Genomic DNA, 113,957 nt, shown 5'->3' on the forward strand with positions numbered 1-113,957 from the left:
CATTCATGCACATGTGAAATATACATGTAAACTTTCCCTTTGTTAAAGCAGTTCAAAGTAGTGGAAGTAAGCTTAGCTTAGTGTGATTATTAGTATTAGTATTGAGCTGACATTGAGAAGTAAAGATGATTCATTTTGTTACAGGCAAACAAACAAACAAAAAATGGCCAAGTGCAGTGCATTTAATTTTAACTCCAAATCACCATAACCAAAAAAAACAAAATAATATATATATATATATATATATATATATATATATATATATATATATATATATATATACTAACACGCTGCATAGAGCTTTCCTAATGTTACTACCAAAGAAAGCACTGAAAGATGAGGACTAATGCCTCTAAGCAAAGACAGCTGGGAGTTTAGACAAGTTTCACCTCACCATAATGACACAGGCAATGTTTTTAATGCAGCTTTACAGACCATTGAACTTTATGATAATTGCTATGTTGGTGAGATAAGTATCCCTTTAGATACAAGCTGACAATTAAGTAAATTTTCAAGTACAGAGACGAGCCTGAAGTGTAACAGGTCTGTGTACATTAGCTGGATATACTGCCATTTTTGTCCTGTTTGATGTCTATAATGGCAATAACTGTGAGAGTTTGTTTTCAAAGTTGGGGTAAAACTGATTTTCACACTCACATACACACTCACAACGAAATGCTTTTGACACAAAGTGCATCAGTTCTGAACAATTAACTCTAGAAGTCAGACGTGCTCAACAATCTACCTGAACTTGCACACGTTACAGTATCTCAACTTTTAATCAGACAAATGTCTGTGTGTCGAGTCTCGCACATAATTAGACTCTCAGTAAAAATATGTTGACACCGCAGGAAGTTCAAGTAATGCAAGAATGTTCGATGAGGTTATGTCAAATAAATCCTTTGTGTAAATTCTGGCTGTTATACCCATGTCAAATATTGATCTGCTACTTTGGTCAGATACATATTATACAAACCTCCCTGCTCACTGTCAAGTACAGTATGGCCTGACCCTACGCTTAGTATGTCATCTCAATTCATATGCTGCCTTACAGCAACCTATGTGTTGCCATAGTTACTCTGCAGCACACTAATGGTCTATGCATTCAGCAGGACGTTTGTTGAATATGTGAACTCCACAGTAATCGACACCCTCTCTTTCCAGCTGTCCTTAAAATGCCCCTTTAATCCTGCACTACACAAAATCAATGCTGAGAAATACACGAGCGTCCAATATGCAGTTTTTACATATAAAGTGACGACGTATATGTAAATGAAGGTCAGTAAGTATGAGTGTGGGTGTTTGAAGAGGCTGAGCAACAGTGAAATCAGCTGCACAGTCAGAGCATAATCTATAGAAATGAGCAGCAGGCATGTGGAGGTCTGGATGTACACTGATATTAGACCACAGTGAGACAAGGGAGGTTCGGCTTTTATCTGCACTCTGAGGAATGACTAGTGATGGTGCTTTTGTTTTCTAAATGTTTTCCTCTTACTCAAGCATAGTTTCGAATTAGTCACCATGTTTAAATGTATGTTTTTCATTAAAGCAAAAAGTTTTAGGTTGATTAAGTCGCGTCCACTCTGTAAACTCACTCTCTCTCTCTCTCTATGGTGTATGCAACAGAGGATCTTCAGTTTCAAGCTGGGCCAACTGCCTGCGCAGGCTGTTTACTTTGGTCTGAAGCTCCTTGTTGTACTCTATTATATGAACCATTTCCTCGTAGGCCTCATCCAGACACTTAGAGGAGCGGTTCCAGCGAAGGAACACTCCTGTTAACAGACGAGAATTACCAATCAGCAAAGAACAAATCACACTGTGAGAAACTGGTTTCTTCTAAACACTGCATTTAGAACATTACTAAAGGTTATGTAAGCCTGAGTTTGGAGTTACTGCACAGTTTGTGCTCTGTCCCAAACAACAGAGCACAAACTGTGTGAACTGACTGTCAAAGCCATGCTATTTAACAACTGGATCTTAATGGTGGCTGGAGGCCTTTGGCAGGGGAACAGGTGTAAACACAGTGGAGCTGTATGACTGGAATCTATCATCACTTTACTTGCCATAATAAAAGTGTGCCAATAAACTATCAAAACTATCTGAATAGGCAGTAACACATCTGTAGATAACATTACTAAATGAGATCTCAGTTATTTTGGCAGTTTTTATGTTCATGTCATTGGTAACAAAACACTTGTGGAATAAATTTACGGGGACTGTGGAAGGATGTGTGTATATCTCTCATGCACAGTAAAAGGAAGCTATTTCAACAACCTCCAACAAAGATGCTTTGCAAAATATGCAAGACAGCTGTTTACCACCTACCCCCCCCCCCCCCCCCCCCCCCCCCCCCAAAAAAAAAGGGCAAAACACACTGTTGAGTACAACCAGACTATGAAGGCACGTGAAGAGGATGAGATGATAGGAGCTGGTGATGTGGAAATCAAAGTAAACAAATGACTCAACCAAGCATTGCTGGGGTACTTGCTAGTTGTGCGTCATATGACAGGACGTACAAAAACATAGGATGGAAACTCTTGGTGGAAAAGAAGGGCTTTAAGTAACCGGTTAAAAAGCTCGACAGAAGTTACAACATCCCAGGTAGAAAATATTTTTCAATTTCAGTTTTATTACTTTGTGCACCTCCTGAAGAGTCACAAGGTTAAGTTACTTTAGTTACTGTTAAACTAAAGCGTAGACTACGTTTGTGCTTATATTTGACTTGTGCTGTGTCACTACAATTACACCATAATGCTGCTGCTGCCTTGTAGCAGCAAATTCACACTTTGGTGAGGTAGTCTGTCATCAGTGATAGCAACGTGTCGGAAAAAGGAATGGAAAATGCCCTTCATTTCATTTTGCACTAATAAATAAATGCTGCTGCCCGCGAGCAGCAATCACTGATAAAATATTATTCATCCATCCATCCATCCATCCATCCATCAGGCCTGGGATAGATGGATGGATGGATAGATGGATAAAGGGCATTTCACCTATCTAGGCTTCATTACAGAGGCTACATACGGAGTTTAGAAATCATTTTAAAATCCTTTTGCTCACATATATAAATGGCTTAGGCTTGACAGCCACACGTCATCTCATTAGGTTTTTCAGTTCATGTTCAATTTTAACTTTTGTGGACAGTATAGATTGGTTTTAATTTCTTTTCTTTATTATTATTTGTAAAGTCTTTATCTAACTGGACTTTAACATATTTATAAGCCATTTTTAATGAGTGTTTTAATTTTTATTTTATTTGTCCTTAAATAGTTTTTAACTGAATTTAAAAGGTTTAAATGATTGTTTTAAATGCTTACTGTGCGGCACTTTATTTAAAGTCTGCTGTTCTTAAACGTAGTACATAAATAAAATGACTTGTTCTTTACCTTTAACCTTAAACTTCAGTCCAATTTTAAACACATGCCTCACAGATTTTTGTGTCACACATTAAAACTAATATTGTTCTGTATTCTTTCTGAAGTGCTCAACTAAGAGCGGCACAGAACTTTCGGGAGTACATTTAATGTACAGATTTTACGCACGCCATCAGTTTCTTTTAGCGTCCACATCAGCAGCTAGAATTCAGGACGTCCATTGGGTCTTTTAAGGTGGGCCCAGGAGTGTGCGTCATTTTCTATGAAAGAGCTGCATAAGCAGGAAGTCACGTGCTCCAGTCAGTTCTTATGCGTTCCACTTCATGTAGTGTGAATGTGAGTCTAAGGCTTTAGGCTGTAAGGGAGGCCCCATACACACAAAATGCATGAACCTAGTGACCTCTCATCTGTCTCGTTCCCCCTCCCCCAACTTTCCTTTATGAATAGTCTAGCTAGCACACATTTCCCTGGGGCTCTGCTGCACTTTACTACACTGAACACACTGACATTAAGACAACCACAGTTATAATAATAACTGCCATTATTAAATTTGTGGAAAAAAAGCTTACATAATTAAGATTTTTCTTAATCAAATAATTGTTTTAGTTTCATTACAGTCACTCCAAAGAGTGAAAGTGTTACAAAACTCACATTAGTGGTCTAGGATTAAAAACAATAGTGATGTGATGCTTAAACTGGCTATGTTTCATGTTTATAAAAAAAAAAAAAAAGATTTAATATTACATTTATCTACACTGAAATTCTGGAACCCATGTGATCCGATCTCACAATGACACATGGTGGTTGTGGTACATGCTAAAAGGCACTCTTAAGAAACCAGCACTTCAAATTACCCACAACTGATTTTGTGGGCTGTGAACTTGTGTCTAGTGTTGTAGTCAAGACCACCTAACCCGAGACCGAGACAAGACCAAGACCAGAGGGTATCGAGACCAAGACAAGACCAAGACCAGTGCCTGACGCTACATTATCCAATAAAATGTGAAACATGATCAAAATCACTTCTCAAATTGATCTGAAAGATCCACATTCCCATAAAATCATCCTGATATTAAACACTCACAGCTCAAATAAATATAACCATCGTTATTTAATACTCCTGGGTGACTTCCATCATTTATCACAGAATGTAAAACAATTATTCATAGTTCATCACAATAGTCTTAACTTTTCTCTGCCTTTCATAAACAATGCATAAAGTTGTGTTGTTTTTAAACCAACAATCTTTGTAAAAATGGGTGCTTTTTCAAAACCACATAGCTAAATGTGTAAAACTGAAAAAATGGCAAACACTCATCGACAGTAAGAACTAAAGCCTTTAATCTTATACAGACTAAAGCTGCAGGATGTAACTTTTATAAAAAATCTGGTTTTTACATATTTGTTAAAACTGTCACCATGTCACGACAGTATGAGACCGATAATCTGCGAAAAAAATGGAGCTCCTCCACCTCCTCCCTGAACCGCTCCCAGTCAAAAACACTCAATCAGAGCCTGGAGGAGGGTCTTAGCACTGTCAATCACTCCTCGTGTATGCTGCTCAATGTAGTTGTGTGCGATACTTCAAGATTTGGTATCGATCCTATGTAAAGTAAACACAGGGCCATTATCACCGATACTGATACCAATACTTTTTAATAATTATGAAGAATTTCCATGAAGTTTAACTGGTTTGATATTTTTTCCCTTTGGATCATTAATTAGTTAAAACCCAGGATAGAATTGGGCAAAGTTTATATGTAAGTAGAAAATACTTTATCAAAATAAAAGTTATTGTTCTGAAACAATAGAATATTAACAAAACAATTTTCCCCATACATTGATGTCTGGATTTTTTCTTTCCATAAATTAAGTGTACAAAATCATCACTTAAGAACAAATGCAAACTTTTTTCCAGGTAGATCGTTCAGAAAGTATTATAAAAAAATTTAATAAAAAATGTCCATTCACTAATTTTCTACAAATTTAAATTTAAATTTGATTTAAATGTTTCATAGCAAAATCCTTTTTTTTTTCCCCCAAACAAAATATGTTATGTGTCACATGCAAGTATAACAAAACACTGGGGAGGGGAGAAGCAAAGTGCTCTGTGCTGTGACAGGAGCGACACTTAGACAGTCAGCTCGCATCTTTGATGAAAACGCAGCACTCCATACAGGAGAGAAACTGAAGCCAAAGTATCGATCTCATTACACTGATATTGATCAATACCAATACCAACGTTGGCATCCATATTACCGATATTAGGATCAATCTGCCCACCACTAGCTCAATGTACTAATGGCGGAGAAACAACTTACTTACTTCTCTGCCGTTACCATTGGTGGTGGCCATGGTAACTTCAGGGTTCTAGCAAGAAATATTTCTCACCCCAATGCTAACGCTAATGCTAACCGCTAAATGCCGCTCCAACTTGTTAATTGAGTGATGGGGCCTAAGATATAACTGGAAAGCAGCAGTGGTGGACAGTAACGAAGTGCAAATACTTCGTTACTGTACTTAAGTAGATTTTTCAGGTATCTGTACTTTACTTGAGTATTTATTTTTTTGACAACTTTTTACTTTCATCAAACGCAACAAATTTGTGTCGAGGATTTTTAATAATCAAATTGCATTACTCCTAGAATCGTTGCAGCCCTAAAACTTGCATTCAATTTTTAGTTTGTGTATCAAAATACATGAAGGTTGGTATTTACCTTTCATGCTGGGATTTTTTTGTTGAATCGGAAGCCTGAAATTTTCCTTTGATCTTCATTTTCCCTGTTACTTCTCTTCGTGTTCATGCCGGCTGTTATTTCGATTTATGCAGCACACGCACGACCATAGTGAGATTAAACGTACACATTGTGAATGAAATTGTCCGTGCTCTGTGGTAGATTGCAAACTGCGGTGAAATGATACAGGCTTAAGCAGCGATAATAGCGGCGACCTAGCCGCGGCGGAGTCTGCGAGGTGCGCTCCTTTGAGAGGCAGAGGAGCGCAATCTTTGTTGGATTTGAATCAGTACGTTTTGCATCCAATAAAAGCAAAGATGTTAACAAATAAATTGGACAGTAATCTGGCAATTTAGTGATATTTCCACAGCTGTGGTCTTGACTGGTCTTGAAATAAAATCCCAAGTCCGCAAGGTCCGAGTCCATGACAAGAACGAGACCAAATGCGGTCAAGTCCATGACAAGACCGAGACCATCAAAAAGCGGTCTCGAGACCAAGACCGATCTCGAGTACTACAACAATACTTGTGTCACTGCTTTCTTTGTTTACTGCAGCACTTCCCACAAGCATGGCATGAAAATTAAGATAAGAAACGAAGAAAAAAAATATTTTCACCCCACTGCCTAAATCTGTAATATTAATGTGAGTCTGGAAGTGTGCCACATACTAAAACTCCTTAAAAAGACATATAGGCAGGTTGAACATGTTGCTGACATGTCCAAGGAGCGTTCTGAGCAATGCCAAATTGCTCAAGTTTTACATCTTCATAATTCTGGTTATCACTGGAACTTGACAGAGGATCACCCTGTATTTCTGTCTGTATATCAAATTTCATCATTCATAAAATCATGATTCCATTTTAACTTTGTGTGCAGCACAACATGCACCGATGGGTGACCCAACAGGTATTCTGCAGGCACCCTCCACAAAGGCCAGTGCAAGGTAAGGTACCAATCTGAAACACAAAAGGTTTTTGTTCTGCCTAAGTTCCACCTCTCCACCAAGTTACATAAAATAAGTTGAGTCATCTTGCTGACAGGCAGTCTGTCAGTGACTACAGATCACATGCCTCACCTAGTAGGTGTACTGATGCATTTTTGTGGTGTTCATAACACACCGCAAAGCTGCAACCAACAGTTACAGTGTTGGTTAATCATCACAGTAAATGCTTACTTTTAATAAAAACGGTCTTTGTTGTGCCTAAAGTGTCAAATACTGGATCAAGTTCATTTTAAAATGAAGAAAATGAAGTATTCTGTTTTGTTTATTGTATCTAAAATTATTTTAGATACTAATTATGCTATGAAAAAATTAACTTTCTTAGAAAAATTTTCTAAAATGGATGGATGGATGTATACTCATAATCGTGTTTGTAATATTGGAAACAAGGATGGGCGTAAATGACTGATCCTTGGGTCCTAGTGGCTACCAGGGTCACTCAGGGTTCAAATGCTCAAATCAACTGCGCCCCCTTCTGGTGAGATTTTAGAAGGTCTGTCTGAGCAAACGTACGTGTGGCTAGAACAGCAGTTTTATCACCCGATCCTTGTGGTGGTTTTAGGTATTACCTTACTCAGTGTTCAGACTGAAAATAAACTTCAAGCACGAGTCTAAACTCCAAAACTTTTTTATTCTATTTCAGATGATACTTTAATGAATTCAAAGCAATGTTCAGCAATGTCTATAGCATGCTGAAGCTATCCTAGTCCCTGCATGTTTTTTTTTTTTTTAAATATTTGGTTCTTACCTTCCCAGAGCAGCAGACTCTGAGGGGCCACAGATGGCCAGATAACGAGACTGTTGGGCTCGTAAAGTGGGTTGGTCAGACGCTCCAGCTCCTGGGGTCGATTCACCCATGACCAAAGGGATACAGTCTTTTCAGACAGACACAGTCTGGCTCTATGAAAAAGATAGAAATGTGACAGATTAACCAATAAGAAAACTGGTTACCTGGAATGTCTAAGATTAAGCTTGTAACCTCACATTACAGGTGAGTAGAGATGGCTGGAAACAGATGTTCCTTTTTTTCAATAATAATTTTACAAGTGACTTGGAAAGTCGCCTAATCCACGACCATTTTAGCAAAGTTGGTTCAGAGCTGCATCATATAATTTTTCCATGACCTAACTACCTCAATATAACAAATGATGGTCATCACATTGATGAGCTAGATAGCATTCTTGAACACATTTTGTGGGTGACATTAAAGACACACACAAAACCAAACTGAAGGTATAGAGCTGACATGAGCTGGAAGTCTAACATCAGCAAACTCCAGTCTTACCTCTCAGCTGCACTGTTGCCTAAGAATGTCCCAAACTGAGAGGCATAGGCGTGTTCGAAGAGCAGCACCAAGAAACACTCATTGAACTCAAAGGAACAGGGAAACTGGCGAAGGATCTGCCACACACAATCCAAGAAGAGAAGAAAGACAGGGGCCTCTTGGCGAGGCTTGTTGTTGGAGAAGGCAGACTGGGCACAGCGCTGCTGGAAAGGGTGACCGGCCTGTGTAAGCAGTCAACAAGGTGAGTGGGCAATGAGTACAAACATCAAAACTGTGGAGGGGAAGGAGAGAAAAAGAAAAAAAAAAAAAAAAAAAGACAACATTTGGCCATAAGCAGTGCACTGAAGCTCACCTGGAGCCACTCCCGCTCCACCAGGCTTTGAAAGCCTTTAATGGTCCTGCAGCCGGGATCTAGGATGATCTGAGCCAAGGAGGTGACCTGCAGGGTGGAGTCTGTTCCCTCTGTACCGTGAACAAGCACTGATGCTCCCTCTCTGAGATAAACATACATGCCAACAGTCTGTAATCATGTCCCCTGCTTTTCAAGTTTACGTTTACTGGTACAGGAGAGCAACCAAATGAAAAACATGTCCCAGACCTGTCAATACACTGTGCAGCCAAGCAGGCAGTGGTGAGGATCTCTTTGACATGAGCCTGCCAGCTAGAAGCCTCCAGTTTGCTTAACCAGCGGTCCATGCTGTGGGACTGGTCACTACATGCCTCCACCAGCTTAATTAGGCTCTCCTGAAGGACGTTATATCTGGAAATCACAGATATGTGGAAAGAAAAAATTAAACTGTTAATTTAAATTGACTACTAATTTCAATTATGCAAACACATTAAAAGAATCCTGACCCACAAAGTTTCCATTTTATCTGGTCTTCTTAATATCTAAAGTGAGCAATCACCTTTCAATGGTCTTGTGAATCCTCCTCCACTGTGGGTAGTTGGCCTCCAACTCAAACCCTCCACCTCGAGCTTTGGCCTGCTGCGCAACATTGATGATGCGTGTGTCAATGATATAACCACGTTTTCCTGGCCGCAGAGTGGCATTGATCAGCTTCTCGTCTTCCTTACATCGTCGCCCATTGGTGCCTGTCAGCGGCTGTCCTGCTCGCATCATCACCTTAAAGTGGAAGTGATTTGTCAGCCACTGTAATGTTTAAATACACAGAACAAAGAGCAAAAGAGACGGTCAAAGCCACTGATTTATTTTTTTTCTCCTTTCACTTACCATGCCATTCTTCTTGTGATAGTAGCTAAGTACTGGAAAACGGCCACCGTGACGGAAAGTAGCAACTTTCCTCAGAGTTTCATCATCAACATCTTTAGGTACTGCCACTAGAGGGGGGTATGAAGGACACACGCTGAAGTCTTTGTTGACCTCACTCAGCCTCCACTCATCTGTCTGCAAAGATGTGTAGAGGGGATGGAAAAAAAGTAAGGCTCAATAACCCTGATTCAAGTAAGTTACTCTGTAATGTTGCAGCAGTGACCTAAACACACCATGGACTCCAAATCTTTAAAGGCATTCTGCGGAAGAAATGAATTCCATCCATCCTCTATGACTTCAAACATAGGCCGGTAAAAGAAAGGGTACATCAGGGAGACTGAATCAAGTGTGGACAGAGCCTTGAGAGAAATGAAAACATATAATTGTTATTCACAATTTTAATCACATGCAGAATTTCACTTGCTATGGCAAGAACAAAGAGAGAAAAATATAGGATAGCTAAAAATAATCACTCTCCTTCTGATGTAAAGCTTTTGTTCTTACCTCAATAGAGCTGGCAATGTTGAGGCACTCCTCCATACCAGTGATGTCAAGTTGAATCACTCTCAAGTCTTTGCATTTGACTATAATGCTTCCCAAAGACCCCACAAATCTAAGACAATTTGAAAGGTAAGCACAATATAGAGAGGAAGGATGTCATGGACACACACAAAGGATCAGTGAATTACTCTGGTGGGCTGTCTGCGTGTAATTTGTATGTTATCCTCATGTTGGGTTTCTGGAAGAATCATTCAAACACAACTGTTACTTTGATTGTAGATTCAGTGACTGTTCTTACAAGCAGTCTGCTCAGTACTTCAACTCTAAGCACCAACATGCCACAGACAAGAGAGTGGATTGGCCAATATCCAAGTACAATGAGTTGCATAAATCCATTCTTGACAGGATTAATCTGGATTTATCAGCCATCAAAGAAAAAGGAGAAAAAGGATGAATGGATATACCTCAGCTTAAAAAAAAAAATCATACCAACTTAGCACTGAAAGGTTGCTAACACATAAATATTATAATCAAAATGACACCAAGATCATGGCATTGGCTTAAATGTTAGATGTCAGTCGTCCTAAGAGGCTACTTAACTTTGCCTGTCATTCAGATGAAGACAGGTTTTTAACTACCCAGCATGTCAGTAAGGGTGGAAGTAGTACAGGTGGAGTCCGTACAGAAAGGCAGGATTATTTGTGAGCCATTTGCTTTACAATGAAGGAGACAATACAGTGCTGTGGAAGGCTTTTTTGCCACACTTAAATGTTTCAGTTTTTAAACGATTCATTAATTAAGGGAAGAAGCTATCCCCAAACCTACCTGTCATCACTGTCGAGGAATTTTGCCCCACTCTTGTTTGCAGAATTGTTTTAATTCAGCCAGATTGGAGGGTTTTCCAGTATGAATGACCTGTTTAAGGTCATGCCAAAGCATCTCAACCTGATTTAAGTCCGAACTTTGGCTAGGTCGCTCCAAAACTTTGATTTTGTTTTTTTGAGCCATTCAGAGGTGGACCTGCTGGCGTGTTTCAGATTACTGTCCTGCTGCATAACCCAAGTGAGCTTGAGCTTCAGGGCATGAACTGATGGCCGGACATTCTCCTTCAAGATTTTCTGGTAGAGCGCAGAATTTGTGGTTCCATCAGTGGTTTTCACGTTGGAACTCTTGCATGGATGCCATTTTTGCCCAGTCTCTTTCTTATTGTTGAATCATGAGCCCTGACCATAACTGAGGCAAATGAGGCCTGCAGTTCTTTAGATGTTGTTCTGGGGGTTTTTTGGTGACTTCCTGGACGAGTTGTCGATATACTCTTGGAGTCATTTTGGTGGGCCGGCCATTCCTGGGAAGGTTCACCATTGTTCCAAGTTTTCTCCATTTGTGGATAATGGCTCTCACTGTGGTTCACTGGAGCCTTAGAAATGGTTTTGTAACCCTTTCCAGACTGGCAGATGTCCATGATCTTGTTTCCCAGATATTTCTTTAGATCATGGCATGATGTGCTGCTTTTTGAGATCTTTTAGCCTGCTTCACTTTCACAGACAGGTTCTATTTAAGTTATTTCTTGATTCATCAGGTCTGGCAGTAATCAGGCCTGGGTGTGGCTAGTGAAATTGAACTTAGTTTAAAAAAAAAAAAGTGGTTAAACACAGTTCATTAATGATTTAACAAAGGGGGAGGCAATTACTTTGCCATAAAGGACCTGGTACGTTTGGATAGCCCCCCCCCAATAATAAATAAAATCCTCATTTAAAAATAGTGTTGGCCGCCGGTGCTACCCCTCAGCCTCCTGGCACTACAGTCTTTAGGTCGCATAAATCCCCCTGGAAGTACAAGTTCTAGACCACATAATTACCAGATCTCAGTACAAATTAATGGGGTGCACATGAGCCTTAGTGACTTTATTCACCATATCAATTCAAAAGCAAATGACTAAGAAAGAACCAGGAATAAGAAAAGCGAAAATGATAATAAATATAAAACCCCTGAAAATACTGTCAGTGTCTGTGATTGGCATTATTATGGTAAGAACTAAGTTGTCTTAGATTTTTTTTACTAAATGCAACTATGGTATGAATGAAAGCATCCTAGGTCACATCATTCTCGAGTTAGCTTTGTCTAATAGTAAAATTTATTTGATGATCTGAAACATGGAACTGTGACAAAGAAATCAAGAAACAGGCAAATACCTTTTCACAGCACTGTATGTTTAGGAATAATAAAAACATAATGTCAGTGCTCCATTTGATTTGAATATGCTCTCTCAGGGACGCATACACAAGACACAGAAAAAAAGACCTAAAATTGAACCTTAAGCTACTCGGTTGGTTATTAGGGCAATAGAAATACCAGAAATAGCGGTAAAGTCATTATAGATTTTGAGAGAACCGGATAAGTGCAGCGTGCACTAAAAACAAACAACACAGGTGTAACTCAAAGGGATTCCAACAAATCCATGTCCCACTAACCTGCTTCTATTGAGGATATGTAGTGTACTATTTTGACAAAGAGACCACTTAATACCCATTTAGCCCACTTAGTAAAAACAACATAAGGGTGTCACCTCTTCTCTATCGAGTCAATGTTTGAATGAAGCAGCCACAGCTCCTCCGTGTTGTCTTGTCTGGAGGAGAGAATCAAGTGATGACCAGTCAAACACAGAGTTCCCTCCACAGTGGGCATGAAAGGCCTGTGTAGGACAACCCCGTCCACTCTGGGTGTCTTTATCAGCTCTGCAAACTCCATGATCTGACCAGACATAAAGAGAAAAGATGCGGTGATTTTAAAGCGTACGGACAACCCTGCTGATTAGGTCATGCTACTATAGTAAGGACAAGCCAACGCAAGCTCCGCCGACATATATAAACAACTATATCGTGCACGTCACTGTCAGTTAACAGTAAAGAAGAAAAAAATAAGAAAACAGGTGCTACAATAATCTACCAGCTTGGTAAAGCCATTTCTATTCCGGAAATTAAACAGCTAACTTCAGCTAGCAGGCTAATCGTGACAGAAAGGGGATAATTTACCATTAAAAACGGCCGGCATTTTAAAATTCAAGCCAAAACACAAACATCACATACAATATAAATACACAAAATAATAACTCACGTTTTTCATCGACACTAGAAAGATTTATCGCACAATTACCTGATTTTTTTTTCCTTTTATTTGGTTGTAGGGCGATACTGGTACGTTTACAAAAACACGCCGACTGGAAACATCTGACTTTGCTCGGCTCAGTTTTGCATCCCTAATTCGGTAATTCTGTAAAACGGGAAGTGGGTCTGTGCTCTCCGGTGTATTTTAACATTAGCGTTACACTTTAAAGCTGTAAAGCTGCCGGAGATAAATATGTTGAAACTATCCATGTGGAAATGCGTCAGGTGCAAATAAAATTAGAGTTCAGGTCATTTGGAGGTAAAGTCAGGTCTGTACTTCGTAGTACTTCAGCTCTGAAAATATGTAGCAGGCTGTTTCTTTTTAACATTTGCATGTGTGTGTTTGTGGTCTATCAACTAATATCAATAAGGTCACTAGGTGGTGACATTGGAGCATTTTTGAGAGATTTCTGGCTTTGAAGTCTGAACACTATTGTCTTTATTTCGCTGGGTATATAATGTATGATGTATGTGGTGTTGGTCATGTTATACACGTTATTTAAGATTAGGCTTAAAACTTTTCTTTTTGAAAATGTTTATAGTTAGGGTTGAATCAGGTGACCCCCATGATTTTATCTTCACTCACCTCTTTTCACTCGCTGTGTGTCATTACTTATTATTAAACTCTGGCACTCCCATAGTGTCCTGACTCTCTCAACTCTTATCCCCAGCCGGTCGCGATGGATGGCTGCCCCTCCCTGAGCCTGGTTCTGCCGGAGGTTTCTTCCCATTAAAAGGGAGTTTTTCCTTCCCACTGTCACCAAGTACTTCCGCATAGGGGGTCATCTGCTTGTCGGGGTTTGTTTCTAATACTGTAGGGTCTTTACCCTCCAATATAAAGCGACTTGGTGTGACTGTCCCTATATAAATAAAATGGAATTGAACTGAATTAAACAAATCAGAAAAAAATGTGGACAAAGGTATATGATGGAGGCCTGGTAATGCCACAGATCACAGATAGATATGTAAGGTAAGACATCAGTAAGTAAAGTAAATGCACAACCTGTAAACTAAAAAGCAAGGGTGTTCAGGCTACTTATGTAGACAACTTAACTAAAAGAAAAAAAAAGGCGAGAAGCCATATGTTAAACTTGGGTAACAACAAATTGCAAAGCAACAAGGACTTTAAATAGAGTGTTCCCTTCTCCATATGGCAAAATGGGAGTTAAAGTAAACTGAAGAAAGAGTTTAAACAGTTAATATTAAGTCCAATATTAACTGCCTAGGTCCAGTGTCAGGTCTTTATATTGTTCTAAGTACACTTTGGCAGGCTGGTGTAGCAAAGTTTAACAGGAAGAGCAGAGAGAAGTCATATCTGGCCTGAGGAGGAGGAGGAGGCGTCAGTAGGCAGCTGGCAGGGGCAGAACAGACAAACCAGACCTCAGTATCCTTAAACACAAATGACAGGGGAGGAGGGGACCTACTGACAAGGCTAAGTATGAGCTCAACCTAAACTGCACTTTTCTGCTTTATAGATGCTAATTAAATAATCAGGAAATTATAAAGCTGCACACACTCATAGATTAGAGATAATGACATTTTGACTCAGGCTTTAAAGATCATGTGTGAGCTGCATTAGCTGAAGGTGGCTGGGGAGTTTATTCTAAAGAAAGGGCGTGCAGCAGGGAAAAAAAAACTATTGCCTGAGGTTTTTGTCTTAGCACTCTGAATAGTGACGACAACTGCCCGCTGAGATCTTAAAGCACATGAAGGAACACACAAGGAGCCCGAATGGTAGACTCCCTAAAGAGGTGAACGCTTTTGGAAAGAGAAGAAGAATAGCAGATAGCTTGGCGGAGGCTACAGTGTACCATTTTGTTTTAGACATTCTGAGCATTGTGTGGGTGTGTGTGTGTGTGTGTGTGTGTGTGTGTGTCTGTGTCTGTGTGTCTGTGATGTATTGCAAATCAGCACAGTATTTGCTTCACTTGCAGCCTGTCTAAGCTTCACAATAGATGGTTTGCTCAGGGCCTTTCCAGCCCACATCATAGAGAGCGCAGCACAGACACTAGGGCTCAATTGAATGTGAAACCCATTGTTGCTTTACAAGCCAAATAACTGCTCTTCTTGTGGGGAAAAGATGCTTTGCTATGGTTTTTTGTGAAAAAAAAAAAAGATGGTCTGATTAAAAAAAAAAAAAAAAGCTTTCAAAGCAAATACGTACTTCACAGAATACAAGTAACCCCACCTCTGTCTTTTATTTGTACAGGATGCTCCGACAATTGTGTTGGCGCAGGTGAAGATGATTTCATTTAGCATCTGTTATAAAAGATCCACAACCAAAAAAAAAAAAAAAAGAAGAAGAATATGTTACAAATATAAAATCGGATGAAACATAATGACTGTATTTTGGGTGATGTGGGAAGTCACTACATATAGTTCTTGCCAAAGACAAACCCACATTTCCCATTAAAGGTACAGTTAACGTCAAACTGTGATCTGTTAGTGTCCAAACTTGTCATGAGTGAACTGAATGCCCACTCCCACGCTTCCCATATATCAATTTTTGACATTTATTGAGGAGTTCTGAACATGCTGGCACATCGTCTGGCAAATTTTAGGGGCTGATAATTAGTACCCACACCAATTACTCACTCGGGCTCTTCATTCATCTTCTGATGAAGACAATCTCATCCATGATTCACTCCTTCCCTTTAACCTTCTGTTCTGAATGGTTCTTGTTTGTTTGATTCCCATTTATGTGATGTTATTTTGGGTATGACCAGTGAATCAGAGCTGTCTGTCAAGGCAAGATAATGACTTCAATGTAGGTGCAGAGTCTAACACCAAAATCTGCTGTGGAACACTGTGAGAACTGTCTGAATTTGCACTTCTGTGCTCCGTCAATAAGCTAATTGCCTCTGATCAAGTTGTTCAAACTCATTAAATGAATACTGATATACTAAATGGCTGCTGTGTTTCATTTTTAATTGTTTAAAACTTCTTATCATTCATATCAGCAGAACTGGAACATGGTAAAAATTTAACGTGCGCCAGATGGATGTTATTTAGTACTGCATCATTGGTACTCACAGAGTAGAGGAAAATCCCACAGTCTTGTCATTAGCTTCTCATTACCACTTGTATTGATTTAACCTCTGAAATCATAAAATAGTCTTACCTACAGTGCATCATTGATTTGCTCTGCCTGAACATTTTGCTCACAGAATGTCACATTTACGTTTGAAATAAAGCTGCACAGCTCTGTGGATTCCTTGTCCACGGGGGAGGAATTGCACCACACGTGCTGCCTGAGTTATTTTGCCTCTGCCCCCTTAAAAAGCCTTTATCCTGAACTACTAATACTAGGATTCAGGACCAGGATCACTGATGCTGACTTAGACCTCACAGTGTTAAAGTAGGCTCTAGCATTCAGCTCCTCTCTGTGTCTTACACACTTAACTACTGCTGTAGGTTTGCATTTGTGTGTGTGTGTGTGTGTGTGTGTGTGTGTGTGTGTGTGTGTGTGTGTGTGTGTGTGTGTGTGTGTGTGTGTGTGTGTGTGTGTGTGTGTAAAATTGTTGTTGTCACAAGAAAACTGTAATAAACTAGTTGCTGTATAATTTGTTGTTGACTGATTTTTTATTTATTTTTAATTGCTGTGAGGTCTTTTTCACTGCCTACCCCAGGGCATTAGACCTGAGTGTTCATCCAGAGTGCTGCTCATAAAGCACCAATTATCCCTCAAGAAGCAATGAAGTTCTACCTGCTATTCTGAGCCAAATAACTGGTACTGGAAACATTTTGGTCCACATTGACATGATAGCATCACACAGTTGCTGCAGATTTTTTGGCTGCTCATCCATGATGTGAATCTCCTGTTTCATCACGTCCCAAAGGTGCTCTATTAGATTGAGATCTGGTGACTGCAGAGGCCATTCAACAGTCAACAGTCATGTTCAAGAACCCAGGTTGAGATTATCTGAGCTTTGTGACATGGTGTGTTATCCAGCTGTAAGCAGCCATCAGAAGATGGGTACACTGTGGTCAGAAAGGAAAGGACATGGTCAGCAACAATACTCAGGTAGGCTGTGGTGTTTAAACAATGCTCAGTTGGCACTAAGGGGCCCAAAGTGTGCCAAGAAACTACCTCCTACATGATTACACCAACACCACCATCCAACCATTCAATACAAGGTAGGATGGATCCATGATGTTTATGCCAAATTCTGATTCTACCATCTGAATGTTGCAGAAGAAATTGAGACTCATCAGATCAGGCAAAGTTTTTCCAGTATTGTTTTGTCCTGTTTTGGTGAGCCCATGTTTCCTGTTTCTTAAATGTCAGAAGCAGTACCTGGTGTGGTCTTCTGCTGCTGAAGCCCATTTGCCCAAGGTTTAATGTGCTGTGTACTTAGAGATGCTCCTCTGCATCCCTTGGTTGTAATGAGTGATTATTTGAGTTACTGTTGCCTGTTAGGGTGTTCTCCTCTGACCTCTGACATCAACAAGGTATTTTCAACCAGTTTTGACTTTTTGTTTTTAATCCCATTTAGTTTCTTAGTTTCCAGAGTAGATTTGCTCATTTCAATTTTGTTTTATAATTCTCTGAAAAAGTTTGGTTTTAGTTTAGTTTTTATTAGTTTCATTATTAGTTTTAGTCCTTTAAATTGATATTGTATGGAGGGTATATGCCGGAAGCAAGATTTAAGAAAATCAGTGTGGATGTCACAATAAAAACAACGCTTTTTTGTAAGCCTTTGACTGACAGTTTTGTAGAGAGGCCAAGTCTCAGTAAACATGTACATCAGTCAAATTGCGATAACCTTGTTAAGTACAGAACTTAATTAGTTCAGAGGAAGCATTTTCAATTAAGGTCTCCGGGAATACAGACAAAGCGGTCGGGAATTCAGCACTAGACAGCTCCCATCAAGTCCGCACAGTTAGAGCTGAGCAGACAGCGGGGGTGAAGCGGACATGATCCAATCAATCTCACACTGGATATGACCCTGCGTGGCAGCTCAGTGGGCACATTCTAATCACAGTTGTCGAGCCTGCAGCGGACTCACCAGCTCTTTGTTCGCATGTGTAACCCGGGGGGAAGCGTTACTTTTCAGTAAACGCTTAACCCCTTTGACTCCCGCTGAAATTACAAATCCCCAAAATGTTTCTTCCAAGCTTCCTGCGCCTATAGACGAGTTACGTCATAGACTGTCTATAGAAGTTACCTCTATCTTTTTATTTTGTATGTATTATGCCTCAAAACGTCCGATTCTGATGACAAAATAATATATGCACTCATGCACACGTAACAGCAGGTCACGTAAACTCTTGGGAGCAGTGTAACCCACTGCATGACGATTTTTACGTAAGCAGAGAACTAATGACCCAAAACTGTGTTACTGTGATTGATTCAAATACTCAAGTCATCATCAAATAATCATCAACATTATGCAGCCAACCCACTCCTGCATATTTTGGGGCTTCAAATGAGACACTAGATGGCAACCACGTTGACCGAGAGAGACAGTGTACGTGTGTGTGTGTGTGTGTGTGTGTGTGTGTGTGTGTGTGTGTGTGTGTGTAAGAGAGAGAGAGAGAGAGAGATAGGGAGGGAGGGGGAGGAGGGGGGATGAATTACGTCGGCGTGGGACAGTGGAGGGACCGTCTGCTCATAGCACTCAGCTTGCAGCTGGAGGCGAGCTGCAGAGATGGGAAGCAACTGAACAGCGGGAAATGAGATTAATGCGCAGGTAAAAATTGTTGGATCACAGTTGGATGCATGAGTTACCAATTAAATTGTTTGAACTTGCAGATTAGATTATTGTTGCCAGGTGGGAATAGATCTGCAGTGGAGGGAAAGCAGGAAAAATGTGCTGCGTCTGTGGCGCCACTGGTGCGCTTTCTGGGGACAGAGTGAGCGACGGCGACGCGCTGACACCCCGCTTTTAGATGGCTCCAACATTTGGGGTGCAAAACAGGTGTCAGGGAAGTGTCGTCACGAACCCCGGAAGCCGGAGGAGGTGGGAACATCAGAGGGAAAGATGGCAGCGAAATCCGATGGTCGCGGGGTCGTCACCGGTTTCGCCCAGCTGCACAATCTGGACGAGGTGGTGGGGACGGGAGAGGACGACACTCGGGACGGCAGCTCATTCCACATCTGTCACTGCTGCAACACTTCGTCGTGCTACTGGGGCTGCCGGAGCGCCTGCCTGCATTACCTCCGGGGGAAGGGGAAGGGGAAGGGAAGAGATGCACCGCGACCACCGCAGGAGGAACGCCTCTGGCTGGACTGCCTGTGGATCATCCTGGCACTGCTGGTGTTCTTCTGGGACGTGGGGACCGATTTGTGGCTGGCCATCGACTATTATCACAAACAGGACTTCCTGTGGTCAGGCCTGACCCTGTTCTTCGTGTTGGTGCCCTCGGTTCTGGTGCAGATCCTGAGCTTCAGGTGGTTTGTCCAGGATTACACTGGGGGAGGACTTGGCTCCGTGGAGGGGCTGAGTAGTCGTAGAGCTACAGCCAGTTTGCAAAGAGACAGATGCTGCCGCCTCTCTGTCTGGGTCTGGCAGACCCTCATACACATCTTTCAGATGGGACAAGTGTGGAGGTAAGACAAAACTTTAAGTTTTGCCTTTAAAAGAATCTGTTAAGCTCCCCAAAGCGCAGTGTTTCCAGCTCCTCTCACTCTATCCATTCAGCCAGCCTTCTAACCTCTTCTTGACTGTCACCTGGTATAACCCGATCTTGTGTACATGACAGGGGTAAAAATCAGCACCATGGTGATGCCGTTACGCTCGACTCTCAGTCTCCACTGTTGTGGTGCACATGTGTATATTTGCACTTCAGCTTATTTCGACATTTAGTCACACTATACGCGTTTTCGTTCTCCAAATGTGGCCACATCTGCACAGAAATTGCACTGCTGTATGTGTATCACAGTGCGCCATTGCGCTTTTGTGGGGAGGGAAGGGAGCTATTTGTTCAGACAGAGCAGGTAGTAACCGAAAGCTGGTGTGTGTGTGTGTGTGTGTGTGTGTGTGTGTGTGTGTGTGTGTGTGTGTGTGTGTGTGTGTGTGTGTGTGTGTGGCGCGCCGCTCACATCACAGTGCACAGTCGCCTCAATTCACCCGCTTTCCCTCCCCGCATCAGATACTCCAACCAGAGGCCAGACGAGCATCTGTTTTCACGGCTCACAAAACTACATCTTCCCCCCACAGACATGATGTCATCGATTCCTCTGCGACGCTCGACAGCTTTTGGTCCCCAAATACGCTTTTTGGCCATACAAATTGATGCGTCCGGGGACCGCGGAGACGCTTAAGGTGAACGTCTCTGCGCGTAATCTGTGACATCTAGAGACTATAGTAGTAAATGTGACACTGGTGCGCATAGCTGTCCTACTATATGTGGACTGTTTAGTCGGAGCTTCCGGCCGACGAGTTGTTTTTTGGTGCAGACAGACGCAGTGGCTGGCATTTAATGGGAAAAAAAGTAACGCATGACGGCTGCCCCGAGAGAACTGGGAAAATGTAAAGCAGCACACCGTGGGAGCCGGCGGAAGGGTCCAAATGATTTTAATCTGACTCCCTGGTTTTCAGTGGACATTCGATTTGTTTGATCACTGATTCTTTTATTGTGTTTGTGTTTGACAACAGCCTTTGCTCCTCATCAGACAAATGGATTTTCTAAGCCACGATGGTGTCGTAGTGTAATGCACAGGAACATCTGTGCTACGGGCTAAATTACTCACATGCTGAGGCCAGGAGTAAAATGTGAACTAAAATTCACTGACCTTTATGCAAAAAATGCCACGGGCAATTAAATTAGATGTCTTCTCAAGCCATTTCGCCAATTTTCCCCTTGCAGTTTAGTCTAAAAAAATGAGCCCAATATCCTTTTTATGTTCTTGAAAAGAACAACCTTACTATTACCTTGTTACATTACAAAGTTAAATTTAGCGCATGCTGGTAGGTCTCCATTAAAGACGGGTTTTCCCAGAATAAGAAAATACAGCATGCTTTCCCCATCAAACCCATTTTGAGGTGCACGTAAAGGCAGCTTGATTGATTAGATGCAGTTGCATTGGCTCATGTTTATTTACTCCAGTGTGGTTCAGTTGATTATTTTGCTCATATCTATAGTGGGCAGGAGAGTGCTGTTTGCAGGCACCCAGTCAAAGATACTGGTTGTGCTGATGGTAAAAGTGGTCGGTCATATTGACACCCTCTTAAAATAATGGCCTAAGTCATTTTTTTCAGAAAACACAAAAAAATGAACCAAATATTGAAAATATGATGATTTAGGCCAAAACAAAACAAAACAGTTTTGTCAAAAAACAACAGGACATCATTTTAGGAAGGTGATGATATGCATTCTAAGTAAACCTGTAAATGGAGAGAACCCCAACATGCACAAGGATGGATAAATACCAAGAAATATTTGCTGAAACATATTAGATGCCTGCTTTTCTGCAGACATTTTGACATGTAAGGAAAACACAGATGTAATCAATATGATTGATTATGGCTATATTAATTATACCAGAGTCATTGCAAGCATCCTGGCTCATTTGCATGGCTTACACAGATTTGTAAATCAAAGTATGTGTTATTTGTCTGATATCACTTTGCCTCTCTGTGTAGGTGCCTACAAACTGCAGTAAACCCATGATAGAATAGCAGCTGGAAAATATGTATTTTTCCTTTTTTTTTTTTTTTTGCCAAAATTAAATTAGCTTAAATCTCTCCTTTAAAAGAAAGAAAGAAAAATATATATATATATAAATATATAAAGCTTCCACATGCAGCTGGGTAGCTTAGCTAAGCTCAAAGATGGAAACAGGGGACCCTAGCTGGGATCTCCCTGTATAATTTCTTCTGGTTGCCTGGTAACTGTTCCCCTCACTCCAGCCACATGAAATAACAAAGTTAAGTTTTTACCAACAACTTCAACTTTATATGAAGAGAAGTAAGAATTTGCATAAGATAAATCCAAACTAGTTAAAGTAAAACAACAAACTAGAGCGATTAAATGTTGCTTATGAGGAACTCAAGGAAACATAATGTGCTGGTGTGTATGCTGTGACAGGACAACGCCTGGGGCAGGGGATCATTGTCAGGCCACTTTCTCCCTTTGGACATGATCCGCCTGGCTGCTGGTTTGGAGTTGGGGGTCAAAAGCTGCTCTTGTCAGCTTAGTGAGAGTTCATAACCTGAGACCCACAGGGCTAACAGTTGATATGGAGATTATGAGACACTGCAAGATGCCACCCTGCCAATAGGCAGCATATGCTGTCATATTGTACTGTATCATGTGGTGTGCATATATTTGAAAGTGTTCTGTAGCCAGCTCACTTTAAATGTGATGCATTTCATCAGATACGTCTGAACTTTTTGAAGCATGTATTTGTTTATTTTATGGGTAGCAATTAGATTTTTCCATGACTGGATTTCAAATTCCCGGTAATGGCCATTCTTGGGCACGTTCCTACAGTATCAGTTTGTGAAATGTTTTGCCATCATTAATATGAGAAAACAAGCTGAAGTGCTGACAGGAGTCAAAAACGCTGCCTCATCGTGTCTCATTACTGAGTTCTACTTTCAATTCTACATTCAATTCCCTTCTTTTTTTTTCCCCCTCCCTCTCTGTGCACCTGAGGACCGAGCTGAAAATCGCCGAGCTTGTTTTGCAGTTTTCTGCTTGTTAATTGTTGACAGAGTGGGGAGGATTCCTCTCCCATCTGTAATCCCACTATGTCACTGGCTGTCCGTAGCTCTTTCATGTCCTCCCTCCCTGTGAGTCGCCAGCACTGCTGATGGTGTCTCCTTGAGCTTTAGAGATTCTGCTCACATACGCTCAGTGGATCACACATACAGAGTGGTCTCTTGGCAGCAAGATGGACAGCTTAATCAGTGTAAGCCCAAATTAGCGCCTGACTGAAAGAGAACTGCATTCATCCACACCTCATGCAGAAATCCGTATGGAAAATTTGGGAGCTCTTTGTTGTTGGGAATCCTCTGCAGAACTGGGGTGGGGCATTGTCTACTCCTTCTCTTTTAAATTATAATAGCTGGGTAAAAGTGGCAAGTTCCTACAGTGTCTTCCAAACTGAGCAACACTTGTGCAGCAGCAATTATTAAATACTAAAAAGTGAGCGTATAAACATCACATCGCTTCTGTGGCTCCAGTCACTCATATTTATCAGATTTTTAAAAGAATAAGGACCACGCTGGTGTTTGTAGCCCATCGTTTCAACATGACTGAAACATTTATTTATTTAAACAAGCATTCCTCATATTACACAAGACATTTAGTTTACATGCCACTACATCTGTGGAAACATCTGTATAATGTCTTCTGTGGTTCTTGGGTGATCTCTAGAGAAGGTGTGCATTACAGGTTAGAGAAGTGGAAGTCACGGGTCTATTTACGAGGTAGGGACCATCCAGTATTTTTGTTTCTTAACCAGTCCTAATGATTAAAGGTCAGAATATTTCACATTCTGCTGCTTTGATTTTTTATTTTATTTTTTTTATTTTATTTTTTATTTTTTTATGTTTTTGCTGACTTTGTGAAATTGTTGCAGGGCACAATCTGAAAAATATGCATCGGCGCAACATGTAGATAGTCTGAGACATCCACGCCCACCCAGCCTTTAAAACCTTGTAGTGTTCAGCCTGGAGAAAAGACTGTAAGTGGTATATTATAATGACTATTAAAAGTTTAATGTCGGTGCATTTAAACGTTCAGTGGGTAGCTGTGTGCGCTGTTAAAAAAAAAAAAAGTCCTTCTGCAGTGGATAGTTTTCCCAGTTCTTTTAAAGGTTTTAGTGATTGCAACTGGCATTTGAGAAGTGATCTAAAAGATGGTGGTAATTTGTCAAGATACAACAAAAAGGCTGGGGAGCTCTCCCCCATGAAATGACTCCTCTGCTGTTGCTTTGTTTTTGAGAGCTGTCCAGTGCTGAAATTCTAACTCAAGGACCAAGAAAGTTTCTTGGTTTTATCTTGGTATTTTTAACCTGATGCGGTCCTGTCTCATTACACTCATGTATATTAAAGAGTGCTTGTGTACATCGACGTCTGTCTTGTATTTTTTGTTTGTTTGTTTTTTTCTGTCTCCCAGGCACAAGCAGCTCTGTTTTGCACCGTGAAATTGATATCTGGGAGCTGCACACCATGTTTTGATATGATAAATGTTGCCAGATTTATTTTGTGTTTGGTCCACATTTGGAGTCCTGCTGAGTAGTTGAAAGTGGAACTTTTGACATACTTTAAACCTTGACCTCAATTCTTGATAGTTTGTCAGCACACAAGCGAAAACTTTGAACTTGCTATGAGTTTATATATATGTTGCTACGTCCATCTGAGTCAACAGGCTGAAAGGTTTCAGTCTGGAAAGAAGAATGTTAAGGATGTTACATAGTGTCCAAGATCATCAGTGTGTGGGGGATGTATTACTGCTTTTTTCCCTTTTTTTTTTTTTTAAGAGTGTATAAAAAAATCCAAATTTTCCAACTCAGTGCAAGAAAAAAGTAGTACATGCAAATTCCCAGTGACATTGGTGCACTGACAGTTTAACATACAGCATATTTACTTACTGAATTCTACATTCATCTTGGTTTTTAAGGAATTCTCCAGTTGAACAGAAGCCAACAAAGTGGGGATTTCCCACCTCCACCTACCACCCCAGCTGCTGCACACCATGTTTTAGCACTGCAAAATCTGGTTGGTTGGATTATGCTTTAATCCAAAAACAAGAGTGGGCTTACCACCAAGCAACACGAAGAAATCGCCTCATGGTTGATGTCTGCCTGTGTTTTCTAGCCTGGTAAATATTAATACAGTCTGCGAAGGAGTCAACAAAAGCCTCCCTTGGCTGGCTGGGCTGCTTGTAGTTGCCAAAAAAGGTTTGTAGACGCAGTGAAGCAAGACACTGAGATGATTCAATGCAACCAGCTGCCATGTCAACGAAAAAACAAGAAAGACAAAAAAAGTAGACAAGAGGGTGAAAGAAGGAAAAGATGAAGGCTCAGATGGATCGCTGACTATTGATATAATTATACATTGTGAGTTTAAAGCGGTGAAAGGTGGGGACATCTTGTTCTCTCCAATGTAGAGGCACTGGGGTATTTTTGGAATGAAGGGAAGGACCGATCAATGCCTGGGGTCTTACTGGACTGCTTATTCTGTTTGCTTGTAGTAAACAGTCAGGGAATCTCCTCACACAAAGCCCAATTGTATGTAATATCTATTGATATATGCATACTAAACACATTGAAATACTTCAGATTGCAAACCTCTATATGCATCTTCTTCAGAGAACAAAAAGATGAAAAAGAGCATGCGTGCACAGACACAAAACATATTTTTATTAAGGTGCACATCTACCTCTGCTTTGTGTTATTTACAGACAGCACATTACATTTCCATTGGTGCACCAGAATACATCAGTGTAACGCTGATCATTTTCTCATTAGCAGTGATAACAGGGAACAAACCTTTAAAGCCAGCTCTCCAAGAAAACCCCCAATTATGTGACAGAGGAGCCCATCAAAATACAAGAAAAGCCGGCTTTCTTGGGAATGCGTCGCAGCCGGGGGTAAAGAGACAGAAAGCCATAAATGGAAGAGAAATATTTGCTTCAGTTATTCGAGTAGCAGAGAGTGGGGATAGAGAGCTGAAAAGGGGACTCAATTGCTGTTTTGGTTGTGTTTCATCAAGATTTTGGTTGAGGCTGGTTCACTGAATTAGAGAGCATTGCTGGAAAGTGGTTAATTCAGTATGTATTTGAATCCAGATGTTTCCCCTCTTAATAAACAGATGGGTGATTAAACTGGGTCTTGTACAAAAAATAAAATAAAATAAAAAAAATCAACAAGTTTTAACAGAGGGTTTTGACAACACATTGGTACATAAGGGTAACGTCCTAAATAAATGAGTAGCTAACATGTTAGTTCAATTTGGTCTTGTTTCTACAGGCGGTAATGCCAGCTGTTACTGTAGAAGGCTCTTAAGTTCAGAGCGGGGCAAATGAATAAGAATAAAAAGCCTGTGATGAGGGTTGGTTTAACCGCCTCAGGCTGACCTCCTAAGCAAAACAATATTTTGTTGTAGAAGCCTGAAGGCTCTGATGTTAAATTCTTGCTGCCTCTCCATGCTGTTCAACAGACAGAGGCAGGCTCATGACTGAATATCAAGCACACGGGAGCAGATGGGTTACCAGACAGAGATCTGGATGTGGATCTCACACACACATGTGTACGTGAACATACACAAACTACACCTCAGGGGAGTGGGGAGTAGCTCTTTTTTATACACCTCTTTATATGCAGTCTCACGTCACAGCATCTTGCTCTCTTACTGGAAGCACACACCTTGAGAATAACACATTTCCATGTCCTGTTTCTCAAGGCACTTAGATCAGAGGGGGTGAGTCAGTGAACTCCTCCTGTCCTCCCACAGATCTCTTCTTTTGCAAGAAGTCATCTTCTTCACTCTCTTCTTTAGAGAGTACAGGGAAGTAGGTCTTTTGTTTCTGATTAATATAGCATGCTACATAAACACAGCTTAGACCTCTAAATGTGGAAATAGACACATATACATATTAAAATAAAAATGTAAAACATTATATTACCCTCATTTATATATATATATATATATATATATATATATATATATATATATATATATATATATATATATATATATATATATATATATATATAAAGAGAGAGAGATCATCAGTGTGTTCAAATTTCAAGGCTTCAAAACAGGACCTCAGAGACCAGTGGGTGACATCCTGGTAGCTATGTCCATTTTTTTAATACTATGACTACAGCTAATTTGAACAGACTCAACCATGTTTGTGGTGTTGGTGACATTTTTAATGATTTTATATAACAAATAATATGCCTTCTCTGTGTTCCACATTTGGCAAGCTGAATGGTAGCACTAAATAGCAGGGATCTGTTGCTGTGTGGTGTAGGGCTGCAATGATTCCTCGAGTAACTTGAATGATTCAATTATAAAAAATCCTCGACACAAATTTGATTCTTCGACGCTTGATTCTATCAATGAAATAATCGATAGAACACTCGATTACTAAAATAATCAATAATTGCAACCCTAGTGTGGTGCACCCATATAGTCTGAATGCAGGTTGCTAACCACACTTTAAATATGATCACTGCTGCCCTTAAAATGATGGTGATGTCACAATGGCTATGTCCATCTTTTATATACAGTGGGTTGAAAGTAATCTCCACCAACTTCTTAAACTACCCAGCTATTACATACATTTTTTTTTTTTTTTTTGCATTTTTGGCCATAGCGGCTTTTGTCTACAGTGGAGAGTGACAGGAAATGGGGGAAAGATACGGGGGAAGACACGCGGGCAAATTGGCGACGGGCCTGGACGCAAACCCGCACCGCCCGCACCGCAACGCGGCGTGTGTATGTGGTCGCCGGCTTCACCACTAAGCCAACCAGGCACCCGAAACCATACATTTTTAAAAAGTTCTAAAGTAAATATATCTTTAAAAGGTACCAATGAAGCCCACTGGTGATTGCCACAAACAAGGTAAAAAAGTACTGAGAGCTGGACTAACATGGGTGATTTGGGTGTTTTCATTCAAATCCAGCCTCATCTTTACATTTGATTAGACAAATACTTGCCAGATTCAGAGTATTGTTCAATTTGCTTTTGTGTATGCTAACATGTTTACACTTGTCTTTCCTGCTCGCTACAGTTGTAGCGTGCCAGCTTGTGGAAATTGGCTCGTGACAGTGTAGGATTTATTGACTTTGAAGTCTCTAGTTTGCTCAGTGTGGCGTGTGCCTGGTTTTATTGGCTGCATCATCTCAGTTCTCAGTCCTCCCTACAACTGTCTGTTAATCCCATTCTCCTCTAAACAAAACTCTAAATTGGCCCTTTTGCCACTTTTCCCTCTGAGTTCTTTGAGAAAGCCCTCACAACAGCACATGTGTGATGTATATTCCCCATTACCCTACTGCATATTCCACTCAGATAAAAGCATTATGTGGGCCCAAAGGAGATCCAGTGTGAGTTGAAATACTCACATACATAGGCTATTTTTCATCTAGAGTCCCTTGCCTAAAGTTGCATCCCTAATATATATTTATACCTCTTTTTCACCTGGAATAGGTGAGTCCCACACTCCCAGATGGACCATTTGAGTTCATCATGTGTCCTCCCTGTATAGCCTCTGTATCCATTAGTGCTTCATAAGCTGAAGTCATTTATCTGCCCTATCATACATTTTTATTTTTTTATATCTCTCTCTCACTTACACCTATTAATGTTCTTAGACTCCTCATAAACCCCGCTTCTCCCCCTCCATGTATCGTGGAAGTAGACACCACGGTCTTATCGTGCTATAGTTAGAAAGCTAGGGCTCTCTACACAGTGTGTTCAAAAGCAGTGTCCCTTAACACTAGTTAAAGTCATGATGCTGCCTCCCTCCCCTCTATATTTCTCTCTATCCCTATGCCTCTCTCCCTGTGTTGCCTTCACATAAAGCTACACTTGACCTCCATTTCTGTCAAGGAAACTGGAGCATCTGGCTCCTGCCCCATTACAACTCAATGCCTCTTCCCTCCCAGCCTGCCATACCACCCATCTTATACTCCCTAGAGAGCCCATTTTCAGATCTCCCAAATTCAGTTCTTCATTTCGGCCCTGACAAAACGTCTCATTCCTGCAGGAAACTGTTACACCTTGGTTCAAGAGTCCACCTGTGGCTTAATGGCTCTCTTCTCACATGGCATTCCTTTAGATTCGCAGCTTTTCACACAGGCACTTATTTATGCTCTATTGAAAAGACTGCATGCAATAGAGCAAATCACAGTTCATGCTGCAAAAAGGGAGAGGTTATAATCTTTATTGTAAAATCTGAAGAGTCTTTGAGGGTGTATTGAATATGATTTTGATGCTACAGCAGAAAAAGGTTTTAAAAGGTTTGCTGAAGGTTTGCTGGCATTGCAGATCTCACTGAGAACCAACGCCCGACCATGCAGTGTGGTGCAGCTTATGGCCACTTTTCAACTCAAGGCAAAATAATGTTGGTTCAGAGAAGCTACAGTCAACTTGAGAGATCACACCAGCTGACTGTACACAAGCTGTTCAGTGTGAAGTGGAGAAAACCAAGCAACAGGTGAAGGAAGGCAAACATCAAGCCAAACAGAAAACATTATTTCTCTCAGGAATTAGACACATAAATCAAGTATAACATATAAAATTAGAGCTTTTATTTAATGTGAAGTATGAAAGCGTTTTGTAGATAGAAAAGGCAAAAAAAAAATCCACAAACAAAAGACAGAGGACTCCAACATCATGCACAGTATATTCTGTTTCTGCGGGTTGCATAAAAAGCTGGACGAACATGGTTTGATATAGTGGAGAATATTTTCTGCAAGCATTTCTGACCCCAAGTGGGTAAAAGTTGTTTTAATGTCAAAAGGCTTTTAAATACCATACAGGCTGAGCATATATTTGTAGCCACAGAGAATTGGTTGCATCTTGGGCAGCACTGCTTCTTATTTCGCGAGGTGTCTCATTTAACAAAGTCCTTTTGTTGAGGCACATATGAAGAGGGATTTTGGCAGGGGGGCAAAGCTCCTTGCTCTTGTTGCCAGCTAAAAAGATGTACCTGAACAACTAATTCATGTGTACTGAAAGAATTGCCCTTTAACCAATAGATAGGAAGACAGACAGTAAACACTGACCATAGTGGTGGTTCAGTACAAACTGGGATCACCAATAAAAAACTCTCAGGCTTACACATTTTTCATAGAAGGTAAATTACATAAATGCTGTTTTATCAATTTACTGTATGATAAATCATGATATACAAGACAACCAGAATCTGGTTAGATGGTAAACGCACTCACCAGCCACTTAATTAGGTACATCTTGCCAGTACTGGGGTTGCCTCCCTCAATGGCACGGATTCAATAAGGAGCTCGAAACATTCCTCCAAGATCTTGGTCCATATTGACATGATAGCATCACACAGTTACGGCAGAATTATTGGCTGCACATCCATGATGTGTCTCCCGTTCCACCACATCCCAAACGTTCTCTGGTTTATTGAGATTTGGTGACTGTGGAGGCCATTTGAGTACAATGAACACCAGATGTGGTGAAAATACAGACATTCTTTACTTAAGTAGAAGTACAGATACTTGTAAAAGTTGAAGTACTGATTTAACTTCTTTACTCAAGTAAAAATGAAAAATTACAGGCTCTGAAGTGTACTCAAAGTAAGAAAGTAAAAGTAGCTCTTTGGAGGGGATTTCTTTCAATTTTTGTGCAAAGCTAACTGAACCTTGTGCTATATTAATATAATGATTCAATAATATTATTACATGAGAATGCAAACATTATTCCAATCTAAATTCTAATGAATGTACTCAGCCTGAATCTGTTATGTAGGACACAAGCAGTGAAAGACAGTTTAAAACTAGCTTTATTTGCTGTTGCCTACATTAAAAGGTGACTTTTAGAGGTCTGAGTGTCCCTCCACATCAAAAGAAAATAATTAGTATAAGTCGGGCTTAGAGTGTGATTCTGAAGGTGGGGGAACCCTAAAATCAGTTGTAGTGGCGCTGTGTGGGGAAAAGAATCACAACTTTCTATTTTGAGCTCCAGTAGATTTTCTTTGTCTATCTGCTGCACTGAGGTTTACTGCTCTTTGTGGATGAACTGAATTCATAAACATGTAAGCAGATGTTTCATGAGCTATCTTGGCTGATTTCCATCACCTACACTGACAGCATACTGTTTATACTATACTTTAACACTCAGAACACCATAGAGCTCATCGTAGATTTCAGGAGGAATGCGGACACTCACCCACCCATGCACATCAACAGCGCGGCAGTGGAGTGTGTGTCCAGCTTCAATTTCCTGGGGATCCACATCTCATAGGACCTCACCTAGATAACCAACTCTTCCAGCCTGGTCAAGAAGGCTCACCAGCACCTGTTCTTCTTGAGGACTGAAGAAAAGCCACCTCTCTTCAGACATCCTGGTGAATGTCTATCGCTGCACCATCGAGAGCATCCTAACCAGCTGTGTTACAGTCGGGTATGGGAACTACTCTGTCTCTGATCAGAAAGCATTGCAGAAGGTGGTGAAAACTGCTGAGGGCATTGCTGGAGCCTCTCTTCCCACCATCAGTGACATCCATCACCTCACTTACAGATGCACCCACTAAACTCCCCGGACTGAGTATTTTATTGTACTCTGTATATACACTGCTCATGTTATTTTCTGGTTTTTAAGTAGGCTGCAGCACTCTTGACTTTGGGAATAGCTGTACTAGACAGTATACAGTTGGTATAAAGGTGGAATTCAGTGAATGAATCTAAGTTTCATCAGCTTAAAATCAAACTCATCTCTGCTACACTTGATTTAACCTAACTCTGACCATGAACACCACAGCTGCTGTGCACCAGTCCAACACAAAGCTTTTCTGTAAATACAGTATAGCAAACTGACCTGTTTATCCTGCACCTCTTTCTTCCGTCTTTCTCTATCTCTGAGTGAACTTCTCTCTCATTCTGGGAAATACAGCAGCTGTACATTTATCTAGCAGACACACTGTGTGACAAACTGCACACAAACAGTTTGTGTTTGCTATATTTGTTGCTATAGATACTGAAGCACCACAACCACAATTTATGGACATCTGCATTTGTTCTGGCCTACTATAACCCCTGAGTACAGCGCTATAAATGATGCATAAATTATATGGTTTTACCTCTTTCATCTCTTTGTACATGATAATCCCTGGTGAGAGATACACCAATAGGATTGACAGTGGAAAGTACAGATACCTGAAAATTCTACTCAAGTACAGTAACAAAGTATTTGTACTTCATTACTTCACTCATTGTCATGTTCAAAATAACAATTTGAAATGTGAGAGACATGGTGTCATTGGTACACTGTGGTGATAAAGGGATGGACATGGTCAGTAGCAATACTTGGGTTGGCTGTGGCATTTAAATAACGCTCATTTTGTACGAAGGAACCCAAAATGTGTCAAGAAAATATCCTCCGCAACATTACACCACCAGCAGCAGCCCAATGAGAGGCAGGATGGATGGATGCGTTCGTGTTGTTTACACCAAGTTCTGACCCTACCATCAGAACGTTGCAGCACAAATCGAGATTCTTCAGACAAGGCAACATTTTTCCAATCTTCTATTGTCCAATTTCGGTGAGCCCGTGTGAATTATAACCTCAGTTTCCTGTTCTTAATTGACAGGAGTGGCACCTGGTGTGGTCTTCCTCTGCCTGTGCCCATCTGCTTCAAGGTTTGATGTGTTGTACACTCGGAGATGCTCTTCTGAATACCTTGGTTGTAACAAATGCTTATTTGAGTTACTGTAGCCTGTTGTTGAAGCAGACCAGCCATTCTTCTCTGACCTCTGGCATCAACAAGGCATTTTTGCCCAGAGAACCACAGCTCACTGGATATTTTCGCTTTTTCATTCCATTCTCTGTAAACCCTAGAAATGGGTGTGTGGGATAATCCCAGTAAATCAGCAGTTTCTGAAATACTCAGACTAGCCACTCTGACACCAACAGCCATGCTGTGTTCAAAGTCACTTACAGCACCTTGATTCCCCATTCTGATGCTCAGTTTGAACTTCAACCAGTTGTCTTGACCATGTCTACATGAACTCAAAGCGCTTTACACAGCATGTCTCATTCACCTGTTCACAAACACATTCAACACTTTCTACATCTAAGTGCTTTCTATCTAACATTCACACACACAATCACACCTCGATGAATTCATCGGGAACAACTCTGGGTTTGGTATCTTGCCCAAGGATACCTTGGCTTGCAAACTGGCGCAGCCAGGGATCAAACCACCAACCATCCAATTAGCTGATGACCCGCTTTACCGCTTGAGCTACAGCCACCCCACCCATATGCTACAGTGGACTTTAAAGTAGATGGAAGGATGTTGTGATGAAGTATTCATAATAGGTGTATAAATAATGACTGAATACTTTACAGCATAATATTAGATTCTTAACAGTGTTAAACCAACATTGAAAATGTATTTATACACACAAGCACACACATACACACACACACACACACACACACACACACACACACACACACACACACACACACACACACGGCACGCACACACTTTGATGCTGTCTGTGCTTTATTCATATCTAGACTTTGTCTTGAAAGCTGCATCAGCAGTGTTCAGTGAAGACCACCATTGTTTGAGTCTAATCATGGCCGACGCTCCAGGCGTCAGTTTGATAAACAGACAATCTCTGCTTATAAATAATTGAACAGCCCTGTTAGTTCTCCTGCTCTCACAGTGTCACACTTGCAGGGTTTCACACTCTTCTCTTCTCATTCTCATATTTGCATGGTGATACCCTGCTTAGTGAGCTGTTACACTCGCTGAGAAATTGGGAATGTGACGATACGCTGCGTGCAAAGTCAAAAGAGCGCGCACGCTTTCAAAAGAATTCTTGATGTTGTGCCGAGTGTGCATATCTACTCAGCTCACTATGCAGAGATTTACCCTTTGAGATAGTGTTGCGTCGTCTTTCGCTAAGATGTTGTAACTCTTCCCTCATTCCAGCTTTATTGTAAACAAACGCATATGAAAGCGATCCTTTCCTCTGGGTCTCAACAAGAAAACAAAAAAGTACCCTTTTTTTTTTTTTTACAGTGTATGCAAACCAACATGCTCAACTTTATATTGGGCTTTCACACTTGACATTTCCTGTAAGAAAAATCCATTCTGTCCCAAATAATGCTAGTGGCCTCCTCATATTTAGAACAGCCTGCATTCAGGCCTCTTGCTCAGTAGTCCATCAATGTCCTTCTTGTGTCCTTCTTTTCTTCTTTATGATTGTGGTTGGATGGATTTTTTCCCCCTTTATTCAGGTGACTGTGGTGAGGCAGAAGAGCTAAATTGGGTTCTCGTGGGGGGCTGAGAGCATCACAGGAGAGAGGTCATCTGCTCAGGAGTCCAACCATAATCAGTTAGATGGGTTCATTAAAAGTGCAGTTCATATATTGGAGCTATTTTCTTTGTTTGCCAGTAATTCTTGACCCTCCTCATATCCTTCTATCTGTCTCTGTTTCTATTTATGTGTGCTCTCTGACTTCCCACTTCCTTTCCCTCTTTGCCTTCATCTGTCTTTTTATGCTCTTATCTCATGTCTGTTTGTCCCCAGAGTGAATTACATATTAGCAGGATTTTGAATGCTTTGGGCTCAGCAGGCCATTTAAATCCATTGTGGTCAGTATGTCTCGCAGCAAAAGCAGCAAGACGAGAGTATTTTAAGAAATGTGTAGTATGCAGATTTTTCTCCTTTTTCTGCAACAAAAGCAGCAAGACTTACTTTATACATAAGTCACCTCTTACATCTAAATCTGTTTGAATGCAGCTATGTGTGCAAATGGGTAAAACAGTACTACACGCATAGGCGGTGCGAATGTTCTTTTGCCTTATGTTTCGATGAGTGTTCAGAAGCACACGGCTCATCTCATATGGTATAGTGTAAAATATTCAATTATATGCTGTGAAGTTTTGCTCTGCAGAAAGACATGTTGTAACACTGTAAATGTCAGATGATCACAGGCCCCTAATTAATTGAAGCCCATTTGATAAAGGAAATGCACAAAGTTCCAAATAAATAAATCTCAAAGTCCTGAGAGAAGAAGGATAAAAAGGGAAATGGGAAAGACAACAGGCACACGAGTGTACATCGCACCAAATCAAAGTTAAACCTGAAAGAAAAAACAAACTAAAGATGCAGTATGTATGTGTGCACTTGGCAGATTCTTGTGTACAGTATAATAATAATAATAATGATAATAATAATAATAATAATAATAATAATAATAATACCAACATGAAATTCTAGTATACAAGGATAATTATATACCATATATGTCATGGATTATGGGTCCAACATGTCGATGAGAATTGCTCCACTTGGTACTTCCTCTGCAGTGTTTTGAGGATGAAATGGAGTCAGAGAGATATTTTCAGCTGCCGTGTCTGAGTGGATTAGTCCAGTATTCCTTTAAGGGACATAACAGTGTAAAACTACCACTGTGACTCCCCTGCCTCTAGACGGATTACAGGTTCAGAAGAAACAACAAGAAGTATGCCATGAATATCTCATATGCTGTACATCCTATACAATATTGTGCAAGAGTTTTAGACACTTTAGATGGAATATGTGTGATCGCTTCCAAATTCAGTCTTTGGCAAATCAGTGCAACCAGAAGCATACAGTCACAGTCTGACTGTGAGCAGCAACAAGAAGAACAGGGAGTTGTACAACAAATGCTGTGGTCGCTTCCTTGATTTTAAATTTTATGGAGTCGTACTCCGCTGAGGATCCTTGGCAAGGGCTCCTAGATTCTTGAAAGACATACTTGCAAAGTTTCTAGAAAAACTGTGTGCAAGTTTACTTGGGGGAACTGGTACTGGTAAGCGTTTTTGCTAGTTACACCATTTATTAATTTGATTACTGTTATTTGTATTATTAAAGACTTTACAGTCTTGTTTTCCTCAACTACAAATGTCATGCCTACAGTACAGTACAGTAAGGTCCCATTATAGTTTGGTGTTTGGTTTCTGTTTACACTTCGAGATTAATCAGCAGATTACCAAGCATCTGATGTGCTGGCAAGGAAGTGGGTCCTTTGTTCATCTCTCACAGCTTTGGTGCTTGGAATATGTTTTTTTTTAATTCTTCTATTCATTCCTATCAAGAAACCTTTATGCAGTACTCTTCTACCTTTGTGTTATGTCTGTTATTGTGTTTGATGTGTAACCAGCAGTGACATAATCCAAGCAGAAGTTTCAATAAACTGTGAATTTCTGGATTAAATCTGGGGTAAAAATATTACCAGTGAGCACACCAACCTATTTTTTTTAATTTAGAAATTTAGCAAACCAAGCCATATGGCCAATTTACACATTTTTAACCTCGATGAGCAGTGACGAGCAAACACATTTCCTAACGCTTCTCGTCTTTCTGGTTGCCATTTTCACCCTGAAAACTGATGGCAACCCCACTTTCTGTTTGCCTTCCCTCACATTTAGCAATAAATGGATTTATGCTCTGTGGAGTTTTATGTAGAACGCGCCAAGATTAGCAGGATGTTTAATCATGGAGCCTTTTGAAGTAAGCTTAACATTTATCCGAGTGCAAGGCTGGGAAAAAAATAGCATGGGAATTCTTTTCGTCTGCTCTCAGGAGAAAGGTCCTTGGGAATAAAAAAAAAAAAGAAAGGGAAAAAAAAATCAAGCAATGCTATCAAATACACGAGTGTCTTTTTATTGATTTATTTGAGACTATTTTGATGCAGGTTTTCTGTGGAAGACTTTGAGGCTTTTCCCACGCTATTTTCATCCAAGCGAGAGAAGGTTGTTTATTTCTTTATTTATTTTTGTCCTCTTTGGCATTTTCGCTGTCATTGCCACAAGAGATTGCTGACTGGCTTTTGTCTTTTTGGGCATGGCTGAGCTCTCCTCCCTCTCTCTCTCTCTCTCTCTCTCTCTCACACACACACACTTCCCCAGTGGGCACAAATCTCTCTTTTGAAGACGAGTCAGTGTAACAAAACATGGAGCAAAATGCATAACTGCCGTATAGTAGTAGAGCACAAGGGCTCCATTTCAAATATATAGTCACTGATAATGGCGTTTTCATACCTGATTTTCTCCAAATCCTTTCAAAGTGGTTCCTATGACCCTGTGTGATACTAAAAAAAAAAAACCCCACTGTATGAAAACACATCAGATCTCAATGGAAAAAAAAAAAAATCATGCTGGATATATACATACATACATACATGTATGCATACATACATACATACATACATACTAATATGGACTAGGGCAGTCAATGGTATCAATTCCTTCATCCTCCAGAAACTGCCTCCATACTCTCACCATGAGGACCCACTACACCAGCTAGGGTCTGACACTGGGTCTGAGGATTTCATCCTGATACCTAATGACAGTCACAGTGCTGTTGCCTAGCCTGTAGAGGTCTGAGTGTCCCTCCATGGATATGCCTCCTGAGACCATCACTGACCCACCATCAAACCGGTCATCCTGAACAATGTTACAGGCAGCATAATGTTCTCCACAGCTTCTCCAGACCCTTTCATATCTGTCACATGTACTTAGGGTGAACCTGCTCTCATCTGTAAAAAGCACAGGGCACCAGCGATGGACCTGCCAATTCTGGTATTCTATGGCAAATACCAGTTGTGCTCCACAATGCTGGACAGTGGTCACAGGGCCTACTAGAGGACACTGGTCAGAGAAATTCACATGTGGCCTGCTGAAGGTCATTTTGTAGGGCTCTGGCAGTGCTCATCCTGTTCCTCCATGCACAGTCCTGCTGATGGGTTAAGGACCTTATACAGCCCTGTCCAGCTCTTCCAGGGTAATTGTCTGTTACTGACCAGTCTCTAGGCCCATGTGATTGAGGCCCAAAACACACATGCATGTCCAATGAAATGGGCAGCATTTTGAAACACAGTACTAGCAATGATTTAAGACAACTTGCAATTACATCATTATGTGACTGAAATGTGAAGCGGACCCAGGTGCAGGACACAGGAACAGCTTGCAAACAAACTAATGGAGATCCTTTTAACTAACAAAAGCAAAGACGCCCAGGAGTCTAAAACATACATAAACCCAAAAAAGGAAGCACACAGCTGATACCAAAAGTCCAAGTAATACAACACTCCAAAAAAGTGACAAGGCAAACATCTAAGCAAACATAACAAGGGGCTGAAATAAGGAATTTAGTAAGAAACACCACAGGAAACTCAACAGTAGGATCTGACAGACAGAAAGGACCACATGTATTCACAGGATACAGTGAAAGCAATTAAAAACAGGTGAAAACAATTACAAAGGGAGGAAGTAAAACTAAAACAAGACAAGAAAGAAAACTATCGTACAAATTACAATATTAAAAAACAAAGAAAGAGAAAGTAACTGACAATGGAGACAAACCTAAATATTCTAACAGTGAAGCACAGAAGACATTGGTGCCAGTACAGCTCACTGGGTTCAGCAGGTGACCCATAAGCCACGGGATTATTGCAGAAGCTCAAGTTGGGGTTCGTTTCTGCCCCAGGCCATTTGCTTTGTGTCTTTCCCCTACTCTCCCTCCCGCACAGAAGGCAAAAGCACATGAATAAGATGGAGGCAACACAGATAGGGAAGGTTAGAAAAACAAATAGAATCAAAATAGACAACTAAATCCAAATAAGAACTGCAATTCAAAAATTCTATAAGAACTGAAGCAAAACACGACTATAATAGTGAAATCAAAACAGGAATCCAAACTAAAAAGGAATTCAAATCTGAAAAGCCACCTCAAACCCTTGGCCCATTATTATTACATTAGATTGTATATCATGACCAGCATGTCCAGGGATATCCTTTACCATTCACCCAATGTCAGCAGTGATCAGCTCCAGCCTTCCCATCAACCTTCAAGAATAAGAGGATGGATGGATGTATAGCATTTCACGACTACCAATAATTCCTTGTAATGGACTTCCGAGAGGAGATGCTTTTCGGGTTTGCACAGTATAACTCTACATGTTTACCTATACCTATATTACATTTTATTTGTTGAGCCAAACACTGTCAATGCTGTACAGTGAGTTTGACACTTCAGATGACTGTGTGTGTTTGTGCACACAGTCTGGCTCACGTTGTGTGTTTCGCGCTGTTGATGACAATTTGATGTGTCAGGTTTCATTTGCACCTGTCCTTGCCAGAGACACTGTGAAATTAATTGAGCCAAAACATGAAGTTGCTTAAGGTTTCTCCAAATGTCTAATCAGTCATTAACATGCTTTGCATCAAAGGTTTGGTTTTTTTTGTTTTTTTTTAAACATGTCTGTGTGCAACAGAGGGGAAATAACAGAGCAAGATATCGGTGTTATGTGTGTGTATATATGTGTGACTGAAGGAGAGAGAGACTAAAAAGGAGAGAGCACCAGGAGACTACAGAACATGCTGCAGTAGATGCTGATTCTGAGGTTGAAAAAATGCTCTGCCTGCTGTGGGAGATTTTCCAAATTCATTTGTTCTTTAGTGAGAATTATTAAACAGATCACTGGCAGTACAGTAATAATGCAATTAATTATTCGCTGCTGAATTCCCAGTACAGTTTTAATTAGCTCTTTGCAAAGCATCTGCCCATCAGAATTACCAGAAAAAAAGAAAAGTGACACTTCACTTATCCAGTGGTAAGCGAGCTGGAGAACCTTTCATAATTTTGTTATTGGAGGACACATGTTTATGAAGCTGCTGGTGCCATCTCCTTGATTTTTGACATTTTGAGAATTTTCCTTGATTGAGGGGTTTTTGGACTTTGACCTACAGTATTGTAGTTATTGCTTTATTCTTTAAATCCCTGTTTGTATACTGAAAAAAAAAAATAGTGAGACTTACTAATTGCGGTGCATCAAAAGTGAACCATGTCAGGAGCTCGGAGATGGAGTGAAGTGACAGCATTATTGCCTCCATCCTTAGTTTTGTCTGAAACAGAACACCCATGTTTGAATTTACCTTTATGTTGTTTTCAAGTTGTGAACAGCTGTGCAAGAGATCTTCCCGGAGCTTTACTTTGTGTTGTGATTGTTAGTGTACAATACTGTGCAGAAGTCTAGAGTCACCCCTCATTTCTCTATATTTTGCTTCCAAGTAGCCAGCCTTGTCATTTTTTGAAGTGGTCTTGAACAATGGTTCTCCAGGCTTTTTGGCTGCTTTTTCATCAATTTTCAGTCCAGTCCTTCTGCCTGACCATTTTAGAAGAATGTTCTTTTCTTTGTTAAGCCACTTAACACTGATCTATGAATCATTCAAGCATTAAAAAAGGCATTTAACTCAAGGGATGAACCATTGTTGTGTCTACACATAACAGATCTTTAGGCATTTTTTAGTAGCAGCCTGTTACAAAAACACAATTTGCTCCCATTTCTGTAGTTGAATCTACAAAAAATGGCAAGGATAACACAGTTTGACAGGCATAAAAAAGTATTTTTGCACCAACAAGGTGATTCCCAGAGGTATCAGCTGAAAACCTGGCATATCTGAGCACGGTGTGAAGCCTGTCCTTGAAAAATTGGTGGAAACTGGACAAGTGGAGGACAAAAAAAAAAAAGAAAAGAAATGAAGTGAAGTGAAGTGGCAGGCCTAAAAAGCTATCTACAGCAAATGAACAGTATCTGGCTCTTCAGCTGGTTTTGGCAAAAAATTAATGCAACTCTGGAAGGAAAGAAATATGTGACATAGCATGAGCTTACCAAAATTATGCCACTTAAACTTTATTTCAATGAATTTCCACAGTGAAAGTCTTTATATATCTGTGTTTACTTTGTTAAGCATAGTCGAATTTGTCAAATTTTGAGAACCCATCAATTCGACTGCCTTGTGAAGTTTCCTTCATTTCATTTTTTTTCTTTTACTATCCACATGCCTTGTAGCCAGAGAGCTGAAATGTAGACTTGAGTATTGAGAACTGTTAATTAGGTAATGCCCTGCTGCAAACTGTGACCTAGATTTATCGCAGAGCCCTACACTGACCAGTCAGACCGACGCTGCTGTACAGTGGCAGTGCTCTGTTTTCATTAAAAGCGCACTCAGCTTCAACCATGCGTAGAAAAAAAGTAGAACAAAAAAGCACAACCCTTCTCCTGCTCACTCGCTCTCTCCTTCTCTCTGCCTGTGTTTCATCAAAATGTGCTTAATAAGAGGAAATGGATTTGAAGTATTTATTTAGGCTTGAAATTCTGCTCCAATTTCACTTCATCATGAGAAGAAACATGCATCAAGCACTGGCCATATCACAACGGAACAAAGGAGAGGCTTGTATTGAGTTTAAATGTTGAAATTGGCAGTGGAGGGAAGCCTGTATTTGGCTGAACACCCACAAGCCAGTCGGAAGGGGCAGGGAGTGATACTTAGTTTACTCAAGTTCGTTGCTGCATGTAGTTGTTCAACTGTTGGGACCCTGTCATTCTGTCTTTTAGACCTACTGAGCAACCCAGTACCTCCACATGACAAAGTTCACCTCCAGGATGTTAACACAGATTAATTTTAATGGCTCTAAGAATACCAATGAATAATAGCTTACTTTAAAAAAGGACAGAACTCATCTGTCAACCACCTACTATCTCAGTCTAATGAACATTTCAATTTAGAAAATCTCCAGTTATCTCCAAACAGCTTCAAGCTGACTCATCATTATTCTCAGTTCTTGATACCCCATTTTGATACCAAAACATACTTAAATATAAACTCCTTCACTGAAAGTTTTTTTAAAAAAAACACTGACATGGTGGCAGATCATTCATTTAAAATGTTAAAATGATATCTTGTTGACAAGCCACAGACTGAAATGTTATCCGAGTAGCCTACTAATATTACACTAGCAAAAGCATTCTACAGGTGTCATGGTCCTGGGCCGTCTGCCCAGCATTTTGTGTTTAGTTCTGTCTTCCCTGAGTTTTGTTGTTTTTCAGTTGTTTTGATACGTTTGTTCCCCTCGTCCCTGTCTCCCCTGCTCCATGGTCTTGTCATGATGTCTTGTCCCTGACCTCCTGTGTTTTCATGTTGAGTTTATTCCTAGTGTTGTGACTAGTCTGTGTCTCTGCCCCGTGTCTGTGTGCCAGTCCCCCGTATGTAGTCTGCGTGCGCCTTGGTTAGTCACTTCCTGTATTATTTTGACAGTCGTATGTTCCCTGTGCTTTGTGTTCAGTTTTGCTTCCCATGTTGTTAGTTTCATTTGCTTCACCTGTTGTTCCCTGCTGTTTCCTCTTGCCCTGATTACCCAGTGTGTACTTAAGCCCTCAGTTTTGTTTTGTTCTCTGTCGTGTCGTCTTCAGTGTTCCCTCGCTGTGTGTCTCCCTGCTCCTCCTCAGGTTTTTGTTTAGTTCCTTCCCAGTATAGGTTTGTTTTGTATTTTTCCAATAAATCCTGTTTGTTTGAGTCTGCATCAGGGTTATAATAGTTTTGGATTTTACATTATAGTTTAGTTTTAGTTAGTTTTTACTTTTTTCTCTCTAATTCAGTTAGTTTTAATTAGTTTTCAGAGTGGTTTTGCTCGTTTTTATTAGTTTTTATTTTTGGTTTCATGCTTAGTTTTAGTTAGTTTCAGTTAGTTTCAGTATTAGTTTTAGTATTTTCATACCTGATCAGGTGCAAGATTCAAGGCGCAAAAGTGACTATTGTGTAATGAAAACTTGACAAAAGATACAGTTTAAAGAAATATAGTCAACAACCAACTGTTCACAAGACATGCTAAATTTGTGTAATATTAAGGACACACATGAGCATAATCAGAGAGAAACAAAGAAAAACATGAACTCCCAAACTCAATAAATTCTACAATAAACTCCACAATAAACTTCAGCATCAGTGCAGCAGATTAATAACGCCTACATGTGGTGTTAAACAAAAACAAACTCTTTGAAGGAGTCAAAGCTCAAATCCAGCTGCATCCTGATGTTCTCACCACTTGAAGCTGCTTCTGTTTTGGAGCTAGCTTGGTTAGATGCTGCTAATTAAACCTGCAGGGTCTTTGCGGCCTCTGTACACAACCTACGGAAGTTGTCGACCTCATGTCCGCATTTATGCTTGTGTAGCTGGATTGTGTGTGTTAATTACCTTATGGTCGTGTGCAGGTGTTTGTACTCAAAGAACCTCCATACGGGACTCTGCCGCTTTCTCGGCAGACCGCAGCAATTACTTTGCAGACCAGCGCGGTGAGCGCACGCACATGCGCACTCACACACACAGTTGTCCTGTGGCGCTCCCAGCTTAAACTCCGAGAGCGGAAACAATGATTTCATATCAATCCACAAGGCTTAAAATGAAAGTCAGTTTATCGATAATTTCAGTTAGTTTTAGTTAGTTTTGTAAACTCACAATTCAGTTTTAATTAGTTATCGTTTTTTCCTTTTAATTATAGTTTTTATTTATTTCAGTTAACGACAATGTTTTTTCAATTTCAGTTTTCGTTATTTCGTTCGTTTTCGTTAACTATAATAACCCTGGTCTGCATCCTGGGGTCCAATTCTGCCTGCCACACACACACGCCATGACAGAACGACACGACCATTTCAAAGACCCCGCGGACTCAGACCTGTGTGAACGGCAGCTAGCTGTGCAAGCTCACCTGCAGGAAGTGGTGAGGAGGAAGCCGTGGCTGGCTCCCGAGTATGAGGGACAGCTCCGCCGCTCTCACCGCGCTTGGGGAGACTCCAGCTGGGTTAAAGGGTCTCCGCGTCAGAGCTTGCCGCTCTCTCCACCTCCGCCGCCACAGCCCTGTTCTTCAGCCGCACTGCAGCAACCGCTCGATACCACTGCCCCACCTCTACCCCAGCCTTTAGGGATTAAGCTGGGCGGGTTCTCCCTGGCATCAGATTCGCCTCCACCGGCCTCGTCATGCCCCAGCACACCTCCTTCACGACCCGCTACGCCGGCACGTAAGCGGAATTCTCGGCGCCACAGGAGTAAAGCGAAGCTACCAGATTCTGACTCGTCTCCTGCATCGGCCACTGTGAGTTCTCGGCAGCCTTCTATGGATGAAGGCTGTGTTGACATGAACAGTAATAACTTTGTTTTGACACCGGTCCCCGAAACCTCCACCTTGCACACAGCCACACCTCACCACACAGAATCCATTCTTTCTCCGATTGATCCGGCAGACACCGCTATTTTCATGGACAAGGAGCTCAGACCGGAGGTTCACAGATTTTTCAGAATCTCCTCCCGGATTTACAACTGCTCTGACTCTAAGGCTTTTTCCGTTGGTTTTTCTGCTGTGCTTGGTCTTTTGAATGCTCACCCACGCTTGCTGCTGTCGCCCACTATCGCAGGATGGATGAACTCAGCTGTTCGTGTGGAAGCCCACATCAGAGCACTGAACTCACAATCTTCGCCCGCTACAGCAACCACCAGGCCTCACTCTGCACCCGCTCCTGTTCCGCGGGTGGGAGCACCTCAGCCTCAGCAACCCACGCCGCCTGCAGCAGCTCCTCCCCAGTCACTCCCGTCTCAGTCAGCTGTAGCTCCAGCCACCTCCCAGTCTCAGTTAGCTGTAGTTCCGGCCTCCGCTCAGTCTCAGTCAGCCTCTGCAGCTCTCCCCGCTTCAGCTCCCTCAGCCTCAGCTCTCCCTAGCTCTCAGTCAGCTTCCACGCAGCCAGTCGTCTCCCGGCCTGCTTCCACGCAGCCAGTCGTCTCCCGGCCTGCTTCCACGCAGCCAGTCGTCTCCCGGCCTGCTTCCACGCAGCCAGTCGTCTCCCGGCCTGCTTCCACGCGGCCCCTAGTGCTAGTTCCCTTAGCTTCAGTCCCTTCAGTTTTGGTCCCCTTAGTCTCCCCGGTCCCTCAGGTTCCCTTTGTTCCCTCCTCTGGTCCCTCAGCTCCTTTAGTTGTGGTTCCCCCTGCAGCCTCAGTCCCAGTCTCCTCTGCTCCTGCTCCCCCGACTCCGGTTTCCCCGCAGTTAGCTTCAGTCCCCTTACCTCTTCCGCAGTCAGCTTCCCCAGTGTCAGCTTCCCCGTCCTCAGCTTCCACGCTCTTAGCGCCCTCCGTGTCAGCTCCCCCAGTGTCAGCCTTAGTTCCCCCAGCTCCCTTAGTCTCTCAGGTCCCCTTAGTCTCCTTAATTCCCTCCTGTGCTTCCATTCCTGGTCCCTCGTTCCCCCTAGTTCCCTCAGCCTCCCTGCAGTCAGAGTCCATAGCGTCAGCTCCCTCGCCCTCCATAGCGTCAGCTCCCTCGCCCTCCATAGCGTCAGCTCCCTCGCCCTCCATAGCGTCAGCTCCCTCGCCCTCCATAGCGTCAGCTCCCTCGCCCTCCATAGCGTCAGCTCCCTCACCCTCCATAGTGTCAGCTTCCACGCACCCCCCATCACATGCACCTGGTCCATCCCCCAAGCAGCCCCAGCTGCTCAGTGAAGTAGCTGTGTGCCCTACACCGCAGACCCAGCCTGCACATTCGGAGCCTCACCTTGTAGGCCCCGTTCAGCCCAAGGGTCCGGCTCAGGCGGAGCCGTGTTTGAAGCCCAAGGGTTACGCTCAGTTGGAGCGTTGGGCTCAGTTCGAGCCTCCTGCCTCGTCTCGCCGCCGCCGCCGCCTGGAGCGCGGTCGGCCCTCAGTCTCGTCTCGCCGCCGCCGCCGCCTGGAGCGCGGTCGGCCCTCAGTCTCGTCTCGCCGCCGCCGCCGCCTGGAGCGCGGTCGGCCCTCAGTCTCGTCTCGCCGCCGCCGCCGCCTGGAGCGCGGTCGGCCCCCAGTCTCGTCTCGCCGCCGCCGCCGCCTGGAGCGCGGTCGGCCCCCAGTCCCGTCTCGCTGGAGCCGCGGTCGGCCCCCAGTCCCGTCTCCTCGCCGCCGCCGCTGGAGCCGCGGTCGGCCCCCAGTCCCGTCTCCTCGCCGCCGCCGCTGGAGCCGCGGTCGGCCCCCTGCCTCGACTCCTCGCCGCCGCCGCTGGTGCCGCGGTCGGCCCCCTGCCTCGACTCCTCGCCGCCGCCGCTGGTGCCGCGGTCGGCCCCCTGCCACGACTCCTCGCCGCCGCCGCTGGTGCCGCGGTCGGCCCCCTGCCACGACTCCTCGCCGCCGCCGCTGGTGCCGCGGTCGGCCCCCTGCCACGACTCCTCGTCGCCGCCGCTGGAGCCGCGGTCGCCCGCCTGAGAGGTTTGGACTCTGCTTTTTGGCCCCTTGGCCTGGACGGCCCCCTGAACTATGGACTGTTTGTTCCCCCTGGCCGTTGCTCTTTTTGTTTCTGTTTTTGTCATTGCTCCTGAACTGTTTCTTGTTTTGACCCCCTGTTTTGGACATTGGAGCTCTCCGGCCTTGTGCCGTCGCTTTTTGTTTCATCCAGTTGTTTTTTTTTCTCATCCCTGTGTTTTGTCCCTGTTTTTGGACTTTGTCCCGGCCTTGTGCCCCTGCTGTTTTTGTTCTAACCTTGTGATTTTGATGTTTTGCTCCCTGCCTTTGTTGCTCCCTGCCTGGTTTTGTTTTTGTTCCGGTCCCTCCGTCCTGGTCCCCCGCCTCCCTCCCTGGTCTGGTTTTGTTTCCTGTTTTGGCCGTCGGGTGCCGGCCTTTGAGGGGGGGGTGCTGTCATGGTCCTGGGCCGTCTGCCCAGCATTTTGTGTTTAGTTCTGTCTTCCCTGAGTTTTGTTGTTTTTCAGTTGTTTTGATACGTTTGTTCCCCTCGTCCCTGTCTCCCCTGCTCCATGGTCTTGTCATGATGTCTTGTCCCTGACCTCCTGTGTTTTCATGTTGAGTTTATTCCTAGTGTTGTGACTAGTCTGTGTCTCTGCCCCGTGTCTGTGTGCCAGTCCCCCGTATGTAGTCTGCGTGCGCCTTGGTTAGTCACTTCCTGTATTATTTTGACAGTCGTATGTTCCCTGTGCTTTGTGTTTAGTTTTGCTTCCCATGTTGTTAGTTTCATTTGCTTCACCTGTTGTTCCCTGCTGTTTCCTCTTGCCCTGATTACCCAGTGTGTACTTAAGCCCTCAGTTTTGTTTTGTTCTCTGTCGTGTCGTCTTCAGTGTTCCCTCGCTGTGTGTCTCCCTGCTCCTCCTCAGGTTTTTGTTTAGTTCCTTCCCAGTATAGGTTTGTTTTGTATTTTTCCAATAAATCCTGTTTGTTTGAGTCTGCATCCTGGGGTCCAATTCTGCCTGCCACACACACACGCCATGACAACAGGTGCTGATCATAAAATTAGAATGTCATGAAAAAGTTGATTTATTTCAGTAGTTCCATTCAAAAAGTGAAACTTGTATATTATATTCATTCATTACACACAGACTGATATATTTCAAATGTTTATTTCTTTTAATTTTAACGATTATAACTGACAATGAATGAAAACCCCAAATTCAGTATCTCAGAAAATTAGAATATTGTGAAAAGGTTCAAGATTGAAGACACCTGGTGCCACACTCTAATCAGCTAATTAACTCAAAACACCTGCAAAGGCCTTTAAATGGTTATAATAACTGCGGCTGCTGTTACACCCAAATTTCCCCTCTGTGGGACAATAAAGGCTGTTTCTTCTTCTTCTTCTTCTTCTTCTCTCAGTCTAGCTCTGTAGGCTACACAATCATGGGGAGGACTGCTGACTTGACAGTTGTCCAAAAGACGACCATTGACACCTTGCACAAGGAGGGCAAGATACAAAAGGTCATTGCTAAAGAGGCTGGCTGTTCACAGAGCTCTGTGTCTAAGCACATTAATAGAGAGGCGAAGGGAAGGAAAAGATGTGGTAGAAAAAGTGCACAAGCAATAGGGATAACCGCACCCTGGAGAGGATTGTGAAACAAAACCCATTCAAAAATGTGGGGGAGATTCCCAAAGAGTGGACTGCAGCTGGAGTCAGTGCTTCAAGAACCACCACACACAGATGTATGCAAGATATGGGTTTCAACTGTTGCAGTCCTTGTGTCGAGCCACTCTTGAACAAGAGACAGCGTCAGAAGCTTCTCGCCTGGGCTAAAGACAAAAAAGACTGGACTGCTGCTGAGTGCTCCAAAGTTATCTTGTCTGTTGAAAGTAAATTTTGCATTTCCTTTGGAAATCAATGTCCCAGAGTCTGGAGGAAGAGAGGAGAGGCACAGAATCCACATTGCTTGAGGTCCAGTGTAAAGTTTCCACAGTCAGTGATGGTTTGGGGTGCTATGTCATCTGCTGGTGTTGGTCCACTGTGTTTTCTGAGGTCCAAGGTCAAATCAGCCGTCTACCCAGAAGTTTTAGAGCACTTCATTTTTCCTGCTGCTGACCAACTTTATGGAGATGCAGATTTCATTTTCCAGCAGGACTTGGCACCTGCACACAGTGCCAAAGCTACCAGTACCTGGTTTAAGGACCATGGTATCCCTGTTCTTAATTTCGCCAGCAAACTCAACTGACCTTAACCCCATAGAAAATCTATGAGGTATTGTGAAGAGGAAGATGCGATACGCCAGACCCAACAATTCAGAAGAGCTGAAGGCCACTATCAGAGCAGCGTGGGCTCTCATAGCACCTGAGCAGTGCCACAGACTGATCGACTCCATGCCACGCCGCATTGCTGCAGTAATCCAGGCAAAAGGAGCCCCAACTAAGTATTGAGTGCTGTACATGCTCATACTTTTCATGTTCATACTTTTCAGTTGGCCAACATTTCTAAAAATCCTTTTTTTGTACTGAATTTGGGGTTTTTCATGATATTCTAATTTTAGGACCAGCACCTGTATGTTAGCCACTGCAAGCATTTCAGCCTGTGGAAGAAATGTTGATTTCACAATGGCAGTGTCAACTGCCTCACACAAAATGATAACAAGTATTTCAGGATAGCATAAAAAGGATAATACTTTGGATGTTGTTACTGTGAATTGAAACTTACTCAACTTGAATTATTCGAAGAGCTCTGGATGCTGGTCTTTTAGGTGCTTCACTAAATTGGAAGTGTTTCCTCCTTTGGTCTGGGAAACACAACAATGTTGTTTACATATTGGCTTTTACAAATCAATTATCATCTCTTGGTGACCCTCTCGCAAGCACAAAGTACTCCCATAGCTGATTCTGCCTTTATCATCAGTGAGTCGGAGCAGCTGCACTAGTCGCCATCTTCCACATGTAGTTTTTCCCGTGCTTGTGGTCGTCCTCCTTCTTCTTCTTCTTCTTCAGCATGTAAGGTTTGACTAGAACACTTCTAACCACATGCTGCCCCCTTCATTTCCAAAAGAATTGCCACCTCAGTACATAAGCTGCTTATGTTACCAAAGAAAAACAAGTACCGTCGTCTTTTCAGAATTTTGATATCAAATGATACAGCAAATATCAGTCTGGTGATATCCCTTTTGCAAAATGAGTCGATATCAGTGGCATTTCTTGCACATTTTACCAGCAACAAAAGCTTGTTAATTTTACCTTGGCACTGCAGCTTGAGCCGAACTAAAAGCTAGCTTGAGCTGTTTTGGAGCACCTCAGTTAGCCACACCACTAGTCTTGTGGAGCTGTAGTTACACAATAGATGTTTCTTCAAAATGTGAAACAGAACACTTTGGTAAGCCCTATCACTTTATTAGCACAAAATATGTCCACAGTGTACAGGCTGTCCTTTCTACCATCAAACTAGCTAACATGACTGATACAACTGTAGGATTGAATGCATTTTCACTAGTATGCAGCTACCAAACAGTCCGAGTACGAGTTATTTTGTTTTGTCATCACAAAACAAACAGGGTAATGCTGTGAAGCATTTAATACTGCTTCGTTTAAAAAGGTAACAAAATAACTGATAATCTGAATTGCAAAATGAATGCATTATGTGATTATATACTCATTACAACAAACAACATCTAATGTGTTACTTTGTAATGCGTTACACTCAACAGTGCCTGTGTGTAGGTGAATATGCACGTGCGTAGTAGTACTGTGTGCATGCTGTTGTGTCCAGTGAGGTGGAAATCATTGTGTGTTCAGAGTATCCACCTGTCTGACCTGCTGACCATGATGCTACACTGTGCAGCCTTGTCACTGGATGACCTCAGTGACTCACCATAGCCTGAACAGTCTGCCTAAGCAACCCACTCTTCTCCTCCTCACCCAATGACATAAGTTCTGTCTCACTGAGCTTGTCTGCCATCCTTCTGTTTGCTCTGCAATCTCGCATTTGTACTCCTCTCTCTCCCACATGCTCTTACTGCCTTCTCTGATGAATCTGTTCTCATGCGCCTCTGGTTCTTTCTCCCTCTGTCTCACATTCCTCTGTTGCTTTTCCCAGACCTACCCTGGTGGGCCTTGGCGGGCAGCAGGCGATGACAGTTGTATTAGCAGTCGATTTCGAGGTCACTTTCGCTCAGCTCCACTGAGACTGAATAGCACTCGCTGAGCCACAGAGACAAAGAGGGAAGAAGATGGAGCAAGTAGTAGATGGAAAATATTGAATAACAGTGTGTGTGTGTGTGTGTGTGTGTGTGTGTGATAAATAAGAGTCAAATGAAACACAAAATGGTATCTGAGGTAAAACAAGGTGAACACATGATTTTCAAGTGGATTGAATTTTCTATTTCCTGCTATGGAGAAAAAAAATGAAAACCAATCCTTTTGACATCAGGCTTGGATAATTTTCATGACACAATCAGTGAACTCCACCTACATATGTTTATGTTTGTTTACTGTAGTCCTTTTAGCTCGAATAAGGCAAGTGTGAGACCTAATGCCTGTGCATGTGGGTGTAAAATCCAATGTAGAGAGCCCCACCATATCTTGATTGACATTTAATCACCATGGCAACAAGTGGGCTGGAAGTGACTGTTCCCCTGAGAGCTTTTAGTCACCAGGTTGCAAGAAATAAGGAGGACCTTTTGTGACTGAGCTCATATTCCACAGCTTCTTTTTAAGGAGACTGCTTCCAAAACCTTCTAAACTAACCTCACATATATTTTTATCTCCTCCTTACTGCCCCCCCCCCCCCCAAAAAAAACAAAAAAAAAAACAGCTGTTGGCCAGTAATCAAGTACAGCAGCAAGTCATGATTATTTAGATGACAATCACCACATGCTTGTTGGATCTTGGTGGCCGTGGTTGTCGCATCGTTTTGGCTGCTAAGCACCATCACTAATCGTTTCCTCTCTCGGTGGGACATCGGCTTCCAGCGGCATTGCGTTGATTACAAGGTTCTGTGGTAGATTTCAGGTTGGGAGGAAGAAAATGATGATGGCGACATTCTCTTCCTTCCTGACAGTGTTTATCTCTGCATTGTGGTCTGCCTGTCTACAGTGTTGACTCATCCCATTGTCTCCATCTGCCTGTACCCCAGTCTTCCCCACCTGTCACTGTCTCCGTCTCTCTCTCCGCTCGCAGACACTTGTCCCCTAAGCTTTGCACAAGGTGTGGAATCGGTGTGAACTGTTGAGCAAGCTGTTGTATTAGAAACTGCTCTGACATTTGTGCATGGAATGCTGAATAAAGGAGAAAGGCAGGTGGTGGGAGGAGGGGAATCCCTCAGAATCTGTAGTGCAGTGAAGTGTTTGTTTCTATATCTTCTCAGCATCTTTCTGTCTCTGTCTCACAGACACATGCACACTGACTCCGCTTCCAGGTATAGTTGCATACGGGTGTTAAAAAAAACTCACAGAAGAGGCTCATCTAGTTACCATAGCATCCTCTTCTGTAAACACAAAGACCCCTGCTGAGGTCCGAGTGCGGGGGCGTTTTGAGCCCTCTGCAGATGGTGTCATTCCAACGCACCACCCAGCAGGGGTCCACTCAACTTATTGAAGAGTCAGGGTGGGCAGAAATGTCACTTAGCGTTTTGCACCAGATGCTTTATCTTACTCTGCTTAGTCTCCTAGTTGATGAGAGAGGCAGGTCTGTGAGAGGTGCCTCCCACAGACCTGTACTGTACTCTACTTATCTCTTCATATTTCCTCTGGAGAGTATTTTTATTAGAGTTTTTAATAGTGTTTTTTTTTTCTTTTGATAAACTACACAGTATTTCTTTTGAATATGTATCATACTGGATTCATGTTTTTAATTGATACAGTACTTCAAATAATGTTAGTTTGAATTAGTTGTACAAAGTATGTTTCAAACCCCTAAATCCCATGGATGCAGTTGTACAGGTCTATGTTATAAGGTTTACAGCTGTAATTGCCAACCTGAGAAGGCCTGCTCAGAAAGGTCAGAAGAAATATTGCAAAGTGTCACAAGGTGATAAACAAGCTGCACCGAATGTACCTGATATTTCTCTGATATTTTGCTTTCCTATCATGTGTAAAACTAGACAACAATGCTTTTCTAGGAATAAAAATATATAAATCAAGATTATTAAATCTTCTTATAAACAGGTAAAACTTTTGACAGAGTGAAGCAAAGTACAAAAAATGAAAATGCAACTTTATCTGGATGAAGGAGGAAAAAAAATACTCAGCCAAAAAAAAATCTTCACACTTCAATCTATTTTCATAACATAAATAAATAAAAACCAAAAAGAATCATAGTGTGTGTGTGTGTGTGTGTGTGTGTGGGGGGGGGGGGGGGGGGGGGGGGGGGGTTAAGTGAAGACCAAGGCCTCTAAATGATCTTCCTGAATCAATGCAAACTGAATGACAGGCTATAAAAATTATGTAAGACATTCCAGCCAATTACCTTTTTTCTTTACTTCCTGGTGTACAGTGCAACAATCGCTCAAGGTTGGAGGGTACCATGTAAATATCTTGTGACTGAGAAATGGGTCTTTGGCTCCACCCACAGTTACATAGGTCTTTTTCTTTTAAGCTGTTGGGTATCATTTTGGTAACAGGCTGCTCCTCTGAGGATATGGTAAGGGAGCTGTGCGTAAGGCCTGAGGCCGTGCAGTTTCTGGGCCAGTTTCTGCTTCTCCTTAGAAATTGCAGTTTCTCTCACAGTCGCTCGCTCACATACAGCTTTGTGGGGACAGGAAATTGACAGGGGACACAAGGATCTAGGATGAGATGCATGATGGTGGGCCAACACATGCTCAGGATCTACTACAATACTTCAGTCTTATTAATATGAAACTGCATCATCAGTCTTTAGTGATGCAATATTTTGTAGTAGTAATATATATCACTGACTGTATGGAAAGTACTTAAACTTGAAACTCACATGGTTCTAATGTACACTAGTGACACACAAGTACATCTATGGAGGGTAATGTTGGTTAGTCGGATTCTCCAAAGTCCATTACTTTCACCCATGAGCATCCGTAAGTGTGAGGTGAAAGGAGCTGCCAAAAAATGTAATCAAGTAAACTCTAAACTCAACACTGCATATTCCTCTGTCCCAGTGCACCCGCCAAGTGTGAAGTAAATCTGATAAACAGGGAAAAAAAAACATGAACGCAGACACACAGACATACAGAAGCTGTTCCTGTTCAAAATGTGGTTGTGCAGATTTGTGCACCAAATTGAGAGTGACTGCTTTAGCTGAACTAAACACTAGCTGTTGCTGATTCGGTTATAGCATTGGCATCAGTCTCTCCTTCAAAGGGCCTCACCATCAGTGTTGTTGAGTTGTGCTTCTTCAAATTTAAAATAGAGCTCTTCACAGCTGACAGACACTTCTGACTCAGGCATAATTTGCATTTCACTATTTTGTTCTTCTTGTGCATTTCACACACAAATTCAAAATATTTCAATGACACACACACACACACACACACACACACGTAGCTGACATTAATGTTAACATTTGTTGTTTGGAATTTCATGTCCCAGAGTTTGCGTTCTCTCCTTGCCACTGTGCTTGTCCTGGCTTGCTGTCATAGGTCAAAAATATGCATATCTGTGGCAGATGGCTGCCCCTCTCTGTACCTGGTTCTCCTGCTGGTTTCTTCCTGTTAAATGGAGTTTTTCTTTCCCACTGTCACCAAGTCCTTTCTCATAGGGGCCATCAGATTGTTGGAATTTTCTCTGTACTATTGTGGGGTCTTTACATTACAGTATAAAGTGCCTTGAGGCCACTGTTGTTGTGATTTGGTGCTATATAAATAAAATTGAATTGAATTGAATATTTGGTTGACAGAATAAGGTAAATTGGCTGTAGGTGTGTAAGTGAGTGTGAATGGCTGTTTTGCTACATTCCATTTGTATCAGAAGTTGGATGTCAGAGCTGGGAGTGATGTCTTTCTTGAGTTGAGCGCATTCCAGTAGTAAAGTCGGAAAAACAAGGAAAAATGGGATTGTTTTGCTCTTTAGCAAGGTGGAGCCATTCATGCAATACAAGCAATATGCTGCAGTGCTTGTTTTTTGTGTTTGAAAACACCACTGAAGCATATTCATGGTCAATGCTCTGTGCATTGCTTGTTTAACAAGTTACAAATACACAACAATGGCAGTGCAGATTAAGTTTTACGTTCTACTACTGTTTACATGGACTGCTGACGTCTTGAATTGTCGAGGTTGGTGTGAATCTCTGCACACTGCTGTCCTCTTCAATCATTATTAAATCGTCATACCTTTTCATGATCTCATGACAGGAAAAGGATATAAAGGGCAATTTTTATTTTTTTGACTGCTTGATGTACCCTAAGAACATAAACATGCTAACAAGCTAACAAAGGCAGTTCTTGCATGTTATTCTCCTTTCTACTTACCATCTAACAAAAGTGTGACTGTGTTCACAAATGGAACTGGCTATAGACTGTGCTGTTTTAATGTCTGGTGGAACCTAAATTTAATTTTAGTAGTCTTGAAATAAGTGAAATAAACGATTTCTGATTTCCTGTAGGATGGGTTGCATTTTTAGTTCACTTACATGGAGCATCCACTGACGGACAAATAAAAGGTCAAGGAATGTAGCATATATACGTGACAACATATGCATGAATTAAAGCAAAGGCAGTTTTCAAAGGGGAACAACTAGTGCCCTTGTAATGAATCAGTGAAGGTAGGTTACAGCTGGGCAAAACATAAAACAGTCATTATCAGATCTGAACTATGTGCCGTCACATCACTGCCACACTTCTGATGTTCCAAGGTCATTTAATGAATTGGCTAATTGCAATACAAGAAAGTGTTTAATCTCTATTAAATTGGCGTAATTGATGAATTGATTAAATGAAGACTTAAATCAAGCATCAGTTCCTTGGCTAAAATACCTCTGGGTTGAACAGCCTACAAACACGTTGCCTTTGAGCACAATAATATCTTATGTGGCTGCCAAAATTAAGGAGGGGAAAGAAGCCAAAGCATCACATTATAGTTGGGGAAAAAAAAAAAAAAAAAGCTTTACATGTCTCCTATTGTTGCTCTATTCAAATTTAATTTACTATAGGCAGGATCCTCTTATGTCTGAAGAGCTAATTAATAGTGATTCAGCTGAGGGAGAACGTCCCATTGTTCATAGAAATTGGAAAATGTATGAAAGATATTCCCACAATGACTTTTAAAAATGGATTTACCACAGGCCACAGTAGTGGTCCAATATTAAAAGATTCATTACAAAATAAGAAACAATACTAACCTAAGTGTAATCTCATGAAATATATGTACACCAATCAGCCATATGCCTAATACTGAATGCCCTTCAGTACATGTTTGACCCACTGACTCAAGAAAACTTCAGAAGTTACCCTTCAGGCACTGAGATGTCAGCAGCTGTTATTTCGAATCTGGGGCCTCCATTCCAACATTAATATTTTCAGCATTTTATAAACAGGAGCTCTTATGTGGGATTGGACCACAGGGGCCACCCATTGCTTCTCACACACATAAATAAGCCTTAGACACCTATTGTTCTCTTGCTGGTTGGACTATTTTTGCCCTTAGTAGGTACTACCCACTGGTGCCTGTGGCTCAGGAGGTAGAGCAGGTCATCTACTAATTGGAAGGTTGGTGGCTCAATCCTCAGCTCCTGTAGTCTGCATGTTGCAGTATCCTTGGATAAGATATTGAACCCCAAGCATCCATTAGAGTGTGAGTGTGTGAATGTTTGTTTCAAAGCATTTAGGCACAGAAAAAAGTGCTTGTTTGAATATATGTGTGAATGGGTGAATAAGCCTTGTAGTAAGAAACTGCTCTGAGTGCTCAAATAGAGTAGAAAAGAGTTACATAAGTACCATTTACAATCCAAAAGACCTGCCCCTTTGGAGATGCTCTAAACCAGTCATTTAACCATCAAAATTTGGCCCTTGTCAAAGTTACTCAGCTCCTAACACTTGTCTGTTTTTCCTTCTTCCAACACATCAGCTTCAAGAGCTGACTGTGCCTAACCTCTGGATGGTTGCCTTTTTAACAAGATATTCATTATTCAGAATGTTATTCAGTTCACCTGTTAGGTTTAATGGTGTGGCAGTGTATAAGATGGCTGCCTCTACAATCTTTTGGCCCATAAAATGTTTAAATAATTGTTAAAGACCTCACATTGTTCTTTTAAATCAGTGTTAATACTTCCACTACCTTTCTGTTCTTTATGCATAAAAAATAATTTGCATGCTGTTGTCACTTTTACAGCATTAAAACAACAAAGATGAGCAATAAAGCAGTTTGTCATCATAGTGGCAGGTTTTTTTTTTTTTTTTAAGAAAATGTCTCATTGAGTCAAAATTGGGTAAAAGAGCTGAGGTGAGAAATGCGGAGGAATAGGTAGAAACACATAAGGTAAAAAAAAAAAAAGAAAGTAAAAACTGGGAAGGATGACTAAGAGTGAAAAGCAAGGTAATACGGAGCTGAAGTTAAAAACACAGACGGGTTCAATGTGGGTTACAGTGAGAAGATCTATGAAAGAGACTTTCTGAAGCCTCTCTGCACAGTGCATACAGGTTTTTGATCTCAGTCTCCAGGCCTCATGAATGACTGATCTTCCTGCGAGTTTTTACTTTTAAATTTTGCTATCACATCTTTTTTACAATGTCTACACAGTTCAACTTGACCTGGTTGACGCTCTTCCTGTCTTGCTTGTAGTATAAGATATTTATCTATTTATGAATTCCATCTCTAGCTTCAAATTATACACAAGGACTTCTACAGGGCATGTAGTTTCCTGAGATTATATAATACACTGTAGCCCTGGTATTTACACGTGTAAATGATTTTCAGATGTACAAATGCTGTTGATCTTCATGAGTTATCATTGATTGACCTATATAGGGAGAAAGTACTATAACTCCCAGAGTTTAATTTTGATAACACTCTTTTGTCTCTTCAATAAATATGAAGCTGCAGCCAGAGGTATTTATTATATCTTTACATACTAGAAACAGGAAAAACAGCTAGTCTGTCTCTGCCTAAAGCTAACCAACATGAGACTTCTTCTTTGTTTATGTGCAGGAATTTGTCAGCTGTGTGCACTAAATGTAGTCATAGTAAGTCACTTGCCTCACTAGCTGTCACTATATAGTACAGTACTAGGGTAGAGCAATATAGCCACAAAATGATATCACAGTATTTCTGTACAATATTTCTGATGATATAAAAAAAAAATACTGAACAACATTTTATTGATGTTTGCAGCTTGCAGACAGCAGCATTTGTAAGTGTAAGTAAATTAAATAGAAATAGAAATAGAAAGCTTTTGTTGTCATAAAACAAGAGTATGATGAAAATGTAGCAGCTGCCACAGTTCAGCACTTTTCCCTATAAAACTTAAACAAGAAAATAAGAAAACTACTGTAAAACCAGTATGTATATGTATATAAGAAAAACACACACACACACACACACACACACACACACACACACACACACACACACACACACACACACACACACACACACACACACACACACACACACAAGCACTTACAGGTGAATAAATATGGAACAAAAATTAAGGGCATTTTTCATCCTTCTTTTCCAATGAGCAGCAGCATAATAGTGCAATAGTAAGTCAAACGTAAGCACAAAAGTAGCCTAGACAGTGTTTGTTTTTTCCAGCTGTTTTAAAGCCCACCTTTACCATCATGTTAACTGCATCAGTAATTTCAGTCCACCGTTTCCTCTTCCTGAGTGCTCCAGCAACACTCAGTTGAGTCACGTGTTTACATTTGGATCACATATCACCAGCTGCTAGTATTTCCTTCTTAGCCTTGTATTCCATAGTGTTTATACCTCAAGTTGTGAAACTAGTTTGCTGTTTCCACCTTTAGCATGAGCAATTTTCTTGCATGTTTTGTAAAGTTCTGTGCTTTGTTGGTGGTTGTTAAAGTTGCTCCTTTTTGAGTTATTAAATTGTCATCAGCAGCTCTTGCTCTCAGACATGTCTGGGCTGGTCTTCCCTCCATTAAGGACCATAAATGCATGGCATTGCCATGTCAGTGATATTGTGATATGATATTTTTATATCATGCAAAAATTTATACCAGTATTTTTGTGGACAATATGATATGACACGTTCCTTAACAGTACTTTTGTTTTAAACATTGATGAGTTTATAGCCACAGTGAAGTCACCCACATTAGTGTTTTGGAGCCAGAAGTGACCATATTTAGTGCTAAGTTAAGTTTCAAGCCTGTTTCTATAAACACCACTGAGGTAATGGACACACATATTTGCTCATTAGTTCTAAGTAATAAACTAATAAACTAATACTAGAACTTCACACACCAAAGCTGAAGGACAAACTACTTTTAGAGGCTGTACTAAAAAGCAATCCTTAATATCTCTCACAATTCCAGTGAAAGTGCTTAAAAAAATAAATAAATAAAGTGGTCCAGTTTATTGACTGTAATTAGCAGCAGTAAGGCCTGGGAGACACTGATCAGCTATGGTTGCCCGTGTTGGGACACTTGTCAATCAAAGCACCCACACACACCCCAACTGCAGCGTCCAGATGGATAGGTTTAAAAAAAAAAAAAAAAACTTTAATTCTTTTGAAGGAGGAAACTGTCTACTGTAGCCAAAAAAAAAAAAAAAAAAAAAAGTTATACAAGGATGTAAACACACTTTGTAAATGCAGTAAAGCCAGTAATTCTTAAATAGAGTCTAGGAGGGCCAGGTTCATGTAGACAGTAAAGGAGTTTTTGTTTTTGGTACTTCGACACTGGTTTCATTTTCCAGCTCCGGAGCTTGCAGGCTCATCCTGACCCTTTCATTTTCATTATTTCACTAATCAGAAGTTTTAAAAAGCAGTCACAGCAAGACAACAAACAGCTCTTCTGTCCTTTGGATCTGTGAGATGAAGGCACGCATAGGGAGGTTCTCTGGTGGTCCCTGGTCAGACTCCGGGTCAGTGCACAGCCTCACAAGGTGAGCAACTGCCATTGAAGCCTCAACTAATGACTTATTGACTGGGTGCCACTGAGCATGCTCAGTCCGGGGTGCTTCAAAGAAAAAGCTGGAGGGGCTGTGACATGTTGTTCATTGGACAAGACTGTTTGAAGTCAACTCTGCCTTTTCTTGCACTCTGACACAAACTGTGTAGAGTAGAGGGAAATCTAAGAAAGTGCAAGTCCTGGTGTGTGGGGAGAATTCTTCTTTGGAAGAAGTTCTATATTTTCAGCTGCTTGTTTTGCCTTAGACTGTATCTGTTCCAATGTGCAGACCAGTATTTTCCTGTATATATTTACTAAATACACCATGTGTGCTGCTTCTCTTTCAAAATTGGTTCCATTCACAGCAGTATTTGTGTGTGTATGTGGTGTGCGTGTGCCACGGTGTGTGCTTATAGTGCTGTAAATACTCCGGCCTTCTTTAGGAACGCAACCCGACCGTAACATACTGAGCCTTTCTGAAAAGATTTCTCTCTCTTGTGTGCTGCCTTTGATGAAAGTGTGTCACAGACTTGAGATGCAGCCGTTTGATCTGGTCTGATGTGAATTGGGGAGGTGACCTGGTTGCAAACAGACACAAGCATGCACATACACACTAGCTAATTATCCTCTCCCAGATGCTTAGTCTTGGGATGCATTGACCCTGACACAAAGGGAACCCATATGAATGGACATTAGCGACAAATGTCTGCACAATCAGCTTATTTATAAACTGAAAATTTAAAAAACAAACAAACAGAATGGCGCAAGACAGACGCTGACAGAGAGAAAAGAGCTGGCATATAAGCTGGTTTTCACTGAATCAACAAACCATGGCCAGATGAAGTTCCTGCATCATGGCCCCCTTAAATCGCGGATGCCATGTCCTTTGAGGCTAAAGAAGAAAGGGACCATCTGGCATTTTTTCAGTGCACAGTTTAAAAGCCATCCGTTTGTATGTTGAGAGCCACTACTCTTGTTTTCCTTCTCTCCTCTGCTCTCTGTCCCACTTGCAGGTTAAACATCATGGTGAAATACAGAGCAGAGGAGAGTAACAAAACAGTAGCACCAATCAAAAATAAAAAAGCACAGACATTTTTTTTTTTTTTGTCCTCTTTAGTTTTTTTTCTGAATGCCTTTGACTGCTCTTATATCTTACTTTTAATTTCATTCATAAATTTAAAAAAGCAGGGATGACCAACACTGAGATAGTTAATGACCAGCACTGTTGTTTTATGAGCTTTTGAAACAACAAGGAGTGTATGTTGAGTACTGTACTGTTTGAATGTACAGTGCATTTTCCTCTGTTTGAAACTTACTGTCTTCAAAACTTTGTGTTTAACCTGTATCAACCTAAATCTACTTTTAGCCTAGCTAGAAGAGTTTTGTAGCATTTTCAGTGTGGGTGAATAAGGGTACTAACACAACATGGCTCAGCTCTCCACATTAGATATAGATCGACATTTGCTTGTCACAGACAAGCACCTTAGCCTATAGTGAGGGAGAAAGAGATGTCTGTGTCCTCTATTTATCTCCTTCTCTATCAGTTTCTCCATCTCTGTCACTGTCTGTCGCTCTGTTTCTTTTAGGTTCCTTGTGCTTCCAGGGAAATTGACAGCGTATTTTTTTTCTCTACAAAGTGCTGAGTTTTTGAGAGACTGTCGCTTCCTATTTGCTATTTAATATTTCACTGTGAGGGGTTTCTGGGTGTTGTTGCTGCAGGGTTTGCTACAGGGATTGGGCTTTGGTGATTTGCTTGAAAAACAATGTGCGCCGTAGAGGCTAATGTGCAAAACTTTGAATGAAAAAGTTTTAGTTTTGTTTCTTTATGATAGTTTGAACACAATGGTCTGTTATTTAGAAATATGTCTAATTTAAACTGCTGTGCAAAATGCAAAATAGCCTTTGTAGCAGTTCGGGAATCTTACCCATAATCAGTGAAGTTATGTGTTAGTTCTTATACTTGCTAATGGGGATGCTGGAACAAATACTGTACGTTGGTACCTGGTGAGCAAATCTCATTTGTTACAGTTGTTACTAGTTATCCATGCCCACATTATATTATAACATTATAGCTTATAACAGCTACTTCTGTGCTGCATGTGCTCCACATAGAATTTTTACCAAGGCTAACATTAATTTGCTACACTAATGTCGTGATCTGCTGGCTACTGGCATTGCCATTTAGCAGTATTATGTGTTAACACACTGAGTGTGCAGTATTGAATTTGCTATTAAGACATATGGAAATTCCATGGTATTAAACACATTACGACTGTTGAAATATTGAGTGTATTGGTGTTATGATCAAGCGCACTTAGGAGTTAGCAGTAAGCTAGCTATCTAGTTGACCTTTAAGACATGCAACAGTGTATTTCTAAATAAATTTATAGCACTGCTATAACTTTGCATGTAAGACAAAAAACTAAATACCAGTAATGTTTTGTGGAGATTCTTTTTACATGCACTCAACATGAATGTCATGATAATTTGGCACTTTTAAGTGATTTCTTTGAATTGTTCATCGTGCCACTGATGAGTGTGTGGAAACTTCTGACCACAGCTGTAGTTATTTGGGCTCAAATTTATAAAAAACAACATGATATACTGCACTGCAGCATTTTAAAGATGATAGCCTCAGCTAATGCTGTATAGGCTTGGATCCAGAAACTGTATTTCTGGAAGGTCGATACGTCACCTCTTAACAAGTGGGCAGCCCCATGCACATTGCTCTGGCAAGCTGGAAAAACTGTAAAACTTAACAGGCTTACTGTGAGGGAGTTTAGCCAACAGATAGTTAAGTCTTATGGATAAAAGTACAGTCTAAAGGAGTGAACTTCATACTAGGTTCCACCTTGATCATTATTCATCTGCCGATCAGGTGTGCTAAATTATTTAAAGGCACCACAATATTGATACAACCAGGCAGGAGAGAATCCTGTTTCAGCGTCTGATTTTTCAAAGGTTTGGTGCTGCTTCTAACAGCAGCCTGTGTGATTTAGATTTCCCTCCTTGATGTTAAAGCATGAGTAGGATTTTGCCTTCACTTCATGTGAGAGTGCTGGAGTAATAGCAGCTGCTCAGTCCAGATTAGAGACACCGTCGTTCCAGAGCCAAGCCCACACATCTTTGTCCTACTTTCCTTGCCTCTCTTCCTCCTCCTGATCTTCCTCTCTTCCCCAGCTCACCACCGTTTTCTAAAGTCATGCTCCAACTACAAGACTCAGAATCACATTTAATAGGATTTTTTTTTTTCTGTTGCTATCCCTATGCCTTTTGCTTATGGTTTTTTTTCAGGGTGGTACCCTAGCTGGTTGACCACCCACCCAGCCATTACCTCTTATGCTGTGAAGTGATCTACAGAAATGTAAATGATTGTATTCCCTCAGACTCTGTGTTTCAGGAAATTTCATTCATCATTCATCATGATGGGATGAACTCTGTGGGAGACATAGCACACTGTGTCCAAACTTTGAAGTCTTCGACCCATATAGATAACTAGAGGTTTATTTTCCCTGGTGGTGCTCTCTCGGGCTTTCACTGCAACCACTTTTAGCTCTTTAATCAGGTATTCTGCTACAAGCCTGAGATCAGCTGGCTGCCTCAGCTAGACAGGGAAATCACATGACTTTAGTCTGAAATGCTTTGGCCGCACGTTGAAGCTTGTTGTGTAATAATGAAATACCCAGTGAGTTTTGATGCATTTGATATAATCCAAGTTCACATGATGCTCCAGTATACCTTTGCAGTGAAATCAATAATGAGTACTAGTGTGTCACTTCCGTTGGCAGCCATGAATAGCCAAATCACCTCCATGTTTGACTGATGAGGTGGAATATTTAATATCTTGAACTGTTTCTTTTTTTTTCATCTGCACATTCCTCTTGTTTCATTAGTCCATAGCACTTTGTTCTAAGACTCTGCTAGTTTTTTTTTTTATACAGTTATAGTAAAAAAGAAAGTACACCCTATTTCAATTCTCAGGTTTCACATATCAGAACATAATTAAACTAATCTGGTTGTTAGCAGGTCTTACGATTGGGTACAACCTCAGATGAACTACAAAACCTGAGACACTGTGTCATTATTTATTTGATAAAAACTAAGCCAAAATGCCAACGGCGGCACCTTTGATGGTTGCGGCCGCAGACATTTATCTCCCCTGTTTGTTTTGATTTGTCTGTCCTCTTGGATGAGTGTTCTGGAACGAAATCTCATTGTATATCTTAACGTATAATGACAATAAATTCTTCTGATTCTGATTCAAACCAGTGTGTGTAAAACTAAGTACACAGCATGATTCAATAGCTTATATAGCCACCTTTATCAGAAATAACTTGAACTACTTGTTTTCTGTGTGACTTTATCAATCTGTCACATTGTTGGAGGAATTTTGTCTCACTCTTCTTTACAATGTGGATTCAGTTCATTGAGGTTTGTGGACATTTGTTTATGAACAGCTCTCTTTAGGTTCCTCCACAGCATTTCAGTTGGGTTGAGGTCTGGACTCTGACTGGGCCATTGCAACAATTGATATTTTTGTTCAAAATAAACCTATTATGTATTTTTTTTCAGCCATTCTGTTGTAGATTTGCTGCTGTGCTTGGGCTCATTGTCCTGTTGCATGACCCAAATTGGGCCAAACTTTAGCTGTTGGACAGATGTCCTCACATCTGACTCTGGAATACTTATACAGAGGAGTTCATGGTTAACTCACTGACTGCGAGGTACCCAGGTCCTGTGGCTGCAAAACACCACCACCTCCACCACCATGTTGACACTTGGTATGAGGTGTTTGTGCTGATATTCTGTTTGGTTTTTAGCCAACATGGCCCTGTGCATTATGCCCAAATGTCTCCACTTTGATCTCATCTGTCCAAAGGACATTGTTCCAGAAGTCTTGTGGTCTGTTCAGATGCAACTTTACAAATCTAAGCTCAACTCCCACGTTCTTCTTAGAGACACGAGGCTTTCTCCTGGCAACCCTGGCCTGGCAACCTCTGAAAATTGTGTGCAATCATAAGCAGGCAAACAATTTTACTGTGATCCAAAAGAACTCAGTGTGCCCCATCATTTTGTAGTTTGCTTTCACCTGCTTTTTAGGATGTGTCCAACTTTTGAATATGGCAAACCAGCTACTTCAATATCTCTGAAGCTGTTTTCACACATGCACTGTTACCTACTTGAAACATATGCAAGTGAAAACACAAATGTCCAGCACATTTCTACATTAAACATCTTTAATCTGCCAGCTCTGCTTGTGTATGATTACAGTAATGTGCAGATAGCACAGCGTATTTCCAGCATCTGAAGCAGATCATCTCAGAAGAGACACTGACACTGTCTGGACGCCATGTGAGAAAACAGCTTAATAGATTTTCTTTTACTCATTATTATTTTCTTCACTTGCATAGTCACCTCTTTACTCCTCATATTGACCAAAAAAAATCTAAATCACAATCTAAATCTAAATATCCACTCTCAGTTAACCGAGCCAGATCATGTTCACATGATACACCGACACCCAAAGTGTCCACTTCTTGTAAAACTTAAAGCCTACTGAAATTAAAGCAGAGGCTTGGCAAATAAAGTGTTTTTTATTATATTACTTCAAATTGAATATGTTGGAACCTGAAGAACAAAAACGTGTAACTGTGTTCTGGATTCTCTGTGTATGCAGGCACAAAACCCCACATGCATGATCTAAGAAACGTGTTGTCTTAAACTATACTCCTACACATAGACACCTACAGACATGGACATGAACACAACAGTCATGGATTCAGTGAGTCAAAGCAAATGCAGCAACCCTGGGTGGCTGTCAATAAATAACAAACATACACTCAGTTTTGTTAACTTTGTAGTTCCGGACTCTTTCAGGATAGAGAGAGAGCTGCAGAGAGTTTAGGTAAAACAACGAAAATGCTATAAGTTAGATTTTCTGATCATCTTTTACTGACATATCATTTTTGTGTATGCTGCTTTTTTTTCCCCCTTTCAAAATGATGACCAGACTAACTGGAGCAGCTTCTCTGACTCAAATTACCCGAGGGTCAGGGTCAGTTGAGCAGCCTCATGTCAGATGGAAGGCTTTTTATGAAAAAATAAAACCACATTTTGCCCGTTTTGAAGAGTCTACTGTAATTTTAGAAGGATGCAATATTGGCACACAGACCCCAGTAATGTGGTTCAGTTAATTACAGCAGCTACGTCGCCCTGATAGTACAAGTGTGTGGGTGATGTGCTGTGTATAGATACTTTTTTTTTATTTTCACTTATACATGAAAGACATGCATGAAGATGCAGCTGGTTCCATGCCAAATGACTCATTTTAGAACAGGGATTACCAAAGCAGCATGCTTGTTGGTCATGTGGACGCATCTGAAGAAATGCTAAAGTAATTAATGAGGTAACACTTTAGCACTTAAGACATTTTAGGAAATAGCTTGTAGAGCATTTGGAAAATACATCTTCCACCAAGGCCAGTATCATATACAATTTTAAAAACAAAATCTTGATCCAAAACAAAACTTTGCCCTCTCCACCAGTGTCACTCCTAACAGCACTGATTGCTTACCTTTAGTTCAGCTTTTGCCTTGGTGCAGAAAAAGTAAGGGAAAAAAGCAAAGGAGGGAGGGAATAGGATGAAAGCAAACAATGAGTAGGCGGAGTGAGAGCTTTCTTCCCTTTTTCCCCTGGGCTACGTGAGAGCAGATTGTTCAGCCTAAGGCTGGACATGCTCGGGGGTTTTGTGAATGAAATGGACGCCTTGGCATGACGCCCATACATTACACAGCTAGGTTTTCTCCTGCCTGCCTTCCTGCCATCCCTCCTCCACAGCCTTGTCTTCCTCCTATTCATCAGGAGATTTCCCAGACTGCAACATGTTAGAATCCAGTTACCACCACTTAGCAACTCCCAGGAGTCATCAGCTCTGTCCAATGCTCCCTTACTCTCTCTCTCTCTCTCTCTCTCTCTCGTTCTTCATTACATTTCTGTTCATCAATAAGTTTTAAAATGTGGTTAAAATATATACTCTTTCAATATATATGCCAGTTATGTGTACAGTGAGCGATAACACCCCGGAATTAAAGGTTTATTGTGGAGTTAAAAAAAAGGGAAACAAAAGCAACTACAGCTGTAACATTATTAAGCCTATAGATTGATGCAGAATAAAAGAACTATACATTTTTTTAGGTATCATCTAAGATGTCATATTTAGTGTTGGGAAAAAGTATTTGTCACACTCAGATGTTTCAGGTCATCACACTATTTTTTGTTTAACCCGATTAAATACAAAATGCAGTTTTTAAATGATGATTTAATTTATTAAGAGAAAAAAGCCATCCAAACTTTCCTGATCCTGTGTAAAGATCTCAAAAGTTTTCTGTATATCTGATCTCGAAAAGCAACGCATCACGCCACACTCTAAAGAAACAACTGAGAAACCAAGTCATTGACATCTATCAGTCTGGAAAGGGTTACAAAGACATTTCAAAGGCTTTGGGGCTCCAGTGACTCACAGTGAGAGGTCTGTTACATCTGGCATGAAACTAACACAGCATTTCATTAAAAAGGACATCATTCAAATGTGGTGGTGGTAGTGTGATGGTCTGGGGCTGCTTTGCTGCTTCAGGATGTGGACAACTTGCTGTAATTGATGGAACCATAAATTCTGCTCTCTACCAGAAAATCCGGCGATCAGTTTGTGTCCCAAAGCTCAAGCTCACTTGACTTATGCAGAAGGACAGTGATTTGAAACTCACCAGCAACTCCACCTCTGAATGGCTCAGAAAAAACAAAATGAAGGTTCTGGAGTGTCTTAGTCAAAATCTGGACTTAAATCTGATTGAGATGCTTTGGCATGACCCTAAACAGGCTGTTCATGCTCAATAACCCTCTAATGTGGCTGAATTAAAATAATTCTGCAAAGAAAAGTGGGCCAAAATACCTCCACAGTGAAGTGAAAAGGCTTGATTGCAGTTCTTGCTGCCAAGGGTGGCACAACCAGTTATTAGGTTTAGGGGGCTGTTATGTTTTCACACAAAGTAGGTTTGGGTAGCTTTTTTCCCCCTTAATAAATGAAATGATCATTTAAAAACTGCATTTTGTATTTCCTTGGGTTATCTTTTCACTAATATTAATATTTGTTTGATGATCTGAAACATTTATTTTAACCTGTCCTGTCCGGCAGCTTAAGCAAACAAAATTATAGTCTGCGTGCTGACTTGAGCCAGACACTGCCAAGAGGATCTTTAAAAAGGCTACTCTTGTTTTTATTTTGTTTTTATATACTTTTTATTTGTTTATTTTATTACTGATATTGGTATGATGCAGTTTATCTATACCAGAGCTGACAGGCAGTAAAGAAGTGACAGAAGAACTGCGGGGGGACAGCACCTGAAAGACAAAAGCAAAAACAGAAACAAGCTCACAATCTTGGTTTGTTTGTTTGTGTGTAAGTAAGCAAGTGTAAGTGTCTGTGTATTGTTTATTTGTCATGAAACTAACTTGGTAATGAGGGTGAGAAGCTGCAACGACATTCCCCAGAAGCCCGAGACAGACAGAGAAGGACCCAGAAGACCCAGGCTGGCCGCCGCACCCCAGGAGCGCTGAAGAACCGAGGCCACACATCACGAAAACATCTGTATCCCCACCACAGCAGGAGGAAGAGGGAGGCCCAGCCAGAGCCCTCACAACCAAAGGGAAAGAGCACCAGACAACCAGAGGCAGCGGGCAGCCGGCCACCCCAGCCGAAGCCAAAAACAGGGCCCCAAGCACCCAAGAATCGCCCGGCACCCGGCAGTGGATGTATGAGGTGGAAAGGATGAGGGGACAGATGTGACATGAGCACCTGACTGCTGGTCAGCAGAACTCATCCACACTGCCCCTCAAAACCCTCAATGTCTAAGGTGCTAATAAAATTGAGGGGCAGACAGCAGGGGGGGTGCTTTTTTCACAGCACTATACAGTAGTTGATTTGTCCATATTTATATATGGACAAATCTGATAGATCGTCTTTTTCTCAAACCATCTGTGCAGTTTTTCTGAATCAGAAAAAATATTTGGGCAATGATATAAATACAAAAAAAAAAAAAGCTAAAAAAATAAACTCCACCTTAGATGTATCTACTTCATCCTGGCCATTACTTACTGCTTATTCTTGTTATTCACTTTCTTTCAAAACACACACACACACACATTCACACACACGCACACACACAGCCTCATTCAAACAACCACAGACCCTCTCCTCTTTCATCCAAGCTCTGTCTGTCCACCCACTGAACTTAAAGTGCTCTGCAGCGGTAATGGCCAACCAGTGTTTCACATGACATGGAACAAGCTTTAATGGAGAGAAACATGGTTCCATTGAGGTTTATCAGGTTTTTTTTCAGATAGAAGAGGCAATCTGTATGATTCAAGGGTTGACATAAAAACTTCCCTGTTAAGTGTTGAGGCACACACGGCGATGTAACATAATAGCTGAACAATATGTCCCGCTTGCTTTTGAGCTTGTGGAGAGAGAGATGTGGGGCAGCTATTGTCTGGATGATCCCTGAGAAGGGACACAAAAAAGCTACCATATAAACCTGGATTCAGTTTTTAGCAGCTGACCTGCGAGGCATGAAAACAACCGAACATTATTTATCATTACAACCAGACCACTGCTGTGTAACTCAGGTCAGGTATTTGTTCAAGGCAAAGGAAATAATCTGACACACAGCCAGCTGCAGGACACAAACACGGTCCACTAATTACACTAATTACACCTGATGCATTAACCATACATGGATACATGTAACATATTTCATATGACAAAAAACTGCATTTACTGTAATCTGTGATGTTGGAGAGTGTAGTTGTGTGTGTGCTGTTGACTAAAAACAAGCAAAAAGTGATTTTTTTTTTTTTTTTTTTGGTGATTAATAATTTGCAGCTAATTAACAGATCAGTTAAATATTTTGCTGCCAAATGCAAAAATAACTGCCTCCAGGCTTTACCACTGATAAGTTTCACAGCACCTCTTTCACAAATCCCTGCAGTAGTTTCTTAATATCAAAGAGGGTTTTGCTCAAACTGTTGTTTTGGTTTGTTTTTGAGCATTTAGCTAAGAAATAGGCAGCACTTTTCCTAAAGACTTATCAGAGACAATAGTAGAGCTCATATGGAAGTGATTGATATTATTGATATAGCACATTTAAGCATAACAGACATTAACTGAAGTGCTGCACAACAATCGATAAAACAAATAAGAAAATTACAAAACAGTAAAAGAAGATTATTGAAAGCTTAATTACAATTAATAAAAAATAAATAAATCTGTACTGCTCACAGCTTGACAGTTGAAAATCTAAAGAAAACTGAAAAGGCTAAAGAGAAAAGGTGAGTTTTCACTTGAGCTCTGAAAACTTTATTAGGGTAGCAGACAATATGATCTGCAGTAGTAGTTATAGTATTTATAGGTGAACAAAAGGACTTTAAAATGAATGCTAAGTCAGCACGGGAAATGTTCGTGTTGTCATTTACCAGTCAAGCCTTTAACAGCAGCATATTGGACTGTAACCATGATAATTGTGCCTTGCCCACTCTGGCATATAAAGAATTGCAGTAATCCAAAGCATGAATAGCCCTCTCAAGGTTTCAGAGCAGAATCAAAAAACTATAAAAAGTTCTTTACATGAGGGTTACAGTATGAAGCCAGAGATCCAACAGATTAAATAATATTTGTGAACTAAGCTGCCTGACAGTGAGCAAGGTTAAAAACTAGAGTTTTGGTTATTTATAATTATGCTTTTTATTCTCATTGAGGGTGAGGAAACTCTGAAAGCTCAACATTTTAAGGAATTGACTGAGAAGTCAGTGTCTGGTTTCAGTCTCTGTCCACATGAACACGGGTGTTTTTTAAAATGGGGATTTTTCCAAGTTCAGTTTGAAAAATATCTCCATCCACATGAAAATGCAAATAAACAATCTCATGCGTTGTCAAGAGCATGCCAAAGCAACAGGCAGCGATGTAACCTTAACCATTAAGAAACGTTGGCCAATCATAAAAAATAACATGACGCAGAGTCCGATATCTGACATTGCAAGACAAAATCTCCTTCCTTATCCACGTGTAAATACAAAAACTGAATTTTCAAAAATCTGCACACTGGCAGTAATTTTTCTAAACCTTCTTTTTCAGTGAAATGCTGTTTACATGTGGATGAAAAATCACAATAAATTTTAAAAAGCTACATTTACCAAAATACTTGTGGATGTAGCCTCAGCGGTTGATGTATCTGGGTATTACAAGTGATAGGCAATATTATGTTTTTAAATACCCCACGGGAGGTGGGAGAGGGGTGGGGTCACGAAAAGTGAAAAGAGAATAGGGCCCAATATAGATCCCTGTTGTATCCCTCAGGTCATAATCTGATGTTGATGAAAGCTGATGAGTGTAATAATTAAAAAAGTAAAAAGGTAATAATTAATTTTGTTTTAAGCAGAGAAACAGTGTAAGCACTGACAAATAGCAGAGCTTAAACACTTCAAGAAAGGTTGTGAACATAAATTCTGCAAAAAAACTCAATGCCCTATGCTTATACAGGTGTCATGTTACTGGTATCATTTAAATGCTGTTCTCTTTCAAGGGCATGTTTGTAGGGTTTCTGTGCTGTTTTGACAAATGAAACTTCCCAGATAAACTGAAGGGTCACTAACTAAAAGGACAAGTGTCCAGCAATGTACAGAATTCTCAGATTCAACTTAAACACAGCTTTAAAGCCAACCAGCTCACAGCTGTCTATCATGTTTTATACTACAAAGGCACAAGCTTTGTACTTGTCAGAATTTTTTGACATCCTGGTGAGGTTAAAGCACTGTTTTCAAGCTACTGTGCTCCATTAAAAAAAGGAAAAAAAAATCAGACACATCCCTCTTGTCATATCATCAACACATCAGTGAAACTTCACTATTTTATATTTTTCATCACAGTGTTTGTGTGTTATCACACATCTCAGCCCTTTCCTTTTTTAGCTCTGAGGCAGAGACAAGCAGATACAGCTGCGATCATACACACTGCCGTTATTGACTGCAAGGGATGTTTGTGTCTCCTCAAACAGCCAATCAGTAACTCCAGTGCACTGATGAAAGGATGCTTAGACAGGGAACAGGCCTAACTCCAGTGTCTGGAGGTGGCTTTGTCCTGTAGGCATCCAGTCTTCCTTGCATAGATTCATTGAGGAAACCAAGGATTCTCAGGATACCACTATCGATCTGGCCCCATCACCCCCCTCTCGCCTACACACACACCTTTATCCTCATATCCTCCATCTAACCATCCCCCATCCCACAAATATAAAGGCACCCTGGAGTTCTCAATCCCAGCTGCACATGTGTGTTATGTCTGCCACCCTCTGCGTGTGTTTGCGTGTTTTTGTGTAAGCATTTTTAAGAGCTGAAAAAGCTGACACCATGAATCTAGTCTACTGTCTCAGAGGATTTATATCATATTGTGTTAGCCAGTTTTTGGGTGATGGGAGGAACCTGTTTATGGGGGTGGGGGTGGGGGGGTAGAAATGCTGCAAAGGGCAAGAGAGAGATTTTTTTCCACCACAGCTCTGTTGGAACTGTGATGACTTAATTTTTTTCCTCATTGTCAGTAACTATTTCCGTCGCAGCCTGCCGTGCCCTACTGCAATAGTACCTTTTGTCAACCTTAAAGCACTCGAGCATGACTAAAATACCTCTTCTGTTTTGATGGCCATGTAATATGCTTTCTGTTTCACTGTCTTTCTGTCTGTCTCTTTCCCAGCACCTGCAAGGCAGATATTTTGATCTGTCACAACAAGTTATACTCAACGGGCCTGTCATTGAGTAGCAGTTGAGGCTAACACATATGCTTTGTGTCACTGGATCCCCTCAGGTTAGCAATGGGGCTCAGGGCTTTCCCATAGTGGCGCTGTGTGATGGTGTGAAGCCTGGTGTAAAAATCCGATCATGTGTGAGCGCGCGTGTGTGTGTGTGCGTGTTTTATCGCTTGAAAGTAAGGATGATAGCTGTGCAAGTATTTAAGTGTCATTTTTAAGTGTAACCTATGAACTGGATTTATTACATGCTTTAGGGAAGGATATGTTGATCTGTGCCAAAGTTTTTGTGTGAATATGGCCACAATTTCGTGTGTGTGTGTGTGTTTGAAACAATGTCTGCATATTACTGCATTAGGGTGAACATTTGATACTCAAATTGAAATTAATCCTACAGTCAGTGCGACCCTCTGCTTATATGTGTGTGCAGGTATGTTTTGTGTGTCCCCATGAGCCTCAGCAGTGTGTGAGCAGCTTCATTTGTGATGAATGAGGTGACATACTGCACGTCAATAATGAGTTGCTCACTTTCCTCACACATTTACACCTTTCTCTTTGAGAAAGCGTTCCTATATTTCAAATTAGCACGTTATATGACTAATATTGCTTTCCATTCTGTGCGACTGTGAAAATACGGCAGTTTTGAGACTGCTGTGTGCGGGAGCTTTCTGCATTTTCCCGGGGGTATTTTCTCATAAAAGGAAGATTAATATATCAACGGATGACTTGATTATAGTCAGACATTCACATGAGCTGGTATGTGTATGCCCGTGCGTGCGTTTGCAAGTGAGAGCATGTGCGATGTGCTATGGAGCCGCCTCCTGTATTTGCATGTCTGGAGTGAACATCTATCATCATCATCAAGGCGCTGCAAAACAGTAAGGCAGGCAGCCGCCTGCCGCCGCTCTCGGGAGAGAGACTCAAGACACTTTAAACCTTTACTGCTGCGATATCAAACGTTTCCTAAATTCCTTTGCCTGGGGGGAAAACACACTCAACACACACGCATGCACAGATGCTGTTTTACATCATTTTTTTTTCTTCTTCTGTTGTTGTATTTTCCCCATCACTCGATTTGTCACAAACAAGCCCCATCACAGAAAGTGGAAAACACCCCAAGAAACCTTGTTTAGCACTAAATAATACGTTTTGTCATTTAAGCATGATACAGAATCACCCGAGCAGCTCCATTAGAAGTCCCTCTTCCTTCATTCACAGCATATTTTTTTAAAAATGCTGATGGCCAGAGTGGATCAATCCATTTTTGGGAGCCAGAGGGAATTACAGAACAGTACTACAGAGATGAGGGGAAGCAGTGAAATGGTACAGCCTGATAGATAGAGGAGCGAGAGACAGCGTGTGTGAGCGGAATAGTAAAAAGAGCCCCTGAGATGAAGAGGGGGTGCATGGTGGGAGGGAGCGCGAAGGAGGGAGGAGTATGGTGGGGTGGAGGCACAGAGCCAGAAAATTGCATTGCGTGCTCAGTGATTAGTTTACCTCCTGGGTCTCATTCTCTCTCACTCCTCTCCTCTCACTCTCCTCTCACTCCCCAGGTTCTTTTCTACCTCATGTAGCTTTTCCTTGTGTCTTTGTCTTGCCACTTTGGCTGCCTCTCGCCTTCTTCCACTTCCCCTGTCACTACATCACACTGTCACTTCTCTCTATTCTCTCCCTTCCTCTTGCCCAGTCTCTTTCCACTTTCTTGGTGGTTATCTCCACCGCCTCAGCCCCCGTGTCCTCTCCTCTTTTCCTCCTTGTGTGCTGACTTGGCTCTCGCCTTCATCCTTGCGTTATCTTCAGGGCTTGAAAAATGCAAAATGCCACCTAACCTGCAAGCAAGCCCATCAAACCTTGAGGGAAAAAAGTGCTGCAAAGTGATTTTGTCTTCTTTTGGTGGGGTGGGGGGCATTTAAACACCATAAGCCATCCCTGCTAATTATAGTCTTAAGAGCAATCAACATGAACTTCAAGTGTCTTGCACAGTACAACAGAAGCGCTGACACTGAATGAAAGCCAGCCTCCACATGGCCCTTTTTGGGTCTCTGAAAAGCAAGTGGGTCAGTCCTTTCTTCTTAATCCGCACATAATCTCGCCTCTCCTCTGGTTGTAGAGCAGCCACCAGAACCATGCAGGAGGGGTGAGGAGACTGAAAAACAGACAGCAGGAAAGCGAGAGTAAAAAGAGGATTTCACTTTAAGCTGTCAGGGTATTTCTCACTAAAAAGGCAGTTTGAGTTAGGAAAAAGCCACAGAGTCACAAACTGTTGTTATTCTAAGAACCTCCTAAGCTAATATTTAAGCTCATACTGTAAAACTTTTTCTTCAGTTTTGGTGGGATTCATATAGTAGCGTGTGTTTGAGTCTACAGAACTTTTGCCACGAAGAGCTGTGATATCAGCTGCAATTTGTTGTAAGTTGAGAAGGTAATTCAGAAATGTCACTGCAGCTATCACTTTCATCTTTAAGTGGTAAACAACAAATCAAACAGCCGTGGCTGTGGGTGAGCTAAAACTTTCAGTGTGTTTGTAATCTAAGGTGGATACTTTTTAAGCTGCATTATGTAGGTTTGATTTTTAACTATTGAATTAACTCAATGATTTGAGTAAGCCTTCCTTTCATTTGATCAACCATCTGAATACTGGAGAACCCCGGTGCTGTTGATGGCTGCTAAAGCAATCAATAGCTGAATCTACACATCCTTATCCTTATCATGCTTTAGTCCATTGCTGACCCCAAATTATCACCCTGAATCTCTGGCTGTCATCCATCTGAAGGCAGGGTGACCACATTGCTTGTGTATCTCTTTTTCTCCTCTTACCTTTCCTCCTCTTATCTTTCTTATTTCTCCCTTTTCGCCTCCTCGTCTGTCAGACATGGTCACCTGATAACCCTTCATCTCTTTTACCCCCATCTCTTTGCTTTCCTTTAATCTTAGTGGCTACACCATGTCACATGATCACAGCTCATTGGGTTGGGGTACCTGAGGACTGTTGCTAATGGTGACAAATGACTGGCTGCACAGAAAGGAAAAGAGAAGGTGTATAGCAGGGAGGAAAGCTGATATGCATGGTTAAAGTCAGTATTTGCTACCTGCACATACGAGAAGGAGGAAAAAATGTGAAATTGGTTTTCTTCCAAATCTACTGTAAATGTTACAGCGGTGAAAATGGTTTGACATTTTAGGAAAAATATTTATTCACACTTTTGCAGAGAGTTAGTCAAGAAGATTTCCAGCCAGTTCAAGCATTCCCTGGCTTCCCATTTCAGATGGATATCATAGATTGTCTAAGTTTTAGCACAAAAAGTAATATAGACATCTATGAAGGTATGGGAAAGATATGAGCGGGAGTGCTGGTGAAACATGTATATTTGCGTTCATATGTAAATTATATTCCTATCTCTTGTGGCATATGGTGCGCTTATTTGTACAGCCCTGATACTGTCAGCTGTGCCATTTAAGCAATGGTAATTGCTGGTGTTCAGCAATTCTTCTTTTTTCTTTTTGTCATGGAGGATGGTAAAGAGGCAACAGATTGCACACCTTGTAAAGTAAAACTGAACTCCAACGGGGCCCTACGGACAGCTTTGCAGACTGTTGTCTACATGTTGTAGCTGTTTACTGTCACCAGGGGGCAGTGTCACAAACCTGTGTGTGGGCTACTCCCGCTGTGCTGTTGTTTGCCTATCAGCCAGCCACTGAGAAGAGTGATGTTATACAAAGAGCTGAAGCGAAATTGAGTATGTTTACCTTTCATTATTAAAAGTAATTAAAAAAAAAAAAAGGTGTCCACTACAGCTACCATCTGTGCCTCTCATGCTGTATTTTTTTATCTTTTTTTTCCATGTTTTTCCCATTTGTGGTGAAATTAGCCAAAGTTAAGGGACTAAGCCTGAGCTGCCATTGCTGATGTTCTTTTCTGGCCATTGTTTTATTTATTTGTTTGTTCCAGAGATATGGTTATCTCTGAAACATCATCTGTGGTTTCCTCAGTTACCTGACAGCATAACAGTCCAAGACCATGACCAAACAGAACTTCCTTCTTACTTCAAGGACCAGAAAATGGAAACACAGTTTTTGGGCCCATGACAGGACAAAAAAACAAAAAACAATTTAATATGTTTTCATTAATAATTTTAAGGAAACTAGGTTTTGCTTAACCTCTTTTATAGCAATGCTATCTGGGTTAATCCTGGGTTAATGAGCTGGTATAGTCAGCTACACGGATACGTCTGATGTCTTTTATGTAGTCGTCAATTAAGTTTCTAAATCCCGCTGATAAGGAAAGATTATGATGGAGTTTATTAATTGTCTCATTTTTGATCATCGTCGTTAATAAAAACATGTTTCATTTTTTTGTCAAATGTTTGTTGGGTAATATGCTGTGCAGAGGCCTGCTCTATAAAGCAAGTACAACATAGTCAGGTTATCCTTTTGTTAACATTGGCAATCAAGATAAGCAGTCACAGGAAGCTGGTTGTCAGCTCACTAAGTTAACCCAGGCTTTCCCCCTGCGCATTCACATGAAAGGCGTGCTATTATCAGCATCTGAACAATCGCAATAATGGGTACGTGTATCGGCAGTAAAGCGACTGATTTTATGAAGGAAGATGAAACTATACTATGGGGAAAATATGAAGAGGATAAACATGTAATACGACTGAAAGCAACACAGCTGCTACAAAACAGTGGTATGAGTGTGTATGTGACAGGAAAGACACTGTAGAGTAATGGAGTATTAAAAGTGTTTGAAACTTTATTCTCTCAACTGCAGACTCGGTGGTGTTTAACAGTCTGGAAGTGAAGATTAAATATAAAAACAGAATTCAATTGTAGGCTTAGTCTGCATGGAAAGTTGATATAAGGTCAGCAACCACAGTGTAGGCATCCTTGTTTAGGATCTTGTATTAGTGCTTATAGAACAATAAAACTGTTTGCAGCTAACAGGAAGAAAATCAAGGAATAATCGCCGCACAAAGGGCAAAGGGATCTTCCAGGAATGGTGACACTTTTTTCCAGAGAATTGATTGGTCAGTAGGGGGTGATTTCATACCTGATGATCTCTAATCTGTAACATAACCGGCTCCTGAACAGATTAGGTTCAGCATAAATTATCATGGTGATACACCCTAGTAAAAAGTGACCTACCTTTGTACGTAGTACAGAAAACCCAGGGTTACCTGATGTAATCCTGCTTTGCAGTGCAGGCCTCAGGTTGAGTGGTTTATCAAACAGGCCATAATAGTAAAACACATATTTCATGTAATCCCACTGCTATATAGTGAAGTAAGTTAAATTGCCTAAATTAAGTAACTGCATTGTTAAATATTTTGTTGACAAATTAATTCAGATACAAACACTGTGACTTATAAATGAGCTCAAATCATTATATTACTGTTGGAACTGGATTCTGTATGACTGCAATCATCATGTTACATTTGTTGACAATTTATTGCCAGTTTTCAACACTCCTCATAATGAAGGGCAGATAAAACACTGGTGGCCATTACTAGATGCTGATGGTGCCGAGCATTTGCTGCCACTTGGTTGAAAAACCAGTCTGAATGATTCCTTGTGAGCATTACCTGTTTTGTCTTCACGATTAAACTCAAATAAATAAAGCCAATTCTGATGAAACAAAATTAATTCATCTGAAAAGCAAATAAATTCCTCGTGAATCTCAAACAGACCACATGAAATATTGGGTGTGTGACATTTTGCAATTACAGTGATAATATTTAGTCAAGACGTCAGTGCTGGTTAACCATTAGAAACTCAGAGAACTGACGAGGCAGAGCAGAGTTGACAAAGCATCTCACATCTCAGGCTGCCGCTCCCTGTCGCTTTCAGCTTGCATCATGTCAACCGGGTCTCCATTCAAAATTCCAGCAGCTTTCAGTGTAAGAATGACCCAAAGGCACTGGTCACAGAGTGTTGTGTGTTTGTATGTAAGTGTATCTGTCTCGCCCATGGGACTCGGATCTAAACTCAGCCAGCTTTTTATCCAGAGCTATTCTTCACCATAAGGAGGATAAACACATATCTGATGTAGGATCAGTGGTATGCTGTTAAAGTTGAGCCCCTCTGAACCACAAAGTGTTTCTGGAAAGTGCAGAAATCCTATAAATCCCTGAAATGATAACATTTTTTTGAAAAAAAAAATTCTCCACTGGAAGTTACAATGTTGACTGGAAGAGATGCGTGCTGTAACAGTTTTCATTGGCATGATTAAAATTGGCAGTCGATGAATAACACGACACTGACATCACTCTTAAGCTCTTGCCAGAGTTGTGACACTTTCATTGACTGGAAAGGGCAAAAACAGACTGAGTCGTAACACGGACTCCTTAAATGTTCTTTAGCAACAAGCACAGTCATATTCATACATAGACAGCTATCTGTTTGTTACCCCTACAGACTTCTCCGTGAGACAGTGCTGTTGGGCAAGGCAGGAGCGTTTGTCCCCGTCACTTTTTGACTGAAAGCAACAACAGGATTTTTTGCAGAACACACAGTATACAAATGCTTTAAAGAAGAGATTTTGTGTGCATTATGTCACTTTCTCCATTCCCAAAATGTTTGTTCTGGAGTCACCGTCAATATGCATTTTGATTCCACTGACCAGCTGGAGCCTTTCTGCGTGGAGTTTGCATGTTCTCCGTGTGCCTGCATGGGTTCTTTCCGGGTGCCTGGGTTCCTCCCACAGTCCAACAACACGCATGGTTTAGGTTAATCAGTGATTCTAAGTTGTTCATAGGTGTGAATGTGAGTGTGAATGGTTGTTTGTCTCTCTGTGTTAGTCCTGTGACAGACTGGCAGCTTGTTCAGCACCTCTCGCCCTATGACAGCTGGGATTAGCTCAAGCATCCCCACAAGCCTGAATTGGAAAACAGAAGAAAACGGTGGGATGGATGAATGGGTAAAATCAGCAAATCCTTCTGGTTTTTGGGTTCAAGAAAATGCCTTTTTTCTTCTAATAATAATTAATGATTACATTAACGCTCAATTCATTTTCTGTCAGTCAGCTAATTAATAAATTAATTGTTACAAGCTTTAATCAATAGTTTTATTGAGGCTGTTATAACAGGTCTTAACATACACTCTGGATAGCACTGCTGATATAAAATCAAACTGGAAGAAGTAGTACCTGTTATGACCACTTCGCCCAGATGGAAAATTAATCCCAGATTAAACTAGACTGGAAGAACGGTGGGTTTTTGCTAAGAGGTGTTCTGAAAAGAGACAAAGACATAAAAAAAGTAAAGATTTCAAGCCAGAGGGGTAGAGGTCTGATAAAGGGGGTTTAAACCTGATTGAGAGTCAATGTGCGGCCCCTCAGAGTGACTCAGGGTGTGACTCATTGTAGTTGGCACTTCCTCCACCTTACACACACGCACACACAACCACACGCACACACACACACTTTTTATATACCCACAGGCCATGCGTATGTTATATGTTCCTTGTGCTTAGTGTTCTACATGATTCCCACTTGTTTGAGTTGATGCATAAGCTCTGCTTCATCCTGCTGTAATAGTACTTGTGATCATCTTATGAATCAGCTTATGACAAGATATGAATACGGTCTGAGCTGCTGAGCCTTCCCACGAGCATGACTGAGAAGACAGATGCTGTTAAACTTGGCAAGGTGCGTGTGTGTTTGTGTGCGATCCTTTTAACCACACTCTCGAGAGATTAGTGTAAGGGTGGTTGGATGACTCACTGGTCAGTGACTTTGGAGGAGAAGGAGGAACAACGCAGCCAAGTCTTCCACATGGTGTGTGTGTTTGTCATTCCACCCGTCCCTCACTGCAGCTCGTGCTCTGTTCTCAAGATGTCATACAAATATTATAGTTCATTATCCGTATCTGTGTTGAGCTCACATCTTGCTTTCGTTAGTACATTTAAAAGGCAGGAAGACCTTGTGGTTGTGATCGTATACATGCGTGTAGCGTGTTGTGGTGGTGGAAGCTTTTAATGGTTGCCTGCATCCTGAATGCAAGAGTAGACAGCTGGTCTTGGAACATGACCCCGGCACTGCATTGAGCTGTTAGGCCATGCTTATGCTGCTTAACGAGCCATGAGTGATCGCTATGATCTTGCCACAAATAATTCATGAGGAGCCCTGTAGAGGAGCTATGGAGCTAAAAGCGAGAGGAGTAAAAAGGGACCGAGGAATCAAGGAGAATCCAAGCCTAAGTGGAGAGAGGGTCAGGGAGGGAAGGGGATGAGGAAAGACAGGCAGAGACAGATCTGTCTGACAAATGTGCCTGGAAAAAGAAAGGAAATCCCCCTATTACCTACACCGGTGACGAGTATGCATGTATCCATCTTTGTGTGCATGTGCGCTTGTTTCTCAGAAGATGTTTGTGTTACTACATCTGAAAAGGCACAGTGGGAGTGTTAACAGTGTGCATCACAATCGCAGAATGTGTGTGAGAATCGAGGGGGGAATGTGCTATGTGTGTGCGCACACGCGTGCGTGTGTGTTAGAGACATGATGAAGTGAGCTTGGATTTTTCTGACAGCCCTGAAAGTGTTTAACTGTACAAGTTTTTTGCTGGATCAAAGGCACTGTGAACTAACAACGTTTATTATCCAGAAGCATAAGAGCAAATGAGTAAATGACAGCTCTCATTCATTTTTATGTCCTTAGATATACGAGCTTAACAAGTTTAAAAATAAAATTAAGGGTTAGAAAATTCTCATTTACTTTTATTTTAGTTCTTGTCTCATCCCTCACCCCCAACCGGTCGTGACGTATGGCTGCCCCTCCCTGAGCCTGGTTGTGCCAGAGGTTTATTTCTTCCTGTTAAAAGGGAGTTTTTCTTTCGGACTGTCGCCAAGTGCTTCCTCATAGGGGGTCATCTGATTGTTGAAGCTTTCACTGTATTGTTGTAGGGTCTTTATCAAAGTGCCTTGAGGCGATTGTTGTTGTGATTTGGTGCTATATAAACAAATAAAAAATATTGTAGGAGTTTATTTTTTTATTTCTATGATTTGTGCACCCTGTCTGTGTGTTTATATGTGTCTAGTCTTCATTTTTATAGTGACTTATTTTATTTTAGCAGTCATTTTCTTTTAAAATCTTTGGTTCTTTTGTTTTCTTTGTTTTCCCACTGCTGTGAGTGTCTGCTCCAAGTAATTATTTCCACCTGTTCCTCATCACCTGTCAGCTGTTGTCCTTGAGCTTTTCTTTCTTTTTTTTCTTTCAATTTTTAAACTTTTCACTAATTATTCTCTTTGTTGGATTTTCCTCAATTCTCCAATCACCTTATATTAACTCTGCCAATCAGTGTTTGGATCTTTAATAAAATACACTTTTTTTTTGTTTCATGTAATTTCCCCTTGGTTCTTTTTCAGGAACTGCAGTCATAGCGCATTTGAAATACAGTCCCATCCATCCATCCATTGCTTATTTGGGCCCGGGTCACAGGGGCTGCAGTCTAAGCAGAGACACCCAGAATTTCCTCTCCCTGGGCTCCTCCTTCAGCTCTTCTCGCCTTCTCTCAATAGAACATTCCCAAAAAAACCTCACCTAGGAGGCACCCTGGAGGCATCCTAGTCAGATGCCTGAACCACCTCAATGTATATAACAAGACACAGACACCAGGTGTAATGTAATCTATTATTGTACATTTTTGACTAGGGCATAGATCTGCCATTGCTGAGCATTGTTGGCTTGCTGGTTACTCCACCAATATAGAGAATTATAGGTATTCAATCAGGAGAGATCATTTTGAAGAATTGGACATGATTTGTTGAGATACAGAATTCAATTAATGAGCTATTAGCCTCTGAATGACCAGGGTGAGGTAGAGATGGGGAGGATGCGAGTTGTATAAATGACAGCGTGAAAGGCAGAATGACAGAAGAGCACTGAAATTTAAAGCACACAGAACAGAGGCTGATTGGACTAGAATAATGTCAGTATTGAGTTTGACAATTCGGGAAAGAGGAAGTGATGTAAAGAATAGACTAGCAGCTGGAACACCCAGGAAAGCAGGCAGATGACCAAATAGAGATATTCCTTATTGGACTTGCGCATAAACTTCATTTGTGAAATATGTCAATGACTACTCTAAAGAATGCTACTGAAGTTCAGTATTGTTCAAATATTCTTTTTCTGAAGCTCCACTATCATGTTAAATTAATCTGTTTCACAGGGATAGGGATTTTAACCTCCAAGTTATTTTCTAGTATGGCCATCCATCCACCCATTTTTTCCACTAATCTAATTCAGGGTCACCGTTGGGCTGGAGCCTACTCCGGCTGTCCTACGGCAAAAGGTGGGGTACACCCTGGATAGATCGGCAGTCCATTTCAGGACTAAAATAGAGAGACAGGCAACCATTCACAATTATGGCCAATTTAGAATCACCAGTTAGCATGATATGCATGTCTCTGGACTGTGGGAGGACGCAGGAGTACCCGAACCCATGCAGACATGGGGAGAACATTCAAACTCCACACAGCAAGGCCCCAGCGGAGTCAAGCCCTGGACCTTCTTGCTGATAGTGCTAACCACTACAGCACCATGTTGCCGCAGTATGGCTCATGGGGGAAAAAAAGGAAACCCCAACATTAATGACTTTTGATCTAGTGCCTCTAGCATTAAAGTGCTCATGCATGATGGTGAACATGATAAACAGTATACCTGTTAAGCATCAGCCTGTTAGCATTATTTGAATCAGGTTAGCACAGTGCAACTAGCATTTAGTTCAAAGCACCGCGCTGGCTAACCACAGCCGCTCGTCTCTAGCTTTTTCTAAGTGCGACAGCTATGAAGGCCAAGAAGATTACTGTTTCTGACGGAAGCACTACGGACTAGTGAGACGTATCAGTGGAACACAGACTAATGGAAACTGGGGGATGGAGACAAAGGGCCTGTGTAGGTCTCTGTGGCATGTCATTAGTGAGGGAGTGGGGTTGACTTGTTCCATCTGACATTTACCAGTCTCAGAAAATGTCACGGAATGCCAGCCTTTACCTCTGAATATAATGGTGATTCTTGCAGCCCAGAGCTATTGATCCCAAAAAATGTGCCCATTTTGCCCCTTTGTCGTTCCACTGTCCTGAGAATGACCATCATCCCTATGGTCCTAATTTCCTTGCCCAGCCAGACCTTGCTCTGTTTTAGATTACTCCATGCATTCCTACTGGATGGGAAGGGGTTTATATAACAAGATTACGAAGAGAACAGATTTGTTACTGTAAGCTAAAAACTTTACAGCATGTGTACTTGACAGTTATGTATGTTTTATGACATTTTTTACTCTATTTGTCTGCCACATTTTCAACTCTGTTAATAACAGTATGAGCTACTCTAGAAACCTACTGTTAAATCACTAAAATGAAGCTAATTATACAGCTAGTTTCTCAAATTTGCACAATATTTTTGCCGCAGGAGATGTTTTTGTTTTGTTAATTGGAGTGTAAATAACTCATATATACTAACTATTTTAGCTTTAGTTAAAAAAAATAGCAGAAAAAGTCGAGATTTCTACAAGTTATGGTAATATAGACTCACTGGTTTTACTGTGGGCGCATGGATTATGCTATGATCACCTTCTGAAGGCCCATTCTGAGCCAGGAAATATCCTGTACTGTTCCATTCTTTATTTCTCACCTTTTACTGTAGGTCCTTCTGTGAGCTCTTCCTTTACTACCTGACTGACAGACTGGACCATGCAGAGGTTTGCCAGCTTTATCAGAAAAAAAGACAGAAGAGGATCATTGATGCAGCAGCAAAAGAAAAAAAAAACTCCGACACATTTATACAGTGGAATAAGGTTATATAACAGACATTCCATGAGAATGGCCTAAGAATAAACTCAAGTGCTGACCATAAATGTGAAAAAACTGGACACTGGCCAAACCAAGGAAGAGTGAGTTAAGCCCTCTGACCAGAAAGCCATATATGAACTGCAGCAGAATTTGGGACAGCTGCAGATGACCTACAGTAAGACAATAATAATGTTGTGTTGTAATTGCAAGACCTGAAAAAAATGACTAAAACGTCTTGGTGACTGTATCATTGAGTGCAATAATGAACAATTCAAGAACAAGTTTGACTCTTCTGAGCTATTTTCACAGTTTTGCATCTGACAGGACATCCGAAAGCACAAACTCCCACATCTGGACGACTGCCTTCTCCCTGCCTCTCTCCTCACGTCTCTGCCATAAACATACCAGAAGCATTCACTTTACTAAAGAAAATGTTAAAATATTCCTCTCCTGGTCAAAGACCGCTATCCTGCGACATAAAACTGCATATATACACCCTCATTTTGCTACACTACATAGATCCTTATGTTGGAGGATAATTATATTGTCATTCCACAAAAACAAAGCATATATAGAGGTCATTAATTACAGCTTGAGCACAAGTAATTATGTACCATATGTATATTAAGTGTTCTCACATTTAACTGAAAGTCTGCTGTGCTAATTGAAGTTTTATGGAAAATAGAAACTGGTTACCGCTTAAGTCTCCTTCAAAACAGTCACCAAAATCAATCAGACCCAACTTGACAATGCATTCTTTACAGTACACTGTTCTCAATCTCATTTAAAATTAAACAGTAATCTCTTACCAAGTACCCGATGTGAAAGCTAATTATGCTGAAAACCACTCATAAGCATTTTCTGGTTGTGTTTGTTACGCTGCAGTGGATTTGGATCTCACTTTTAGTAACTGCGTTTAGATCTTTCGGTTCTCTGTTTGTTTTGGGGAGTGCTACTGTCTAGTCTATTTCTGTCCTTGCTACACTATTGTCCTCGGTTGACTGCCTTCACATCAAGTGCTGGATTTATCTGGCCACTCTGCCAGCTCAGGCAGATAGACCCTGCGGCTACCACCCAATATGCAATAGCGGAAGTGACTGTTAAGATAACTATAAACCATTATAACTGTCACAGTCATTTATGATGGTAGTTTTCTCTACAGGAAAGAGAGAAAAAAACAGCCCTGCTCTGATTTTGTTGTTTACATTTTCTTTTGTTGGATTTATTAATATTTTTATGGAGGATTTTTAAGCATGTGGTATGACCACATTAGGGATGTCAATGAGGTCATACAGAGGTGAACCAGAAAAAGTTTCTGAAATCATTATAATTTGAATGTGGCATGGCATGGAAAGTGGTACAGCTGTGATCGCACCAGAAGTGCGATTCAGTTTGCTGCCACTTCTTGGCTACATTACCTAACTCTCTGGCTTCATCAGAGACACTTCACCATTATGAAACCCCTTCACTCATGAAATTAGCCACTGAACCAGCTGACAATATGAGTCATGTGTAGACATAGAATTATTATTGCCTTGCTTACTATACATATCCTACTTTCATAACAAGCTCAATCACCATACCTTCAGAGGCCAGAGAGATGATTGTAATGTGTTCTTAATTAGGTCATACTTGTTTTAGACAAGGGCTTTTCTGTGCTACAGGTCGTACTTTTGTTTGATTTAAAGCCTTTATTCATTTTATGGCAGTTTTATCACACAAAATCCACATGTTTATGCTGGATCTATCAGATCCTGGATCTGGAAGTGGAATTTTCCTGATTCCAAACTGATTATGCAATCACACAAATGGATACACACTCACCCAAAAATGTTATTAGATACACCTGTGCCATCTAATGCAACACAATATAACGGCTCTGCTGCAAATTCTATTTTTATGAAGCTCCTGTATTTTTTTGTTATTGTTGTCACAAAGGTGATAACTCTGCTTTACTATACTTCGTTTATTATTAGGTCACAGTAAGTGGTACTCGACTGCATTCCATTTAAAAGCGTTTATAATATTGTGTCGACCCCATTAACATAATCTCTGTGTAATGGAAATCTAAAAACCCAATGCGCCCTCAAAATATAAAATCAAAACACAATTATAACTATGTTGGCAATATCTACAAGAGCTAAAAAATGAAGGAATTCATAAAATGGTATTAATGTTGTTTTGGATTGAATATTAGATCTCACAGTTGTATTAGTTGTACCTAATATTGTACCTGTATTACATCATGTGTTAAATTCGTATCTAACTAGGAAGAGCTGGAGTGTTTTTTATTATTTTTTTAACATATGAATTAGGTTTAGTTTGGCTATTTTCCTTCTCTCTTTTTTTTGTCTATTTTATCAGTTTTAACTGCACAGGTTACACTTTTAGAGGGACTTTTGACAAAAGTTTGCTTGAGGCACAGAACCCATCAGTAAAATCCTGGTGAAGCATGTGTTGTTTTTTTTTTTTTAAATGAATGAATGCCCTCTAGTGTTGTCAAAACTAACATGTGCAGGTGAAAAAAAAAGTATTTTATACTTTCCATGTCTCCCTGTTTTGCATGAATTCAGTAAAGTATTTAATATTGTGTAAATGGTGAAAGACTCTAATGTAGGACCTGTTCTCTCTATCTCTCCCTTTCTCTGCAGATACATCCGCACGATGTACCTCGGCATTCAAAGCCACCGGCAGAAGGAGAACCAGCGGCGCTTTTACTGGGCTATGATGTACGAGTATGCCGATGTCAACATGTTGCGGCTGCTGGAGACTTTCTTAGAAAGCGCCCCTCAGCTGGTGCTGCAGCTCTGCATCATGATCCAGAGCAACAAGGTTGATTGGCTGCAGTGTAAGGGCTTCCCTAAGGCTCTATATGAGCAACGTTTGATTCTGATATTTTGTGTGCAGTTCAGGGTTTTCCTTTTCTTTTTTTGCATTATGCTCATCATACTTGTACTGGGGTTGGTCACATGACCCCATAATCTCCACCTAACAATCCATTTTCTGTGGAAATCAGTTTATTTACTCTTAACAGCAGCCTTCATGACTTGTATCACATTTCTAACATTCATCACTCTTGTTACTGAAACCTCTTTTACAATTCTAGTTTTCTCTTGCAATACAGTTCCCCAAGGAAAGCAATTCAATCATAACAAGTGATACCCTTCTCTGCTGGGGTGTCTTTAGAAATGCCATCAATACATTTGCTGAGAGGCAGCATGTTGCTGCTCTGCAGATAATCCTCTATCATTTTTCATGCAGCAGGTTACTCCTCTGACATATCTGCTGTCTCTACAATTATATATGTCTTAAGGAAACTGAATTGGTGCACTAAACGGAGACTGTGTTGACTGGATGACGTGGGATCATCCTGGTAATAATATGCCTTTCAAAAATGTGATGGATTGCTTTGGCTGTAATAAAACATATTGTTTGGTAGGAACAGCAGCAAGTCCAAGATAAAACCATAAATCTTCAGGTTATGCTTAAAGATGAAACTGGGAACTTCTCTCTGATGTTTTTAGAACCATCTGTCAGTATCTTTAATTCTTAGCCTTCCTCTGCTTCTGTTTCTCTCTCTGTCTAAATTTCCAGGTCTTTCTGCTGTGTCCTCCCTCCTGTCCCTGGCATGGGTGCTAGCCTCTTACCACAAGCTTCTGCGTGATTCACGTGACGACAAGAAGAGCATGAGTTACCGAGGTGCCCTGGTGCATCTGTTCTGGCGCCTTTTTACCATCTCTTCTCGGGTGCTCTCCTTTGCCCTCTTTGCCTCTGTTTTCCACATCTACTTTGGCATTTTTGTGGTGCTCCATTGGTGTGCCATGGCTTTCTGGGTCATCCATGGTGGCACCGATTTCTGCATGTCCAAGTGGGAGGAGGTACTGTTTAACATGGTGGTGGGCGTGGTCTATGTCTTCTGTTGGTTCAGTGTACGAGAGGGCCGGACACGGTACAGAATGGTGGCCTATTACACAGTAGTACTGTTAGAAAATGCCATCCTCAGCTCCCTTTGGTATGCGTATCGCGACCCAGCCACCACTGACGCCTATGCCTCTTTTGCCCTCTGCGGCGTCTTCCTGTGCTTTGCCTCAGGTGTGGCCTGTATGGTTCTATATTATGGGGTCCTACACCCCATGGGCCCCCGACTGAGGGTGCTAGCCAGCTCCTGCTGTGCTGAGCTGTTGTGGGGCCTTCCGTTACCCCCTGAAGCTGAGCCAATGGCTCCCACACCAGGGCCCCGTGGCTCCCAGGCCACTCCCACACGGGGTCTGGCAGGGGAACATGTGGAGTCAGATGAAACAGCCACGGACACCTGCCTTCCGGTTTTCCAGGTGAGGTCCACAGAGCCTGTGGATGCAGCTGGTAGGCCCATCCAACCTGAGGGTCCACTCATCAAGATAGACATGCCCAGAAAACGTTACCCAGCCTGGGATGCGCACTTTGTGGATCGGCGCCTGCGCAGGACCATAAATGTGCTTCAGTATGTTAGCCCTAATGCGGTGGGCATCAGGTATAGGGACGGTCCACTTCTTTATGAACTCCTGCAGTATGAATCCTCCCTCTGAAGGCATCTCCCACAGCTTTGTCATCCTCTCGTCCACACTATGATACACAGGCTTTTCTTTTCTCTCATTTCTCCCCTTTCCTTCTCTCCAGATATTATCTCTTTCCATTCTGCATTTCAACTCTTTCCTTCTCTCATGTGTGATCACTCAATTTTCCTGCGGGAGATGTGTGTTTTGTCAACCAAAAATCTGTTAAGACAGTCTAAACACACCGTCATGATTTATTTTTGGAAATATAGAGAAAATTACAAACCTAAAATATGTTATGTGATATAAACAGATGTCTCATAAAAATCCCTCTACACTGATAGGGAGGGATTATGTATGAGAGTGTAGATAACATATGAATGTTTCATTATGAAATGTGTTTAATGCATTATACTGTATTGGTGATTGAACCTGTGAATACTTATGAAGGGCATACTGTATGTCCCTGGGACTTGCGCAAAGCCTGATGGGAATGATGGAGGAGAGTCTCAGAGGGGGCAGGTCTTTGCACATCCCCACATTTACTACCATTCTTTATATAAGTCACTAAAATACACGATAACGTTTACTAAATCCTTAGCCTGAATTTTCTTTCATGATATTGTAAATTCTAACATTGCACACAATCAAAGATTTGTCCAAAAGAAAAAAGTTCTGAGGATCTCCCTTCTGTATGCTTATGTGGCACAAGAGCATCCAGGCTGTACTACTTTTGTAACAAATTGTAAATCAAAATACAGCATGCATGGAAGAAAAAAGAAGCACACTGACCTTCAATCAGTTTCACCCACATAACCAGTTTTTACAGGACAGACTGCCCTCCAGTGGAGGCATGCTCTAACAGCATGCCTTACTTGGTCTTTTCCCCCCATATGGTTGTGACAGCACTTGAGATAACAAAACACAACGAAGGGAATGTAGTAGAAATGAGCACAAAGTTTTCTAAATTGGTGAGTAGAAAATCATATTAAAAACATTCCAAAGAAAAAAAAAAGATTTGAGGTGTTTAATAAAGAAGGGAGGGAACAAATGTGTGCTACTATGCACTTTAAGTGAAGAGACAGCCTTCAACGAATCCTCCACCATTCCCTTGTGAATCCTAGAAGGTATCTCCTTTTTCAACCTCCCTATGTTGTTTTTATATCAAAAAGTACTTTAGGTTAATATATTCTTATTGGGTGCAAAGCTCTGTGATAAGTTACTGGAAAAAAGACAAATCTGAGAAGATATTTCCGTGCTATTATACTTCGGTGCATATTTGTGTCCACATTTATATATTTAGCTTTATATTTTGCCAGAACACACACTTTTTTAACATTGCAGTGTTAAAAGGTATACTCCTCAACATCAGTGTGCCCAAAAAGACATGATGCTCTTATATGGGTGTACAGGGCAACTGTTCTGGCACCTGCTAGTGCAGTTGAAACAAAGCCAAATCGTATCTTACAGTACTGTCTTTCCAATTTATTCTGCCCCCTTGAACCAGTTGAATGAGTCTGTGCAAAATATGTGCCATCTATAGGCCTGCTGTACAGCAATTATACACTTAAATACATCTCCTGCTGTATCTGCAGGAGCGCTCTAAAACCGATACCCAAGGGACGACCGCTGAATTCACTCGAAGTGAACACAGTGATGCCTCGAAGTCAAAGGAGCTCGACTAACATTTCCAGAGAGGGCTACAATTCATGAGAAAAAAAATGAATGCTTTTCATACTTCAATTGTATCTATTTACTCAATGACTCATCTGAATACGTATATAATGTGTGTTTTTTACATGGTAGTGTTTGGCATGACTTTAGTATGAGGCATTAGTACAAATGCACCCAACAAGGGATGCCCAAGAGCTCTATGCAACACAGAGATTCCTTTTCCCTGGCTCACTGGCTTTCTGCTTTGCTGTGGCCTCACGTGCCTGCTAACATCGTACTGTAAAAGGCAGAGGCCACGTGAGTCAGGGCTAAAGGTGAAAGAGGGTTTTTGCCAGGGGTGGAAAAGAACACGAGGACAGATCTCGGCAAAGCGCCTGACTGAAGTTACGCACGATTCCCTGTATGCCTGTGTGAGAAAAGTGGGTGTTTACCCTAGCATGTACTGTTCAACCTACAGTATGAAATGTTATCAAGTATGCTTGCACAGTCGCGGATGTGGGTGTCCTCAGCTCTTTGTCACGGTTCTGTTCTCCTGCCGATTGTTCGGCTCCATCCTCGGTTGCTGCTCCGCCCTCTTCCCCATCTCTATGGTGCTGGGCCTTGGTACACTCCTAATGAAAACACTCTCACACTCTCTGGTAACTGAACAACGTAGTTGAGGCTGAACAAACTGAGATCCTGATATGAGAACATGCAATGAGGTACACTGCCATGACCAAGAGCTTCAACATCCAGGGTCTGCCACCCTTCAGCTTAAAAGCGATGTTCAGCCCTGAGTAATTGAGAACTGTTGGGTCAGCTAGGGAACATCCAACACACCATATGTATAGATATACATGTGTATGCAAATAATCAACTTGTTCATTGTTTACCACAGTAGCCAGAATATAGTTCCTGTATGTTGTAGTGAATGAACAGCCATGTTAACAGTTCGTTTATGAGTAAATAATGAATAATAAGTATTGTTAAACTAAAAAAAAAAAACCTAAACAAACAACAAAAAAAAACTAAGCAAACAAGCAAAACAGCCAATACAGGGGTTCCTCAGGACCAAAAAACAAGACCACTGAACCAGCTGACTCAGGGGTGTCTCAATGCAGTTCTCATCTCCAGGCATGTCCTCAAGGGTCTCCATTTTTTTCCTTAACATATTGCATCCTGGACCACTCCACGGCTGGGATTGTACCACTAAATTTTGGTTTGCACATATAGATATATTTTTTCCCCCTTAGTTAGTTCATTGTGATTAAGGGGTGTAGGGGCAGTTTTTTGTGGTAGTTGGCTGCCTGGCATATAGCGCATCCTTTCTAAACACTGCTGACCTTTTCCAGACATGGACGCACGTCCAAATCAGGTGCAAATACACTGTGACTCATTTATTTTTTGTGTGCATGTGTGGTTGTGTGTGGAACAACGGTATAGAGTCATAACCAAGATTATGTGCAAGTGGGCTGCATTTCATTTAGTGGTGCTTGATGCATAACGCAGAATATTTATGCCTGCGTAACTGTGTCATTAAAATAGCAGTAATGGCTAGGGATGCACTGATTGTTAATGCCAATACTGACATTTTCTGTGTTGTTATTTATTCTCACTTTTATGCCAGAAAGTCAAAGATACCTTTGTTTTAAAAATAGTGACTCTAAAATTCTTTCACTTACAAAATAGATGAATATCGACCACTGCAACTGCTAAACGTCATCTTTTTTGCAGATATGCTAATATTAGTTAGCAAGGCTGCTATTGATACCAGTGTCTGATACATTGGTGCATCCCTAGTAATGACAGTTAATTAAAGTAATTAAGAGTCTATAGGTATGATTCTGGATTTTTATAGAACATGCAGTATATTTTACATATTTTTACAGAGCAGTCACCATTTTGTCACATTCTGGATCTAGTAACAATAATTAGCTAGAAGCCACATAATAAGTGGATTTTATGTTTTTATATTTTTCTTGTTTTCTTTCAATTATACACGGGTCTCAAGAGCTAAGCTACACACAGGTTTAAGTGGGAGTTGTAACTATACTGTATCGTGTAGCATTCAGGCTGCCACACTTTATACCATAAACAAGGTCGCAGAGAAATCCCTCACGCAGAATTGTTTCTGTTAGGTTACCTTCCAAACTCCACAACGTCTGATAGCCACAAAACACAGCAAGAGCATTTGAACAGCAAGCTTGTTCTTCTCAGTCCTTGTTGTGCCTTGTTACTTTGGGTGCTTCGAACCAGCCATGGCAGCCAGGTCCGCAAACAACAATGCCAATGTCTTTCTTTACTCGTTTCATGTGCCAGCACACCCACCAAGATGATAGCACCAAACAATATTCTCCCTGTCTGTGACCCCACCCCCACCCCTAACCCCCTTCCAACCCCCTCCAAAACCAGATCAAGCCAAGTTCCCAATTCTGTGAGCTAACACCTCAGTCGACAATGCTATTTAGTCTTACAGTTTCATCTAAGATGTCATCTTCAGAACTGCGCTGTTTCCTCGTCATGGTGTTACATCAGAACTTCACAGTGTGACAGAACCAACTGATGGGTACTGCGTGAAACCCAGTAATTGGTTATGTCAAAGACACAGGAGAAAAAGTAAGGCAATACTGAACATCTTCTGTACTTGAACCTAGGGTTCCTTGTTTTTTTGAGTAGCCGAATCACTCCAATCCCAACTGATTCGGTGAGTAACAACTGATAGTGAAGTCAGTTTAAAAGCATTAGTTTTGAAGTATATGATGGAGAGTCACAGCAGATAACCAGCCAAGATACCGAACGATTTGGCCAATGATTGTTTCGTACTTTCGTCTATGCCTTTACATCTTCTTCTGTCTTGCAGTTATGAATGATTTGTGGTGCCAAGATGTAAAACTTTCTGTGTCGTTTTCTGTGTCTCGTGTAAACAATACATCCTCTAGCCAAAACAAAAATGCCTGCGGTTTGAATACAACATGGAAGAAACTGATGACAAAAAGTGCAAAAATCAGTTGTTACATCTTCTTACTATGGAATGATGAAACAGGTCCAATCACTTCTTCTCTTTTGAATAACCTCATTTCCTGGTTTTTCCAGCCACCTCCCAGCATGCCTTTATAACTCATCGTGAGGTGACCCTCAGCATTTAGCATGCAAGTGCTCCCGACTGCACAACAAACCCTCTGATTTTTGCATTAATGTGTAGCAGCAGGCCGTTGTAGTGTTTGACCTGGTCTGAGTCTACATGTTTGTGTCATGACCATCAGTTTGAGCACAGGGGCAGAATGTTCAGATGACAAAAACGGTGCATTTTCTTTCTTTCTTTAAAAAACAAAAAAGAACAAAACAAGAAACTTTTGTTCCTTCTTTAAGTTTTGTTTTTAACCTGGTGCTGAATAAATACATTTAAAAGGTGCTACCGCTGTGGACTACAGAGTCCACTCTTTGGCTTTAGCCTTCCAGTTGACTGAGAGAGCCTGCATACCACAAACTTGCAGTCTCAGAATGCTCTACAGCCAGCACCTCAAATCCACACAGTTTACAGCAGAACTCAGCTCTCAGTGGTGCCATTTTGATTTCCCAGTCTGCACAAAAAAAAAAAACAAAACAAAACAACAGTTACTCTACTGCTCATATGATGTTTATTCTACTGGGTTCAGCATACAGTATATATTTGTTTTACTATGATTCAGTCTGCACTAGGATTTCTTTTCTCTGACAGAATGAAAATGGCAGATGACAAAAATGCATCTCTTTAGCAAATACACAGGAGCACAAATGTACTTCTGCTACTGGAATTTGGATAAAATATATATATAGAACGTGATTGCTGTGTTGTAAATTCCTGTCATCTATATGTCTTTAATCTGTGTGTATCTATTTTTGTTGTTATTGTAGAATTGGCTGTAATATTTTTGTTTGAAAATGGATTTGATATTCCAATGAAGCAACTATGGTTGTCATATTAATTGCTGCTGATTTTTTTTTTTTTTTTTTGGAATCGTTATCAAAGGTGTTGGGAAATATTGCTTTGTTTATATTCAATCAATTTATAGGTTGTGTTAGCTTGTTGGTGTATTTCACAAATCTATCAGGATACTCCCTAGGCTATATGGTATATCCGGGGTATTCCAAAAGTTGGCACAATGTTAGTCCTTAAATTTTGCTACAAAATGTAGCATCATTATGGAAGTGGACTCATACGACCTATGTTGTGATTGAGTACATATAAGGAATGATTTCTTTGTTGTTGTTAAATATAAAATGTAAGTAAATTGTTTCATGGAAATCCCCATTCTTTAAAAAAAAAAACAAAACTGATGTCCAGTATTGTACCTACGCCCTATTTTTGGGAACAATATGAATATTATTAATAACATATGGTGCTAAAGTTCTTTTTGTATGTTTTGGTTTTTAGATGAAAAGAGAAAATATTATGCTGAAAATGTAATGTTAAGCCTTACTGTAGATTCATATATCAGACTGTTCATCCCTGAAGAGAAAAATAAATATAGTATTTGAAAGTGCAGCATATATTGTTAATGTATTCACATGCATGCCTCACATTTTTGTCAGATGAGTGTGACTGCAATATACGTCCTGCATAAGGTGTAAGAAGTGATGTATCGTGTAAGGAAACATGTGTTGGACTATTTTACCAGCTGGGGTAACAAAGGAAAGCCTGTATTTGAAAGTGAGCCACACAGATTTGGATAAATCATCTTCCAAGATAAATATCACAAGGTTATTCACAACAAAACTGCTCAAACATTGCCTAAAAAATTGAGCTTGTTCCAAAAAACCTAGATAAAGTAAAAGAGATGACAATTAACCCTGAGAAAAGGGTAATCACACTTTTTTTTAAAAATCCTTTTTTCTTGGTGTGGGTAATTTGATATTATTGACTTAAAAATATACAGTATACGGAGAAATAAATATGCAAATTCAACTAACTCAATTTTTCATACTGGGAAAAAAAAAACAGGCTCCAGAATACAAGACTAAATGCAATACTTTTGCAGAGCCACTGCAATTTAATTAAGTAAGCATATGTTCATATTTCAACGCAGCTGTTAAAGGTATCTATACACACACACACACACACACACACACACACACACATTCATTCATATATTTCCGTCATTAAAAAAATCCCAAATCAATCAATATGCAAATGAACTACTTGATTCAAGATGTCTCTGACACCATGTGACACTCGTGTAAGCTGCGTATTGTACAAACAGTTATTTACAATCTACCATGAAGTTGTAACTCGTGCTCACAGGTTCACAGCTGTGACTTAACTGTGACTTTAACTGTGCACAGAGCGATGTTACATTTGCAGTTATTTCACACTCTGAACACACACACAACATCCTGCACAGTAAGAGTCAGAAATCTAAGAGAAGGAAGAGCTGAAGGGGGCTATGGGCAACTTAGAATCACAGGTATAATTGGCCTACATTTTTTTTTTAGAGAAGAGAAAGAAATCACAGATGACCAGTTCCTCAGAGTGTGAAATATGTAAAACACACAGCAGAGAATAGCCTTCACCCGCTTTATTCACCTATTTACGAAAACAGAGCCTCACTACTGATAGTGAGCTGTCCCTCTTGGTCACTCCCAACAAAAACTTTAGCACTTTAAACTCTGCCACCTCCAGCTCCACTTCCTGTCTTTTTATCAGTGGCACTGTCTCCAAACCATGCATCACAGCAGGTCTCACAACCGTGTTGTAAACCTTCATGCTCACTCTTCTGACACAAATCACCCCTGACACTCATCTCCACCCACTCCACCCTGCCTGCACTCTCATCTTCACCTCTTTTACTCACTGTCCGTTGCTTTGGATGGTTGACTCCAGGTATTTAAACTCATCCACCTTCACTACCTCTACTCCCTGTGACTTCACCTTTTAACCTGTCTCCCTATAATTCATAAACATATATTCTGTCTTTCTTCTACTTGATTTTATTCTCCAGTGCAATTTAGTACAATTTAAAAAAGAAAAATGAAAAAGACAGATAAGTGAAAAGTTTAAATATTTGCAACTCTCTCCAAATCACCAGCTCTTAGTTAATATAATCTCTGATTTCTCATCAGTGGGTTGTTGTTTAAAAATCCAGTGAGATTTATTTTTGATAAACAAGGTTCAAACTTTTAATCTCTTTTATTAAACTTTATAACTTTATATAACCTGGGACCACCACAAGCAAATAGAAGTACTATATGAAACAGCAAAAGTAAAGCATTAAAACAATGAAGAGACATGCCAGCTATGTAAAACACAAACACTCTCTGCATTTCCATAAATTATTTGTCACTGTAATTTACCTAAAAATGCTCAGCGAATTATCCCGTACGTTAAGTTGATTTCTCCCATCAGCCGGCGGTACTGACAGCTGTAAGGCACAGCAGCAGCAGCAGCAGCAGCACTAGCAGCTGTAGCTGCTCTGGTTTGTGCAAAGCAAAGCAAAGCAAAGCAAAGCATGCTGGGCCTGGATTACAGTTAAACGCCCAAAATGGCGGCACGGTTGAAAACTTTTGACTGTTTTGTTGGAGTTTGACTTCTTCACAAATTATTTCTTTGACTGTTTAAACTGCACGAAAACTACTTCTTCTTTCCCCACAATGGTGGAGCACCAGGATTTTTTCTAATGGTTGAAGAGTTACACAGGAATTAGCATGGGGTTTTGGTATCAGCTCAAACTCGGGCATCACTTTGCCAATGCTAGGCTCGGCTAAGCTAGGCTAGCGAGCTAACAGATGAGTGCTCGGCTAAAAGCTTCTCGTCTCACCTGGGTCTATAAGCTGAAGTGAATATGAAGAAGAGAATCTTTCCATAGAAATGGAGGATGATGTAAAAAAAGTAAAAAAGGTAAGTCGGCTAATTAGTGTACTTTTACAGCAGGCTGACTGCCTGCTAACTTACTAGCTAGGCTAAGTGAGCTGGTCGCTGGCTAAGTTAAGTAGCGAAATATCAAGTAAAGTTTAGCTTAAGTTAGCTGACCAGCGAACCGGGGAAACAATCACAATACAACTCGGACTGATAGATGTGCTTTTAATCAACCGGCGCCACTTATAAATGAGGGGAATGTGTAACGTACCGAAAGCATTTTAATAAAGTAAATTTTGGGAAGTTTGTAATGGATTTGGTCGCTTTAAATTAAAAGTAAAGCGTTTAAACATTCGTTGTGAAAAATGTTTTGTAATAATTAGTCTAATATATTGGTGGTTATCGGGCTTGAAACGGCAAGCTACCTCAGTGATAATTTTCACCAAAAGGTAACGGGAGCACAACCGACTTTCCCAAAGTAATAACTCATTGTTATGGCAAGCGTGGGTCTGCTGTCAAAGGCAGCTGTTATCAGTGTCAGTCATGCTAAAAGAAAGAAGCACCTCTTGGTCGTGCCAAAAATCCTGCCCTCACACAGTGATACACTGATGCAGTACATGCTGCCTTCTGATCCCGTTTGATACGGAGGCAAGTCGTTAGGATAAAGACACACGGCAGATAGCTGTTTTGGAGGCACGCCTTTTATCCTTTCTCGCCACTGTTCATTAGAGCAGACACAGGGAGGGATATTGCTCCTCTGTTCTCTTGGCTGGAGCAGGGGGAAACTGGATGGCAGGGCTTGAAACGCAACTGAGCAGGGTAATGAAGATTAAGATGTCTGTGGTCTGAGTCTTTGTTATGATTGTTAGTCATTCAGTCATTTTTTTTTTTCTTTCTATGAGAGGAGCACCAGTACTTCTTCCTATCTAATTCTGCTTCCTCTTGATGTGAAGGGAACTTTGGGAAGAAATCCAGTGATAACCTAGAAGGGTTGTTTTCTCAGGAAATGTTTTTCCAACAGTGTTAACATTCCAGAATGTGCACATAGCCTGATAAGACATAATTTCCACGCAGCTTTACACCCAGAATATCTGATCACTAATGATCACCCAGCATCCTGAAAGATGACTTTGATTGCAATTTTATCATATCATTATGTGGAAGTTACTTTTTACATTATGAGTGAACAGTGTTCTCAAACAACCGATGAACTGTTTGCCTTTTGGAGCAGTGTTGATGTCCTTTTTGGTTTGGTTTTAAAGCTTTAGAGAGGAGTTTCGCTAGTGCAGTTCCTGTTTGTGCCACTTGGTGATGACAGTGGATAGCATTTGGCTGAGATTTATTTAATGGGAAAGCTCAGTTACCTTTATATAATTAGATAAAGTGTTGCAATTATTCTGCTAACTGATTCATAAATGGCTCCTCCTTGTTAGTGAATTTAAGATAAGATAAAACTTTAATGATCCCATGACGGGAAATTTGTGCATTACAGCAGCTCAGTGCAGAAAAGGATGAATAAAAAATGAAATAAAATAGAATAGAAAAACACTAATTTGTCAGATAGCAAGATATTTAGGCAGCTTTTTTGCAAGCGAAGTTTGTCAAAGATTACCTGTATGTGCCTTAGAGGAACATGCACCCCCCTCCAGAAGTATTAGAACAGTGAGGCCAATATCTTTATTTTTGCTGTAGACTGAAAACATTTGGGTTGAATACAAGAAAGATCATGTTTGTTGTTCTTATGTTATTCTTATACACTGTTTCTGATTAGGGTTCAGTAAAGTGGCTGTCTCAGCTGGCTGTTTTCCCTGTATGAGAATGCTGGCTTCTTTTACATCTGGTCTAGGGTTTCTTGGCTTGTTCTTACATCTAGGAAAGTGTCAAAGTCTATCCATACTTGTCAGCCTCATCATCATAGCACACAGAAGCTCTGCAGTTTCCTCACTTTTGTTTAATTTATAAACAAAAAAAGATACATCATCTTGTGGCTATTTGCTGGGGTCAACTATGGTAGCTCTTGTCTCACATTTCACAAGCAATGGGCATAAAATCTTAATGCACTTGTCTTCAGTAGTTGCATACTATTAAATAATGCAGCAGGTGATACAACTTGAGTTGTTCTATAAAGACTAAAGGTTAAGCGATATTAACATATAAGGCAGGAACTAAATGTTAATGTAAAAGCCAGATACAAGTTTCTTACCCATGACATATTAGTCAGATTGAGTCCGTGATAATTCATTCAACCAGTTTAACCAGGGTGTGTGTGTGTGTGTGTGTGTGTATGTGTGTGTAGCTGCTCCTATTGTCCTTCACTCGTTAGCTAACATAACTGAAATGCTGGCACTTTGTTTTCGACAGGTAAACTAACAGAAACATTACTGTACAAACATTTACAGGGTATCAACGCACTAACTCTCTAAAAAAAGGGCTGGGCGACATATTGAGTTTTTAAGAAATATCAATATATTTACATACTCAATATAAGATGAGACAATATTGTTTATATTGATATAGTCTATGTCACGTTACAATCATACTTGTTGATCCACCAGTTCACCGTTCTCTCTCTGCACAGCGTCACACTTTCCCGCCTCTCTCCCTCACCGCTTCACCTGTAAATCATGCAGGAAGTGACAGCATGGCACTGTTGCCAACTTTGCAACTTTGTTGCTAGATTTAGCAGCTTTTCAGACTCCCCTGGCTCCTTTTTTTTTTTTTTTTTTTTCCCCAAAAGGCAACTAGCAACAAATTTAGCAACTTTTTCCTGTGGTCAGTGACTTTTGAAGGGTATTGAAAACCTAAAATCCTTCGCTTTTGCCGTGTTTTGTGTGCATACAGCCTTCATACTGCATCTGTTCATACGCTTTGGAATCGCCCAGACCCCCTGTGAGTCTTTTGTTATGGAGGAAAAAAGCATGAATTTATTTGAGGAGCATTATTATTTAAATATCCCAATAGTTGATTTTTGAGCAATTCTCATGTACATCTACAAATGAATGTTAAACGTGTCTGTGTGACATTTGGGACATGTAGCTTTGACTCAGAAGTGCCTTTTTGTTTATACCTTTTGGAAAGAAAAAATATCAAGATATACAGTTGTATGAAAAAGTTTGGGCACCCCTGATAATTTTCATGATTTTCCCTTATAAATCATTGGTTGTTTGGGTCAGCAATTGCAGTTAATTAAAAACCTAAAGCTGACATCTGGAGAAACTCATAGGGGGTAAAAACAGGAGGGTATACATCAAAAGGGGCAAAACATAGCAGACGAACACAGTGATATTTGAGAAGTGAAATGAAGTTTATAGGATTTACAGAAAGTGTGCAGTAATTATTTAAACAAAATTAGGCAGGTGCATAAGTTTGGGCACCCCAACAGAAAAATGACATCAATATTTAGTAGATCCTCCTTTTGCAGAAATAACAGCCTCTAAATGCTTCCTGTAGCTTCCAATGAGAGTCTGGATTCTGGTTGAAAGTATTTTGGACCATTCTTCTTTCCAAAACATCTCCAGTTCAGTCAGGTTTGATGGTTTCCGAGCATGGACAGCCCGCTTTAAATCACAGCACAGAATTTCAATAATATTCCGGTCTGGGGACTGAGATGGCCATTCCAGAACATTGTACTTGTTCCTCTGCATGAATGCCTTAGTACAGGGGTCTCAAACTCGCGATTTGATGTCAAAAACATCAAATCGCGAGTTTGATTTGGTTGTTACTTTTTTGACATTTTGCTAACTCTTCTTGGAGGGGAAAGCGAAATGTCAAAAAAGTAACTTAAAGGGCCAAATTGTCATGTTTTTGACATCAAATCGCGGACCGGATATAGGGGGCGTTGCCGGATGCGGCCCGCGGATTGCGAGTTTGAGACCCCTGCCTTAGTAGATTTTGAGCAGTTTTTAGGGTCGTTGTCTTGTTGAAGTATCCAGCCCCAGTGCAACTTCAACTTTGTCACTGATTCTTGAACATTGTTCTCAAGAATCTGCTGATATTGACTGAAATCCATGTAACCCTTAACTTTAACAAGATTCCCAGTACCTGCACTGGCCACACAGCCCCACAGCATGATGGAACCGCCACCAAATTTTACTGTGGGTAGCAAGTGTTTGTCTTGGAGTGCTGTGTTTTTTCCGCCATGCATACCGCCCCATGTTATGTGCAAATAGCTCAATTTTAGTTTCATCAGTCCACAGCACCTTATTCCAAAATGAACCTGACTTGTCCAGATGTGCTTTAGCATACCTCAAAAGACTCTGTTTGTGGGGTGTGCGCAGAAAAGGCTTCTTCTGCATTACTCTCCCATACAGCCTCTCCTTGTGCAAAGTGTGCTGAATAGTTGAACGATGCACAGTGACACCATCTGCAGCAAGATGATGTTGTAGGTCTTTGGAGGTGCTCTGTGGGTTGACTATGACTGTTCTCACAATCCTTCACCTCTGCCTATCTGAGATTTTTCTTGGCCTGAATAATAATAAGAACACACACATCCAAAAAGAGGTCCAAAGGGTGCAGGAACAAAGGCAAAAACTAAGCAAAAAGAAAGTCTGCACACCAGAGAAGCTCCTGGAGGAAGATTTATTGCCAAAGCCTCGAGGAAGTAGTAACGTTTCGGGCACAGCTGCCCTTCTTCAGACTTATAACTTCGACTGTTACATGTTACATTTGGGTCGCACGTCACCACCTTTTAGCATCTCCTCCTTGCGTGTCTTCGTAGCCTGGTTGTACCCGACGATATGTTTTTGCCTCTAGGGGCAAAATAAGTTTATTGTTCCCAACTTTAGTATGAACAGTTTTCTTGGAGATTTCCAAAGCATTGTTGGATGTTGTTGAAGTAGCTCCCTTTGTACTAAATTGTCATTGGAAGCTGACCCTCAGCTTTTGCTCTAAGATGTATCTGGGCTTGGCTCTTGTTGTGAGTACTACAGAAGTAAATGCATGCTGTCGCTGACACAAAGTATTTGCTGTCAGCTATGTCTGGACTTGTCTATTAGGGAATGGAAATGCATGGTGTCGCTGTGCATGGGTTGCAATGATATATGGCACAATCCTACCTCACCTTTTGTGTATATAAGTATACAAGTGGGTTGGTCTTTACCACCATTTCAGTGATGTACAGGAGCTCCCATATTGCACAGAGGTTAATGCTGCTACAGCTTGAGATGATGAGAAGAAACTTGGTGGAGGAAACTGTGAGCTCTTCCTGTTTTGCTGATGTAGAGGTTTGTTCTGAGTGGTGACACCTGTCAATTAAGAGAAGACTCCAGCAAGTCCAAGAAGACTTCAAGTGCCACTATAAATGGTATCAGAGCTGTGTTGACGTCACAGTTGGCGTATGACATAGCTAGGGCTGCAACGATTTATCGATGTAGTCGGTGACATTGGCTACAGAAATTAGTCGACGTGGAATTTTATCATCGAAGCATCATATTTTATAACCCATCCATCTATTTTCTTCTGCTTATGTGATTTTGTAGTTGCAATACACTACAGGAAGATATGGGGCAGTATTGCCCCCATTGTCTGCCAATACCAACGAAGAAGAACATAACATGAACAACATAATGCTGGTGGAACAGAGGGGAGGGTGGAGAAAATGAAAGAAAATGGAGACAGACTGTCAAAGGTGTGGGAGCATTTCATAGAAAACAAAAATAAAGCTGAATGCAGACTGTGCAAAGCAGAGCTTTCCTTCCACGGCAGCATCACTGCAGTGCTGAGCGTTTAAAACGCTGGCACCCTGGAGCTGTAACGTCAGCTCTGGATGGATACATTTTAGAGAGTTAGTGCATCGTTGATACCTGTTAATGTTTGTACAGTAATGTTTCTATTAGTTTACCTGTCGAAAACAAAGTGCCACCATTTCAGTTATGTTAGCTAACGAGTGAAGGACAATAGGAGCAGCTACATTGGCTACTATTTTTTTTTTCTCATATTAATATTAGTGTTCATTCTGAATAGTAAAACTCTTCATGAATTGAATCGTCTGTAAACTTTTCAGGTGTTTCCTTCCATCAGTTTTCTTCCTTTTCAGTTGTTTTGCATGGAAAAATCTTTTTCATTTAAGTTGAAGCCTTATTTGAACTTTTGGACAGAGGCCATTTTTATTTATTTGCACATTATATTTTCATTTAAAAATAAAAATTGCATTCACTTTAATATGCATTGTTTATTTGATATTTATTGTGATAGTCGCATTAATGTTAAAAATACATTTGATTAGTTTCAAACTCGTATTTTTTATGGGTCATTATTTTAATTGTAAGAAGAGACAACAAAGTGATGTTAACAGGTGGGCAGGCTTGAACAGGTGAGGTAAGATTGAAATAATCGTTGACTAATCGGCTAATAGATAAAATAATTGACAGATTATTCGACTAACAAAATATTCTTTAGTGTTACTCTAACTATACAGGAAACTACAGATTGCTAAAATAAGTTGTAAATCAGTGTTCTGTTGTAGATAGTGCTGGCAAACTTCTAAATGTCTGCTCTTGATTGATTTTTTACTTTTTATTTTTGATAAGTTGCCTGTTTTTTTGTTTTGTTTTGTTTTGTTGTTTTTGTTTTTTTTGTATTTTTTTTTTTTTTTTAAACAGGAAATGTGTTTCCAGATTCTCTGCACTTTTCACCTCATGAAATCTGCAACGTAAATGGCATTGCAGATTTTATAGGCAAAGTTTCTTATTTGTGGTTTAGTAGCAATATATGTGCACTTTCAGAATCTTGTAGATTTGCAGAGTCCTGTGAGAGTGATGGAAAGAAGCGATCATATCAAAATGTTAAGCTCTGGAGTAAAAATATATAGAGTAGAATCACATTTGCTAAGTTGCCTGCATTCAACATCTGCCAAACAGCTCTCAAAACAGCATGACAAGTTTGCTGCAGATAACTGTCTATATTTTCAAGGCATCAATACACGTGTCACTGCAGGAAGCTGTGGTTGGTCTCTTTCCTGTTCTTGTGCTTGAGTATAAAGTCAGAGACACTTCCCTTCCTTTGTGGGGGAACACACCCCTCACATATACAGTTATACTACATGTCTCTCGCCAGTTGGCAGCTGTCATTTCGTGTGAGCGGAGGCATCAGGTGATTTAGTTTAGGCAGTGTCTGAGCGTCTGTGGCCAGGCTGCAAGCTTGTTGTTGAATAGGCGTATCCCCAAAGTGTGGGTTCATGGAGACCGAGGTATGAATTTTCACAGGCTTTGTATCTTTTTCATGCTGTGAATTCTTTTCAGTTATGCAGAGGTAGAAACATGTTAAGTATCTGTTTATGTTAAGTACTTGTATTTGGGTTTAATACAGTGTACAAACATAACAGATCAGCATTGGTATAATTTTATTTATTTAATTTTTTTTACAAGTTATATGCAGATAAAGTAATGAAGAACAAACAGACAGAAACACATTTAAGAATGAAAATAGATTTCTGTTGTGACATCTGTGGTAGCTGATAGTTAATGTTTCATTGTTGATGTCTTGATGGATGCTCCAGGTAAGGAAATCCCAGAAGGATGATTCTGTTCATCTAACGGTGTGATTCTGCTTTGTGTTATACAGCCATATCAGAAAATCTAGTGTTTACATGTGCTAATGTTACTATTGTAGCAACACGTCTTGCACAACATTGAGGTTTGTACTTCTATGGTGTCTTATTCTGGAGCTAGCAGCACAGTGAGGGGAAACATGCTCACCAGAAATGATAGAGAATGCATGAACTGTCAACATAATTTGATGTAGCTTCCCCTTTTCATACTAAACTTGTAATTTCATTTTTAAGTGTTTGTTTGCCACATCCATATGTCTTTTATTTGCTCTTTTAGGGTACCAGAGATTGTTACTTGTTTGTAATGTTTTGTGTTTACGCAAACCTAGAAAGGTAGTTTGGCATTTTAAGCTCAAGTTACTGTTACACAGACTTAAGTCCTCATGTTTCTACCACCCTTGCTCTTTCTGTCTTTATTCAATAGCCTGGTATCGTGTCTCCGTTCAAGCGAGTCTTCCTGAAAGGAGAGAAAGGGAGGGACAAGAAAGCCCAGGAGAAGGCTACAGAGCGCAGGGCCCTCCACACCTTCTCGCTCTCTCAGCCTGACCACCGCATCGACCCTGACATCCTGCTCAACGACTACATTGAGAAGGAAGTCAAAGTGAGTGTGATTAGCACAGATATAAAGCTCCCGCACATATACTTGAGATATTGTAGAACTGTTCAACCGGGAGAAATGACTGGAGGAGTCTTTCGGGGCTAAAATGAAGTATTTCAATCCTGAAAGCTGATAATATTCAGACTAGGGATGTTCCTGGTGACTAATTTATTAGTTGACTAAACAGTAAAAATTTTTGACTAATCCACTAGTTTAAAACTAAGAAACAGATATCAAATTAAATTTTATGCCTGTTTAATGGACAGTGTCAAAAACTGTCGAAAATACATTGGAAACCATTAATCACATTCTTCAGTAATGAATTGCACTTAAAATGCTGCGTAACTATGTGGCATTGCACATTATGAACACTGCACATTATACTCCAAACAACGAAGAAAAAAAAACTTAAAATCAGTTGATGTTTAATGTATGAAACCGTGTTACTGCGAACGATGTTCATGCATCATTGAATATGAGAAAATAACATCCGAAGAACAAATAAATTACAAATTAAAAGTGTGGCGCATTATGAACTATGCTCGTTGTACTACAATTCATTACACGCATCAAAACAATAGAAACATCCATCCGTTTTCTTCCACTTATCCGGGGGAGGTCACGGGGGGTGGCATCCTGAGCAGTGGAGCCTAGACCTCCCTCTCCCCCAGCCTCTTCCTCCCACTTACCTCTGATTCAGACTTCAGCGCTGGGTCTTTGTAGAGTTACGGCGTAACCTACGTGCGTGGCCAATGTTGTTGCAGCGTTTATGCCTGTGAGTTCCAATACCTTTCAGTCGTGTTCCAGTGTTTTACATGTGGTGGCGGCCGACAGAAACATAAAATGCTGGGACTTTTTCACTTTTTTTTTTTTTTTAAGGTGCAAACCCATTTCTCCCTCTAGTTTGTCCCTCTAGTTTTTTTTTTTTTAACTTGGTGCAAACTATGGGAAAGTAGTAGGAAATGCAGAGAAGGAAGGGTGTTTCTCCAGAGGTGCGCTTCAGGTTACATTGTAAAACTTAAAAAATAACTAATGATATTAGACCTAATAAAAGTATCAGGCCAGGATTAACAGAGTTATGGCATTTTTCTATAATAATGTCAGGACTGCAGCTCCATCTGGTGGCAGATGGCTGCATAACATTTAGGGCAAACATTTACCAGCACTGGGAATCAATTAAAACCTTAATAATTAGGCTAACCAACTAGTATGTCTGATACCGACTAGTGACAATAGCGACGATTAGTCTTCTCGTTGACTAGTCGTGGACATCCCTAATTCAGGCAATAAAAAGTAGCAAATTCTTATCCTGAGCTGCCAGTTATGTTTTTGCCCACTGATTATTCAGCAAGTCTTTGAAACTAATCCTTTTGTTCACTGATATGTCAGGTTTAGGGTCAGTTTATGCTGTATACTTGGATTTTTGTACAATTTTCTATATTATAAAGTGTGTTTGTGTTCTATCCTTTTTAGTACTTGGGGCAGCTGACATCAGTTCCAGGATACTTGAACCCATCAAGTAGGACAGAGGTCCTGCAGCTAATTGACAATGCAAGAGTAAGTGTCTTTGAATGTGATTACTCCGTCTCCTGATTTTTTTTTTTTTTTTTTTTCTCAGAACTGTTGAAAAATTATCCCAATATAACTCACATACACTCACCAGACAACTTATTAGGTACAGCTTGCTACTATTGGGTTGGACCCCTTTTCTTTAACCTTCAGAACTGCCTTAATTCTTCATGGCATAGATTATACAAAGTGCTGGAAACATTCCTCAGAGATTTTGATACATGTTGACCTGATAGCATCACACAGTTGCTGCGGATTTTTCAGTTGCACATCCATGATGAGACTCCCAACTGTCCTCTATTAGATTGAGATCTGGTGACTGAAGGCCATTTAAAATAGAGTGAACATTGTCATGTTCAGGAAAACCATTTGAGATGATTTAAGCTTTGTGATATTGCACATTATCCTGCTGGAAGCACCCATCAGAAGATGGGTACACTGTGGTCATAAAGGAATAGACATGGCCAGCAGCAATACTCAGATAGGCTGTGGGGTTTAAAACATGCTCAGTTAGAAATAAGGGACCCAATGTGTGCCAGTAAATTATCCCCTTCATTATTATACCACCTACACCACTGCCAGCAGCCTGAACCATTTGTATAAGGCAGGCTGGATCCATGCTTTCATGTTGTTCATACCAAATTCTGACCTTACCATCCAAATGTCACAGCAGAAGTTGAGACTCATCAGACCAGTCAACATTTTTCCAATTTAATTTTTTTTTTTTGGTCCAATTTTGATGAGCTCAGGTGAATTGCAGCCTCAGTTTCCTGTTCTTAGATGACAGGAGTGGCACCTGGTGTGGTCTTCTGCTGCTATAGCCCATCTTCATCAAGATTTGTTGTGCATTCAGAGACGCTCTTCTGTATATCTTGTTGTAACGAGTGCTTATGAGTTACTGTTGCCTTCCTGTTGGTTCAAAGCAGTCTGAATATTTTCCTTTGACATCTGGCATCAACAAGGCATTTTCACTCAGAAAAGTACCTTTTTTCAGAGATGACTCTATAAACCCTGGAGATAGTTATGTGGGAAAATTCCCAGTAGATCAACAATTTCTGAAACACTCAGGTCACTTAAATCAGCTTTCTTCCCAATTCTGATGCTCGGCTTGAACTTCAGCAGGTTGTCTTGAGCATTTCTACATTTCTAAGTGCATTGAGTTGCTGCCTTATTATAAAGTATTTGTGTTAATTAGCAGGTGAACAGGTGTAAATTACAAAGTGACTAATGATGCATATTTCTTACACGGAGGTTTGTGGGAAATTATTTTAAAGAGTAAATATATTAATTCTTCCCTCCCTGAATTTCAGAAGTCACATCAGTTGGCAGGCCAGCTGACATCAGAGCAGGATGCAGTCGTGAGCTTGTCGGCATACAACATCAAACTAGTATGGCGCGATGGAGAAGACATCATCTTGAGAGTGCCCATCCATGATATTGCTGCTGTCTCCTACATCAGGGATGACTCATTACACCTTGTAGTAATAAAAACAGGTAAAAACAGCACTTCAGGTTTGGTTTTGTTTAAAAGTTTTAGGAGTCTAGATATTAAGGATTGGGATTCATATATATCAAATAGTATACATATAAAAATGATTTAGTTTTACCTGTATTTTTGCTTGTTTTTTTCAGCCCAGGAGTCTGGGGGCTCTCCCTGTCCCAGTTCATGTCCTGATCTGAATAAGTCTCAGACTCGGAGCTCCTTGTCAGAAAGTGGCACTGTGCTTGTTGAAGTCTGCTGTCTGCTCGTGTTGGCAGTTGATAATAAGGTAAGATTTAGCATGTGAGGCTAACTACAGACTCCTTTGGAAAAGCTAGACAGGGTTCTAAGATGTAAAATGAAATGCTAACTTTCAGCCACTTGCAGCACCCAAATTGGCAACAGAAAAAATTCCTGATTTTTATTCTGTTGACTTACAAAGATAAAATAAGTGTTGGGCAAACTAAGTTTGTGAAGTGTGAAAAAATGAACTTTTCATGATGCATTCATCAGTCTCACAAGTAGATCATTTCAGTTTAGACATGCATGATAAACGTGCACAATCTAACTTTTTTTTTAATCTTTCAGGCAGCAGCAGAGGAGTTGTGTCTTTTGCTTAGCCAGGTTTTTCAGATTGTTTACACAGAATCAACCATCGACTTCTTAGACAGAGCCATTTTTGATGGCGCAACTACACCAACCAGACACCTTTCTCAATACAGTGGTAAGGGAGAAAATTATTTTCTATATAGACAAAAATGATGTGAAATCTACAGACTTTTTACATTTAGTAAATGTACGTTGTTGTTCTGTGGAAATCTTAACTGATTTGTGCTCTTCTTAAGCTTCTGAAATTTAAGAATTTCTATTAATTGTCATCCTGTAAATATTTTGTTTTAACTTTAAAGATGACTCTTCAAGCAAAGTAGATGTTAAGCAGGCTTTTGAAGATGAAGCCAGCCCATTGTGAGTACACAGCTCAGTCCAACTACAGAGATGTCGTGCCATTTTTTTTTTTTTTTTTTTTTCCTTTTCAAGCTTTTGACACAACTCTGAAAGTCGTTTTAATTTTGCTCATCACTTACATGTGCTGCGGTCTCTCAGTCACTTTCAGGATAGAGAAGGAAGCTCTCCATCTGCTTCCACTCCAGCATCCCCTCAGACCAAAACTGCAAGTGAAGGCGAGCTCAGCACCACTGCTGCAGAGCTGCTGCAGGACTACATGACCACAGTATGACTATTCACTCTTTTCCTTGTTGAATTCTGTTTGTGAGAATAAGAATCTTGAAAGCTTTGCTCAGACAGATGTTTTTCAAGCTGCACTCGTTCTTGTTTTGATTTTTCTAATTTTTTTTTCCCTCCTCTTTTAGCTGCGGACAAAGCTGTCATCACAGGAGATTCAGCAGTTTGCTACTCTGCTCCATGAATACCGTAATGGTTCCTCCATTCATGAGTTCTGCATTAATTTGCGACAGCTCTATGGGGACAGCAGGAAATTCCTTCTGCTCGGTAAGCCAACTCTTATTTCGCTACAAGTGAAAATACAACTAACTCAAACTTCATATCATCAGGTGAAAAGTGTTAGCTGTCAACTCTTGTACTGTTTGCTAGGGCTGGGCTATATGGACCAAAAGTAATATCTTGATTTTTTTTTTTTTTAGCTGAATGGTGATGTACGATATATATATCTCGATATTTTTTCTTCCCAAAAGGTATGAGCAGAAAGGCACTTCTGAGTCAAAGCTACATGTCCCAAATGTCACATGGGCACTTTTATTAACGTTCAGCTGTAGATTTACATCAGAAATTGCTCAAAAATCAACTATTGGCATATTTAAATAATAATGCTCCTCAAATAAATTAATGCTTTTTTTTCCTCTATAAAAAAGACTCACAGCTGTGCTATTAAAATGTAAACAGAAAAGATACAGAGCAAAAATAGCAAAAGGCTGACTTATTCTTTAAAAAGTTAGTCTGGTGAAGTCTACTTCGCTATTAAGTGCTTCGTCCTGTGTGTACTCGTGTACATCTAGTACTCTGTGCAAATAACAAAGCATGTAAACAGACTGAATGAACAAAATTCCATCCTTCAGTCAGCAGGATTCTAGCTAGCTCAGTAAATCCATAGACATATGCGCTGATGTATTATAGCAACGGGCCCACCCGCTCAATGTGGCGTCTGCAAGCACACGAAAAAGACCCACTTCTGCTATTAAGGTCACGTGACTTACACTACAAACCAACTTCTGCTATGGAGTATAGCGGGGCCCTCTTGCCTGCATCCAGGGACTCTTCGGGGTCCGGGTGATGCCAAAGCGTACAGAGGCAGTACAAAGGCTACGGTGGGGGAGAGAGGCGGGGCAGTGTGACATTGTGCAGAGACAAACTGGGAGAAAAGAAAGATGAACTGGTGGATCTACAAGCATGATTGTAACGCGATGTGGACTATATTGATATAAATGATGTTGTCTCATCTTATATCGTGTATAAAAATATATTGATATTTCTTAAAGACTCGATATATTGCCCAGCCCTACTACGTGTAATTTTTTTTTTTTTTTTAGATGTCTGTGTGATCGATGTTGTAGTCTGGAACATTAAACGGATTAATCAAGTGATCTAATTATAGTGATGTTTAAACAGTGCATCTTAAAGAGCACAAAAAATATACCAAAAAGTAAAATATCAGATTCAAACTTTAACATTTTTTTATGAAACTATGATAAAACTAATACAAATACTATTAAAAAAGAAATAAGTTTGTGTTTTTAAATCGATTCTATAGACTTACCACTATAATACAATACTATGAAAAAGTCTTCACACAATTTCTCACTTTTTTGCATATTTGTCACATTTACATGTTTTAGATCATCAGACAAATGTTAATAGATAAAAAATAACCTGGTAAACATGAAATGCACTTTTTAAGTGCCAATTTCATTTATTAAGAGAAAAAAGCTTTCCAGAGCTACCTGGTCCTATGTGAAAAGTTATTGCCCCTTTGATAAAGTATGAATTAACTGTGATTAACCACATTTTTTTGGAAAGCTAAGTTTGATTTTTCTTAGCCACAGGCCTGATTACTGCCACACCTGTTAAATCCAGAAATCATATCATATAACTGTCTGAGAAAGTGAAGTAGGCTATAAGATCTCAAAAAAGCAACAAATCACGCCATTAAAAAAACATCAGAACAGCTGAGAGACAAAGTCACCGACATCTATCAGTCTGCAAAGGGTGACAAAGCCATTCCAAAGGCTTTGGGACTTCAGTGAACCACGGTGAGAGCCATTATCCACAAATGGAGAAAACTTTGGAACAGCGGTGAACCTTTCCAATAGTGGTCGACTTCAGGTCTCACTTGTCTCAGTTAAGGTCAGAGTTCATGATTCAACAGTAAGAAAGAGACTGGGCATAAATGGCATCATGGGAGAGTTCCAAGAAGAAAACCACTGCTGACCAAAGAGAATACAAAGGCTGGTCTCACCTTTGCCAAAACACATCTTGATGGTTCCCAAGACTTTGGGAAAATATTCTGTGGACTGATGAAACAAAAGTTGAACTTTTTGGAAGGTTTGAGTTCTGTTACATCTAGCATAAAACTAACACAGCATTTCATAAAAAGAACACCATACCAGCAGTCACACATGGTGGTGGTAGTGTGATGGTCTGGGGCTGCTTTGCTGCTTCAGGACCTGGACAACTTGCCATAATTGATTGATTACACTTGATTTCATCCCCTGAACCTTAAGTGTGTGTGTGTGTGTGTGTGCGTGCGTGCGCCCCTCATCTTGGTACCTCTGTCCAGTCAGACTTTCACCAAGAACAATCAGATCAGAGATGGTGCTCTGATGTACATGCAAGGCTGCAGCAGCACCTTGTACACGCATGCCAATAGACCGGCCTTGGTCAACTTCAGTCAGTCGGGCTATAGTAGCCCTGATGACAATGCAGTGCATACACTGTTTGGTTTTCTGTTTTGGGGTTTTTGTGTATCTGTGTTCTGAGACCACTGGCTTGAGAATATAGTAAATCTAACCAATTCTGAGGTGTACAAGTGAGTTCATTTGTGTTTGGTAAACAAATTACAAATTGTGCTATTGACAAAAACCAATCAGTACTGTATTGTTTACTTCCAGTAATTACCTGGATTTTTATCACACATTTTTGCAAACATAACTCTTGTGTGTGTGTTTGTGTTTGTGTGTGTGTGTGTGTGTGTGTATGTATATGTGTGTGTGTGTTAATGTAATCTTTTTCTCCCTGTTGCAGGCCTACGTCCCTTCATACCAGAGAAGGACAGCCAGCACTTTGAGAATTTCCTTGAGACCATTGGTGTGAAGGATGGCCGAGGCATCATCACAGACAGCTTCGGTCGATACAAGCGCACAGCGAGCTCTGCCTCAGATTCCACTACCAATGGCAATGGCGCAACGGGAAGAAGTGGTGACAGTGTTGCCTCAGACGAAGGCCACGAGGCCTCTGAGGGGGATGAATGGGACCGTATGATCACTGATATCAGCAATGACATTGAAGCTCTCGGCTGTAGTATGGACCAGGATGCAGTGACACCTTGACATGGGGAACAGAGGGTGGTATTTTTGAGAGCTGTGGATATAAACTGATGGCCGCTCCAGTAGCCTTGATGTGAGTGGATGAGATGAAGGTGGTCGCTTAGCACTGACCTAAGATTTGATTTATTGTATTTTCCTCTAATTGTCAAGAGGATGTGCCGTAGTCCCTACACACTCAAGGAAAACCTTAAGTTGTTACTATTAAGTCAACAAATGCACTTATGCAGATCCTGTAGATCACATGCAGTGAGTTGGATTGTTTTGCATTTCTAATGGAGTTATAGGCTCTGATTTATTTTTAAATTTTTACTTTGGTTTTGTGCTCATTTATTGGCAGTATCTGCCACTGCTATGAGCAATGTAGCAAATATCTCCAGTCTTTGAAATCTATATATTTGAAGATTGTGGATCATCTATCAGTGGACTGTATACACATTATAGAAGTTGAAGCCTGAGGCTGTAATGTTTTTTGTATTACTATAACTCAGTCGGCTTCATCCACCAAAAAAAAGTTTTCTTCATTCACATTGTGTTAAAGTGTGTGTGTGTGTGTGTGTGTGTGTAACATGTTGCTGCATATATTTTTTCAGTAAGGTTTGTGTACTGCTTTGTTTTACACTATTATTTGTTACATTGTTTACTTATTTACACATTTTTGCCTTGCTCAAACTGACCGATGAAATGCTGTAAAAACAAATTCTTGTTCATTTAAAGCAAGTGAGTGAGGACTGTATTTGACAAAGCCAGTTGATGGCTGATGTAAATTTATAACTTTTAAATAGTTCTTCATATGCAGGTCATCTTATGTTGTGCCTTCACACTGCAGTACTGCTGCCTGCTGTCTGTCGCTCACAGACAGGTAATTATGAACTGTAACTACAGTTGTTCAGCAAAACATGGTTATTAAATAACAGCTATTTTACACTGATTGTACCTTATTGCAAAATTTACACGCATCTTGATGTTGCATAAAAAAAAAAATATAGTATTATCCCTTACTACCTGTCTGTTGTCATCAGTGTTGACAAGCAAATCACTCAAAGGTAGATTAAGCTCTTCTTTTAATTTGACTTCTATACAGCAAAACTGACACAAGGTGAAGTTTTGTCATCTGATTATGATCATCTGCCTGGATGCACCTAAGCTGCTGTGGAATTTCATTCAGTTTCATCAAAGCAACCAGGCTGGATGCTGCTGAATGCCCACAAAGTCGGGGATTAGTTTTGTGAGTCTTGGTGACGGAAAATTTGGAGAACAGCACAAGTTTGAGCACATTCCGTTCTGTAAAGCCCCTCAGCAGACTATCTCCACGTTTCTCAGAGATTTACTTTTTCACTGTGCAGAAGTCTTGAGCCACCCCTTATTTCTTTATAATGTGATTCCAACGTCTGGCTCCTTGAAACCAGACGTTCTTGTCATTTTTAGTGGTCTCAAGCAATAGTTCTTCAGACTTTCTAAAGGTTTCAAAGGCTCTGAGGTTTTTTTTT

The 113,957-nt window shown here is 40.8% G+C and overlaps 3 protein-coding genes across 4 annotated transcripts; 2 read left to right on the forward strand and 1 right to left on the reverse strand.

The window, feature by feature from the left end:
* Nucleotides 1–269: 269 nt before the first annotated feature.
* On the reverse strand, nucleotides 270–13,408 carry mtmr9 (myotubularin related protein 9). Its single transcript, XM_030720801.1, has 11 exons — nucleotides 13,322–13,408; nucleotides 12,735–12,919; nucleotides 10,172–10,280; nucleotides 9,901–10,026; nucleotides 9,629–9,802; nucleotides 9,303–9,520; nucleotides 8,993–9,154; nucleotides 8,747–8,888; nucleotides 8,395–8,615; nucleotides 7,858–8,009; nucleotides 270–1,772 (listed from the first exon to the last, which is right to left on the reverse strand). Exons 2-11 carry the CDS (start codon nucleotides 12,914–12,916, stop codon nucleotides 1,609–1,611), a joined length of 1,650 nt encoding a protein of 549 aa, XP_030576661.1. The 5' UTR covers nucleotides 12,917–12,919; nucleotides 13,322–13,408; the 3' UTR covers nucleotides 270–1,608.
* A 5,828-nt stretch (nucleotides 13,409–19,236) lies between these two features.
* xkr6b (XK, Kell blood group complex subunit-related family, member 6b) lies at nucleotides 19,237–88,369 on the forward strand. The gene is made up of 3 exons (XM_030721930.1): nucleotides 19,237–19,885; nucleotides 86,335–86,531; nucleotides 87,278–88,369. Exons 1-3 carry the CDS (start codon nucleotides 19,317–19,319, stop codon nucleotides 88,246–88,248), a joined length of 1,737 nt encoding a protein of 578 aa, XP_030577790.1. The 5' UTR covers nucleotides 19,237–19,316; the 3' UTR covers nucleotides 88,249–88,369.
* Nucleotides 88,370–96,360: 7,991 nt separating this feature from the next.
* On the forward strand, nucleotides 96,361–113,436 carry ccm2 (CCM2 scaffold protein). Of its 2 annotated transcripts, none has more exons than XM_030720784.1 (10): nucleotides 96,361–96,742; nucleotides 104,671–104,847; nucleotides 106,318–106,401; nucleotides 107,724–107,907; nucleotides 108,046–108,182; nucleotides 108,482–108,617; nucleotides 108,802–108,859; nucleotides 108,998–109,124; nucleotides 109,264–109,402; nucleotides 112,169–113,436. In XM_030720784.1, exons 1-10 carry the CDS (start codon nucleotides 96,713–96,715, stop codon nucleotides 112,471–112,473), a joined length of 1,377 nt encoding a protein of 458 aa, XP_030576644.1. In that variant the 5' UTR covers nucleotides 96,361–96,712; the 3' UTR covers nucleotides 112,474–113,436. The 2 variants fall into 2 exon arrangements, with proteins under 2 accessions (XP_030576644.1, XP_030576645.1); XM_030720785.1 differs by lacking the exon at nucleotides 96,361–96,742 and adding an exon at nucleotides 103,761–103,886.
* The last annotated feature ends 521 nt before the right edge of the window (nucleotides 113,437–113,957 follow it).

Source organism: Archocentrus centrarchus, chromosome 24 (genome assembly GCF_007364275.1).
Source record: "Archocentrus centrarchus isolate MPI-CPG fArcCen1 chromosome 24, fArcCen1, whole genome shotgun sequence".
Classification (NCBI taxonomy): domain Eukaryota; kingdom Metazoa; phylum Chordata; class Actinopteri; order Cichliformes; family Cichlidae; genus Archocentrus; species Archocentrus centrarchus.

Excerpts from the sequence above, each read along its gene's own strand:
- mtmr9 (XM_030720801.1), bottom strand. The coding sequence starts at position 12,916 with ATGGAGTTTGCAGAGCTGATAAAGACACCCAGAGTGGACGGGGTTGTC. Across the intron at positions 10,027-10,171 it reads ACATTGCCAGCTCTATTGAG|GCTCTGTCCACACTTGATTC; the intron begins GTAAGAACAAAA and ends ATTTCTCTCAAG. Across the intron at positions 9,155-9,302 it reads ATTCACAAGACCATTGAAAG|ATATAACGTCCTTCAGGAGA; the intron begins GTGATTGCTCAC and ends TGTGATTTCCAG.
- xkr6b (XM_030721930.1), top strand. The coding sequence starts at position 19,317 with ATGGCAGCGAAATCCGATGGTCGCGGGGTCGTCACCGGTTTCGCCCAG. Across the intron at positions 19,886-86,334 it reads CAGATGGGACAAGTGTGGAG|ATACATCCGCACGATGTACC; the intron begins GTAAGACAAAAC and ends CTTTCTCTGCAG. Across the intron at positions 86,532-87,277 it reads CAAGGTTGATTGGCTGCAGT|GTCTTTCTGCTGTGTCCTCC; the intron begins GTAAGGGCTTCC and ends CTAAATTTCCAG.
- ccm2 (XM_030720784.1), top strand. The coding sequence starts at position 96,713 with ATGGAGGATGATGTAAAAAAAGTAAAAAAG. Across the intron at positions 107,908-108,045 it reads CCTTGTAGTAATAAAAACAG|CCCAGGAGTCTGGGGGCTCT; the intron begins GTAAAAACAGCA and ends TGTTTTTTTCAG. Across the intron at positions 108,183-108,481 it reads TGTTGGCAGTTGATAATAAG|GCAGCAGCAGAGGAGTTGTG; the intron begins GTAAGATTTAGC and ends TTAATCTTTCAG.